Source organism: Salmo salar, chromosome ssa21 (assembly GCF_905237065.1).
Source record: "Salmo salar chromosome ssa21, Ssal_v3.1, whole genome shotgun sequence".
NCBI lineage: Eukaryota > Metazoa > Chordata > Actinopteri > Salmoniformes > Salmonidae > Salmo > Salmo salar.
In genome coordinates, this window is record NC_059462.1 from 23,472,331 (window position 1) to 23,590,131 (window position 117,801).

The window sequence follows — 117,801 nt, forward strand, 5'->3', positions numbered from 1 at the left end:
GAGTTAACTAGCGTTGATTCAGGAATTTAATAAACACTGTAAAGAGTTAAACTACCACACATTGGTGTGAAAGAATCCCAGTGTTAATGTTAATAACCAGAGTTGAACCAAAACCACGCCCATCAATATCATAATTCCCAGCAAGCTCTCTTGCAGGTTGATTTTTTTAAATTGTTTGTTTCAATATCTATGTTTCTGCATGTACATTGATTGATTAATTAATCTTATGCAACTCAACTGAATAAAAATTCGGAACTATTCCACTCGTTACTGAAATGGTTGTTCCATGTTAAAGGTATTTTCACATTTTTGTCTTCCCAACCCTGGCAGTCATTCTGAATGCAGGATTTGGGGAGAATAAAAAGTCTAAATGTTTGATATCCCCCCTCTGCCTGGATTGCAATAGGAATTACACATCACTTTGCAAACCAGCATAATGTGACTTGCAGGCCTGATGTGGCCTCAAAACTATGGGTTTTAGACCACCGTATTATGTATTGTCTTAAATAATTACATTTTAATGACAACGTACAGTATATTCATTCAGAATCTCACTTGGTGAAGTCCACAGGACTGAAAATAATCAATGCAACAACCATTTCTCTGTCACTAGAAAATACCGTCATGGGTGGGACCAAAGACAGTACAATATGAAGATGTGCAGAAAGTGCTTATCCAATAGAAATCCCCGACCACACTTGTCATGACGACATTGGCTAGCTAAGCTCATGCGCAGAAACACGTCATCAGGTCTAACGGTTGTCTCGCGTTGAACTGCGCATGTGCAAGCCGTCAAATCAAAGGCACTCCTTTGTTATAAAGTAGTTTTTGACAAAAATGAAAACGTATCGGTTTGTCACTTTCACGTGGTTGGAGTAATAACATGTTCAACTACTTAAGACATTGGCTCTAATCTAGGTTGTGCCTTTATATTTTGTGAAAATTAACAGCTACGGAATAATTTTCACTTCTTTCATTGACTACTCAAACCCCAAACCCCGGCCTGGTCTGTTTGCTCTGTTTTGCAAGCGTTCCCGGAAGACTCGCAATGTTGCGCCTCTGGGTTTAGAAACTCTTTTGGTGGTACTGGTAATTCTAAAATTAACTTGAAAGGTACCCTGGGAAATATGCAAATAAGGTTTAAAACCCTAAAACAGGGCTATTCAAAACTGGTCCTGGAGGGCCGAAACATTCTGGGTTTTACATTTTTGTTTGGTTCGTCAAAGAACCAACCCATTTAGGATTCTTCAAAGTCACTAAAATGGTTCCCCCATATCATCGCTCTCAACAACCTGATTTGGTTCCAACTTGCACCTTCATTTTTAAGAGTGTAGGTCATTGCTGTAAGATAATATGCTCTCAGCAAATATATCTAGTATACCTGCTAAAACCATGGTAAAATGAAATAAAAAATATTGCTCTATTTATGTTGATTCTCTCTGTGCAACTGTGACTGTACATGGCCATCCGGCTGGCCAGCTCTAGTTGTGTAGTGATTTATTATTCATGGACATATTTCTGTGCTCTGCTGTAATTGCAGCGTGCCGCAGCAGTGGCTGCATCTGATGGAGTACAAATGAATAAATAAATCTGGACAGAGGAGCCATTTGGACGTTTGACATTTACTGATGAGACAATTAAGAAAGCAGCGCACAAACACACAGGCAAAGGGGCAGGAAAACACATGGCCACACTTCCACAAACAGTATAAATACACACATGCTTGAGCACAAATGAAAGACCAACACACACGAACCAATAGTGGAGCTCAAACAACCACACACTTGCCAACTCACAACAAAGCACACAAACATACACACATGACTGCATGCAAACTAACACAAGTGCACACGTGTTATGTCTCCTACCTAATTTGGAACTTTCTTTTTTCCCAGGGTACCGTTCTATCCTAGAAGACACATGGACTAAAAGAAATAGGGGCAACAGATGAGGTAAGTCTTGGAAAAGACAAGATAAACACAAATACACATATGCAGCGGCCATGGGACAACATAGATGTGATGTTGCTATATGGGCAGCATCCTAGAGATAATATGACTCCATGCCTTCATCAGGGAATTGTAGTTCTGCATAAGGATTTTAAGGATTTAGCAGTCCAGCACATTAGGCTGCAAGTCTTTCATTAGGTCTCCATTTGGAGTTGACATGGTCACCCCTGGGCTATGAGGTAAAGTCTCTCCCCTTATGAACCATTCCTCCATCTAAACAGATTATTGTAGGCTCTATAGATGGGTTACATTTACATTACATTTTAGTTATTTAGCAGATGCTCTTATCAAGAGCGACTTACAGTAGTGAATGCATACATTTCATATTTTTTTTTCTCCATACTGGCCCCCCCGTGGGAATCGAACCCACAACCCTGGCATTGCAAACACCATGCTCTACCAACTGAGCCACACGGGAATGATGGGTTACCACACAGGTTAGCTGACAACGTCACAAAAACAATGTGCACGCCTTAATTGGGCAGAAGTCTGTGAGTTGTTGTGATTATGGATGGCCATATGGCTAGTAACAATGACAAGAAACAGCCATGTGGGGAATCGTGTCTCATTTCAGCTAGTTTAATCTTGTTCTTGATACCATTTTCTTGTTTTGAGGTGTTTTGATTGATTTCATGTCAATGCTTATATGGCAAAACATTTGCTAGCTAGTTTACCAACAATTGTAACGACGTATGAGACACAAGTGCTCATTGTGCATTGTTGCTAAGCAACCATCCATCTATTGGTAGCTAAAATAGGAAATTAGCCCGTTTACTTTTTAACATATTTACCTCTTTAAATTGCAGTTCTTTGCTTCAAGTCAACTCGTGGCTGATGATCCCCCACACTTAAAGGCACTATATTTCAAATAGGTTACAACCTGGTAACAACCAATGATGTAGGCCTATATAAACCCTGGATTGCTGATGCTATCTATTGGCCAATGAGAGGCTTTGAAGCCACCAGTCGGCCATTTTGTCCTCCATAGGACAAAATTACATATATTTAAGTATTTTTGTTGTTGTAGTGGGGCTAGTAACATTAGTCCTCTATTTTTATATTTAGCTCACATAATATAATTTAAAAGTGGTTGAGTGGTCGAAGGAATGTGTCAATTTGTTAGTAGGCAAACAGAAGAGTGTCCTCCTCTCCTCGATAGCCACCTTTCATGGAGGATACTCTTGGCCTTTTATCAATTAGATTTTCTCACCTTCTGCGTCCTCGCTCCGTCCTCTCTCGCCTCCTTTTGAAAAAGGTCAAAGTTAATTGAATAGACATGCCAAGGAGAGTGAACGTGGATGGAAATGCGCTTGCTTGAAATGAGATGGTCCTTCTCCACTTGTGTGTCATCAGGCAAACGTTTACAGGGGTGGATCCCAAAATAAATGTGTAAAGTGCTCAAAACAAATAAAGTTAGTTGTGCAATACATTTTATAGATAAAACAGTAAGTAACATGGGGGTGTGGCAGATTTAGAAAATATTCTGTGGTGATACACGAGTATCCTCGATGAAAGGTGGATAACGAGGAGGAGGACACTTGTTTGCCTACTAACGAATTGACACACTGCTCGACCACTTATTGGTTTCCCCAAACCATCAAAGGATAAAAGTCCCAAAGAGTTTTGAAATCTACCACACCACCTTTGAATCAGCTTTTGTTTTGTCAGAGGACAAAAACATGCACACGTTTAAAAACAATATGATCCTTATTATTTTATCTATACAATGTCTTGCACAGCTAACAATTTGTTTTGAGCACATTACACATTTATTTTCGGATCCACCCCTGTGTAAACGTAATTTGCCTAACGACGCTTGAGTGGAGCAGGACCGTCTCATTTCAAGCAAGCCATTTCCATCCAAGTTCACGCTCCTTGCCGACTCTCCTCGATTAACTTTGACCTTTGGCAAAAGCAGGCGAGAGAGGACGCAGGAGGTGGGCAAATCTAATTGATAAAAGGCCAATGTGACAGACAAAAAAGACCGAATGTGCTAGCCTGACGACTCAAACGTAACTATTCTGCTGCTCTGTCGTTCGCTAAATAGTTGTTTTGTCGTCCGTGGGCGTGGCGTAGCGTTTGGCCGGAGCGAGGAGTCTGGGTAGCCAGGCAACAAACGTGCAGTATTCGTGCATCGGATTTGAAACAGCGGCGTGCAGCTCGGCTTAACGGGAGGAGAAAACGGACGGTACCTTTCCCGAAAACAATGAAGACGGGCACATTTCCTAGGTAAGGCTTTGTTAGCGCCCTGCTGGATTTGCAGGCAATTGCTCTTCACGCTTCAGAGCACTTTGTGCGAATAGCCCGCGGTTACATACAGTGAGTGTAACGACGAGCAGTCACTGGGCAGAAGGAGATGTGGCTACAATGAGATTCAGCCAGCGATTTTATATATATTTTTGAATGAATGTATCAATAAAACAATTAGGGAAGAATATTCCATAGTAAATGAGTAGCCTGAACGGTTTACGTGAATGGTTTAATCTTTGCACAGTCAGAATGATGAAAGCCATAGCCTAGCCTACTGCACCCTTATACTATTGTATCCTATCATCATCACTAGCCTACTCCTTAATACATTTAGAAGCGTACAACCTAGTTGGTATCATAAAACAACCAAGCTGTACCTCGTGCGGAAACATTGTAGCCAAGCGACACATGTAAGCGAAAGCCTACTTTGTAGGGAATCATTATGGACATATTTGCTAGTTCACATCAGTCCAACTGCATTATGCCTTCCTGTGTTTTACGCATTCCTTTGAGTTTTACGCAGTAGCTCGTGAAATGAGAAACTCGTGAAATGAGACAATCATCTCCTGTTAAAACTATTAGACCACAAGTTCCACAAACGAACAACAGTTCTGTTTGTGTTGTGAAACCCTGTCTGTGGCATACGAAGAACGTTTGATTGCGGAGGACCTTGTGTCCATGTGAGATTTGAAGCGGCCTGGCCTCCATTCAACTAGAACAGTTAAAAGGAAGAGAGAGATAAGGGAGAACAAACGGATGTGTGGAGGCAGGGTCAGGCTGCAATTCAAACAAACCTGCCATAGAAAAGTTTACAAAGTGTCTTTCTTCACATACTTCTGCCTGCACACCTCTTATTCTTAACTGGTAGTAGTACTAGTATCACACGCCATAAGATAATTCATTTGGCCCTGGTTAACTAATGAATACATCTCCTCTATGAGTGACTCGGTCAATTACATTAAACACAGCGGCCATGCCAGTCCTTTGGCAGGCTGTTGGTGGAAGCTCATGCCCGCCCTGTGAACCACGCTGTCTGTGCCAGGAGATGTCTGATTTAAGACCATTTAGATCACATCATTATTGACTTAAGCAGCGATTTGAATCCTACCAACAGTGTTATGGTCCCAATAGCCTTTGCATTAGACAAATTGAACGGAAATAGCGGTAATTATGCCATTTGAGAGAAATTATAGGAAACGGAAAGAACACAAGTGCCAAGGATGAAGAATCTTGGCAATTAGCCCGATAGGTTGGGATTTGGGAGTGAGTGTGTAGTCTTTGAAGTGGTCAGATTCCTCGTAGCTTTGTCTGGGATCTACAGATGGGTCTAGGTTTGCCTCAGAACAGAGGTATTTTTACTCCATCTCCTAACAAATAAAAACCAAGACTCATCTGAGGAAAAGGGAGGGAGGAAAGAGCAAAATGCACCTTTTGTGTAAGATATTCTGCAGCATACACCAATCTACATTTGTATCAACATACAGTCCTTGAACAAACTACGTTTCAAATGTGATGTTTTGAAGGATACAATCACAGTAAGTGGTATAAAACCCCCAAACCGAAACAAAGTGTCACATTCTCACAGACTTATGAAATCATGTTCTTTTGCAGCACAGGGAAGAGGGCTTTTACAACTGATTGAGGGCACTCTGCTACCTGGTGCGGGTAGTGTGTTCTTTGTCGTGATGGGGCAAAAAATCGATACAGTTGAGTATCACAATATTATTGTTGACGATATATTGATACTTGTTTTCTCATGGCTCTCTTGTCGCTCTGCAGCTGACATAACAATGTGCTATATGTTTGGAACATTGAATCACAAATAAATCGTATTATCCGATCGCAATACATATAGCATCATGATACATACATCATCGCTATACAAATCATATCGGCACGTAAAAAGCCAACTTTGTTAACGTTTACATACATTTTTACCTACTTTATATGTATATACTGTATTCTAGCCGTGGCTCATCCTATATAACTACTGCTGTACACACCTTTTCTATTTATATACTGTCCATACACACCATTCACATACAATACATATATATGTATATTCTGGACTTTGGTCCGGAAGCGAAATTCCTGCAATTCTATCCATTTTGTCATGGGGTTTTGTACTGTGTATTTAAATGCTGTATTCTCGACAAAGCTCATTCTATTATTTCTACTACTGTACATTGCATTTTAGTTTCACTGTTTATACACACCACATATTTATTTATGTACTGGATTCTTGACATGGCTCACTCTATATCTACTGCTGTACATATCATTCTTAGCATATCTTCTTAAAATTAATCTGGTGTATATACCTATAGATTGCATTTGGATTGCTGTTACAGTGCGATTTGGCTGAATTGGATTCAATACAACATTTCAAGATATATTTCTGGGGTATGATTATTTGTATACTTGTCTGACATTTTACTGCATTGTTAGGAGCTAGTAACATAAGCATTTTGTTGCACCTGTTATAACATCTGCTAAACTGTATACGCTACCAATAAATGTTGATTAGATTTAAGTATCATGATAATATCGTATCATAAGGTCCCTGGCAATTCCCAGCCTAGTTATTGTGCAGCTGGACAGTTTATGGTTGAACAAATAAAATTGGATTTATCACATGCGCCGAATACCACAGGTATTACCGTGAAATGGAGTTCAAGAAATGGAGTTAAGAAAATATTTACTAAATAAACTAAAGTATAAAATAAAAGTAACACAATAAAATAAGAATAATGAGGCTATATACAGGGGGTACCAGTACTGAGTCAATGTGCAGGGGTACAGGTTAGTTGAGGTAATTTGTACATAGACTGCATAGATAATAAACAGCAAATAGCAGCTGTGTAAAAACAAAGGGGGGGTTTAAGTATATAGTCTGGGTGGCCATTTGATGAATTGTTCAGTCTTATGGCTTGGGGATAGAAGCTGTTAAAGAGCCTTTTGGACCTAGACTTAGTGCTCTGGTATCGATTGCCATGCGGTAGCAGAGAGGACAGTCTATGACTTGGATGACTGGAGTATTTGACAAGTTTTTGGGGCCTTCTTCTGACACTGCCTAGTATATAGGTCCTGGATGGCAGGAAGCTTGGCCCCAGTGACGTACTGGGTCATAGGCACTACCCTCTGTAGCGCCTTGCGGTCGGATACCGAGCAGTTGCTATACCAAGTGATGATGCAACCGGTCAGGATGCTCTCGATGGTGCAGCTGTAGAACTTTTTGAGGATCTGGGGACCCATGCCAACTCTTTTCAGGCTCCTGAGTGGGAAAAGGTGTTGTGCCCTCTTCACGGCTGTCTTGGTGTGTTTGGACCATGATAGTTTGTTGGGCATGTGGACATCAAGAAGCTTGAAACTTTCGACCCGCTCCACTACAGCCTTGTCTGTGTGAATGGGTGTGTGCTTGGCCCCCCTTTTCCTGTAATTCACGATCAGCTCCTTTGTCTTGCTCACGTTGAGGGAGAAGTTGTTGTCCTGGCACCACACTGCCAGTTCTCTGACCACCTCCCTATTGGCTGTCTCATCGTTGTTGGTGATCAGGCCTACCACTGTTGTGTCCTCAGCAAACTTAATGATGGTGTTGGAGTCGTGCTTGGCAACGTGGTCGTAGGTGAACAGGGAGTACAGGAGGGGACTAAGCACGCACCCCTGAGGGGCCCCCGTGTTGAGGATCAGCGTGGCAGATGTGTTTTTGCCTACCCTTACCACCTGGGGCGGCCCACCAGGAAGTCCAGGATCCAGTTGCAGAGGGAGGTGTTTAGTCCCAAGGTCCTTAGCTTAGTGATGAGCTTCGTGGGCACTATGGTGTTCAACGCTGAGCTGTAGTCAATGAACAGCATTCTCACATAGGTGTTCCTTTTGTACAGGTGGGAAAGGGCAGTGTGGAGTGCAATAGAAATTGCATCATCTGTGGATCTGTTGGGGTGGTTTATGAATTGGAGTGGGTCTAGGGTTTCCGGGATGATGGTGTTGATGTGAGCCATGACCAGCCTTTCAAAGCACTTCATGACTACCGACGTGAGTGCAATGGGGCGGTAGTTATTTAGGCAGGTTAACTTCGCTTTCTTGGGCACAGGGACTATGGTGGTCTGCTTGAAACAGACTCGGTCAGGGAGAGGTTGAGGTTGAAAATGTCAGTGAAGACACTTTCTAGTTGGTCCGTACATGCTCGGAGTTCACGTCCTGGTAATCCGTCTGGCCCCGCGGCCTTGTGAATGTTGACCTGTTTAAACGTATTGCTCACATCGGCTACGTGGAGCGTTATCACACAGTCGTTCGGGAACAGCTGGTGCTCTCATGCATGTTTGTGTTGCTTGCCTCGATGCGAGCATAAAAGACATCTAGCCCATCTGGTAATCTTGCGTCACTGGGCAGCTCACGGCTAGGTTTCCCTTTGTAGTCCTTGATAGTTTGCAAGCCCTGACACATCCGACGAGCGTCAGAGCCGGTGTAGTAGGATTAAATCTTATTCCTGTATTTACGCTTTGCCTGTTTGATGGTTCATCTGGGGGCATAGCGGATTTCTTATAAGTGTCTGGATTAGTGTCCCACTCCTTGAAGGCGGCAGCTTCTAGTCTTTAGCTCAGTGCAGATGTTGCCTGTAATCCATGGCTTCTGGTTGAGATTTGTACGTACGATCACTGTTGGGATGTCGTCGTCGATCTACTTATTGATGAAGCTGGTGACTGAAGTGGTATACTCCTCAATGCAATTGGATGAATCCCTGAACATATTCTAGTCTGTGCTAGCAAAACAGTCCGGTATCGTAGCTACTGCTTCATTTGACCACTTCTGTATTGAGAGAGTCACTCGGGCTTCCTGCTTTTAGTTTTTGCTTGTAAGCTGGAATCAGGAAAATAGATTTGTGGTCAGATTTGCCAAATGGATGGCGGGAGAGAGCTTTATGTGTCTCTGTGTGGAGTAAAGGTTGTCTAGAGTTTTATTTTTATTTTTCAACAAAAAAAAAATCCTCTGGTTGCACATGTGCCATGCTGGTAGAAATCTGGTAAAACTGATTTAAGTTTGCCTGCATTAAAGTGCACCACTTCTGGATGAGCGTTTGCTTATGGCCGTATACAGCTCGTTGAGTGCGATCTTAGTGCCAGCATCGGTTTGTGGTGGTAAATATACGGCTACGAAAAATATAGATAAACTCTCTTGGTAGATAGTGAGGTCTACAGCTTATCATGAGGTGCTCTACCTCAGGTGAGCAATACGTCGAGACTTCCTTAATTCTTGACATCGCGCACCAGCTGTTATTGACAAATAGACACACACCACCACCCCTTGTCTTACCGGATGTAGCTGTTCTGTCCTGTTGATGCACGGAAAACACAGCCAACTGTATATTATCTGTGTCGTCGTTCAGCCACGACCCTGTAAAACATAAGATATTAGTTTTAATGTCCTGTTGGTAGGATAGTCTCGAACGTAGCTCATCCAGTTTATTCTCCAGTGACTGCACGTTGGCCAATAGAACTGATGGCAGAGGCTACCCACTCGCCAACGAATTCTCACAAGGCACCCCGATCTCCGCCCGCTCTACAGGGGTGTGTGATGTGTGTTCATTTATGTATTGCTGATGAATTACAACGGGTGTTTGTTTGTTTGTTGAATTATAACAGTGGTATGTGTATTTGTGGGTTTCTGGAATTGTAACAGTGGTGTGTGTATTTGTGGGTTGAGTTATAGCAGGGATGTGTGTTTGTATTGTTGAGTTGTAACAGGAGTGTGCGTTGGTGGGTTGTGTATGAGTGTACTTTTTCATCCAAACTCTTGGGGGTATTTTATAATGTGGGCTCCACAGTTATTCAGTACCCCCAGAGCGAGTGAGTGATTGTCTGAGAGAGACGGAGCTGTGGGATCAGTCATTTACAGAATGTGCAAAATATGTATTTATATATTTACACGTGTCTATTCATTCATCAGGTACATGGGGTAGAGTGTGTTGGTAAACCATTTCTCAAGCTTTCCTCCTCGGTAAATCCATTTGAATTCAATCACTTTTTGAGAGCACCCCTTTTTGATTTGAACAAAACCTTCCGTACATATTTGCCCATTATCATTGTGCTGAGAAAGTAACTTTTTGGCCAGATTGCCAGAACATTCAATAGATAAAGTTCCCCCCACCATACCATGAAACATCCATGTCTTCATCACTGAAAAATATGAATGGTTGGGATTTATATAATTTAAAAGCTTACAAACAGGATCAAACTATTTGGTGATTTTTTTTTTAACATAAAATGATAATTGACGTTTAAGATTAAAAATGATCTAAAAACGAATAAACTCCTAAAAATGTTAATTTGCTTATAGCTATGACCCTATTTTACATAATCTGAGGTTTTTGTGTTGTGCCCGCCATCAGTTGAGACACATGCTCATCAACCTCAGATGATGTAAAGTAGCATCTAAGCTACATGTGAATTTCAAAAACATCAGAGCATACATGTGTATACACATAATTTACGTTTAAGGTTAAAAATGATCATTTTTATTTTTTTTAAAAACATTTCTTTCATGAAATCACCAAATAGTTTGACCCTGTTTGTAAGCTTTTAAATTATATCCAACTCAACTGCTTATCTTTTCCTGTAATGAACACATGGATGTTTTATGGTATGGTGTGGTATGCAAAATGGGTCAACTTTTAGCACTTATCTCTTTAATGTTTTGGCATTCAGGTCCAAAAAGACACTTTCTGGCCACATTATAGGTGGGATGGAATGAGAGTAGCTGAGGGGTGGGTTTAAAAGCTCATGTTCTATAATAGTTATGACTGAAAACAACACGATTTATATCAAATTACTTTATTCTTGTAACTACTGTAAAAAAAATGTAATCTGTGTAGAATGTACATTTAACAACAAAACAAAAATATGTAAAAACGAAGGTTTTTTTTGTCCTCTGAAGAGGGGGGTGGTGGATGGTCAAAAAGTGAGTGAATTCAAATGTATTTACCCTCTCTGTCTTGCTCACTGTCTCTCTCTCTCTCTCCCCCTCCCTCTTCTCTCTCCCCCTCTCTTCTCTCTCTGTAATCTCGGAGAGGTGAGGTAGAGGACCACTCTTTCTTCCTACAGTCTCTCTTGCACAAATCTACATTTCAAACGTGATACTGATGGATGCTACACACACACACACACACACACACACACACACACACAGCTCCCCCTGATGGCTGTGATCTCCACAACAGAACATCTGCATTAGTGTTTCAGCACATATTTCTGGCTCATTATGGCACCATGCCAGCTTGTACCTCTTTCTCTCTGCGGCTGGCTATTTATGGGGGTGAACAGAAGGGATGTGCACGGTTATTCGAATATCAGAACGGCGTTAGGCCATATACAAAATTATAGGCCTATTTTTAACCTCTCTGGGCTAGGTGGCACCAAATCGTCCCACCTACGTAACAGCCAGTTGAATCCTGTGGCGCGATTTTCAAATACCTTAGAAATGCTATTACTTCAATTTCTCAAACATATGACTATTTTACAGCTATTTAAAGACAATACTCTCGTTAATCTAACCACACTGTCCGATTTCAAAAAGGCTTTACAACGAAAACAAAACATTAGATTATGTCAGCAGAGTACCCAGCCAGAAATAATCAGACACCCATTTTTCAAGCTAGCATATAATGTCACATAAACCCAAACCACAGCTAAATGCAGCACTAACCTTTGATCTTCATCAGATGACAACCCTAGGACATTATGTTATACAATACATGCATGTTTTGTTCAATCAAGTTCATATTTATATAAAAAAACAGCTTTTTACATTAGCATGTGACGTTCCGGGGAATTTACTAACAATTTACTAAATTACTCACGATAAACGTTCACAAAAATCATAACAATTATTTTAAGAATTATAGATACAGAACTCCTCTATGTACTCGATATGTCCGATTTTAAAATGGCTTTTTGGTGAAAGCACATTTTGCAATATTCTAAGTACATAACCCAGCCATCACGGGCTAGCTATTTAGACACCCAGCAAGTTTAGCCTTCACCAAAATCAGATTTACTATAACAAAAATGTTATTACCTTTGCTGTTCTTCGTCAGAATGCACTCCCAGGACTTCTACTTCAATAACAAATGTTGGTTTGGTCCCAAATAATCCATCGTTATATCCAAACAGCGGCGTTTTGTTCGTGCATTCTAGACACTATCCGAAAGGGTAAATCAGGGTTACGAGCATGGCGCATTTCGTGACAAAAAATGTCTAAATATTCCATTACCGTACTTCGAAGCATGTCAACCGCTGTTTAAAATAAATTTTTATGCAATTTATCTCATAAAAAAGCGATAATATTCCGACCGGGAATCTGCGTTTCGGTAAATAGAGGAAAAAAAAGAAAGACGGGGGCAACCAGTGCACGCGCCTAAGCCCACAGTCCCCTGATCGGCCACTTGACAAAGGCGATAATGTGTTTCAGCCTGGGGCTGGAATGACGACATTCAGCTTTTTCCCGGGCTCTGAGAGCCTATGGGAGCCGTGGGAAGTGTTACGTTACCGCAGAGATCCTTTGTTTTGGAAAGAGATGTCAAAGAAAGCCAATAAATGGTCAGACAGGCCACTTCCTGTAAAGGAATCTCTCAGGTTTTTGCCTGCCATATGAGTTCTGTTTATACTCAGACACCATTCAAACAGTTTTAGAAACTTTAGGGTGTTTTCTATCCATATCTAATAAGTATATGCATATTCTAGTTACTGGGTAGGAGTAGTAACCAGATTAAATCGGGTACGTTTTTTTATCCGGCGGTATAAATAATGCCCCCTAGCCCTAAGAGGTTAACACTAAAAATGCTTTTTTTGTGAATTAAATTACATACAACAGGGATCATCAAATAGATTCAGCCTATATTCAACTTTTTTCTTGATATCCAATTTGTAGTTAGTCTTCTCCCATCGCTGCAACTCCCCTATGGACTCGGGAGAGGCGACGGTCGAGAGCCATGCTTCCTCTGAAACACAAGTCTGCCAAGCCGCACTGCTTCTTGACACTGCTCGCTTAACCCGGAAGCCAGCCACACCAATGTGTCGGAGGAAATACCGTCCAGCTGACGACCGAAGTCAGCTTGCAAGCGCCCGGCCCGCAACAAGGAGTCGCTAGACCGCAATGGGACAAGGAAATCCCCGCTGGCCTATCACAGACGACGCTGGGCCAATTGTGTGCCGCCTCATGGGTGTCACGGCCGGCTGTGACACAGCCTGGGATCGAACCGGGGTCAGTAGTGACGCCTCACGCATCACTCGAGAGGCTAAATATCTCTATCACGTGTGGAAATACTTTGGAACAGATTTTCAACATTTAAAATCACTTGGAGCTGATTTGCTGGTGTTTTTAGTCTTTTATATCCAACAATAAAACATTTAATAAAATATACATTTTTTGCTCAGAAAACTTGAAGGGTCAACGGAAATCACTCGCCGGCCAAATTCGTCCCACAGGCCGCCAAAACTGTCGTTTTTATGACGTGGCTCCATAAAAAGACTGGTTGCCAACCAATAGCCAGTTTGCTGACAAGGTAAAAATCTGTCCCCCACACCTATCTGATTTAGAGGGGTTGGGTTAAATGCGGAAAGACACATTTCAGTTGAATACATTGTTGGACAACTGACTAGGTATCCCCCTTTCGCTTTGTTGTTTATGTTGGCCAGTCAAAGCGGCAAAGAGGCTCAATATGTAGCAAGGGGAGTGAGCGTACACTAATGCAACGCAATATGGAATAAAGTTACGTAATTAAAGTTATTATAGCTAGCTAGGCCTCCATTAGCCTAGCTAGCTATAGTATGCTAGCTAACTTCTCTAAGCTACTCAAAACAGGCACAACAATAATAATTGTATTATTATTATTATATGGAATGCTAAATAACATTGTGGTTGCTACAAGTTGGCTAGTCTTGGCTGTACCCGAGTTGCCTTGGCTGCATCCCTCTCTTTCTCCCTCTCCCTCAGCTGCAGCAATAGAGCGTCAGCCTCTTTCTCTCACGCAGCAGTGCTCAGTTAAAAAAAAAAAAAAAACATTTCTCATATCCAGATATCTGACAACTATTCATGATACTTTTCGAATAGGGAAATAATTTCAAATCCCCATCCCTAGTGAACAGGTCGCTCTCACTTTGGGGATGTGGAAAGCCCGCACACACCAAGAACTGCAACAGTGACACTTTCAATTATGCTGCACACTCTTGCCTGCATCTAGCTAATCTAGGGAGTAATTGTTAGTCCAACAGTTGCAAATGTGAATTTCTATTGGACAAATTCAGGTATTGTTTTTTTATCCCCGTTCCGTTTTTAAGAAAAGTTTTTCAACAGAATCGGCAGAATGAATACACCCCTGATCACACACAAACAGTTCACTTTCATAGCAGCCACATAAAAACAGCATGATCACTTTGCTCGTTGTATATATATAATTTCTTCCCGCAACTATCTGCACGGTCTCCTCCTCTCACCTTTTGCCTCGCATGTGGACTTCAGTGCACAGGTGAAAAAAACCTTTCCAAGCCAAACCTTTATATAATGACGGCTATAACCGCTACACACATCCTACATTGTTGTCATAGTAAACATAGCCACTAGAACTAATGCATTAGTAAACGCGCTAGCTACAATCATCCAGTACAGTGTACAGTCAGAAAGGGGTTTAGCAGTTACACAGGTGGGCCCCGGTGGCAATAAATTAATAAAACCAAACGCTTACCTTGGATGAGTTCGTGTTGGATAGCCAGCTAGCTAACATAGCATCCCTCTCTATTTTAATGTAAAATATATGTATATTGCTCACCCAATCTCTCGCTTCTCCTTCATTTTGGAAGAAATTAATTTGTTCAAAACTGTTCAACTATTGTCTTTCTCTCTCTCTCTTTGAGTCAACTACTCACCACATTTTATGCACTGCAGTGCTAGCTAGCTGTAGCTTATGCGTTCAGTACTAAACTCAGCAAAAAAAGAAACGTCCTCACTGTCAACTGCGTTAATTTTCAGCAACTTAACATGTGTAAATATTTGTATGAACATAAGATTCAACAACTGAGACATAAACTGACAAAGTTTCACAGACATGTGACTAACAGAAATTGAATATTGTGTCCCTGAACAAAGGGGGGGGGGGGTCAAAATCAAAAGTAACAGTCGGTATCTGGTGTGGCCACCAGCTGCATTAAGTACTGCAGTGCATCTCCTCCTCATGGACTGCACCAGATTTGCCAGTTCCTGCTGTGAGATGTTACCCCACTCTTCCACCAAGGCACCTGCAAGTCCCCGGACATTTCTGGGGGGAATGGCCCTAGCCCTCACCCTCCGATCCAACAGGTCCCAGATGTGCTCAATGGGATTGAAACCCGGGCTCTTCGCTGGCCATGGCAGAACACTGACATTCCTGTCTTGTGCACAGAACGAGCAGTATGGCTGGTGGCATTGTCATGCTGGAGGGTCAGGTCAGCATGAGCCTGCAGGACGGGTACCACACAAGGGAGGAGGATGTCTTCCCTGTAAGGCACAGCGTTGAGATTGCCTGCAGTGGCAACAAGTGCAGTCCGTTGATGCTGTGACACACTGCCCCACCTCCAAATCGATCCCGTTTCAGAGTACAGGCCTCGGTGTAACGCTCATTCCTTCAACGATAAACGCGAATCCGACCATCACCCCTGGTGAGACAAAACCGCGACTCGTCAGTGAAGAGCACATTTTGCCAGTCCTGTCTGGTCCAGCGACGGTGGGTTTGTGCCCATAGGCGACGTTGTTGCCGGTGATGTCTGGTCCTTACAACAGGCCTACAAGCCCTCAGTCCAGCCTCTCTCAACCTATTGCGGACAGTCTGAGCACTGATGGAGGGATTTTGCGTTCCTGGTGTAACTCGTGCAGTTGTTGCCATCCTGTACCTGTCCCGGGTGGGATGTTCGGATGTACCGATCCTGTGCAGGGGTTGTTACACATGGTCTGCCACTGCGAGGACGGTCAGCTGTCCGTCCTGTCTCCCTGTAGCGCTGTCTTAGGCGTCTCACAGTACGGACATTGCAATTTATTGCCCTGGCCACATCTGCAGTCCTCATGCCTCCTTGGAGCATGCCTAAGGCATGTTCACGCAGATGAGCAGGGACCCTGGGCATATTTCTTTTGGTGTTTTCCAGAGTCAGTAGAAAGGCCTCTTTAGTGTCCTAAGTTTTCATAACTGTGACCTTAATTGCCTACCGTATGTAAGCTGTTAGTGTCTTAACGACCGTTCCACAGGTGCATGTTCATTAATTGTTTATGGTTCATTGAACAAGCATGGGAAACAGTGTTTAAACCCTTTACAATGAAGATCTGTGAAGTTATTTGGATTTTTACGAATTATCTTTGAAAGACAGGGTCCTGAAAAAGGGACGTTTCTTTTTTTGATGAGTTTAGATTCATTCTCTGCTCTTTTGATTGGCGGCGATGAAAAATCATAATCGGTCGACCTCTAGCTTGGAGTGAAGTTTTTCTTCAGAAAACATCTTTAGATGCACCAATGATTGTATGAGATGGGATCTTCTCCTTCCTTTCTGGGGTAGATAGTCAATGTTCTAGATCCCTTTACATGCACAGCTGCAGACTGTCAATGTTTTGGTCTAGTGAGTTTCTTAAACTCTTGTTGAGTTTCAGTTTCCAACCATTTGTAACGTTTAGCTCATGCTTCACATCTGCTGTTCTGCATGTTATTTCTTTTTTTACATTTTCTTTTTGAAATGTATTTTATTGAATATCCAAAACATACAATATACTTGCAGTGACGCCGCTCAACAACTACACCACACCAGTCATCCAACAGACTCCCATTCAGAGTGACACACAGAAGCATTCAGGGTCAAAGCCCTGCTCAAGGGCACGTCGACAGATCTCCCTCCAGGCCAAAAAAACAGGGACCCAAACCCTCCAAGACGTTCCCCAATAGCTGTCCCTCAACCATCTGAGACTGAAAAACAGCTTCCATCAAGGCCACCAGACTGTTAAACAGCCATCACTAGCACATCAGAGGCAGCTGCCTATAGACATAGATTAGGAATCCCTGGCCACTTTTAGAAATGGATCACTAGCCAGTTTAATAATGTCTCCGTATCTTGCATTACTCATCTCATATATGTGAACTGTACTCTAAACTATTCTACAGTATCTTAGTCACTTTAATTGTTTGTAAATATTGCATCACCCATCTCATATGTGTATATACTGTACTCCATACTATGCCACTGTATCTTAGTCCAATGCCTCTGACCTATATGTATATATATTCTTAATCCATTCCTTACTTACGTGTATTTTGGGTATATGATGTGAAACTGTTAGATATTACTTGTTAGATATTACTGCACTGTCAGAGCTACAAGCACAAGCATTTCACTACACCCGCAATAACATCTGTTAAACATGTGTATGTGACCAATAACATTTTATTTGATTGGATGGAAACTTAACAGCCGAAGGGGGTTTCCTTCCTAAGTTACAGTATTTGGTTCATAGAGTTTTTAATAACATCACAAAATGAAAAGCGATATGACATGGTTATTCTTTAGATCCCCACTGACCATTCTTAACATTCCTATCTTAGAAATATTGTTCCAATATTAACTTTTTTGGATGTTAAAGTTTGAGGCAGATGTTTCCTGGAGGACAAACGCATTCCTTTGGTTGGTACTGAAGAGCAGAAGAGGGTTCTCTGCTGCATAAGAATTTACGTTTGGCGTGAGGTGTCATAAAACCGGCCCAGCCCCCCCTCTCCTCTCTTCTCCTGTGGAGGAGAGGGGCTCTGACTGTCAGCCATTTGCCAAGCTGATCTGAGGCCTTGGATCCTCGACATGGAGAGTCATGACACCACATCATATGGATAGCAGGATAATGTGGTCACAACATGGCCATGGTACAGTAGAAAGGAAAGCATTGGCTATGTTTTCCAAAGATTTAAACAAGTACATGGGCAGATATATCCATCCTTTAATTGAGGGTTACTGTTTAATTAAGAGCGGTGGTTATGAGCCCAGCCTTCAAAGGAGGAGAGCTGCAGTCATCAAAACCAACTGTGGCCCCGCGTACGGTTTGGCCGTCTGTGAGAGGAGAGGAAGAGGACAGGAGGGGCCATGAGAAACGTGGGAGGGATAGGCAGTAATCAAAGGTTATAAACACCCTGTGAAGTCAAATAGAGGCTTTAGTGGGATAATTGTATAGCTGTTGTCTTTCAGGTGACAGGAGGTGTAGGTTTGTTTTTCAGAGTGGTATACTGTTTTAGTAACAGGTTGGGCCATGTAACTTTAGCTGACTCATTTTCAAGATGCACCTAGATGGCAGAGTGAGGTCAAGTTGTCCGAGGAGATGTTCGTCTCAGTCCAGTGGTTGAGTTTTGTGGCCGAAGTTTAGTGAAACCAGACCTGACGCTAGGGCTGTGACGATACCAGTATAGGGCTGTGACGATACCAGTATAGGGCTGTGACGATACCAGTATAGGGCTGTGACGATACCAGTATAGGGCTGTGACGATACCAGTACAGGGCTGTGACGATACCAGTATAGGGCTGTGACGATACCAGTATAGGGCTGTGACGATACCAGTATAGGGCTGTGGCGATACCAGTATAGGGCTGTGGCGATACCAGTATAGGGCTGTGGCGATACCAGTATAGGGCTGTGGCGATACCAGTATAGGGCTGTGGCGATACCAGTATAGGGCTGTGGCGATACCAGTATAGGGCTGTGGCGATATGGTCAAAATATTATATCACGGTATTTAAAACAAATTGGACGGTATAATGGTATTTTTAGGTTTTGAATAATAAAAGTTCTACATTTGATTGGAATAGTGAGTGAACCTAGGGTAGCAACACATACATTCTAAGTGATTTCAATGAGTCTTTCTCCATTCGAATTTGTTTTAGAATGTTCAATTGAACTTCAACCAAAACACATTTTATCACTTTTATAATTTCTGCATTTCTTGCACTCAATTGCAGTGGTGGAAAAAGTACCCAATTGTCATACTTGAGTAATTTTCTATTAACATATCTTTACTTTTACTCAAGTGAAAGTCACCCAGTAAAATACTACTTGAGTAAAAGTCTAAAAGTATTTGGATTTAAATATGCAAATATACTTATGTATCAAAAGTAAATGTAATTGATAAAATATACTTAAGTATCAAAAGCATAAATAATTTCAAATTCCTTATATTAAGCAAACCAAATGGCACCATTTTATGGATAGCCAGGGGCACACTCCAACACTCAGACATAATTTACAAACAAAGCATTTGTGGAGTTCTCCAGATCAGAGGCAGTAGATGACCAGGGATGTTCTCTTGACGTGTGTGAATTGGACCATTTTCCTGTCCTGCTAAGCATTCAAAATGTACTTTTAGGTGTCAGGGAAAATGTATGGAGTAAAAAGTATAGTATTTTCTTTAGGAATGTAGTGAAGTGAAAGTTGTCAAAAATAAAAAATAGTAATGTACAGATACCAAAAAAAACGACTTAAGTAGTACTTTAAAGTGTTTTTGCTTAAGTACTTTACACCACTGCTCAATTGAGATAATTTCCACACTGCCACGTAGGGCTGCACGATATGGGCAAATAATCTAGGACTTATTTTTAACCAAATGTTACAATTGCGATTTGACTTGCGAATTAGAGCATAACTTTTGGAATCATGGAAATACAATGACTATTCTAATTCTATAGTTAGAATATAATAGTGGGCACTTTGAATACAGTGTTTGAGATGACAACGAATTAAAATGCCAGGGAGGAGTTATTGTGACAGGGTAGGCACTGAAGTGTTGATAAGTGTTTCCTAGGGGACCCTATAAGCTTTGGCTACATTGCATGTTTTCTCTTAGCGACTTCATGTAGCTAACATATTCTTGTTTTGCATATTCCTCTTTGATTTAGAAGATACTGTTACATAAACGACATGCTGATTTAGGTCTTCACCATCACTGGTATTATCAGGCTGCATTAGCTAGCTACGTTTGCTCTTACTCAGTACATTTACTATCTAGCTAGCTATTAGCATTAGCTGCTAACAATTAGCATCTCACAAGATTTAGGGCAACTTGCTAAGAAAAGACAAACTAGCTGTTTGCTGATGTAAGAAATACAAACAAATAGTGTTGTTATAGAACGCTAGTGGATTTATATTAAGAAGCAAAGTGAAAACAACATTGTTGTCATGAACATTGTTGCATGTGCTGCATTGACCATGCAGACTGAACGCAAGTGTCTCTTAGTTGAGGAACATCAATTGCGCTCCTTGATTGACAGGGGGCGTACCTAGGAAAGTGACATGGAGAGAGATGACTCAAGTAGCGAAGTAAACTATAAAAATGGACATTACACATGGCGTATCACATTTAACAAACCAAACATTCAAATACCGGTATAGAAGGTAAAGTAAAAACCAAACCGGTCCCTGCATCAATACCGGTATATCATAAAATATGGTATACTGCCCAGCCCTATACCAGTAGCGCAATATTTTTTTCCATGGCAAAGATTTAAGCCTGAAGCAGCCCGCAATCTTTGGTCCTTTTAAAAACCTGCTGTTTGTAAAATATTGTGCTCTATAGTTTGAAAATAAATAAATGTGACACTGGATGACAACATGTTTGTTTCCAATGTTAGATCTGTTTTCCTAAAGAAGTTAAATCCACTTTGTTTTGTTTCCTTGCAACAATACTAAGAAGTATTGTGATACTGGTATAGTCCCGGCCCTACCTAACATATTTGAAAGCCTGTGGTGTAGGGGTGTGAACGTTTAAGTGAAGTTTGGATCCTTAACCTTAAGATAAATCCTTAACCGAAAAACTGTTTTAAAATTGCAGTGCAGTTATCACAAAGCCTTATTTTCCGTGTTTATAGCCTAACAAGACTATATGGCTATAAAGTTGTGTAATTGAAATAAAACCAGAGAGCAGAGGCAAACTTTAGGCTACATTGGGGAATTTGTGAGGCATGCAAGACGATTAAGACATATGTGCACGGTTCTGCCTGCCCCGGCTCTCTCGCCCTCGCGCTGGCCTGCCTGCACTTTCTCTTTGCTAATGAGGAGAGTGTGTATTCAGTCTTCGGTCTGTTGTGTGTAGAATATCCTAGTTTAGGCTATAGGCTATTAATGGGACGATGTCGCTGGGATAAAGAGGTATCTTCGGGCCAGTCTTGCGAGCACAGGTAGGCTACTCTTAGTTGCTGAGTGGGTGGGGGTGTTTTTGTCTCATAATGTGAAATGACAAATTTAAGCATACTATATACAGGAAATATTTTAAAAGTCAGTTCCAATACCATATTTACATGTGCAGCGATACTAGAGTGATGAAGGTAGATATGTATAAGGTGACTAGGCTGCAGGATATAAGATAAACAGAATAGCAGCAGCTTGCAGGTGTGTGTAGAGTCAGTAAAAATGTATGTGCATATTATGTGTGAGTGAGAAAATGATGGAGTGAGTGTTTGTTGGAGTGACAGAGTGTGTAGGGCCCTGTGAGTGTGCTTAGAGACAGAGAAAATATTGAAATAAAACGTCAGTAAAGATACAAGGTAAAGTCTGTCCATGTAGCTATTTTGTTAGCTATTCATCAGTCATATTGCTTGGGGATAGAAACTGTTCAAGATCCTGTTGGTGTCAGACTTGATGCACCGGTACCTCTTGCTGTGCTGTAACAGAGAAAATAGTCTATGGCTTGGGTGGTTGGGGTCTTTCACGATTTCCCAGGCATTCTTTTTACACCGCCTGATATACAGGTCCTGGATGGCAGGGAGCTCGGCCCCAGTGATGGGCTGTCCGTACAACCCTCTGTAGCGCCATGAGATCCTAGCCTTCCTGCTGCCTGCGCGCAGTCTACTCTTAACTAACTTTAAAGTTAGTTAAATATCGTGATTAACCAAGACATTTAGTAGAAAGTAAGCACATCTAGCTACCCTACCATAAAATAACAGCATAAACCACGCGTTTATTGTTGTCAGGGAAACAATATATCATTATATGCCGTAGCAGAATTCTACTGTCGAAAAAGGTACAGACACTTCTGATGGGACACTTTTTTACTGTACTGCATTATTATGTGTGTAAAGGGTGGCGGTAGAGAACTTCACTGCCTGGCCCTAGCGGGCAAGCATATGTAATATGACCATTATTCTGCATTGTGAATTGACTGGAATTGTATTATTTTCTTATCGTTTTAACGGAAAATCGATTTTTAAAAACAAAAATGGTTGTTTAAACATTAAGGACAATTGTCCATTTGTCACGTTCCTACTGTGATGTAATCAACTCAAATCCTGTTAACCTCTTGCTTGAACTGTGTGCGTGCGTGTGTGTGTGCGCACGCACTTCACCTCTGGGGCTATCAGAGGTTGCCCCAGCCTAAACCCCTTTTTATGTAATTAACTGTCTCTTATCTTGTGATTAGTGGTCACTCATTGAGGGCCATAGTCGTCAAAATAGTTTGCTGGGTTTCTGCCCTTCCAGGCTAAGACTAATTCTTAGAAGTCTTGACCTGCAAGGCTGCAGAATTTTATTAATTCAACTTAATCAACAAAACAACGTTCTATTTGAAACTTTTAAATGTCATATAAAACATGCATTTCTCACTGAATACACCTTTTTTCCCTCATCAGCCGTAAACTCTGTTATTGGTTTAGGTTGAATAGTGCCACCACATCCACCCCCCTGGGTGAGGTCACCTGATAGATACTGGTCCCCCAGAGTGTCGAGGGAAGGTCTTCCTTCCTGTGGTCATTACTCCCAAATGGCCCTTGTGAGGACAATGAGAATGGGGGAAGTGTCCATGTGAGTTGACTCTGTCCACTTCTTCTAATTGTGGCTGTGCTGCATCCAGCCCCTGTATTTGTTAGGGTTGGGAATTGCCAGGGACTTCCCCAATACAATATTATCACGATACTAGTTTCCAATACAATATGTATTGTGATTCTCATGATTCTATATGTGTTGTGATTCGATGTTCCAAACATATTGCTCACCATATGTCTGCTGCTGAGGGACAAGAGAGAGCCATGAGAAAACAAGTTTTGATCAGTCATAATAGAGATTGCATCATCTGTGGATCTGTTGGGGTGGTATACAAATTAGTGGGTATCGGGTTTCTGGGATAATGGTGTTGATGTGAACTATGACCAGCCTTTCAAAGCACTTCATGGCTACAGACGTGAGTGCTACGGGTTGGTAGTCATTTAGGCAGGTTACCTTAGTGTTCTTGGGCACAGGGACTATGGTGGTCTGCTTGAAATATGTTGGTATTACAGACTCAGACAGGGAGAGATTGAAAATGTCAGTGAAGACACTTGCCAGTTGGTCAGCGCATGCTCGGAGTACATGTCCTGGTAATCCGTTTGGCCCTGTGGCCTGAATGTTGATCTGTTTAAAGGTCTTACTCACATCAGCTGCGGAGAGCGTGATCAGAGTCGTCCGGAACAGCTGATGCTCTCATGCATGTTTCAGTGTTACTTGCCTCGAAGCGAGCATAGAAGTAATTTATCTCATCTGGTAGGCTCGTGTCACTGGGCAGCTCTCAGCTGTGCTTCCCTTTGTAGTCTGTAATAGTTTGCAAGCCCTGCCACATCCGACATGCATCGGAGCCGGTGTTGTACGATTCGGTCTTAGTCCTGTACTGACGCTTAGCCTGTTTGGTTCTCGGAGGTTGTAGTAGGATTTCTTATAAGCTTCCGGGTTGTAGTCCCCCTCCTTGTTAGCTGCAGCTCTACCCTTTAGCTCAGTGCGGATGTTGCCTGTAATCCATGGCTTCTGGTTTGGGTATGTACGTACAGTCACTGTGGGGACAACGTCATCGATACACTTATTGATGAAGCCAGTGACTGATGTTGTGTACTCCTCAATGCCATTGTAAGAATCCCGGAACATATTCCAGTCTGTGCTAGGAAAACAGTCCTGTAGCTTAGCATCTGCTAAGCAGATGACCACTTTTTTTATTGACAGAGTCACTGGTGTTTCCTGCTTTAATTTTTGCTTGTAAGCAGGAATCAGGAGGATAAAATTATGGTCAGATTTGCCAAATGGAGGGAGATCTTTGTTCGCGTCTCTGTGTGTGGAGTAAAGGTGGTCCAGAGTTATTATTTTTATTTATTTTTCTTCTTCTCTGGTTGCACATTTAATATGCTGGTAGAAATTAGGTAAAATGGATTTAAGCTTCCCTGCATTAAAGTCCCCGGCCACTAGGAGTGCCGCTTCTGGATGAGCGTTTTCCTGTTTGCTTATGGCCGTATACAGCTCATTGAGTGCGGTCTTAATGGTGGTATGTAGACAGCTACAAGAAATACAGATGAAAACTCTAGGTAGATAAGCTGTAGACCACACTATCATGAGATACTCTACACACAGTATCCCATAATGACAAAGTAAAAACAGTTTTTTAGGTATTTTATTAAAAATACATAACTGAAATATTACATTAACATACAATACCAGTCAAAAGTTTGGACACACCTACTCATTCAAGGGTTTTTCTTTATTTTTACTATTTTCTGCATTGCAGAATAATAGTGAAGACATCAAAACTATGAAATAACACACATAGAATCATGTATTAACCAAAAAAGTGATAAACAAATCAAAATAGATTTTAGATTCTTCAAAGTAGCCACCCTTGCACACTCTTGGCATTCTCTCAACCAGCTTCACCTGGAATGCTTTTCCAACAGTCTTGAAGGAGTTCCAACATATGCAGAGCACTTGTTGGCTGCTTTTCCTTCACTCTGCGGTCCAACTCATCCCAAACCATCTAATTTGGGTTGAGGTCGGGTGATTGTGGAGGCCACATCTTCTGTTGCAGCACTCATCATGCTCCTTCTTGGTCGAACAACTCTTACACAGCCTGGAGGTGTGTTTTGGGTCATTGTCCTGTTGAAAAACAAATAATAGTCTCACTAAGCGCAAACCAGATGGGATGGTGTATTGCTGCAGAATGCTGTAGTAGCTTGCTGGTTAACTGTGCCTTGAATTCTAAATGAATCACTGACAGTGTCACCAGCAAAGCACCACCACACCACCTCCTGTATGCTTCAAGGTGGGAACTACACATGCAGAGATCATCTACTCTGCGTCTCATAAAAACACGGCAGTTGGATCCCAAAATCTCAAATTTGGACTCATCAGCCCAAAGGACAGATTTCCACCGGTCCAATGTCCATTGCTCATGTTTCTTGGCCCAAGCAAGTCTCTTCTTCTTATTGGTGTCCTTTTAGTAGTGGTTTCTTTGCAGCAATTTGACCATGACCTGATTCACACAGTCTCCTCTGAACAGTTGATGTTGAGATTTGTCTGTTACTTGAACTCTGAAGCATTTATTTGGGCTGCAATTTCTGAGGATGGTAACTCTAATGAAGTCCTCTGCAGCAGAGGTAACTCTGGGTCTTCCTTTCCTGTGGTGTTCCTCATGACAGCCAGCTTCATCATAGCACTTGATGGTTTTTGCGACTGTACTTGAAGAAACGTTCAAAGTTCTTGAAATTTTCCGGATTGACTGACCTTCATGTCTTAAAATAATAATGGACTGTCGTTTCTCTTTGCTTATTTGAGCTGTTCTTGCCATAATATGGACTTGGTCTTTTACCAAATAGGGCTATCTTCTTGTCACAACACACAACTGATTGACTCAAACGCATTAAGAAGGAAAGAAATTCCACAAACTTTTAACAAGGCACACCTGTTAATTGAAATGCATTCCAGGGGACTACCTCATAAAGCTGGTTGAGGTAATGCCAAGAGTGCTGTCATCAAGGCGAAAGATGGCTGCTTTGAAGAATCTTAAATATAAAATATATTTTGATTTGTTTAACACTTTTTTGGTTACGACATGATTCCATATGTGTTATTTCATAGTTTTGATGTCTTCACTACTATTCTACATTGTAGAAAAATATTGTAAAAATAAAGGAAAAACCCTGGAATAAGTAGGTGTGTCAACTTTTGACTGGTACTGTAAGTATTCAGACCCTTTACTCATTATTTTGTTGAAGGACTTTGGCAGCGATTACAGCCTCTGGTCTTCTTGGGTATGACGCTACAAGCTTGGCACACCTGTTTTTGGGAAGTTTCTCCCTTCTCTGTAGATCCTCTCAAGCTCTGTCAGGTTGGATGGGGAGCTTCGCAGCGCAGCTATTTTCAGGTCTCTCCAGAGATGTTCGATCGGCTTCAAGTCCATGCTCTCGTTCAGCCACTCAAGGACATTCAGAGACTTGTCTTGAAGCCACTCCTGCGCTGTCTTGGCTGTGTGCTTAGGCTCGTTGTCCTATTGGAAGGTGAACCTTTGCCCCAGTCTGATAACCTGCTCCAGAGTGCTCAGGACTTCATCAAGAATCACTCCGTTCGTTTTAACCTCAATCCTGACTAAATCAAATTTATTTTACATCAGCTTATGCCACAAAGTGCTGTAGAGAAACCCAGCCTAAAACCCCAAACAGCAAGCAATGCAGGTGTAGAAGCACGGTGGCTAGGAAAAACTCCATAGAAAGGCCAAAACTTAGCCTGGTTCCTCTAGGTTTCTTCCTATGAGGGGTGGCCGGTCCTCTTCTGGCTGTGCCAGGTGGAGATTATAACAGAACATGGCCAAGATGTTCAAATGTTCATAAACGACCAGCATGGTCAAATAATAATAATAATCACAGTAGTTGTCGAGGGTGCAACAGGTCAGCACCTCAGGAGTAAATGTCAGTTGGCTTTTCATAGCCGATCATTGAGAGTATCTCTACCGCTCCTGCTGTCTCTAGAGAGTTGAAAACAGCAGGTCTGGGACAGGTAGCACGTCCGGTGAACAGGTCAGGGTTCCATAGCCTCAGGCAGAACAGTTGAAACTGGAGCAGCACGGCCAGGTGGACTGGGGACAGCAAGGAGTCATCATGCCAGGTAGTCCTGAGGCATGGTCCTAGTGCATGTCAGAGCAAAAACCAAGCCAGGAGGACTCGACTAGTCTCCCTGCTGCTGAAAAACATCCCCACAGCCTGATGCTGCCACCTCAATGCTTAACCGTAGGGATGGTGCCAGGTTTCCTCCAGACGTGACGCTTGGCATTCAGGCCAAGGAGTACACTCTTGGTTTTACCAGACCAAATAATCTTGTTTCTCATGGTCTGCGTGTCTTTTAGGTGCCTTTTGGCAAACTCCAAGTGTGCTGCCATGTGCCTTTTACTGAGGAGTGGCTTCCACCTGGCCACTCTACCATAAAGGCCTGATTGGTGGAGTGCTGCAGAGATGTTTGTCCTTCTGGAAGGTTCTCCCATCTCCACAGAGGAATTCTGGAGCGCTGTCAGTGACCATCGGGTTCTTGGTCTCCTCCCTGACCAAGGCCCTCTCCCGATTTTGCTTAGTTTGGCCAGGTGGACAGCTCTAGGAAGAGTCTTGGTGGTTCAAATCTTCTTCCATTTAAGAATGATGGAGGCCACTGTGCTCTTGGACTTTCAATGCTGCACAAATGTTTGGGTACCCTTCCCCAGATCTGATCCTCGACACAATCCTGTGTTGGAGCTCTACAGACAATTCCTTCGACCTCCTGGCTTGGTTTTTGCTCTGACATGCACTATCAACTGTGGGACCTTATATAGACAGCTGTGTGCCATTCCAAATCATGTCCAATCGATTGAATTTACTCCAATCAAGTTGTGGAAACCGCTCAATGATGATCATGGAAACAGGATGCCTCTGAGCTCAATTTCGAGTCTCATAACAAAGGGTCTGAATTCTTATGTACATAAGCTATTTCTGTTTTTTATTTTTAATACATTAGCAAACATTTCTAAAAACCTGTTCGCTTAGTCATTATGGTGTATTGTGTGTAGATTGAGGAACATTTATTTAATTCATTTCAGAATAAGGCTGTAACCTAACAATGTGGAAAAAGTCAAGGGGTCTGAATACTTTCCCGAATGCACTGTATTTGATACCATTCCAGCATTACAATGAGCCCATACTCCTATAGCTTCTCCAACCAGCCTTTTCTGGTGTATTGGCACTCTTATGGTGTACTTTCCCATGATGAGAGAAACTTCTCTTGAACAAGGCTTATTTAGCAATCCAATGAGTCAATGCAGTGAATCAGCAGAGCTACAGCCTGGCAGTGAAAAAGACCTGGCAAACAGGACCTCTGCTGACGTGTGTGTGTGTGTGTGTGTGTGTGTGTGTGTGTGTGTGTGTGTGTGTGTGTGTGTGAGAGAGAGTGCGCGCTTTTAACAAGACATCATCCGCACTGCATGGTTAACACATTAGTCATGTATTATGGAGGCATCAAGGTCTCTCCCTTCCTCTCTATTTCTCCATTTTTTTATTGAGGGGTTGGATTAAATGCGGATGACACATTTCAGTTGAATGCATTCAGTTGTGCAACTGACTAGATATCCCCTTTCCTTTCATCATGTTCTAAATGAAACGTCCTCCACTCTCATAATTACAGGAAGTCTGTACTAGAGCTGGGCAATATGAACAACAATTCTGGTAATTGATAACGATAAATAGAATGCTAAGTTTATAACATTTAAATGTTATCACCCTTAAAATCACTACACTGAACAAAAATATGAACAACTATTTCAACGATTTTACTGAGTTACAGTTCATATAAGAAAATAAATCAAACAAATTAATTAGGCCCTAATCTATGGATTTCACATGATTAGGAAGATGCATTAAAAAAAAGTAGGGGACTGGATCAGAAAACTAGTCGGTGTCTGGGGAGACATCTCCTTCACATAGTCTCTTGATTGTGGAATGTTATCCTACACGTCATTGGCTGTGTGAAGTTGCTGGATATTGGCGGTGTTATGTTCTGAACAGAGAAACTAAAACGGACGACTAGAAAAAGCTCACACCAGGGTTATTCATCCACTGGGTCATACAGCTGCAAATACATTTTGCCCATGATCAAACAACCATTTTTATTGCATGTCAGGACAAGAGTAGTGGTGCAACTGTTGTGCTGTTGTCTTCGCAGTCACTTCTCCACAATGTTCATCAGTGACCTCCTGTTTACCTTACTCAACAGACCTGGGTTATATACTCTGTTCAACTTTTCTCTCACAGTAACTTTCCATATCACTCAGTAACTTTCCACACACCTATTTCCTCTTTACCCTATGACCCCTAACATGTACAGTTGAAGTCGGAAGTTTACATGCACCTTAGCCAAATTTATTTTAATCTCAGGTTTTCACAATTCCTGACAAATAATCCTAGTAAAGATTCCCTGTCTTAGGTCAGTTAGGATCACCGCTTTATTTTAAGAATGTGAAATGTCAGAATAATAGTAGAGAGAACGCTTTTATTTCTTTCATTCCCAGTGGGTCAGAAGTTTACATACACTCAATTAGTATTTGGTAGCATTGCCTTTAAATTGTTTAACTTGGGTCAAACGTTTCGGGTAGCCTTCCACAAGCTTCCCACAATAAGTTGGGTGAATTTTGGCCCATTCCTCCTGACAGAGCTGGTGTAACTGAGTCAGGTTTGTAGGCCTCCTTGCTCACACATGCTTTTTCAGTTCTGCCCACAAATGTTCTATAGGGCTTTGTGATGGCCACTCCAATACCTTGACTTTGTTGTCCTTAAGCCAACTTTAGAAGTATGCTTGGGGTCATTGTCCATTTGGAAAACCCATTTGCGACCAAGCTTTAACTTCCTGACTGATGTCTTGAGATGTTGCTTCAATATATCCACATAATTTTCCTCCCTCGTGATGCCATCTATTTTGTGAAGTGCACCAGTCCCTTCTGCAGCAAAGCACCCCCACAACATGATGCTGCCCGCCACCCCCGTGCTTCATGGTTGGGATGGTGTTCTTCGGCTTGCAAGCTCCCCCTTTTCCATCCAAACATAACGAACGATGGTCATTAAGGCCAAACAGTTCTATTTTTGTTTCATCAGAGCAGAGGACATTTCTCCAAAAAGTACAATCTTTGTCCCCATGTGCAGTTGCAAACCGTAGTCTGGCTTTGTTTATGCCGGTTTTGGAGCAGTGGTTCTTCCTTGCCTGAGTGGCCTTTCAGGTTATGTCGATATAGGACTCGTTTTACTGTGGCTATAGATACTGGAGGAAACGGGTACAAAAGTATCTTCACAAGGTCCTTTGCTGTTGTTCTGGGATTGATTTGCACATTTCACACCAAAGTACGTTCATCTCTAGGAGACAGAATGCGTCTCCTTCCTGAGCGGTATAATGGCTGCGTGGTCCCATGGTATTTATACTTGCATACTATTGTTTTGTACAGATGAACGTGGTACCTTCAGGCATTTGGACATTTCTCCCAAGAATGAACCAGACTTGTGGAGGTCTACAATTGTTTTGGCTGATTTCTTTAGATTTTTCCCATGATGTCAAGCAAAAAGGCACTAAGTTTAAAGTTAGGCCTTGAAATATATCCACAGGTAAACCTCCAATTGACTCAAATGATGTCAATTAGCCTATCAGAAGCTTCTAACGCCATGACATCATTTTCTGGAATTTTCCAAGCTGTTTAAAGGCACAGTCAATTTAGTGTATGTAAACTTCTGACCCAATGGAATTGTGATATAGTGAATTATAGATGAAATAATCTGTCTAAACAATTGTTGGAAAAATTACTTGTGTCATGCACAAAGTAGATGTCCTAATCGACTTGCCAAAACTATAGTTTTGAAATTGCAGAGCGCGAAATTCAAACTACATTATTATAAATATTTAACTTTCATAGAATCACAAGTGTAATACATCAAAATAAAGCTTAACTTCTAGTTAATCCAGCCGCGGTGTCAGATTTCAAAAAGGCTTTACAGCGAAAGCAAACCATGCGATTATATGAGTACAGCGCCCCGCATACAAACACATGAAAAACATATTTCAACCAGGCAGGTGCAACACGAAAGTCAGAAATAGCGGAATAAAAAATGCCTTACCTTTTGATCTTCTTCTGTTGGCACTCCAAAAGGTTCCAGTTACATCACAAATGGTCCTTTTGTTCGATTAATGTCCTTCTTTATATCCATAAAAACTAAGTTTAGCAGGCGCGCTTCAGTCAACAATCCACCCAGTTTCCCTCTATCAAAATGCATACAAAATGAATCCCAAACTTTTCCAAACAAGTCAAACAATGTTTATAATCAAACCTTAGGTACCCTAATATGCAAATAAACAATAACATTTAAGACGGAGAATCGTTATTATCTTTACCGGAGAAAAATACCAAAGAACGCGCTCTCTTCCACGCGCTTGGAAACACTACAGCCAAAATGGGAGCCACCTAGGCGAAAAACTACAATTTCTGGCTAATTTTTCCAAAAACCAGCCTGAAACTCTTTCTAAAGACTGACATCTAGTGGAAGCCCTAGAAACTGCAATCTGGGAGGACTTGGCCTTATAATTCAAGTGATAGCCATTGAAAATAGAGGTAGGCTGATTTTTTTTTTTGGGGGGGGGGGTGGTTTGTCCTCGGGGTTTCGCCTGCCATATCGGTTCTGTTGTACACAGACATACTTTTAACAGTTTCAGAAACTTTAGAGTTTTTTTTATCCAAATCTACCAATTATATACATATCCTAGCTTCTGGGCCTGAGTAACAGGCAGTTTACTTTGGGCACGCTTTTCATCTGGATGTCAGACTACTGCCCCCTACACAAGAGAGGTTAACAAGAAATTTGTGGAGTGGTTGAAAAACGAGTTTTAATGACTCCAACCGAAGTGTATGTAAACTTCCGACTTCAAGTGTGTGTGTGTGTGTGTGTGTGTGTGTGTGTGTGTGTGTGTGTGTGTGTGTGTGTTTTTTTTTTTACGTACACACACACACACAGTGGGGGGAAAAAGTATTTGATCCCCTGCTGATTTTGTACGTTTGCCCACTGACAAAGAAAGGATCAGTCTATAATTTTAATGGTAGGTTTATTTGAACAGTGAGAGACAGAATAACAACAAAAATATCCAGAAAAACGCATGTCAGAAATGTTATAAATTGATTTGCATTTTAATGAGGGAAATAAGTATTTGACCCCCTCTCAATCAGAAAGATTTCTGGCTCCCAGGTGTCTTTTATACAGGTAACGAGCTGAGATTAGGAGCACACTCTTAAAGGGAGTGCTCCTAATCTCAGTTTGTTACCTGTAAAAAAGACACCTGTCCACAGAAGCAATCAATCAATCAGATTCCAAACTCTCCACCATGGCCAAGACCAAAGAGCTCACCAAGGATGTCAGGGACAAGATTGTAGACCTACACAAGGCTGGAATGGGCTACAAGACCATCGCCAAGCAGCTTGGTGAGAAGGTGACAACAGTTGGTGTGATTATTCGCAAATGGAAGAAACACAAAAGAACTGTCAATATCCCTCGGCCTGGGGCTCCATGCAAGATCTCACCTCGTGGAGTTGCAATGATCATGAGAACGGTGAGGAATCAGCCCAGAACTACACGGGAGGATCTTGTCAATGATCTCAAGGCAGCTGGGACCATAGTCACCAAGAAAACAATTGGTAACACACTACGCCGTGTAGGACTGAAATCCTGCAGCGCCCGCAAGGTACCCCTGCTCAAGAATACATATACATGCCCGTCTGAAGTTTGCCAATGAACATCTGAATGACTCAGAGGACAACTGGTGAAAGTGTTGTGGTCAGGTGAGACCAAAATGGAGCTCTTTGACATCAACTCAACTCGCCGTGTTTGGAGGAGGAGGAATGCTGCCTATGACCCCAAGAACACCATCTCCACCGTCAAACGTGGAGGTGGAAACATTATGTTTTGGGGGTGTTTTTCTGCTAAGAGGACATGACAACTTCACCGCATCAAAGGGACGATGGACGGGGCCATGTACTGTCAAATCTTGGGTGAGAACCTCCTTCCCTCAGCCAGGGCATTGAAAATGGGTCGTGGATGGGTATTCCAGCATGACAATGACCCAAAACACACGGCCAAGGCAACAAAGGAGTGGCTCAAGAAGAAGCACATTAAGGTCCTGGAGTGGCCTAGCCAGTCTCCAGACCTTAATCCCATTGAAAATCTGTGGAGGGAGCTGAAGGTTCGAGTTGCCAAACGTCAGCCTCTCAACCTTAATGACTTGGAGAAGATCTGCAAAGAGGAGTGGGACAAAATCCCTCCTGAGATGTGTGCAAACCTGGTGGCCAACTACAAGAAACGTCTGACCTCTGTGATTGCCAACAAGGGTTTTGCCACCAAGTACTAAGTCATGTTTTGCAGAGGGGTCAAATACTTATTTCCCTCATTAAAATGCAAATCATTTTATAACATTTTTGACATGTGTTTTTCTGGATTTTTGGGTTGTTAATCTGTCTCTCACTGTTCAAATAAAACTACCATTAAAATTATAGACTGATCATTTCTTTGTAAGTGGGCAAACGTACAAAATCAGCAGGGGATCAAATACTTTTTCCCCCCACTGTGTAAGTGTGTGTGTGTGTGTGTGTGTGTGTGTGTGTGTGTGTGTGTGTGTGTGTGTGTGTGTATATGTATGTATGTGTATATATATACCGTAATTTCCGGACTATTGAGCGCACCTGAATATAAGCCGCACCCACTGAATTAAAAAAAAAATATTATTTTGAACATAAATAAGCCGCACATGTCTATAAGCCGCAGGTGCCTACCGGTACATTGAAACAAATGAACTTTACACAGGCTTTAATGAAACACGGCTTGTAACAAAAATAAATGGGCTTATACGAAACACGGCTTGTAATAGAAAATTAGCAGCAAGCTTTAGTTGTCTTTTTCCACTGAGTCAATTCCTCACGCTGCTGTTTCCAACGTCTTATCATCGACTCATTAAGACCAAGCTCCCGTGCAGCAGCTCTATTTCCTTTTCCAACAGCCAGATCAATCGCCTTCAACTTGAAAGCTGCATCATATGCATTTTTCCGTGTCTTTGCCATGACGAGGGTGACAAAATGACTACCGTAATCAGAATGATGGGAAGTTTGAGAGCGCTTCATTTAATCTAAACAGTCAACAAAAAAGTTGTTTGACCTTAACCCGTTCGGCAATTTCATTGGTCTAATGAAAGCTTCGTGCCGCCAAAAAACTGAGCACGTCACAGAATGTGTTTTTTTGGAGAGAAAAAATTTGAAAGCGGGAAAAATCCATATCTTAGCCGCGTCATTGTTTAAGCTGCAAGCTTCAAAGCGTGGGAAAAAAGCTGCGGCTTATAGTCCGGAAATTACGGTGTGTATCTATCTCCCCTGTGCTAGACTCGCAACACGGACCATGGATCATTACTACTCTCCCTTTTGGGATGGATCACACCTCCATTCTGCTCCTTCCCACCTATAGGCAGAAACTTAAACAGGAAGCGCCGGTGGTAAGGACTGTTCAACGTTGGTCTGACCAATCGGAATCTATGCTTCAAGATTGTTTTGATCACGTGGACTGGGAAATGTTCTGGGTCGCCTCTGAGAATTTTATCGACGTATACACTGACTTGGTGACTGGGTTCATCAGAAAGTCCATAGAGGATGTTCTTCCCACTTAGATGATCCAAACTTATCAAAACCAAAAACATTGGATAGATGGCAGCATTTGCGCAAAACTTAATGCGCGAACTACCCCATTTAACCATGGCAAAATGACTGGGAACATGGACGTATACAAACAGACCAGCGACGACCTCCGTAAGGCAATCGGAGGCAAAACGACAGTACAGGGAAAAGTGGAGTCACAATTCAATGGGTCAGACACGATGTGGCAGGAATTTGACAATCATGGATTATAAATTGATTTGGTAAGCGCATGGCCTGGGGGATAGAGATGGAGGGGGTTTAAACAGAGACCATAATACCACAATAACTTCAATGGTCAGCTCATTATCTTAGGTGGTAAATGGGCTTCTCTGAAACCCCATGGGTAACCACATGGATGTGTGTGTTTTGAAAGTGAGAGAGCGAGTAAGCATGCGCTGCATTCTCTGTGTGTGTTATTGAGTGTGTGTACATTAGGTCCATAATTATTGGCACACTTAATAAAGATGAGCAGCAAAGACTGTACTGTGTATAATAAGTACAAAAACTGAGCTATATGCTTAAAAAAAAGGGAAATAATTTTATACTAATACAGAAAAAGATACTTAGTTGAAAAAAAATCTAAAAAAGACGTGTCAATCACTCTAGTACCCTCCCCTTTCGAGGATAATGACACTGAGCCTTTTTCTAAAATGTTTTATGAGATTGGAGAACATGTTGGGAGGGATTTTAAACTGTACCTCCATACAGAATCTTTCCAGATCGTTGATATCCTTCGGCTGCTCTTATGGACTGACCTCTTCAATTCAAACCACAGGTTTTCAATGGGGTTCAAGTCCTGAGACTGAGATGGCCATGGCAAAATTCAGATTTTGTGGCTATGAACTTCATGTTGGTGCTCATGGGTCCTTTTTACATGAAAATGACCTCCGTGTCGTTATCCTCGCAAGGGGAGGGTGGAGTATTGGTAACGGGTGGCAATAATTTTGACCCTTTTATTTTATTGCTTGTTAAACAAACACATTTTTCTCTGAGCAATTTAATTAGTATAATATACTGCTCCAAAAAATAAAGGGAACACTTAAACAACACAATGTAACTCCAAGTCAATCACACTTCTGTGAAATCAAACTGTCCACTTAGGAAGCAACACTGATTGACAATAAATTTCACATGCTCTTGTGCAAATGGAATAGACAACATGTGGAAATTATAGGCAATTAGCAAGACACCCCCAATAAAGGAGTGGTTCTGCAGGTGGTAACCACAGACCACTTCTCAATTCCTATGCTTCCTGGCTGATGTTTTGGTCACTTTTGAATGCTGGTGGTGCTTTCACTCTAGTGGTAGCATGAGACGGAGTCTACAACCCACACAAGTGGCTCAGGTAGTGCAGCTCATCCAGGATGGCACATCAATGCGAGCTGTGGCAAGAAGGTTTACTGTGTCTGTCAGCGTAGTGTCCAGCGCATGGAGGCGCTACCAGGAGACAGGCCAGTACATCAGGAGACGTGGAGGAGGCCGTAGGAGGGCAACAACCCAGCAGCAGGACCGCTACCTCCGCCTTTGTGCAAGGAGGAGCAGGAGGAGCACTGCCAGAGCCCTGCAAAATGACCTCCAGCAGGCCACAAATGTGCATGTGTCTGCTCAAACGGTCAGAAACAGACTCCATGAGGGTGGTATGAGGGCCCGACGTCCACAGGTGGGGGTTGTGCTTACAGCCCAACACCGTGCAGGACGTTTGGCATTTGCCAGAGAACACCAAGATTGGCAAATTCGCCACTGGCGCCCTGTGCTCTTCACAGATGAAAGCAGGTTCACACTGAGCACATGTGACAGGCGTGACAGAGTCTGGAGACGCCGTGGAGAACATTCTGCTGCCTGCAACATCCTCCAGCAAGACTGGTTTGGCAGTGGGTCAGACATGGTGTGGGGTGGCATTTCTTTGGGGGGCTGCACAGCCCTCCATGTGCTCGCCAGAGGTAGCCTGACTGCCATTAGGTACCGAGATGAGATCCTCAGACCCCTTGTGAGAACATATGCTGGTGCGGTTGGCCCTGGGTTCCTCCTAATGCAAGACAATGCTAGACCTCATGTGGCTGGAGTGTGTCAGCAGTTCCTGCAAGTGGAAGGCATTGATGCTATGGACTGGCCCGCCCATTCCCCAGACCTGAATCCAATTGAGCACATCTGGGACATCATGTCTCGCTCCATCCACTAACGCCACGTTGCACCACAGACTGTCCAGGAGTTGGCGGATGCTTTAGTCCAGGTCTGGGAAGAGATCCCTCAGGAGACCCATCCGCCACCTCATCAAGAGCATGCCCAGGCGTTGTAGGGAGGTCATACAGGCACGTGGAGGCCACACAAACTACTGAGCCTCATTTTGACTTGTTTTAAGGACATTACATCAAAGTTGTATCAGCCTGTAGTGTGGTTTTCCACTTTAATTTTGAGTGTGACTCCAAATCCAGACCTCCATGGGTTGATAAATTGGATTTCCATTGATTATTTTTGTGTGATTTTGTTGTCAGCACATTCAACTATGTAAAGAAAAAAGTATTTAATAAGATTATTTCATTCATTCAGATCTAGGATGTGTTATTTTAGTGTTCCCTTTATTTTTTTGAGCAGTGTATAATTTCCCAATTTTTCTGAGGAGACAATAGTTCAGTATTTGTATTATTTATTTTAGTATTTTTTGCTCATCTTTAACAAGGTTGCCAGTAATTATGGGCCTGTTTGTGTTTTAGGTCATAGGAAAAGGAGGAAATATGAACAACATATCCCTCACTCACTCAGAGAGATCTGCCGCTCTCCATCCCTCAGCATTCCGCTCTTCCTCCTTTAGCTCTCTTTTATCTTTCTTTCTCCTCACGTCTCTCCTGCGTCTCCTCATTTATCTCTTTCTCCCTTCATCTCTCTCTGCGTCATGTCTCTTTCCTGGCTGACTGTCTCTCTCTATCTTAGGGCTGGCACAATTAGTATTAACCGTGTAACCGACTGTTATGGATGGTTATAACTGTTTGATTATTTTTTTTGTGGAACTGTTTCTGCTGTAACATGGACTCTCAACAACACCCCCATCAATGCAGCAGCACACAGAAATAGAATGAATAGAACAGGCTTGGAACCTAGGTCGTTATCAATAAAACGTCACAATACGGTGCAGAGCGTTCGATTTGGAGACCCCCAACTCCACTAAAACCATTGACAACTGTGCCATTTTCAAGGGATTGTTATCTCTTTGGTTTCAGGGAGAGAGTGTGCGCGTGAGAGGGAGAGCTGCTGGAAGGATCATTTGATCCATGCGAGGCATGCATGCACTTTAAAACATTTTACTTAGCGGTTCACTTCGCTACTCTACCTTATCCTATCCTCTACCATCTATGAGTAATCCTGTTTTATAAAATACTGCTACTCAATCCAGCCATAATCCAATGGAACAGACCTACTTTACCATAACCCTATACATCAGTATAATCTGTTGCAGTCCTATGTCAAGGTTTTTATTTTCTTACGTTTTTATAAGCGGTTTTTCTTTTAGGTCTTGTCAAAGACAAACGATCACTTCTTCTTCTCTGACAACAAGCAGTTTCAACTCGCTATTTGCATTTGAGATTTGGTCCAACAGGATCAGTTGATTCCTCTTCTAAATTACTTTTTATGTCTCAACTCCCAAAATGTAGAACAGAGCAGACCCTACTAAAATGGGAGTATCAATGAACAACACAAAATTAATGCTCAGTTTCATACCACGTACCACTAGCAGCATATTAGCCACATATTATTATGTGCTAGCTGTTGGTCTGTGTTTTTTATAAATGTGCAATGAGCATAGAAATAGATTTATATTAGGAATTGGCAACTTCTTCTAGTTCTGAGAAGTATGCTTCTTATCCAGGTAGGCAGGCCACTTACATTTTTTACATTTCTTATTTAACCTTTATTTAACTAGGCACGTCGTTAAGAACAAATTCTTATTTACAATGACGGCCTACCCCGGCCAAACCCTCCCCTAACCCGGACGACGCTTGGCCAATTGTGCGCCGCCCTATGGGACTCCCAGTCACGGCCGGTTGTGATACAGCCCGGGATCAAACCAGGGTCTTTAGTGACGGCTCTAGCACTGTGATGCTGCGCCACTCGGGAGCCCTTTTGACACTTGATTTCAACATCTAAACAAATTGAGCAGTTGAAACAGTTGGAGACGGACAGAAGGGTCTATTCATAACAGTGCAACTGTTCGACCTTGTTAGCAAGCAAATTGATCCAAGTTGGTTAGACTTTAAAGATTCGCTGGCTACTCACTAGCATGTGGGCCTGGTGTGCTTGAGAGATCGTTTATGAGACCTGTGTTAATTTTCTGTAAAGCCTGCTATAAGAAGTTAGTAATTATTAGTGGATGTGTATTGTTTGTAACAATGGGTATGTTCATAGACAGACTTGAAAGCAATATCAGTGATTATTGCAAAAAAGCAGGTTAAACTATTTTTATTATTATTATTATGGTTTGTCTTATGGTTACAGAAGACTTTTATATTTTGCCTAGGTATAATTTCACAAGGCCTGAATTAATTTGATTATTCCTGACTTGTTGAAATACAGTGTATTGACCTTTTTAATGGTGCAACAAAGCTTATGTAAAGAAAGTAAACATGGAAATATACATGGAAATATGATTTTTAGGCCGCCGGGCCCAGCCCTAGTCCTGTGCTATCCTGTGGCAGCTATATTCATTTTTGATGCTAATAGGCGCTAGCAGGGTTGCCAACTCAGATCAAACTCAATCCTAGAGATGATGGAATCCCTTTTTAAGGTGTTTACGTTTCAGTTCTGTTTCATTCAAGAATATTCCTGAATGTCTCCAGGCCAAACTAGGGGGTAGCATAGCAACCTTCTGAACTAGCCTTTCCCTTCACTTGCAGACTAACTGTTATTAGCTACAGTATTAGGTATCTTTAGAAAGTAATATCACAGAACAATGAGCCAGATATTTCACCTGATGTATAAATGTGACTCATCCGGTTGGCGTTTCCACTCACTACCAAATATGGTGATGAGAGGAAGCCAGATGGATTTTGGCCGACATTCTGCAAAAAATGTCCTCGATTTTAAACATTTGATATCAATACAGTTTTCTGTTTCCAAAACTAGAATCTGTAACAGTGGACTACGTTTTGTAGACCCTTTGCCAATGTTTGTAAAAAAAATTGCCTTGTTTAGGAGTGTAAGAGCGAATTCAATTATTGCACATGTGCAATTCACAGAGTAGGCGTTCCCTAACGGAAATATGCAAATAAATGCTAGAAGGTGCCAATAGGATCTCGCTTGGATCTGTCCACCTCCTTGCTTGTTCTATCCACTGATTAATTTGCTTCCATTGAAAATATCACCTCTCTGACCCCTGCGAGTGGATCAGGGTGAACCTGTAGGTGAGCGGCAGGGATGCAGGGTCTACACAGGAAGAAAGTGGAAAGGGATCCACTGTTCATATGGTCTGGCAAGCATGATGTGAGCGCATTGATTTTTATTCTTTCTGTGCATCTTGCCCGTTATCTGCGTCTCTTCCTCTCTTTCCTCTTTCATTTTCTCCCTTTCTCTCCTTACTCCCTTTCTCTCCCCACCACCATATTTCTCTCTGCTCTTCCTCTGAGGATTTATTCCATCCTTTTCTCACTGTGATTTTTGTAATATCCGAGCGGCTTGGGTGTTTGCTCTGGTATCATAAACTGTGAGGGAATTGATACTCATATAAATGCCTTTAGTCTAATGAAAGCAGTAGTGGTGCTTGTGTAAAATCAGTGGGCAAGCCAAGCCAGGGGGGAATAAAGCCATATAACAACCTATGTATTGTGATAATTGCTTTCTTTGCTCTATAACCGGTTAGGTCTATATATCACGGTCACAAGGCATATGAACTAAGGCCGAGACAATAAGAAGACAGTGGCAGAATAAATTCAACCACACTTTTTTTATCACAAAACCGGAGAGCAACCTCCACAAAGCATATTGCATGTAACAAAGAGTTACATGACCTACTGGTCAAGCAAGTTAATGTTTCTGACATTTTTGGACCACTAAACAACTATTGATTTAGAACCACAGAGAGTTACTGCAAGTCACAAAAAAAACAGGAGCTGCCTCCATTATTCCAGCAGCATTTCAACATCTTCAAATCACCCATGCTTAGTCTAATACTGTGACAACTAAAATATACCAAAAACAATTTAATCCAATCATGTGTGTGTGCGCGCGCGCATTTGTGCAAGTAGAAAAACCATGTTTACTCACCCTACTTGTAGGGAAACGCCAATGCCATCCTACCTGGCTAAAATGCTTGCTAACTAGTCTAACTTAATTTCATGGGCAACTTTAGCTAGTTAACATTAGCCTTCTATATCTAGCTACATATTGAACTTCCATCCTCTCAGGCCAGGAGCAGAACAATGTATGAATTAATGGTTGGATCAGAATCACCATTATAATCATTGGCCAGTACGGAGAATTAAGTAAAACCACACATCCAAATCCCTATCTCCAACCATAGCTAATTTAGGAAAGGGACAATTTTAGTTAGCTAGCCACTGAAGGACATCACATTGAGATGCACAATGAGTTTCTGTCAATGACGTATGCTCTCGAAGTGATTGGAGTGAAGCCAAATCCAAACTGGCTTCCCTTAACCTCTATGGGCTAGGTGGGACGCTTGCGTCCCACCTACTCAACAGCCAGTGTAATCCCGTGGCGCGTTATTCAAATACCTTAGAAATGCAAAACCTTCAATTTGTCAAAAATGACAATTTTACACCATTTTAAAGATAAGACTCTCGTTAATTTAACCACACTGTCCGATTTCAAAAAGGCTTTACAACGAAAGCAAAACATTAGATTATGTCAGCAGAGTACCCAGCCAGAAATAATCAGACACCCATTTTTCAAGCTAGCATATAATGTCACATAAACCCAAACCACAGCTAGATGTAGCACTAACCTTTGATGATCTTCATCAGATGACACACCTAGGACATTATGTTATACAATACATGCATGTTTTGTTCAATCAAGTTCATATTTATATCAAAAACCAGCTTTTTACATTAGCATGTGACTAGCATTCCCACCGAACACTGCCGGTGAAAGCACATTTTGCAATATTCTCAGTAGATAGCCCGGCATCACAGGGCTAGCTATTTAGACACCCAGCAAGTTTAGCACTCATCAAAGTCAGATTTACTATAAGAAAAATGTTATTACCTTTGCTGTCTTCGTCAGAATGCACTCCCAGGACTTCTACTTAAATAACAAATGTTGGTTTGGTCCAAAATAATCCATCGTTATATCCAAACAGCGGCGTTTTGTTCGTGCGTTCAAGACACTATCCGAAAGGGTAAATAAGGGTGGCGAGCATGGCGCAATTCGTGACAAAAAATTCTAAATATTCCATTACCGTACTTCGAAGCATGTCAACCGCTGTTTAAAATCAATTTTTATGCCATTTTTCTCATAAAAAAGCGATACTATTCCGACCAGGAATCTGCGTTTAGGTAAACGGACAAAAGAAAAGAAAGCATTCGGTCGACTCGGGCACACGCCTAAGCCCATAGTACTCTGAGCGGCCACTTGCCAAAAGCGATAAAGTGTTTCAGCCAGAGCCTGCCTCGATATCGTTCAGCTTTTTCCCGGGCTCTGAGAGCCTATGGGAGCCGTAGGAAGTGTCACGTTATTGCAAAGATCCTCAGTCTTCAATAAAAAGAGCCAAGATGAAACACAACTTCTCAGACAGGCCACTTCCTGCATGAAATCTTCTCAGGTTTTGGCCTGCCATATGAGTTCTGTTATACTCACAGACACCATTCAAACAGTTTTAGAAACTTTAGGGTGTTTTCTATCCAAAGCCAATAATTATATGCATATTCTAGTTACTGGGCAGGAGTAGTAACCAGATTAAATCGGGTATGTTTTTTATCCGGCTGTGTCAATACTGGTCAAGCCCTAACAGGTTAACACTTTTTTTTTTTTTTTTTTTGGTGCGCCAGGACCATTCACAGTTTAGCTCACTCAGTTTAGCTCAACGCTGATTGGCTATTATCTTATAGAAAACAATTATCACGGGAGGCCAAATGCTTACTGGCTTCCCTTGCATTCAATGCTACGGGCAACAACAATGTCATACTCTTTTGGACCAGACCGCATCAGATGGTCTACAGAGACAGAGGGGGGCTGTTTCGCTCGCTTGGATGCTTTCTTCATTGAGATACATTCAGCCTCTTGCGAATTGAAGGAAAATTATGAAACAGCGAGATGAAAGATTTGTATTTTTATTTTATTTAACTAGGCAAGTCAGTTAAGAACAAATTATTCTTATTTACAATGACGGCCTACCCTGGCTAAGCCCTAACCCGGACGACACTGGGCCAATTGTGCGCCACCCTGTGGGACTCCCAATCACGGCCAGTTGTGATACCGCCTGGAATCGAACCAGGTCTGTAGTGACGCCTCTAGCACTGAGATGCAGTGCCATAGACCGCATAATAGTTTAGTTCAAGGCCGCCATCGTAGAACGCTCTTTGGTTTCAGTAGCAGTTCTTATGACAGTGGCTGTTCAGACCTGGGTCGAAATAGTATTTTGTTTTTCAATACTTAAGGTGTGCTTTATTTAGCCTTGCCGCCTGACATAATGGAACCAATAGGATAGTCCCGAAAGTTCAATGAGGTGCACACTGGGTCAATTGATGTTTTGACAGCCTTATCCAAGTGACAAATATGCTGATGTGTATATACAAATAATGCGTTAAGAGAATGTGTTGATTGGGTATATCTCTATTCACAGTTTAGCTTTAGAAGCTCTGGGGTTTAAGTAGGACTGTAAACTACATTATTTTCCACTTATTTCCCTTATCTTTTCCTTAGGCCTCTATCTGGCTTTAGTTATATTTCATGATTCTCTGAATGAGATCGGGAAGGTTTTAGTAAGTCTTATCAAACAGCACGCCAACTGAGATCCTCCTCCGTCTGTCTTCTGTTTGATCAGACTTACTGAGGGCAGCTTGTGTATGTGTTAGACTTAGGCTGCAGAGCTGATGAATTATAGAGTATTTGCGCTGTATTACATGGTTCTGCACTACACCTCCCTCCCCATTCTCCTCCTCCGATCATTCTCTCTCTTTTTTTCCCCAGTCTTACTGGCTGTTATTCCTCCTTTTTCATCACCTCTTCCACTGTTCAAAAGCTCTGTGTTGTGTACCTAGAGGACACATTTTACAATAGAGCTAGAACTCTTCCTCCGCCCCTTTCCCTCTCACTATGTGGTTTTCTCTGCCATGTAAATTCATGACCACATAATGAACCTCCTCAGGGTAAAGGGCCTGCTAACGCTTAGGCTACCTCAGTCTTAACTCTCTCTCTCTTTTTTTCTCAATGATTGTATAGTGTATAGACAAAAAGATAGTCTTGAGTGTATAGATCTATAGGGCCTTTATGAATGGTGAGAATGCTGCTGTAGTTCTGAAACAATTGCATATTAATTGTAAGTGATATGGTGACATTTCAACCGGCCTATTAGAAGACAAGGTGAAGAAATGACCTTATTGTTTAAACAGACCGGATCCTCTTTGATCAACAGGAATGGGCTAGCTGATAGGGGCTAGGAGTGGATTTGGAATTGAGCATCCAACAACATGCTTTCAGATGAGAAGGACTTGATGTTTTGGACAGAACACCATGTACACCTCCACTCTGGAACACTTAATTATTTATGAGGAACAAAATGCTTAGCCTGTGCTTTACCTGTGTGTACAGTACACACATGCAGGTTTTAGGGTTGTCCCATTTGGTGTACATCAGGGATGGGCAGCTGGCCTTTTGAAGGCCCTCGGCATCAGCAGTTTTTCGTGTTAGCCCATGTCAGCTAGCATTTTTTTGATAGCTGGTCGCAAAACTAACTTAGCAATCTAAACTTGTTATCATGGTCGAATTACCGCCTGGGCGGCCACAATGGATTTTGTTAGTCAGGCTCACTCAAATATCATATTAAAAACGGCAAACCTTTCCATCCTATGGCAAAATGTGTAGAATTGCAGGAAATTGGCAGTAAAACGCAGACCCGCAAGCATCTGCATCCCCTCATGATCATTTTAGATTTTTTTGTGTCCCCCATCAAAGTTGCCCATCCTTGTACATAGTAGAAGGAATTATACTCTACCGGAAAGTATTTTGGTCTCTCTTTGCCCCTCTACTACTGAACTCACTCATACATTATACTCTTGTACACTTCTTCTTTCTTCCTCTCCTTCCTGTCTGGTTGAAGTTTGTGTTTTTAATGAGAAACCCAAACCTATTGAGACCTAATTATTCTTTTTTCACTAATTTATAAATCACCGCACATCTCCCACTACCCACTCAGCATAGGATAGATAAACTCACTGATGAGGGAGGATTGCCACTCAGGGAAAATATTGTAATCCATGTTACAGGGCTCTAGACGAACTTTTTCCACTGGCGGCACTGGGGCTACCAACTTTTTCAGCTGATGGCACCAGCACATGATTTGGTCGCACCAATTTAATGACCTGACCGATGTACCATAATGTACCTGCATTCCATATTGAACCAGGCTAATAATGACTAGACATCTTTTTAAATGTGCATGCACTTGCAGGGCTTGACATTCAGGTAAATTTGCCAGTGGCACACCGGGCCAGTGCCCACTGAAAGCTACTGGCCTAAATGAAAAGAATACTGGCCCGGGAAAGCGGATGATGCACGCATCATTTAAGGCAAGTACCCTAATAGGGTATTTTTTCCCCCCTTAATCACAATGAACTTTTAGACACCAATATAATACTTTTTTTGTATTACAACTTTTTTGAAATTTGGTTTTAAAATATACAAATTAGGCAATATATCATTAAATATGCACATATTTGTATATACCGCAAATCCATTTTTCTGGACACTGGATGAAGTTAGCCTTTTAACATTTTGGTTTCATTTTGTTAAGACACTCCAGGATTGTATAGAGCAGATTGTGGACAAACTGGACAATCTTTCTATCTGTAAAATACTAAAGACATGTACATAAACTGCATTTGTTTAGTGCATATTTTCCAAGAAAAATGTTATCTAGAATAAAATGTTCACAAAAAAATAAACAATTCCCTGGTATATAAGTCTGGAGAATATGTGTAAGAATAACCACAAAAAAATTTGGTGAATGCAAATGCTTCTGAAGCTGAGAAAAATGTGTTGGTGTGTGAGAAGAGTGACTTTCAGGAAATGGCAGTTAAAGGGAAGTAGCCAACAATGAATTATACCTACCGATCATCAAATTCATATTTAGACCCAATCACAATCTCTTCAAAGTAAGTTACTACATATAGTCCAGTTTGTAATATTCTCTATGAATTGGGCTTTTAAATTATGTATGATTTACATGTAGTGAGTTTTGAAATGATGGATTTATGTCCATTTGAATGTGGTCAAAATTCATTTTTTTGTCAATTATTTGTACTAATATTAAAGGACGAAATACCCCAAAATCTCAATTGATAAATTGATGCAAAAATGTAATTTCAGCCTGTGGTGCCTCACCTTAAATGTTATCTTTCATTTGCAATCACCTACCCTTAATACACAAATGCATTTTACCTTGACTATCTTATTTACATTAATTGTTTGGAGGGGGGAAAAATGTTTGCGGATTCTCAAAAAGGGTGTTATTGTTAGCAATTTTTAACATTCACTCTACAATTGTAGGGACCTAAAAGTCAGTTTTATATTTTGGTGAATTCAGTTTTTCAGTTTTTTTCCTCGTTTCTTTCAGGGTTTCACTCTCAAAATCACCCTTTTAATTTAATTAAATTGCGTGCCTAGCAAGAGACTGTTTGGTTAGCGCTGTTTTTGTACTGTACAATGTGCTGTGTAAACTACATGTGATGGCAGAGTTTTGCAAGACAAATACCCTCGCGATTGATGCAAATCATCATGATATTCTGCCAGGTACGCCTACTTTGCAGGCAACAGTTTAATTGGTTTAAAGGTTTTTTGGGAAAGCCTGATGACTTTATTGAAAAATAAGTGTCACACTGCCAAGTTAAGGGTCGCAAAAATGTGAGTGTTTTGGTTGCAGTTTTGAGCCCTGAGTTAAACTTTTTGAAATGTTTTCTGCATACAATACTTGGGACCCACTTCAAACAAATTACAACCTTTTTATAAGGCTTGTATTGATGTTTATATACAGAAATAATTCATAGGCTAATACACTATATCATGCATATATACTGAACAAAAAGATAAACACAACATGTAAAGTGTTGGTCTCGTGTTTCATGAGCTGAAATAAAAACGCACAAAAAGCTTATTTCGCTCAAATTCTGTTGGCATATTTGTTTATGTCCCCGTTAGTGATCTTTTCTCCTTTGCCAAGATAATCCATCCACCTGACAGGTGTGGCATATCAAGAAGCTGATTAAACAGTATGATCATTACACAGGTGCATCTTGTTCTAGGGACAATAAAAGGCCAGTTTAAAATGTGCAGTTTTGTCACACAACACAATGCCACAGATGTCTCAAGTTTTGAGGGAGTGTGCAATTGGCATTCTGACTGCAGGAATGTCCACCAGAGCTGTTGCCAGGGAATTTATTGTTAAATTCTCTATATAAGCCGCCTCCAACGTCATTTTAGAGAATTTGGCAGTACGTCCAACCGGCTTCACATCTGCAGACCACGTGTAACCACACCAGCTCAGGACCTCCGCATCCGGCTTCTTCACCTGCGGGATCGTCTGAGACCAGCCACCCAGACAGCTGATGAAACTGAGGAGCATTTCTGTCTGTAATAAAGCCCTTTTGTGGGGAAAAACTAATTCTGATTGGATGGGCCTGGCTCCCCAGTGGGTGGTCCTGACTGCCAAGTGGGTGGGCATATGCCCTCCAAGGACCACCATGGCTGCACCCCTGTCCAGTCATGTGAAATCCATAGATTAAAGCCTAATTCATTGATTTCAATTTGCTCATTTCCTTATATGAACTGTAACTCAGTAAAATCTTTGAAATTGTTGCGTTTTGTGTTTTATATTTTTGTTCAGTATACATTGTATTGAGTGTGAATGTTTAAGCCATCGGTCTCCAACAGGTAGATCAATTTTGTCTTCCTTTGCAAATGGTCACAAACATAACGCTCCTGGCAACAATCCAATCAAAGCCACATTGATATTCCTTCCTTTTTCATCCCCTCTTCCATTGTTCAAAAGCTCTCTGTATCTAGAGGGCACGTTGTACAATAGAACTAGCACATCTCTCTCTCTCTGTGGTTTTCTCTGCCATGTAAAATCCCGACCACGTAATGAACCTCCTAGGGGTAAAGGCCTGCTAACGCTTAACTCAGTCTCCTCTTTGTCCTTTTCCTCCTGCTCTTCCCCCACTTTCTCCTCCAACTCCTCTCTCTCCTCCCTTCCCCATCAATCCTACTCTTCTCCACCACAAGATGGCAAAGACCACCCATTCTCTCCCTGCCTCCTGTCTCCGTCTCTTACTCGCTCTCTACATTTCTATGCATCACGTTTTCCCCCTCTCCCCTTCACACTTCCTATCGGTATACAATTATATCATTCACTTTGTCTCTCCATTTCCCTTGCCCTCCTGTCCTTCAATCTGGGGTACACATTTGTGTTGTTTGACTGAAGTTACTGATGCACAGATCCTGATTGCTGCCATGTGAAATGCTCCCCCTTCAACACACACACACACACACACACACACACACAGGGATTTGTGGGATCACTCCCACACATCGGGCCCCAGTGGAGCACACAGGATGACTTTGCCATGAGGAACCTTTTTGTTTTTGTCTGGTTGGTGAGTCTTAATGAAGGCTGCTTCTCACTGTTACTGCACCAGAGGTCAGCTGGCACATTTACACAGGTTGACCTCTAACCTGAAAGGTCTGAGCTGCAACACAGAGACTCACAGCACTCACAGCTCTTGTGGGCAGGGTTGTAAACCCTCAGAGAGAGAGTGGGAGGGAAGACACACATTCCCACTTCAATGTCAAAAACTACACTCAGAACCAAAACGTGTGCAAATGGAATCTTATCACATATACTACCCCAAGCTTGTGATAAGATGCCATTTGCATAGGTTTCTGCCCTTTGAATGTAGTTTTTGATATGGATGCGTTTCTTCTCTCCCTCTCTGTGTATATATCCTTTCCCTTGGATTTCATATTCCAGGGTGTGCATGTACCTTTTCCTCTCTCTGTCCTTCCTTGGGCCACAACCCAGCCTGACCCCCTTTCCTGACTCCGTTTAGCCCAGTGGTTTCTCTTGGCTTCCCAGTGTGGGACGTCTGGAGGTCAGGACAACCACAGGCACTCCTCTGAGACCGCTCCTCCTCAGCTCGGAGGCCCCCACCCATCTCTAGAGATTTGTTCCAACAATACAGGCACAAAATACATCATTAGAAGGGGTTGCTAGAACCGTGTCATTGAGGTGTCAGGCAAGTTAATTTAATCTTGCTGTGTGTGTGTGTGTGTGTGTGTGTTGTCTCCTACCTAATTTTTACTTTTTTATTTCCCAGGGTCCCGATCTATTCTAGAAGACACATGGACTAAAAGAAATAGGGGCACCAGGTGAGGTAAGTTGTGGAAAAGACAATACGATAAACACACACACCAATACAAAAACCTTTTGAAAAGACAGGGGATTTATCCTTTTAACCAAAATCAAAACCCTCAGGTCCACTTTAGGTTAAGACTGTCACCTTTGACCTCTCACCCCTGCAGGCCCTCTGGCTGTCCTCTCTGCTGAGACCTGACTGCTGACTGGAGCCGGCCTGGTGTTCGTATAGGTGTGTGTGTGTGAGGAGATGAAGTCCAGTATGCGTCAGTGGCGGAGGCTGGTGTTGGTGGGCATGTTGGCATGGGCCCTTCTCTTCCTGGCTCTGCTATCCTACTTCCTAGATGCCCGCGTGGACAACGAAGCCCTGACCTCCGCCGGCTCCTCGCTCTCCCAACATCCCGACACGCGGCGCTTGTCCTCCATCCAAGCCGCCTCCCACCAGCAGCACCACTCCATCATGGGCTCCCGACCTGAACCCGCCTACACCACTTTTACCACCATCTACCCAGACTCCGAAGCAGAGCCTAGCCCCACTTCCACCACCCCAGAGCCTGGCCTGGAGCTGAGCCAGAGCCCAGACAGCGGTCCCTATGGGACCAGCCAGGAGGGGGAGGGGGGCAGCCCACAGCAGCAGGACTACTTGGACCCCCAGACCCTGGCTGCATGGTCCTCCTTTGGCACGGAGAACGTGGGTTCCCACTCCGACCAGGCGGTGACCCGCAGCCGTGAGAGAACCGCCTGGACCCCCTCCGATGCTGACCGGGGGCCCAACCGAACCAAGCGCAGATCCTCACGTGAGGACGAAGAGGAGGAGGAGGGGGTTCAGACGAATAACAGCCACAGGAGGAGGACCACAGTGTGGGGGCGTAGGGGGAAGAGAGATGGGTGGGGAAAAGAGGATGATTTAGAGGAGTACTACTTCTCCAAGTCGGCCTCGGTGGTGCAGCGACTTTGGCGGGGAAGTGTCTCCTCTGAAATGCTGTCCCCGCGGCTGCAGCGCGCTATGCGTGACTACCTGAGTGCCAACAAACACCACGTGACCTATAAAGGAGGCAGACGGGCCGCCCAAAGCTCCAAGGACCTGCTGTGTGAGCTGAAGGACCAGGCCAGGCTGAGAACACTGGATGGGTCCGAGCAGCCCTTCTCCTCGCTGGGCTGGGCCCATCTGGTGCCGCGCCTGGCCCTGGACCAGCTCTATAGACAGGGGGGCCAGAGGGGCTTCAGGAGCTGTGCTGTGGTGACCTCTGCTGGGGCTATTCTGCACTCAGGCCTGGGGAAGGAGATCGGTGAGTGAAGGCTAGAGGGGTAGAGCGGGGAGTGGACAGGGGATGGTAGAGGAGGGGGAGAGGGAATGAAGAAAAGGAGATGGAGGGCAGGGGGAGGGAAGGGATTGAAGGACAACTGGGATACGATGGCTGAAACTTGACACTTTTTTATTTGTACAGTAAATTGAAAAAATCAACTCTTTGTTTTCCGTTTTACCTAATGCCCTGATAAATAGGACCCTGGTCTTGCCTATATGTGACTGTCTGTCAGAGTGTGAAATACAGCATTGATCCTGAGCAGATTTCTCCGTGACAAACTCAGTCTGTTTATGTGAGGGGAGAATGTCTCTTTACGAAGTGACATCCACAGCATTGATTGGAAAGTAAATTTGTCGTGTAACGCTATCGACTTCCCAATTCGCCCCACAGCATAGTGTTAGCTTACCGTAGCACAGGGACGTGACATTTGGTCTTGGGCTCTAAACTGTCTCACACACCAAGTAGTAGACATCTATCACCCAGTAGTAACAATTTCTATGATTGGCTGAAAGGGCTTTGGAATAAGTCATATTTCTCGAAGGGTCTTGAGCAGTTCATTTGGAGATCTTCTATATACTGTACCTCTAGAATACTTTGGTTGACTGCATTGCAGCTTGTCTTTGTGTGTTCTGTTCTTTGCATTGGCGGCTCTATGTGGGCATGGGGAGAGTGTGAACTCGGAGACAGATGGCTCACTTGTTTAATTGTATAGGTTAGCAGGAAATCAAACCATATTGATCTTACTTAGATACTCCTCATCTGTCCAATGCTGAGGTGTTTCTGGAAATACCTTCCTGTCTTCCCATCCTTTCCTTCACGTCAGTGTGTGTGTGTGTGTGTGTGTGTGTGCGTGTGTGTACGAGCATGTGAATGTATGTTTGACATTATAGTCCATAAGATGAGAGGTTTGTGAATCTGTAGTTGGACATCTGTACCAGACTAATGTTTCGCTGCCACAGTGTGGTGAATTGGCTGAATAACATCCTCAATGGCCTTCTACGGTCTAGTCCTCTCATCGCCTCACTGCTCTCTCCCGCCATATCTCTCCACATCCACCCCCCCCTATCCATACACTCTCCTTCTGAATTCCAAATAGACTCCCACCTCCTTGGCTATCCCTTAGCTTAGGCCTTTGTGTAGATCAGAAATGCGTATCCAAAATGGTGAAAATGACACCTTTTCCTAACTAGAGCACAAGATGGCGCTGTTACCACATTGGCATTTCCACGGTTACAGCATGATGCTGAGATTTCGATTTTCACTTTAAAATTTATGCCAAACAAAAACCATTGATTGCAAAGTTAAACAAATGATTCAACTCTATGCACCAGGACTACTTTTAACAATTTCTACTGACATTTTTACAGAAACACATTTACTTGAACAGTGCAGATGTAATGTTGGGTTACAGAATTATTAGTAAAATCTCCCATAGTTTTTTGTGTGATCAAGTTTTTCAAAACTCTGTTTACATATCTACTCCGAAATTAAGATTCAAAGATGTCTGCTGGAAGAAAAAGTATATTTTGGTCATTGAACTACAGTAAGTGAAGTGGATTAACACCCAGTAACAGAATGCTGGTAACAGAATGACATCATGGGTCCCTGATTCTCTTCATGGTGGTACATCCTGAATAAGTACACAATAATATCCTCCTTTGCATGTTTGGGTATTATTCTACACACTGGCTATTATTCTAATGAGCTCGCCCCAAACAAGACCAAATTTGGTTGGTCCGGGCTAGACCAAATCTGTACCAATCGTAGACGTATGTTTCACAAGTTTGGACATCACAGTAAAGCACAGTAGAGTACAGCACAGTATAATACAGTAATCTACTGTACTAAACTTGACTCTACTGTACTGACCTATACTGTAATTTTCTTTACTGTACAGTGCTCTACTGTATTGTACTGTACAAACTTGTGAAACAGACGTCTATGATTTTAGCTGGAATGAGCTCTGCGGTGTAACAATTTTTTGTTTTTTTTATTGCTTCATATTTTAAGGCCCTATAAAATCAGTTGTATTTTTTGCCTTATTCCGTTAAGTTTTCCCCAAAATTCTGTTTTCTCCATTTTGGGTGTAGATGCCCTTTAATTGCTGTACACCAGCGGAACCCATCCAACTTGAAGGAGCTGGAGCAGTTTTGTCTTGAAGAATGGGCAAAAATCCCAGTGGCTAGATGTGCCAAGCTTATAGAGGCATACCCCAAGAGTCTTGCAGCTGTAATTGCTGCAAAAGTTGACTCTACAAAGTATTGACTTTGGGGAGGGGGGGTGAATAGTTTTGCAAGCTTAAGTTTTCTGCTTTTTTGTCTTATTTCTTGTTTGTTTCGCAATCAAAAATATATTGCATCTTCAAAGTGGTAGTCATGTTGTGTAAATCAAATGATACAAACCCCCCCAAAATATATTTTAATTCCAGGTTGTAAGGCAACAAAATAGGAAAAATGCCAAGGGGGTGAATACTTTCGCAAGCCACTGTACGTTTAACTTTCTTCCATATTGTTAGCTTTCATTTGACACCAAATGTGATGTGTCCCTATGAACTTCACGTTAGTGCTCATGGGGCCTTTTACATAGACATGACCTGGTGCTCATGGGGCTTTTTATGGAAATGCCCATATTGCTTGGACTTGACTGTTAATTTTGACCTGGGAAATACCTTTTGAGATGGGGGGGGGGCTGCCTGGGGATCCAGTAATGATACTTAAACAATATTGGTGGTCTGAGGAATAAATGGTCCTGTACATCAGCCATGCTAGCTAGTGGCAAGAGGATGAAAACCTACCATGTCAATGTCAGTGAGAAGTTGGTGTGTTGATCAATTGAATGCCAATATACACACTGATGGTTGACTGGTGTCATTTATGAAGTGTCGGGTAGCTTTGCTGCGGAAGTGTCAGATCAACCATAGAGGATAATGTAGCCCTGCTGAAGTCTAAATGAATGATCAACCAGTGGAGAGGGACTGATTTTAAGTGTCTGAGCTTAACCATGACCATTTACATTTTTTTTATTTAACCTTTATTTAACTAGGCAAGTCAGTTAAGAACATATTCTTATTTACAATGACGGCCTACATAAAGGAAAAAGGCCTGCGGGGACGGGTGCTGGGAGTAACATTTAAAATATAGGACAAAACGCACATCACGACAAGAGACAACACTACATAAATGGAGACCTAAGACAACAACATTGCATGGGTAGCAACACGTGGCAGCAGCACAACATGGTAGCAGCACAAAACATGGTACAAATATTTTTGGGCACAAAGGGCAAGAAGGTAAAGACAACAATACATCACACAAAGCAGCCACAACTGTCAGTAGGAGTGTCCATGATTGAGACCATTAATCATAACAGTGTGTGTGTGTGTGTGTGTGTGTGTGTGTGTGTGTGTGTGTGTGTGTGTGTGTGTGTGTGTGTGTGTGTGTGTGTGTGTGTGTGTGTGTGTGTGAAGGCCAGCAGGAGGACACACTGCCTGTGTCTGTTATGTACTAGCCTGTTGGTAGCATCTATGTTAGCAACTGGGCTCAGTTTGAAGGCTTTGTTTCCTGGTGATGTTTGATGATGATCATAGAACTCATACGAGTAGAGCAGGTGCCTGTGAAAGTCCCTTCAGTTACACACGTTGACCACTAGAGAATACTCTTTCGCTCTCTATGAGTAGTGATACTTTCATGTACTATTGTGTCAAGGCACAGAGCTGAATCCTGCACTAGGCTGCTCATTTACCGGATTCTCCATGTCAAATGGCCATTCACGGTGATCGGTCATCCAGGTCAAGTGTTTGGACTATGGCTGAACGAGGGCAGTCAGGCTGAAGTGGAAAAGGTCAAGGAGACTAGAAGAACTTCACCACCAGACTCTCAGGGTATCACTAGTTAAGAAGATGCAGGGAGGCAGGTAGGCAGACTCGGCGCCTGGACCAAGTGAACACTGCCCAAAAGACAGACTATTGGATGTCATCTAGGGACTTGTCGTTTATGAGCACTTGATTGATTTTCTGTTTCTGAAGTGGCCTTTGATATTTGGCTGCCAAAACTTGATTGTCTTAGTTAAGTAACACTTGATTGACGTAGAGTGACATTTACATTTTTTTCATCGAATGACACTTTGACTGACTTTATTTCTGACGTGTTTTCTTTGTCTGTCCCGCCCCCCCCAGATTCCCATGATGCAGTTCTGCGGTTCAACGCTGCACCTACAGAGGGCTACGTGAGAGATGTGGGGAACAAGACCACCATTCGTATCATCAACTCACAGGTGTGTGTCATAAGACTAACATGCACGTCACAAGCGAAGAGTCACTATAACAGGCTTCACGACTCAGCATCAATATGTGCCTGCAATCAAGTGCCATGGCTGAGTAAGTGGTTCAGCAATTTGAATAGACCATTACTCATTCAAACAAACAACAACATGCATCCAAACACATGAGCCTGACTTGCATATAAATAAGAATGTGATTCATTCAAAGCAGGCACGCAGGATCACGTGTGTGTGTGTGTGTGTGTGTGAACCAGCTGTCCTCCGCTATTAGGTAGGCAGTGAGTGATCACCCTTACCCATTTTGCGTAAGTGGGTCTTCACCACAGTTCCAGTTCAGTCATCTTCTCCCACTCAGCACAGAGAACAACATGCAGTAAATACACACACACACACACACACACACACACACACACACTAGCGCATTCTACTACTGTCACACTAACAATCAAAGCAACCGCAGAGCTCATTCTATTGTGGACCCACAGCTCCCATGGAGAGAGGGAGAGAGCGAGTGTTTGTTTTCATGTGTGTGGGCACTGCAGTGCTGCATCTAGTTTCATGTGTAACCTTTGACCCCTCCCCTTTACAGATCCTGGCCAATCCCAAGAACCGCTTCAACACCAGCTCCCTGTATAAGAAGGTGACTCTGGTGGCCTGGGACCCTGCTCCATACGCTGTCAACCTGCACAAGGTGTGTGGGAGTGTGTGAATTTTACATTCTCCTTGACTGTCTATTTTTTATTTTGGTGATTTGTTAGTTCTCAAATATCTTATTTAAAATATATATTGCTCCATTATGTTTTTTTTACATACTTTATATCTGGTTTTAGTCGTTTAAGTTTACACTGAAAAGGTTTTACCATGTGCCGCTGCTAAATACATATAGAGGAAACACTGCACTCTACCCAAACCTCTTTGAGAGGCCCAGTAATGGCACCTAAATTGTGATATTTAAGGAGAGTTGCTCCTGTTGAATTGGTGGAAGATGGGCTATGGTTACCACGGTTACGTTAGCAATACTAATAAGGACCTGCGTAGTGGAAGGCCCTGTGTGTAAAAGTTAGCCTCGCTTGTCTGTTTAACTCACAGCCCTCAGAGACAGGGTGCTACATCATATTCACCAACACACTGACGGCATCAACACAGATTTATTACCTATGCACTCCTCCTTTATTCTCTCTCCAGTCCTCTGACACTCTCTCCTTCATCACCTCCACTTCTTATCCTATTCTTATTCACTTCTTACCCTCTTTTTCTCCTGCTTGTTATTCATCTCTTCTTTTATCTTTGCTTCCATATTTTTCTCCTCTTCTTCCCTCTGGCCTTCCTCCCTGTTCTCTCTTCTTCCTTTATATTTTGTCCTTAATCTCTCCTGGGTTCCACCTTATCACCGCCCTCTCTCTTTCTCTCTCTCTCGTGCACGCGCCCTCCCTCTCTCTCTCGTGCTCTCGCTCACGCTCTCTCTCTCGGGCGCTCGCGCCCTCTCTCTCGCTCACACTCTCTCTCTCGGGCGCTCGCGCCCTCTCTCTCGCTCACACTCTCTCTCGGGCGCTCGCGCCCTCTCTCTCTTGCAGGCGCGCCCTCTCTCTCGCGTGCTCTCTCTCTTTCTCGCGCTCGCCCTCTCTCTCTTTGAGTAGAGGTGCATGCTCAGTAACAAGTCCAGGGGAAAAGGACGAAGCCGTGATTACCACTGTGATAGGAGAATATGATGCAATATGTAGTTGGTCCAGGAATAGGTTGCAAAATGTCTTAACATATTCTAGGAATAACTACAGGAATCAACTTCCTTCAATCTGTCTCTTTGTTAAACTCTTTGTCTGTTTCTCTGTGGTATGCCAGTCTAGAGTAGACTATAACTATTCCCCCTCTCTCTCTTAAACCCCCTTTCTCTCGCTCGCCCCCTTCTCTCTCTCTCTGACAGTGGTATGCCAGTCCAGACTATAACCTGTTCAGTCCATACGTGGAGCACCGGAGGCTCCACCCCACCCAGCCCTTCTATGTCCTCCACCCCAAATATGTTTGGCAGCTCTGGGACGTCATCCAGGGCAACACCCAGGAGACCATCCAGCCCAACCCACCCTCCTCAGGGTTCATAGGTGAGACTGTGCATACCCACATATGCATACATGTGTATACACACGTACAAGTGCGCGTACATACACACGTACAAGCAAACACACCCACTTACACAAGTGTCCATAAAGCAGGCTCTGTGGTTATAATGTTAACATCAGAGAGTCTGATATGCAGCCTCCATGTTGGGTAATACAGTGCTTGGGCTCAGCATCTGCTTGGCGTCATGTTATTGTATTATTATTATTATTATATAACAGCACTACAGGACCTATAGCAACACTCACTGGGCTATTAAAACCTAGCCTCGGGCAGCAACACAACAGTGTCATTCTTATTATAACCCACCTCTTCATCAGGTCACCTTGACTTCAACGCCGGGTTCCAGTTGGTGTTGGCATCCTCCCCTTCTCTAGACCTCTTTCTGGGTCATGCATCAAGTAGTCCAGGGCTGTGTTGCAGTAGGATTTGGGGTGTTTAGGTATACGGTAGTCGTTGAGTCAGACCCCCATACGTCCAATTTGGGGAGAACGATGTCTCACAGATATTTTGTTGAAGGACTATCTTTGTCCCTAATAATAAAGTGTGGTGGTGTATTGCAGTGTGATATTACAAATTGTTTGTGTAATTATAATATTATAAGTAAGTATTTTTCAATTGCTCAGTAGACCAGTGAAATTAAAAATCACACAAGAGAAACACAGAGATGTGTTAGACTGAATTCAGCGCTTTCTTTGTAGAGGTTCTGATGAAGGGGGAGTTGTCGGGGTGGGGGGGGGGTGGTAGGTACCCCAAACATCACACATGAGTTCAAAGCCACTTCTCCCCAAACAAAATGCTGGCAAAAGTCCCATTCTCAATCTGTGAGATCCATGTAGTTCCACAATAGAAAAGTCCAAGATCAGAGCTTCAGTCTGAGATCACCCACAGTCACCAGTGTACCAGAATCCTTCAGAGCTGTACTGCTCAGTATTTGTTCTCTTGATGAACTTTCATAGTCATTATCAGCTCTTTACTGGACATCCCATAGCTTATTGCACCAGTCAGTGGCTGCATCTCAAATCGCACCCTATTACCCTTCTTTCCTGTGCCCTATGTAGTGCACTACGTTGGGGAATAGGGTGCGATTTGAGATGCAGCCACAGACCTTCTCATCCGTCTTCACAGTCAGGACAGCACAGAGGCTGGGAGTAGCGTAACCACTGGCTGGGTGTGTGTGTGTGTGTGTTTAGAGAGGTGGGGTAGGTTTGTGTGTTGGGGAGGGGGGTGAAGGTGAAATGTGACAGAGATACACCGTTTCACTTGGGCAGTGCGGTGTATTTAGAAAAGAAGCAAGTGTATCGAGCAATGGTTTTTACACCTACACAGAGACAAGCAGACTGAGCCAGAGAGAACAGGCCGAGTGAGATCAAATGGTACACAGTTCATAACCACACACACCCTCTCTCCCCTTTGAATGCAGCACACATGCTCACTCTACAGCCCCCCCCCCAGTATACATACACAGAAATGTACTTTCTCTTGCATGCACAATTTCACTCCTACATATAGATTAACACAGCAGTCAGTAAATAAATGGAAGGGGTTGGGCTGGAGCGGAGGAGAGCATGGGCCTTGGAGCCTATTGGTCGGCACAGTACAGTAGCTAGCTAGCTGAGCCGTGCATCAACATCCACCAGGCCTTCCCGGCGTGCCCGCTCATGAGAGAGTGACCTCGGGCGGGTTGGTGTGCTCGGTGGCCGGGGTGCTGCAGCCATGGTTCTGGATACCCGTGGAGATCCGGGCGGTGCATGCCACCGTGTTGCTGTAGACACGGCGGCTAAGCTGGATGGCGGTGGTCTTGGAGGGCATGGAGGATTGGCCGTTCTCCACGGAGGGCCGGTCGCACCGGATCAGGATCAGGAAACACCTGTAGAACTGAGGGGAGGGAGGAGGGAGAGATTATAGGGCAGAAATTGAAGAATGGGGTGAGGAATACAAAAGGAAGAGGTGGAGGAAAAGGCTGTTTGTATTTACTGCTTGGTGGTAGCATAAAACCTGCATGTGGAAGGTGTTGCTACAGCAAAGACAAGCGAAAACATCATTATCCATGTTCTCTTTTCGCTAATTGGTCGCATGCGCAAACTAGCATTCATACATTTATTTATCTGGCGGTATTGTTCCATGTTACCATGGTAGCTGATGATTCTATAGGCTCTAGCCTGCTATCTCTGGGTTGTATGAACAGGGTCATTCAGGAGTGCTAATATGACGTCAATTCCATTCTTGGTCAATAACGTTTTCACACTTCAACTGCACTTATTATTTGGTGGCCGCCTCGCTTGATTGTCTATAACAACACACACACACACTCGTGTTCAGTCTCCTTTGAGAGGTTGGACAAATGTATCCATTCCCTGAGTTTGACCTGTCACATTTCTCTGATGTCACAAAGGTAAACAGGAAGTGAGGTGGTAGCGAGGGAATGGCCCTGTAATGACTTCAGTTCATCAGCAGAGTAGCGTGTTCTTGCCATGTTTAGTGTGACCTCACAGGCCATTAAACATGCTACATACAGTAGTACATCACACTAACACAGCTGCCCCCAGAGCCATGCACATTATGTCAACTCGGCTCTCTCTTCCTGTATCCCTATTTCTCATGGTTGACTGACCCACTGAGAGATAACATAGTGTACATCAGGGAGGCAGAGTACCCGTTCACTGTTTAGATGGTCCTGTAGTTCCTTTAGCAATGTTTACTCTAAACTTTGATGAAGACCCTTTTGTGGTTGAAACATTTCCAAATAACTGAGTGTACATTATTTTGGAGGGGCGGTAGAGTGGGAAAAGAAGCTGCTACTTGCAGAGCACAGAGAGGGTGTAAACAGATGTTTTTGCAGGGTATGTGTGTGTGTGTGTGTGTGTGTGAACAAGAATGGATTTGGGGGTGAATTTAGGGTGTTTATGTGTGAGAGGCACATGGTTAGTCTCTGTATGTTGTGTTTGGATGTGTATTTATGTAAACATTGTGTACTGGGTGGTTCATAATTGGTTGGTATCCTAACTGAATGCATGTTCTGTTTTACTATAGTTAAGAGAAACAATAGTGCAACAGAGCTTGGATACCAGGCAACTTCATAATCACATAATTCAATGTAAGGATTGCGTGTTTTGTGGAATGTATAACTCGTATGCGTGAGTGTATATTTATTTATTGATTTATTTTATTTTATTTCACCTTTATTTAACCAGGTAGGCAAGTTGAGAACAAGTTCTCATTTACAATTGCGACCTGGCCAAGATAAAGCAAAGCAGTTTGACACATACAACAACACAGAGTTACACATGGAGTAAAACAAACATACAGTCAATAATATAGTAGAAAAATAAGTCTATATACAAAGTGAGCAAATGAGGTGAGATAAGGGAGGTAAAGGCAAAAAAGGCCATGGTGGCGAAGTAAATACAATAAAGCAAGTAAAACACTGAAATGGTAGATTTGTAGTGGAAGAAAGTGCAAAGTAGAAATAGAAATAATGGGATGCAAAGGAGCAAAATAAATAAATACAGTAGGGGAAGAGGTAGTTGTTTGGGCTAAATTATAGATGGGCTATGTACAGGTGCAGTAATCTGTGAGCTGCTCTGACAGCTGGTGCTTAAAGCTAGTGAGGGAGATGAGTGTTTCCAGTTTTAGAGATTTTTGTAGTTCGTTCCAGTCATTGGCAGCAGAGAACTTGAAGGAGAGGCGGCCGAAGGAGGAATTGGCTTCGGGGTGACCAGAGAGATATATCTGCTGGAGCGCGTGCTACAGGTGGGTGCTGCTATGGTGACCAGTGAGCTGAGATAAAGGGGGACTTTACCTAGCAGGGTCTTGTAGATGACCTGGAGCCAGTGGGTTTGGCGACGAGTATGAAGCGAGGGCCAGCCAACGAGAGCGTACAGGTCGCAGTGGTGGGTAGTATATGGGGCTTTGGTGACAAAACGGATGGCACTGTGATAGACTGCATCCAATTTATTGAGTAGGGTATTGGAGGCTATTTTGTAAATGACATCGCCGAAGTCGAGGATCGGTAGGATGGTCAGTTTTACGAGGGTATGTTTGGCAGCATGAGTGAAGGATGCTTTGTTGTGAAATAGGAAGCCAATTCTAGATTTAACTTTGGATTGGAGATGTTTGATGTGAGTCTGGAAGGAGAGTTTACAGTCTAACCAGACACCTAGGTATTTGTAGTTGTCCACATATTCTAAGTCAGAACCGTCCAGAGTAGTGATACTGGACGGGCGGGCAGGTGCAGGCAGCGATCGGTTGAAGAGCATGCATTTACTTTTACCTGTATTTAAGAGCAGTTGGAGGCCATGGAAGGAGAGTTGTATGGCATTGAAGCTCGTCTGAAGGGTAGTTAACACAGTGTCCAAAGAAGGGCCAGAAGTACACAGAATGTTGTCGTCTGCATAGAGGTGGACCAGTGGTTCTCAACTGTCTGTACTAGACCAGTGGTTCTCAACTGTCTGTACTAGACCAGTGGTTCTCAACTGTCTGTACTAGACCAGTGGTTCTCAACTGTCTGTACTGGACCAGTGGTTCTCAACTGTCTATACTAGACCAGTGGTTCTCAACTGTCTATACTGGACCAGTGGTTCTCAACTGTCTGTACTGGACCAGTGGTTCTCAACTGTCTGTACTGGACCAGTGGTTCTCAACTGTCTGTACTGGACCAGTGGTTCTCAACTGTCTGTACTGGACCAGTGGTTCTCAACTGTCTGTACTGGACCAGTGGTTCTCAACTGTCTGTACTGGACCAGTGGTTCTCAACTGTCTATACTGGACCAGTGGTTCTCAACTGTCTGTACTGGACCAGTGGTTCTCAACTGTCTATACTGGACCAGTGGTTCTCAACTGTCTATACTGGACCAGTGGTTCTCAACTGTCTATACTGGACCAGTGGTTCTCAACTGTCTGTACTGGACCAGTGGTTCTCAACTGTCTGTACTGGACCAGTGGTTCTCAACTGTCTGTACTGGACCAGTGGTTCTCAACTGTCTGTACTGGACCAGTGTGTGTGTGTGTGTGTGTGTGTGTGTGTGTGTGTGTGTGTGTGTGTGTGTGTGTGTGTGTGTATTATGAGTGTACAAAACATTAAGAACACCTTCCTAATATTGAGTTGCTCCCCTTTTTCTCTCAGAACAGCCTCAAATCGTCAGGCATGGACTTTTCAAGGTGTTGACTCCAATTCTTCCCACCGTTGTGTCAAGTTGGCTGGATGTCCTTTGGGTGGTGGACCATTCTTGATACACATGAGAAACTGTTCAGTGTTGCAAACCCAGCAGCGTTGCAGTTCTTGACACACTCAAACCGGTGCGACTGGCACCTACTACCATACCCCATTCAAAGGCACTTAAATCTTTTGTCTTGCCCATTCACCCTCTGAATGCCACACATACACAATCCATGTCTCAATTGTCTCAAGGTTTACATTTTTTTTAACCTGTCTCCTCCCCTTCATCTACACTGATTGAAGTGGATTTATCAAGTGACATCAATAAGGAATCATAGCTTTCACCTGGATTCACCTGGTCACTGTCATTGAAAGAGCAGGTGTTCATAATGTTTGGTACACTCAGTGTAGATCTTATTTTTAATGTAAAAAAAGTGTGATGAAAAGAACATGTCTGAATTTAAACAACTAACAGGTAGAAAGTGTGTAGGAATAACAAGGAAAAAATTGGCACAGTATTGAGACAACCTGCTTCAATTTGGGTCCCGAGGAAAAACCAGTTGAGAACCACTACGCTAGACTCTCTAACCCCTTTTTCTCTACCTTGTCGTTCTAATGACAGGTATCCTTCTGATGATGGCGCTGTGCGAAAAGGTCCACGTGTACGAGTACATCCCCTCGCTGCGACAGACAGACCTGTGCCACTACCACGAGCGCTACTACGACGCAGCCTGCACCCTTGGGGCGTACCACCCTCTGCTTTACGAGAAGAGCCTGGTGCAGCGCATCAACACAGGCCCCGAGCGAGACCTGAAGAGGAAGGGCCGCGTCACCCTCCCTGGCTTCAGCACCGTCAACTGTGACCTCTGAACTATCAACTTATGAACTGTGACCCTTAAAAGAAGCCACACGTGGAACCACCACAACCCCACAGGACTATGGGAAAACGGTGCAATAATAACCCTCTGACCTCTGGGGGAACCCGGAGGGAACCACGTAGAACAGTGGAGAACCCAAGCCATAGCCCCTCTGTGGGATGGGATCAAACCGGAGGGTGAAGGTCTAGTATAACTACATTTATGTCAGAACTTTTGAACAGAACCCAGACGGGGTGAAACCCAGCCTTCCTTAGAGGATAATGGACCCAAGACGGCCTGAAGTGACTGTATCTCCCGATCTCTGCCATTGCTGAGCTGGAAGAGAGGAGAGCTGCATAGTGTAGCAATAGATTAGTGTTATTAGATTCGTTTTTTTTATATACAGTACCAGTCAAAAGTTGGACTCAACTACTCATTGCAGGGTTCTTCTTTATTTATACTATTTTCTACATTGTAGAATAATACTGAAGACATCAAAACTATGAAATAACACATTAAATCATGTAGTAACCAAAAAATGTATATTTTATATTTGAGATTCTTCTTTGCACACTCTTGGCATTCTCTCAACCAGCTTCATGAGGTAGTCACCTGGAATGCATTTCAATTAACAGGTGTGCCTTGTTAAAAGTTAATTAGTGGAATTTCTCTCCTCCTTAATGTGTTTGTGTTGTGTTTTCAGACAAGGTAGGGGTGGTATACAGAAGATGGCCCTATTTGGTAAAAGACCAAGTCCATATTATGGCAAGAACAGCTCAAATAAGCAAAGAGAAACGACAGTCCATTACTTTAAGACATGAAGGTCAGTCAATCCGTAAAATTTCAAGAACTTTGAAAATGTCTTCGAGTGCAGTCGCAAAAACCATCAAGTGCTATGATGAAGTTGGCTCTCATGAGGACCGCCACAGGAAAGGAAGACCCAGAGTTACCTCTACTGCAGAGGATAAGTTCATTAGCGTTACCAGCCTCAGAAATTGGAGCCCAAATAAATGCTTCAGAGTTCAAGTAACAGACACATCTCCACATCAAATGTTCAGAGGAGACTGCGTGAATCAGGCCTTCATGGACGAAGAAACCACTACTAAAGGACACCAATAATAAGAAGACTTGCTTGGGCCAAGAAAGACGAGCAATGGACATTAGACTGGTGGAAATCTGTTCTTTGGTGTCCAAATTTGAGATTTTTGGTTCCAACCACTGTGAGACGCAGAGTAGGTGAACTGATGATCTCCACATGTATGGTTCCCACCGTGAAGCATGGAGGAGGAGGTGTGATGGTGTGGGGGTGCTTTGCTGGTGACACTGTCTGTGATTTATTTAGAATTCAAGGCACACTTAACCAGCATGGCTACCACAGCATTCTGCAGCAATACACCATCCCATCTGACTTGCGCTTAGTGGGAGTAATCTTTTGTTTTTCAACAGGACAATGACCCAACTCACCTCCAGGCTGTGTAAGGGCTATTTGACCAAGAAGGAGAGTGATGGAGTGCTGCATCAGATGACCTGGCCTCCACAATCACCCGACCTCAACCCAAATGAGATGGTTTGGGATGAGTTGGACCGCAGAGTGAAGAAAAAGCAGCCAACAAGAGCTCAGCATATGTGGGAATTCCGTCAAGACTGTTGGAAAAGCATTCCAGGTGACTACCCCATGAAGCTGGTTGAGAGAATACCGACAGTGTGCAAAGCTGTCATTAAGGCAAAGGGTGGCTACTTTGACTCTCAAATATAAAATATATTTAGATTTGTTTAACACTTTTTTTGGTTTCTACATGATTCCATATGTGTTATTTTGTAGTTTTGATGTTTTCACTATTATTCTACAATGTAGAAAATGTTTATTATAAAGAAAAACCATTGAATGAGTATGTGTGTCCAAACTTTTGACTGGTACTGTATATCTTAATGTGTTTTGCTGTTGTGAAGTGTTGTTTTTCTAGAGCTCTGGTTGCTCTTCTTCCTTAAAATGACTTAAAGGACAGTCCACAGTTTTTTAATGGTGGGTGTTTTTATTATTTAAAAAAAATGTTTTTTTAATGGCTCTCATGGGGTGGTAAATTAATCTTTGAGAAAATGAGCAGTGGTCTGCACTGAATGTCTGAAAACACGTCCATACCAAACACACACTTCTGAACATGTACAAACTCGGCATACACCAGCCACACACTCCTGACAACCCGTAACAAAAACTTGAACTTTAATTAAAAATGTACCACTTCAATGACAATACAGGACACATGCTCATACATACAGGTACATGTATCTCAATACAGACATGCTGGAACTACACCAAACACTCATCACCTCAGTATTACCTAATCAAGATGGTACATTGTGTTTTTTTTAATCTACAACGATCACACATTTCTCTGTGTTCAACATTCCTTAAATGTCCTCTACTCTTATTTGATGGTGGTGTTGTCATCAGGGTTTTGATTGCTGTTGATGCTGCTGCTGCGCTTTATGCCCAATCACTCTTTTCTCTTCTTTTCTCATCTCCCAAGCTGTACTGGACCACTTGCCAACTCATAAAGAGATTGTCATACTCCCACTTAGCTCTTTAAGACTGGCTGACTGGTTGCCACTTCAAGGGCATGCACAGTTCTGTGTCTGGTGGATAGTTGGGTACCAAACCCTGGAAAACCCTTTGGTTGCCCATTCTTTGGCCTAATCCAATACAATGATGTCCTTTTTAAGATTTGTGAACACCAACGGATGCTAGGCTAGCGGATAGGAGTTAGGGGGTAAGAGAGGACTCACAAAGCATTCTTACAACAGCTGTAACCCTGTGCCTAGTAGCCAACCGAACACTGGGTCGCCTTTCAAAACACCCAAAGACTGACCTTACACATACTGTATGATAACCATGTAACTGCAGTGTCATTGTTGTGGTTTTTTATTGCTGATTTAATTGTTTAATAGTTAAGATTTAAGGAAAGCTGTTAGTCACCTCATAGTGTTGCTCAAACCGTCCGGTGTTCTGTTAGTGGTGGGCAGGGGTAGGAGAGGTCACTAGTCAAACTCCCTTACTTTCCAGTGTCCACCCCATGCCAAAAGGGAATTGAACCAACACCCTCTCTCTGACGTCTCTTTTAAAAGCAGCTGTAACTACTACGATGACTGATCTGCCTCTTTTAAATAAATGTAATCACACCACACCTCCCACTGTCAAGGCCAAACCTCTCCCTAGGACAGTTAAATCTATGAGCACACTACAGATGTAGGATCTTAATTTGAGCCAGTTTGCTACAGCAGGAAAATAATCCTGCACAACGGGAAATGTGGATTTATTATGTGGATTATAATAACTTGACTTTTTTTGTAGGGGTTGAAATTTCAAAGTGAAAACTACAAACTTCAGAAGCTTTTTGTAAACCTCAAATACATTACAAGTTTTAAATGTCCTGCATTTCAGGACAGCTCTCCTTCAACAGGGTGATCAAATTAAGATCCTACATCTGTACACAGAATATGTGCCCTAGATAGTCAAGGGTTTCAGTCCGCAGGGCTCAGTAGCTGGACTGCCTCCCAGGCATGTCACGCTGATATGGTTTGTGGCATTCAGCAGAGCATGGTCTAGTTACTTAAGCCTACCATTCCCTATTTCTTTACCGTTCTCATTTTGACTGAATCCTCCAATATTGTTCTGAAAGTACTCTTTTGCCTGGGCTTGCAGCAGACTGCCACGGTGCGCTGCCGGAGACCTTTCCTTATTATGGCAGGGATTTGAAGCGGTAATATTTCCAGACTCATTCTTTGTCCGGCTTTAATGTCTTCCTTCCTGACTCTGTGCCAGACCTGCCTGCAGTGTGTTTCAGCTAGCTATTGTGTGTGAGAGGAGAGGGGGATCACTCATAGAGATCCTATATTGCTATATATTCTATGGGATCACTATCTGGTCATGCTAGAATGGACAGCGGAGGCTGTTCTTTCCAACCACAAATCCGCTTACAACTACTAAGCTTCACCTTTATCCGAAGCTGAGCCTCCTATAAGACCAAACAGATCATGCACTTGTTGTCAATCAGATCTGCCATCACGGCCACTGTAGTCCTTTCTGTAATGGCCAGATGGTGACCATTCCCTGGGTAAGGACAACTGGGAGGGGTTGACATTGGCAGCCATAGTGACATAATTCAAAGAAGAGATTTGTGTGTGCATGGTTTGTTTGTTTGTTTGTTTTGCGTTGTGATATTCAGGAAAGTGTTGCTGTGCCCTTGCTCCAGGAACAGTACTTAACCAGGGTTGAGGAAACAAATTGATCCGTTCGTAAACATGGTAGTCAAACGCTGCTTGGAATAAAGAGGCATCTGCTGAAGAGATTGTTGTTGTAATCAAGTGATAGATGAGTGAAGAGAGACTGAACAGGAATACCATTCAGAGTTGGAGCCGTTTTTAAATGCGATTGAGCTACCTAGGATGAATGACCTAGTGTTAACAGTGCAAACCCGTCCCAACCGGTGTGACAGACCATTAGCTTGGGGAGCCAACGCAAGTATTTGAGGTTTTAGGCAAGGTTACTCAGCAGACAAGCATGGTTCGGAATAACTGTTACACCGGCACGCCAGGCAAGCAAAATATTTTGAGCCACATCTGCCATCTCATTAACACATGGCTTGAAGGAGCCAGACACACCGCTGCGTCAAATAATTTCCCAAGGCCCACCTCTCACTGAGAGATCTAACAAAGGGAAACAGAGGGGGGCTTTGATGAAACTGTCTGGAATGGACTCACACGACTATCATAAGTGTCGTCTCTGATTCATGTCCATGCATTATTATTAAAGTGTTCAAATCATTAAATGGAATTGTTACGTTTTGTGATTGACACATTGACAGTGCAACAAAAAAAAGATATTATAACTTTGTTTATATTCCAATGCACAGAGCATGCAAATCTATCCGGAGCAAGGATAAGAGTCTTAAACTGTCCATGTATGTGTACTTGTCTGGATCCCAATTAGCGTTTGCAGAAGCAGCAGCTACTCTTCCTGGGGTCCACAAGACATGACAAGTAACAAAACACTGATGGACAAGGACAGTCACACATTTTAATTACAACGATGATACACAAACAGTACAACAAAAAAAGAATACAAACCATACAACTAAAAAGTTGTCTGTACTGTGCTTTACTCTGTACTTTTCTGTACAAAAAGACACGTAAAAAAAGACCATGCTGGAAAAATATACGATTTTTCTACCAGCGTTGTGCAAGTGTATATTGTGTGCGTAGGGAAATTTTATCCGGCTGGAAACGAGAGCAGCAATTATTAGTTCCGTAGAAGCACTTCTTGATCAAATGCAATGCCTTTGGCTAAGGCATTGAAATCTTGATACTGTGCCAAATGTAATTTGTGCTGGTGTGTGTCGGTTAGTGGGTGGATATGTTTCTTATAGCAGGTATTTTTAAGGTGCTATATGTTCCCTTCAGAGGGGCGTTATAGGATAAAGATGACCAATGTGTCTGTATGGACCATAGAGAATGATAGAGGACGCTTCTTTGTATCTATCCCATTATGGCGTCTGAGCACACAGGCGGCGTCATTGAGGCCATATCCATTTGAGTTGGTATACAAACTGTAAGGGTGAAAACTGCCACCTATAGTGTGTTGTTTGAACAGATATAAAGCCAAGGTTGGCGATTTTACAGCCACCTGCAGATATGGAATGTTTGTTCGCAAGTATAATTAATTTGCTGATTGCCTCCTGATGACCTGGATGGAATTATGTGATCTTCCTTAACCCATAGGAAGTACCACCCAGTTGACTACTTCAAAATGAGGACATCTTTCGATGGTGCTGCCCATGCTAAAATAGGCTTTTGGGAACTAGAGTCCTTTTATCATTCTCTGTGGTAAGGATGGACACGCCAGGTGCATTGTGTTCAGCACAGAAATAACAAAGAGAAAACAGTTAGTTTTGGAGATCACTGCTTAACTTGATCCCTCCTCCACAGTCGCTCTGTACTCTTCTTCTTCTGTCACAATGTTTTTTTAGAACTACGTTTTTCCTTTTGATTTGTCATTGCAGGTTTCTTTATTAAATTTGAATAGGTATTTAAGTTGACTGTTTGTATACAATGAAATTGTTAATTTATTGTTACCATGTAAATAAAAGCATTGTACGTGTACAAAAGATCTCTCCAGAGTTATCAATACTTAGGTCGGGATTCAATCCGTGGATTGCTGTCGGCAATGCCATTTCCGATTGAAGCGACATGTGCAGCGAAAACAGTGAATGCAATCGAGAACATTGTCTTTCAAAGCCATATTATTGACATCCCAACCTCCGATTACTGACAAGAAACACACACTACCCCCCCGACTAACCTGTTTGTTCATGAGGATGTAGATGAGAGGGTTGATGACAGTGCTGCTCTTGGCCAGGAGCGAGGGCACCACGGCGGCCACGGGGGTGATGATGCCGGGCCGGCCAAACGTCGCCATCATGGCCACCACGCCGTAGGGCATCCAGCACAATATATAGCACACCACCGTAGTCAGCACCATGAACAGGATGTGGTACTCTCTCCGCCGCGCCGCTGTCCTACGTATCTTACCCACCTAGAGACAGGTGAGATGAAAGGAGAGAGTGAGTGAGGGGAGGAGACGGTATGTTTCGTCACCCCAGGGAGAGAATATAATAGTCCTTTTGCCCAAACAGAAATGTACCTGTTTGCTGTATTTATATTCTCAACCCCCTGGACATCACACACACTCTGGATGTTTGATAAATGCTTATATTCGAGAGGGAATAGTCTGTCTCTCTCTCACTCACATCCCTGCAGTGTACGTTCATTGTTCTGCCTGAGGGCCTCTCTCCAAACCCACAGAGAGCCAGTGATAATCAGTCCATCCATTTTGAGACGCTAACCTTCCATTTCAGCCATGAGACAACTGACGCTCCATTCATCTCCCCCACCCTCCCTATCAGGGGACAGCAGATAGGGAGAGAGTCCATACTCCTCCCTCCATTCTAGAGGACTAAGGCACTGATCCTCTCTCCACCCTGTTGCGCCAACACTCGAACTCTGTGTTAACCTTTTGAGCTAATGCCGAAGGCATTTTGGTCTCCCAGGCAAGGTTTAATTATCACATGTATCTGTGCCTTGAGTCGCATGCCATTTTTGCAGATTCATCTGCTGAATTTGGATTTCTCGTTGCCCTGACTTGGACCTTCTAGCACGCTTAAATGTAAGTGGGCTATTGGGACCACTCACTAATCCTACTTGTCTGAATTGCTGAATTACTATGGGGATCTGAGGGGTTGGGCACTGGGGCTGTCTTCATAAGTCTGTCCCAATTCGGTCGTAAAAACTTGCCTGGCTACCGATCCACATCGCTCAGGTCAAATGCCACACCCACTAACGTTTTCTTCTCCACGATGAGTCTGGATTTGCTCTGAGAATGCGAACACATTCTGACCATTCTAAATGGTCCCAGAAACCGATGGCTTCAAAGATGACAGGTTCAAACTAATGTATGGAGCGATCGACAGGGCAGCATAACTAAATGTGTGATGAGTTGTCAGGCAACGTAAATACAGCTCTAATAGCAAAACAGTGGTGGACTGTATTCATTGTCGATTGGTCAGTTCTTGACACCGTGCACGGCAGCTGACTCTGGCGCTTCATGGGGATGCTGCAAGACACATTTAGTGAAAGCTGCTTATTCTTATCAGGGGAGTCCCAACAGAAGAAAGGGATTATTTAGATTTGGGATTAGAGGGGTCAGTAGCTAACACACACAACAAAATAACCCCATAATCTGTATGTGTAAGTGTGCATATATAGTGTGCATTCATGCATATACATGCTCACATGTTTCTCAGGACATTTCCCTGCGCTCACTCGGAGTGGTTTAGGGCTTTGTGAAAGCTGCTGATTGTGAGTCCAGGACTCAGTGAAATCCCACTAAACAGATTTGCATTGGGTAATCCAGCCAGCACTCAGCTAACACACTCATTCACTCACTCCTGGTCCTGATTCTATCTGAAGGGGAATAAAGTGTGATGGGTCTCCATCAGGATAGCATACACAGACGTTTCGGTTTAAATCATATCAAAGTGTAAACCATACAGTGAAACGTTGACTTACAAGCTCTTCCTCAACAATGCAGAGTTCAATTATAACAGAAGCACGTAAAAGAGAGACAAATTGGAAGGGAGAAGGAGGGAAGAGGAAGAGAAGTGTGTGAACCTACACACTGAAGAAGGCCAAAATGTCTGTGTACGCTAATCCCGATGAGGTGAGCTTTACACAACATCTTTGTGAGTGCGGACCCGTAACACTTTACTGCTTATCTGGATTCACATGTTTTACGCACCAACCAAACTTTTGGGGGAGTGCAATGGTCCTCTTTTGATTTATAAATCTGAGGGGTGAACACTTAGAGGTAGACACTTAGGGTGAAAAAGATTTAAACACCTCAAAGTAGTGGACTGAGAAAGGTCCTAAACCAAACCATCACACATCGTTTACACACGCTGGCTGGGGGAATATTTACACACCGTTGCAGCTTCACTTGAAAATGTGTTTTGGCAACATGAAACCCCTCAGAGATTTGTTCTTGGAGGGTCCTGAACTCAAGCCAAACTGCTATTTTGATTGTAAATGAAGAAACACAAAGAAATGGTGGATAAAATGACAAGGTTGAAACCACCTCCTCCAGACTCACTGGGTTTTCTAGGGGCTGATCTTGGCGTTAATTCACCACCCCAAACAACATGCATGTGCAGATGCATGGCGTACATCTTGATTAAAACATAATACGGGTTTAGTTAAGTTTTGATCAGAGTTCTGATATTGATCTCTACAGGGAGCCAGATTCAATTCAATTTGAAGGTCTCCCCAACTTGTACACACACACTCCCCTCTACCCCACCCTACCGCCCTTACCACACCCCCCACCCACACCTGTTTGACGGCCCACAGCAGCCGAAAGTAGCAGTAGACCATGATGACGATGGGCAGACCCAGACAGAAGATGAACAGACAGATGATGTAGGCGTGGGACTGAGCCGTCCTCAGGGTCCATGACACAGAGCAGCTGGTGCCGGCCCCCTCCAAGTCGTAGCTACTCCAGCCCAGCAGGGGGGGCACCGTCCAGAATATGGAGTAGAGCCAGGAGCCCCCCACAGCCAGCAGGGGCTTGCGGTAGTCAGGACCACGCTTGTTGTACAGGGTCAGGGTGCTGTAGCGGTCGTAGGACAGGACCACCAGGGAGATCAACGACACGATACCTGGGGAGGGGCAGGCACATTATTACAATTACAACATCTAACCTTTCTGTTATTTGCATGCGATGTGGAAATGTTTCTGTCTATCATTATGTGAAATGCTTCGTTGATGACGTCATAAATGACGCTAAGGAGAGTTTACTGTATGATGATGTCACTGGCGATATGCATCAGCCAATTAAAATCGTAAATTTACTTGCACGTGATAGAATGCTACATTCTACAGTGGTGTGAGGTACTTAAGTAAAAATACTTTAAAGTGCTACTTAAATCGTTTTTTGGGGTATCTGTACTTTACTACTTAAATTTTGGACTACTTTCACTTTACTTTTTACTCCATACATTTTCCCTGACACCCAAAAGTACTTATATTTTGAATGCTTAGCAGGATTGGAAAATTGTCCAATTCACACACTTATCAAGAGAACACACATGCTTTGTTTGTAAATGATGTCTGAGGGTTGGAGTGTGCCCCTGGCTATCCATAAATTTAAAAAACATAAATTGTGCCGTCTGGTTTGCTTAATATGAGCAATTTAAAATGATGCTTAGGTATATTTTTAGAATTACATTTACTTTTGATGCTTAAGTATATTTACAACCAAATACTTTAAAACTTTTACTCAAGTAGTATTTTACTTGGTGACTTTTACTTGAATCACTTTCTATCTTTACTTTTACTCAAGTATGAAAATGGGGGTACTTTTTCAACCACTCACAATGTAGCTGGTCCCATCACATGACCTGGAAGGCTACATGTTAGCCCTACACTAACCTCAGCTGACAGTGATTATTTCCCGTAACAAATTCCTCATCAGCCTATCAAAGATCTTAGGCATTATATCCACCAACCAATGGCATTTCTTAAAATAGTTCAACCCTGGCTACCAGAGGGATCATTTAAACCTACAAATTCGAGGTTAACTTTTGTTCTGTTGGTCTGTAACAAAATGTTGTGTCAATATTGCATTGATACGTCCTTGACTAGGCTACTAGTATTAGACAACATTTTCGCATATATGACAAAATCCCACATTTTTGCTTATCTGTTTCACACATATCCATGTGCTTTTATGTAAAAAAATATATAAATGATGTCCTTACAACATGTAAGTTTATCGTACATTGTAAAATAAAAATAAAAGAACCTTATGGACTTATCAAATAGCAGTGAAGTACCATTATTGCCAAATAGCATTGCTTCTGGGATGCACACATTGCTAAAGCGGATGACTTGACATTGATAGTGTGCTTTAACCATGGGTTCGAACCCCCTCGTGGCAAGCTTCTTTGCTGAGAAAAAACTGTTCACTGCCAGTCCTTAATGGGCTCTTGAGGGCTCCCAAATGGTGCTGCGGTCTAAGGCACTGCATCTCAGTGTAAGAGGTGTCACTACAGTCCCTGTTTCGATTCCAGGCTGTATCTGAACCTCTCGTAGGAACCCAGCTCGTCCTCTCCTCTCTCCCAGACTGCCGTAGCCCACTCCAACGTGGTCCAGTCAGCAGGGAAATTACTGTGGCAACCTTAGACCTCTCGGTGGTGGGTGCTCCCGTCTGATGGGCGAAATAGAGGGAGTACTGGAGTAGGAAGCCAGGGCATTTCGATGGAGTACCGTCACACTTCTCCGGAAGGGACAGTCAGGCATCACTGACCTGGGTGGACTGCTGGGTAGGCTGGGGATTGGCTCACTGTGACAAGCCGTGGTAGAAGGCCCTCTGATAGTGGTATGAAGATCTTCTCTGGTGGTGTCGAGACAGTAGAGAATGGGGAGGACCTCCTCCATAGCCATACCCAGTTGCGCCAGGCGGTGGTGTTGGAGTAGATGTCCCTGTTCGTTGATTGTCTGGAAGCTGGTTTTATCTTCTGCTGGTTCCATGTTTTGAGGTAGTATTCTGTTAGTATACGCCAGGAGTCAGGAAGCATGTGCACAAGGTGAGTTTAATCATGAATAAATGCAGATAAACATGGTTACTTCCGGTTTGGAGCGAGCAGTCGCACTACGCTTCGCTCCACAGGTAATATTACACTTCACTACATTACAACGGCTTGATTTGTTTGATCTGAGCAATTCTTCTTAGCTAGCTACATAGCCGTCTTTGTATCAAAGATAATTGTGTAGTTTAGAGTAATTAGAGTAAATATCGAGGCTAGCTATCTTCGTCCTCCTAACGTAGTCCTCCTAACGTAGTCAACACTGCTAGCTGCTAGCTAGCTAGCCATCACTGCTAGCTAGCCAACTTCTACCGACTAGCAGCACTGTAGAAACGATTACATTACAACGTAACGACTTGATTAGTGTGGTGTTAGTGTTAGTTAGCCAGCTACATAGTTGTCTTTGCTGTCTCTGTATCTAAGATAATTGTGTAGTTTGAGTAATTATCGAGGTGAGCTAGCCAGCCGCGACGCGGCGCCAGACTTAGTCAACACACCTAGTCATCATTAACCCACTGCTAGCTAGCCAACCGTTACCGACTAGCAGCGCTGTAGATACTAATACTTTACAACGGAACGATTTGACTAGTGCAGTGTTAGCTAGCTAGCTACTTAGTTGTCTTTGTCATTGCTTGATAATTGTGTAGTTTAGTAATTACCGAGGTCAGCTAGCCAGCCATCGAGGTTAGCTAGCCAGCTATTTCCGTCCCCCGCGACACCATTTTTCCTAACCCAGCCAACTATTACCGACGAGCAGCATTGTAGAAACTAAATACATTACAAGGAACGTCTTGATTAGTGTTATGTTAGCTAGCTAGCTACAAAGTTGCTTTGTTTCATGACAAGGTGTAGTACTGAAACTATCGAGGTTACCTTGCCAGCTACACATTCAAAGTCAACAACGCAGCCACTGCTAGCTAGCCTACTCCACCAGCCAGCAGTACTGTATCATTTTTCGTCATTTTTAGTCAATAAGATTTTTGCAACGTAAGCTTAACTTTCTGAACATTCGAGACGTGTAGTCCACTTGTCATTCCAATCTCCTTTGCATTAGCGTAGCCTCTTCTGTAGCTTGTCTACTATGTGTCTGTCTATCCCTGTTCTCTCCCCTCTGCACAGGCCACACAAACGCTCCACACCGCGTGGCCGCTGCCACTCTAACCTGGTGGTCCCAGCGCGCACGACCCACGTGGAGTTCCAGGTCTCCGGCAGCCTCTGGAACTGCCGGTCTGCGGCCAACAAGGCTGAGTTCATCTCAGCCTATGCTACCCTCCAGTCCCTAGACTTCCTGGCGCTGACGGAAACATGGATTACCACAGATAACACTGCTACTCCTACTGCTCTCTCCTCGTCTGCCTACGTGTTCTCGCATACCCATAGAGCATCGAGCCAGCGGGGTGGTGGCACTGGAATACTCATCTCTCCCAAGTAGACATTCTCTCTTTCTCCCCTGACCCATCTGTCTATCTCCTCATTTGAATTCCATGCTGTCACAGTTACCAGCCCTTTCAAGCTTAACATCCTTATCATTTATCGCCCTCCAGGTTCCCTTGGAGAGTTCATCAATGAGCTTGACGCCTTGATAAGTTCCTTTCCTGAGGATGGCTCACCTCTCACAGTTCTGGGTGACTTTAACCTCCCCTCGTCTACCTTTGACTCATTCCTCTCTGCCTCCTTCTTTCCACTCCTCTCCTCTTTTGACCTCACCCTCTCACCTTCCCCCCCTACTCACAAGGCAGGCAATACGCTTGACCTCATCTTTACTAGATGCTGTTCTTCCACTAATCTCATTGCAACTCCCCTCAAAGTCTCCGACCACTACCTTGTATCCTTTTCCCTCTCGCTCTCATCCAACACTTCTCACTCTGCCCCTACTCGGATGGTATTGCGCCGTCCCAACCTTCGCTCTCTCTCTCCCGCTACTCTCTCCTCTTCCATCCTATCATCTCTTCCCTCTGCTCAAACCTTCTCCAACCTATCTCCTGAATCTGCCTCCTCAACCCTCCTCTCCTCCCTCTCTGCATCCTTTGATTTCCTCTGTCCCCTATCCTCCAGGCCGGCTCGATCCTCCCCTCCTGCTCCGTGGCTCGACGACTCACTGCGAGCTCACAGAACAGGGCTCCGGGCAGCCGAGCGGAAATGGAGGAAAACTCGCCTCCCCTGCGGACCTGGCATCCTTTCACTCCCTCCTCTCTACATTTTCCTCTTCTGTCTCTGCTGCTAAAGCCACTTTCTACCACTCTAAACTCCAAGCATCTGCCTCTAACCCTAGGAAGCTCTTTGCTACCTTCTCCTCCCTCCTGAATCCTCCTCCCCCTCCCCCCCCCCTCCTCCCTCTCTGCGGATGACTTCGTCAACCATTTTGAAAAGAAGGTTGACGACATCCGATCCTCGTTTGCTAAGTCAAACGACACCGCTGGTCCTGCTCACACTGCCCTACCCTGTGCTTTGACCTCTTTCTCCCCTCTCTCTCCAGATGAAATCTCGCGTCTTGTGACGGCCGGCCGCCCAACAACCTGCCCACTTGACCCTATCCCCTCCTCTCTTCTCCAGACCATTTCCGGAGACCTTCTCCCCTACCTCACCTCGCTCATCAACTCATCCTTGACCGCTGGCTACGTCCCTTCCGTCTTCAAGAGAGCGAGAGTTGCACCCCTTCTGAAAAAAACCTACACTCGATCCCTCCGATGTCAACAACTACAGACCAGTATCCCTTCTTTCCTTTCTCTCCAAAACTCTTGAACGTGCCGTCCTTGGCCAGCTCTCTTGCTATCTCTCTCAGAATGACCTTCTTGATCCTAATCAGTCAGGTTTCAAGACTGGGCATTCAACTGAGACTGCTCTTCTCTGTGTCACGGAGGCTCTCCGCACTGCTAAAGCTAACTCTCTCTCCTCTGCTCTCATCCTTCTAGACCTATCTGCTGCCTTTGATACTGTGAACCATCAGATCCTCCTCTCCACCCTCTCCGAGCTGGGCATCTCCCGGCGCGGCCCACGCTTGGATTGCGTCCTACCTGACAGGTCGCTCCTACCAGGTGGCGTGGCGAGAATCTGTCTCCGCACCACGTGCTCTCACCACTGGTGTCCCCCAGGGCTCTGTTCTAGGCCCTCTCCTATTCTCGCTATACACCAAGTCACTTGGCTCTGTCATATCCTCACATGGTCTCTCATATCATTGCTATGCAGATGACACACAATTAATCTTCTCCTTTCCCCCTTCTGACAACCAGGTGGCGAATCGCATCTCTGCATGTCTGGCAGACATATCAGTGTGGATGACGGATCACCACCTCAAGCTGAACCTCGGGAAGACGGAGCTGCTCTTCCTCCCGGGGAAGGACTGCCCGTTCCATGATCTCGCCATCACGGTTGGCAGAGTGCTAAGAGCCTCGGCGTGACCCTGGACAACACCCTGTCGTTCTCCACTAACATCAAGGCGGTGACCCGATCCTGTAGGTTCATGCTCTACAACATTCGCAGAGTACGACCCTGCCTCACACAGGAAGCGGCGCAGGTCCTAATCCAGGCACTTGTCATCTCCCGTCTGGATTACTGCAACTCGTTGTTGGCTGGGCTCCCTGCCTGTGCCATTAAACCCCTACAACTCATCCAGAACGCCGCAGCCCGTCTGGTGTTCAACCTTCCCAAGTTCTCTCACGTCACCCCGCTCCTCCGCTCTCTCCACTGGCTTCCAGTCGAAGCTCGCATCCGCTACAAGACCATGGTGCTTGCCTATGGAGCTGTGAGGGGAACGGCACCTCCGTACCTTCAGGCTCTGATCAGGCCCTACACCCAAACAAGGGCACTGCGTTCATCCACCTCTGGCCTGCTCGCCTCCCTACCTCTGAGGAAGCACAGTTCCCGCTCAGCCCAGTCAAAACTGTTCGCTGCTCTGGCACCCCGATGGTGGAACAAGCTCCCTCACGACGCCAGGACAGCGGAGTCAATCACCACCTTCCGGAGTCACCTGAAACCCCACCTCTTTAAGGAATACCTGGGATAGGATAAAGTAATCCTTCTAACCCCCCCTTAAAGATTTAGATGCACTATTGTAAAGTGGTTGTTCCACTGGATATTATAAGGTGAATGCACCAATTTGTAAGTCGCTCTGGATAAGAGCGTCTGCTAAATGACTTAAATGTAAATGTTAAATGATAAACAAAACAAGAGAAGCGTACAGAACGTGAACAAAACAATACTACCTAGTGACTGATGGCTACTGAGGGCTAGCCACTTTGAACCGCTGAGACGCCTGGTAAAACAGAGACATGAAGAGACAGAGTGGTAGCAGGAGTAGTGGCTCTACATCCTGATGAGCAGATTTAGCCTCATGTATTCCAGGCAGTCTCTCCTCTTTATTACTCATTATATGCTAAACTCTTAAACCCTTTTGGGTTGCCACAGTGGCAGAACCTTTCCAGTTCAAAAAGGAACCCATCTGAAAAGGGTCTTCGAGGAACCCCTGCATAAAGGTTCATTTCGGAACCTTTTTGTGATTGGAGGGGTTCAATATATTGTCAAGATGGCAGCCTATCAGATTGGAGGTGTGGCTTATTAGAGGCGTGGCTTTCAGATAGTTATTTTTGGCCAACTGTTAGTGTAAATGTAACTCCTGTTCATCATGTTAAGTTTGTACACTTCACATATAACCTACACATAATAATAATAATATTGCTGATTACATATAGTAATAAAGTGGTAACTAAACCAACTTTGGGATTTACATAGGCTCGAGGAACTCATACAACTCAGTCAGCCTCATTGAAGTTACAAAGCTGTCAGTGTTCAACCTTAACATGTAATGACAATACAACAGAACAGATGAAAATGGCGCCAATTAGATAGGGCAGCTGTGCTTCTAGCTCCTAGGCAACTTTGCTGTATTTTGTTTTTTATGTGTTATTTCTTACATTATTAGCTCAGAATTTTTTTGGTGATATTACATACAGCCGGGAAGAACTTTTGAATATCAGAGTGGCGGTAACTCATCACCATTAGCAACATTACGACCAGGAATACGACTTTCCCGAGTCGGATCCTTTGTTCGTACCCCCCCAGGGCAATTGAACTGATTCCAGAGGCTGATTCAAAACACTGCCGCAGAGAAGATTTATTCGGAGTGGACTTCTAGTCCGACTCAGGAGGCGCACACACCACACACCGCTTCCGAGTATATTACTCGCTAATGTTCAGTCTCAGGTGGTGAAGGTAGGAAACAACACCTCGACTTCGCTGATACTCAACACTGGGGTCCCACAAGGGTAAGTACTCAGCCTTCTCCTGTACTCCCTGTTCACCCATGACTGCGTCTCCAGCTCAATCATCAAGTTTGCAGACGACACAACAGTAGTAGGCCTGATTACCAACAATGATGAGACAGCCTACAGGGAGGAGGTGAGGGCGCTGGGAGTGTGGTGCCAGGAAAATAACCTCTCACTCAACGTCAACAAAACAAAGGAGATGACCGCGCACTTCAGGAAACAGCAGAGGGAGCATCCCCCTATCCACATCGACGGGACCGCAGTGGAGAAGGTGGAAAGTTTCAAGTTCCTCGGCATATGGCCATCGAAATGCTAGCTATTAAAATCAGATCAAATAACAACATTCGAGGATTAGAAATCCAAGGCTTAAAAACAAGGTGTCCATGTATGCCGATGACTCAAGTTTTATACAGTTGAAGTCGGAATTTTACATACACCTTAGCCAAATACATTTAAACTCAGTTTTTCACAATTCCTGACATTTAATCCTAGTAAAAATTCTCTGTCTTAGGTCAATTAGGATCACCACTTTTTTTTAAGAATGTGAAATGTCAGGATAATAGTAGAGAGAATGATTTATTTCAGCTTTAATTTCTTTCATCACATTCCCAGTGGGTCAGAAGTTTACACACACTCAATTAGTATTTGGTAGCATTGCCTTTAAATTGTTTAACTTGGGTCAAACATTTCAGGTAGCCTTCCACCAGCTTCCCACAATAAGTTGGGTGAATTTTGGCCCATTACTTCTGACAGAGCTTATCCTGCTCCCGTTATCCCTGAATTCAGGATGTTCCATGATATCCATGTTCAGAAACAGGGCTGTTGGGGGTGGTGGAGTATCGGCTAAGGTTTCAAAACCTAAGAAGTGGTTATATATGATTATAAAATGAATGAATAAAAGTAAACGAATAAAGATAAAAGATATCCATACGATATGATGCAGGAAACCACAGAGAATGTGAGTCTCTATAAAAGATGATTCATTAGTCTGTGTGTAATACTGAGAAATACTACTACATAAAACGGCATAATATGGTGTCATACTGCAGGAAAGTACGTAATACTAATAAATACTTCACAAAACTGCATACAGCACTGCATATAAATACCGAGCACTCTGTCATACTGTGTAACACTGCACTACCTACGCAGCACTACATTGGCTTCAGACCAGCAGATCAGTCGTGGTACATATGAAACTACAGCTTCTCTCTCTAAATAGTAATGATGTGTGACACTGCGCTTCAAGTTTTATTGGCGTAAGTTTCAATTGTTTTCTGTTTATTTGTCCTTATCAATGATAATTTCTCCTGACTGCGTAACTGTTTTAAGGCGTGACGTAACTCACATGGCACAAGACAGAGTTCTTTGTTCTCTGTTTAGAAGCTTTCAGAGTTTTAGTGCAGCAAATCCTCCAGCACTGTCGGGTTTTGTTGGGTTACCAGTGGTCCAAAGTTTGCTTAATTAACTTTCTGGGCATGTAAACAGTGTGCAGGTGTTCTCCTGTCTTTTTGTATGCTTTGTAATTACCCTGCACCTGAAATGCGGTATATATACCCTGAAATAAACAACCAGGATGCATCTCAGCCACTCTTTGATGGGGAGGGCTCCCACGTCTCTTCTGCCTGACCCACGCTGATTACTCACAATGCACTTTGACGTAGAGCAGGCAATAATGTCATTTTTTCGGCAGTGCCGGGTCTCCTGCTGTGCGCATTTCATTGAATTCCGCCAAAATAGAATCCAAAAAAGCTGTATTTCCGCAACAGTTGGGTGAAGGAGGTTTAGTGTCAATATCTAAGGCCATGAAATGTCATTATAGAGACTTATCTATGCCCCTGCAGCTGAGATCCCTCCGTATTGCAATGATCTGGTCGTAGCAAACAGAGATTATCCCTGCAGTGTCTGGCTGTGTGTGCTTGTTGTGTGTGTCTGTGTGTGCGCGTGTGCTTGCAATCATACGTGTGTGTGTGTGTGTGTGTGTGTGTGTGTGTGTGTGTGTGTGTGTGTGTGTGTGTGTGTGTGTGTGTGTGACATGTAGAATGGACAGGGAATAAATTGTACAGCTGTAAAGAGCAGAGAGCGAGGGAGTGGAGAGTATGAAGTGAGACATTTTCTAATTGGTGGGGGGAAAAAGACAGTCGGAGACAGACAGTTCATGAGTTATAAATAGATAATCTCAGCAAAAAAAGAAACGTCCCTTTTTCAGGACCCTGTCTTTCAAAGATAATTTGTAAAAATCCAAATAACTTCACAGATCTTCATTGTAAAGGGTTTAAACACTGTTTCCCATGCTTGTTCAATGAACCATAAACAATTAATGAACATGCACCTGTGGAACAGTCGTTAAGTCACTAACAGCTTACAGACGGTAGGCAATTAGGGTCACAGTTATGAAAACTTAGGACACTAAAGAGGCCTTTCTACTGACTCTGAAAAACACCAAAAGAAAGATGCCCAGGGTCCCTGAACATCTGTATGAACGTGCCATAGGCATGCTGCAAGGAGGCATGAGGACTGCAGATGTGGCCTGGGCAATAAATTGCAATGTCCATACTGTGAGACGCCTAAGACAGCTCTACAGGGAGACAGGACGGACAACTGATCATCCTCGCAGTGGCAGACCACGTGTAACAGCACCTGCACAGGATCGGTACATCTGAACATCACACCTGCGGGACAGGTACAGGATGGCAACAACAGCTGCCCGAGTTACACCAGGAACACAATCCCTCCATCAGTGCTTAGACTGCCCGCAATAGGCTGAGAGAGGCTGGACTGGGGGCTTGTAGGCCTGTTGTAAGTCAGGTCCTCACCAGACATCACCGGCAACAATGTCGCCTATGGGCACAAACCCACCGTCGCTGGACCAGACAGGACTGTTAAAAGTGCTCTTCACTGACGAGTCACGGTTTTGTCTCACCAGGGGTGATGGTCAGATTCGCGTTTATCGTCGAAGGAATGAGCGTTACACCGAGACCTGTACTCTGGAGCGGGATCGCTTTCAAGGTGGAGGGTCCGTCATGGTCTGGGTCGGTGTGTCACAGCATCATCGGACTGAGCTTGCTGTCATTGCAGGCAATCTCAACACTGTGCGTTACAAGGAAGACATCCTCCTCCCTCATGTGGTACCCTTCCTGCAGGCTCACCCTGACATGACCCTCCAGCATGACAATGCCATCAGCCATACTGCTCGTTCTGTGCGTGATTTCCTGCAAGACAGGAATGTCAGTGTTCTGCCATGGCCAGCGAAGAGCCAGGTGCCTTGGTGGAAGAGTGGGGTAACATCTCACAGAAAGAACTGGCAAATCTGGTGCAGTCAATGAGGAGGAGATGCACTGCAGTACTTAATGCAGCTGGTGGCCACACCAGATACTGACTGTTACTTTTGATTTTGACCCCACCTTTGTTCAGGGACACATTATTCCATTTCTATTAGTAACATGTCTGTGGAACTTGTTCAGTTTATGTCTCAGTTGTTGAATCTTGTTATGTTCATACAAATATTTACACATGTTAAGTTTGCTTCAAATAAACGCTGTTGACAGTGAGAGGCCATTTTTTTTTTTGGCTGGGTTTATGAGTTTGGCCAACTTTAGACATGAATGCCATATTGCTGCTTCTGAAAAGGTAATACAGTTCAGAAGCTTTCCTAATGAGCATTTGGATTCTTGCTTGGTTTAAGATTTTTTTAAATATTGTCCAGAGCCGCTATCAAGGCTTACGTAAAATTGTGTCTAATCATTAAGTAATAACAAACATTAAGGCTTTTTGGTAAAATACTTAAAGGCCTAGTGCAGTCAAAAATGTGATTTCTCTGTGTTTTATACATATATATTTCCACACTATGAGTTGGGAGTAATACTTTGAAATTGTGAAAATTATGATAACGCCTTTTAGTGTAAGAGGTGTTTAAAAAGACCACCTGAAATATCAGTCTGTTTTGCTGGGATGGGTTTTTGGCCTGCCTTGTGAGTTAATAGAGCAGTAAGATGGAGAGTTACAAACCTCTCTGCCAATAACAGCTAGTTTTCAGTCTTCCCCTCCCCCCTCAGACCACTTCCAGACGGTCCTAGCTACATTTACATTTTCATTGAAAACAATCATAGTAAGGTACTTAATTTGTACCCAGGAATGTTATGATATTGAGATAAAAAGGCCACTCTGGCTCATCCATTGGCAGTGTGTGTGTGTGTGTGTGTGTGTGTGTGTGTGTGTGTGTGTGTGTGTGTGTGTGTGTGTGTGTGTGTGTGTGTGTGTGTGTGTGTGTGTGTGTGTGTGTCTCTCTCTCTCTCTCTCTCTCTCTCCTCTGTGTGTGCGTGTGCGCATGTTTGTAAGCGGACGCACACAAAATCCTCATCATGATTCTGACCCTGACTCTGAGCCCTGACACTAACCATGACAGATGCTAGAGGGGACAGCAGTGTCTGCAATATTCAAGTCCATACAGAGAAGAAGAGAAAAAAGAAAGAGAAATGAGAGAGGGAGAGAAGAGAGAGGGAGAGAAGAGAGAGGGGGAGAAAAGAGAAGGGGAGAGAGAAGAGAGGGGGAGAGAAGAGAGAGGGAGAAAAAAGAGGGAGAAAAAAGAGAGGGAGAGAGAAGAGAAGAGAGGGAGAAAAAAATGAAGGGGAGAGAAGAGAGGGGGAGAAAAACGAGAGGGAGAGAGAAGAGAGGGAGAAAAAAGAGAGGGGGAGAGATGAAAGGTAGAGAACAGAGGACAGTGTGTACGGCTCTGTACATCACTGGGGGCAGGCTTCCTGCCATCCAGGACCTCTACACCAGGCGGTGTCCAAGGAAGGCCCTAAAAATTGTCAAAGATTCCAGCCACCCTAGTCATAGACTGTTCTCTCTGCTACCGCACAGCAAGCGGTACCAGGGTGCCAAATCTAGGTCCAAGAGGCTTCTAAACAGCTTCTACCCCCAAGCCATAAGACTCCTGAACATCTAATTAAATGGCTACCCAGACAATTCTTCTTATTCTTACTCATCTTTTTTTAACTGCATTGTTGGTTAGGGGCTCATAAGTAAGCACTGTTTCACTGTTGTATTCAGCGCATGTGACTAATAACGTTTGATTTGATTTGAATTTAACTATAGATCATGTTCCGTGGCATGCTAGGAGTTTGAGCCACTACTTTAACCAGTTCCCCCTGTGAGAACCCGTCAAACACAGACAGACATGTTACAGTAGTGAGAGTAGACAAGTCGAAAAAGCAGCCAGACCCAAAGATATGTTCACTGTGTTTAGAGAACGTCCAATCAGTCACAGTGGAAGTGAGAATAATGAGAAAGATGGATATAACAGAGAATATTCCTTATATAATGGTATTCTGGCAGAATGAGATATTCCCTGCTTGTTTGAGTTAGATAACGTGTATGTGTGTGTATGTGTAGTAGATATGCAAATCAATTTCATTGCAGCACAGATCATTTGCTGCTACACTGCCTTGAACAATTTTTCAATCTCACTTATGTACTTCTCTCTCCAATTTTGTGTTAAGGAATATCTGACACATATTTTTTGAACATTATCGCAGAAGGAAGTCAAGTCCACCGAAACATGAAAATATGAATCTGAGGCAGCAGGTATACACACTGGCATGTGGAGAGCAGAGCAAGAAGAAAGTACATTTGAATAATTATGTAAACAACTGCCTCCTAGAGAACTACATTCAACATGAGGAATTCAATGTATTTGCCCTACAGGAATGCCTTTCTACTTTAATTAGAATTTACTCTTCCATATAGTACCTCTCCCACTCCAATACTGTGCATTGAAATTGCTATTTTCTATGCTATGCTCCCAAACAAAAAAATTCTCATTCAGACTTGTTCACTTCACTTGCCATTTGTCACCTCCTACCAATGATATTTTATTCAATGGCTGACTGGATCATAGTACAAGTATTCACGTGTTTCGTACCTCCAAGTTGTCACGGTTGGAGGGAAGGGAGCAAGGGCAGGACTGAAAGGAGCAAGGGTAGGAAAACAGAGAACAAGGGCAAAAATGAAGGGAGCAAGGGCAGGAATGAAGGAAGCAAAAGCAAGAATGAAGGAATCAAGTGTAGGAAAAAAGAGAGCAAGGGAAGGAATGAAGGGAGTAAGGGAAGGAGTAAAGGAAGCAAGGATGGAATTAAGGGGAGAAAGGGCAACAATGAAGGGAGCAAGGGAAAGAATGAAGAGAGCAAGGGAAGGACTGAAAGGCGCAAGGGAAGGTATGAAGGGAGCAAGGGCAGGAGAGAATTGGGAGTCCTCTATTTGGAACCCAACCTAGCCCTTTGCCAGCAGAGAAAGAGACTGCAGTCTGATTGTTAGCTAATCAATATTCATAAAGCACTGCCCACAGGAGGCTCCTCATAATCTACAATTCTTTCCACATTAGCATGCACACACAGCAAATTCTCCAGTCTTAAATCAACACTGAAAGTGTTAAATTTAACACTGGTCCAGTGTCTATACGGTTCCATACTTTTCAGTGTTAAATTAACACACTGCTTAGTGTAAAGCCTTTAGTGCTGAGCGATTTGTGCTTTTTGAGGTGGGTTCAGTTTCGGTTCGATTATTTTTTTTAAATCACGGTTTTTCAATTTCGGTTTCGATCATTTTTTTAGACATGAAATGCTTCTTTTTTTTCATGGAAATTCCAAAGGCCAAAATAACGAGAATTCAATTGCCAAAACATTCAAAATATTCCATAGTCTCTGTCAGGTCCATATGGGTTACACATCACTAGAAAAATAGGAAATTACTATGAAATAATCCAACATTTCAGTTGTGTATATTACTTACTTTTTTTGATGACGTATTATTTTTAATTCCTAATTTCTTTTTTAAGTCATCATCTCATCTCTGCTCAGGCAGTAGCAGTCTGTGTAACGCCCTGGCCATAGAGAGGTTTTTTTTTGTTCTTTATTTTGGTTAGGCCAGGGTGTTACATTGGGTGGGCGTTCTATGTTCCTTTTTCTATGTTTTGGTATTTCTTTGTTTTGGGCCGTGTGTGGCTCCCAATCAGGCACAGCTGAAGCTCGTTGCTGCTGATTGGGAGTCACACATAAGGAGCATGTTTTTCCTTTGGGTTTTGTGGGTAATTGTTTCTGTTTAGAGTATTTTCCTAACAGGACTGTTTGCTGTCGTTTTTGTTCATTTTGTAGTGTTCTCTTGCTTTTTTGAATTACAATTCTAATGATGAACACATCCTCTGCTGCACCTTGGTTCCCTCTTACAGACAGCCGTTACAGACTGCCAGCCAGACCTAACGTAATCTATGTGTTCCCTATACTGTACTGTCTTTAGTCAACCTATTTAGCTAGTTTGCCTAAGTAGCCTATGCTGCAGAGCTGTTTGACAAAATAATTTTAGCAGTTCTTCAAAGTAGATGAGGTATACTTTTATGAACTGTCTCTGTCCCTCTTGTTGTTGTGTTGTGTAGATTCCTCTCTCATGCGGTATGTGTGTATCTAACCTAACATAGCAGACGTAAAAGTGTATCTGTCCAGAGATCTGTATATAATAATATGACATTGATTTTGTCTAACAAACCTGGGTTAATGGAAACCTGCCTACTGATTGTCCATTAAATAGGCAGATGTCACGCATGTGTGTAGAAACTGACCAAGGCGCAGCGTGAGTATCGTTCCATATCTTTATTATATTGTGAAACTTAGCCAAACAAACTATAAACAAAACACAAACCGTGACGACAGAGGTGCAACATGCACTAACTCAAAAATAATCTCCCACAAACACAGGTGGGAAAAACAACTACGTAAATATGATCCCCAATTAGAGACAACGATGACCAGCTGCCTCTAATTGAGAATCATAAAAAAACATAGAAAAAAGAAACTAGAGCACAACATAGAAAAAATAAACTAGATAAACCCCCCAGTCACGCCCTGACCTACTCTACCATAGAAAATTAGAGCACTCTATGGTCAGGACGTGACAGCAGAGCTGATATATGTATACATCTGTTAAAAAAATTAATGTAACTTTTTTTTTAATGGACATTCCCTTCAATATATTACAGGGAAGGTCCGTAAAAATAATGGAGAAAAAATTTTTTTAACAGATATATATGACCGACTGGCTCAAATCGGTCTTATGTAGCAAAATTTGAAATTGTGTTTAATACATTGGATAAAAGCAGAGACTCAGAGCTACAAAGTGGTATATCATACACTACAGTTGAGGAACAATGGGAAAGTAATTCTGCTTTGAAAGTTGATAAACTTGTAAACTCACTTTTGAGAAAATGGCCATTGAATGTTTTGGTACCTACTGGGGAGCTCTCCTTTGTCTTCACCCATTCAGCATTGTTCACACCCTCTTAAGCCAGGCCCACCCATGTCTTTAAGGATTCACATGGGAGGTCGTGTGCTACACAGTGAGTAAGTGTAGCAAAGATTAAGACTAAAAGTGGTAAAAGTAGTAGCCTACAATAAGGAAAAATTCCAGGTAAACAGAAAGTGTCCAGATAAAAATATTTTATAAATATTAGATGATGCTTACCCAGACACACTAATTAGATGGATCATGTGAAAGAAATGCTATTACCCCCAGCCACATCTTGCCAAGTGGATGGGTCTCTACAGAAGGTGTAAACAGTACAGCCAAATGGTTACTTGCATAGTAGCAATATCAGAAATAGATAGCGTCAATATAAATAAGATATTATACAGTATGTACAAGAACAATATTAACTAGATGGTAACTTTACAAGTAAAGTTGGTGGGGCTAGCTAAAGCTCTTTAAATGTTTGTGGTAATGAAATAAGGGTAAAAATGTCATTTTTAATTCTCATCGAAAGTCAGTAGATTTGGTCAGAAGTTGTAGTAGTAGTGGTCAGTAGTTATGTGGTTCAGTAGTTGTAGTCAAAAGTTGTTTGGATATGGTTAGTAGTTAAATGTGTGATCAGAAGTTGTGTGGTCAGAAGTTGTGTTGTTGTGGTATGTAATTGTGTGGTTGAGGTCAGGAGCTGTGTGGTTGTGGACACTAGATGTGGTCAGAATTTGTTTGATTGCAGTCAGAAGTTGTGGTTGATGTATGTCATTGTGTGGTTGTGGACACTAGATATGGTCAGAAGTTATGTGGTTGAGGTATGTCACTGTGTGGTTGTGGACACTAGATGTGGTCAGAATTTGTTTGATTGCGGTCAGAAGTTATGTGGTTGAGGTATGTCACTGTGTGGTTGTGGACACTAGATATGGTCAGAAGTTATGTGGTTGAGGTATGTCACTGTGTGGTTGTGGACACTAGATATGGTCAGAAGTTATGTGGTTGAGGTATGTCACTGTGTGGTTGTGGACACTAGATATGGTCAGAAGTTGTGCGGTTGCGGTCAGAAGTTATGCAGTTGAGGTACACTACCGTTCAAAAGTTTGAAATGACCTTGTTTTTGAAAGAAATACACATTTTTTTGTCCATTAACCTGTTAGGGCTAGGGGGCAGTATTGACACGACCGGATAAAAAAACGTACCCGATTTAAATCTGGTTACTACTCCTGCCCAGTAACTAGAACATGCATATAATTATTGGCTTTGGATAGAAAACACCCTAAAGTTTCTAAAACTGTTTGAATGGTGTCTGTGAGTATAACAGAACTCATATGGCAGGCCAAAACCTGAGAAGATTCCATGCAGGAAGTGGCCTGTCTGACAAGTTGTGTTTCATCTTGGCTCTTTTTATTGAAGACTGAGGATCTTTGCTATAACGTGACACTTCCTACGGCTCCCATAGGCTCTCAGAGCCCGGGAAAAAGCTGAACGATATCGAGGCAGCCTCTGGCTGAAACACATTATCGCTTTTGGCAAGTGGCCGATCAGAGTACTATGGGCTTAGGCGCGTGTCCGAGTCGACCCCATGCTTTATTTTCTTTCGTCTGTTTACCTAAACGCAGATTCCCGGTCGGAATATTATCGCTTTTTTATGAGAAAAATGGCATAAAAATTGATTTTAAACAGCGGTTGACATGCTTCGAATTATGGTAATGGAATATTTAGAAAGTTTTTGTCACAAATTGCGCCATGCTCGTCACCCTTATTTACCCTTTCGGATAGTGTCTTGAACGCACGAACAAAACGCCGCTATTTGGATTATTTGGAACCAAACCAACATTTGTTATTGAAGTAGAAGTCCTGGGAGTGCATTCTGACGAAGACAGCAAAGGTAATAACATTTTTCTTATAGTAAATCTGACTTTGGTGAGTGCTAAACTTGCTGGGTGTCTAAATAGCTAGCCCTGTGATGCCGGGCTATCTACTGAGAATATTGCAAAATGTGCTTTCACCGAAAAGCTATTTTAAAATCGGACATATCGAGTGCATAGAGGAGTTCTGTATCTATAATTCTTAAAATAATTGTTATGCTTTTTGTGAACGTTTATCGTGAGTAATTTAGTAAATTCACCGGCAGTGTTCGGTGGGAATGCTAGTCACATGCTAGTCACATGCTAATGTAAAAAGCTGGTTTTTGATATAAATATGAAATTGATTGAACAAAACATGCATGTATTGTATAACATAATGTCCTAGGGTTGTCATCTGATGAAGATCATCAAAGGTTAGTGCTACATTTAGCTGTGGTTTGGGTTTATGTGACATTATATGCTAGCTTGAAAAATGGGTGTCTGATTATTTCTGGCTGGGTACTCTGCTGACATAATCTAATGTTTTGCTTTCGTTGTAAAACCTTTTTGAAATCGGACAGTGTGGTTAGATTAACGAGAGTCTTGTCTTTAAAATGGTGTAAAATAGTCATATGTTTGAGAAATTGAAGTAATAGCATTTCTAAGGTATTTGAATAACACGCCACAGGATTCCACTGGCTGTTACGTAGGTGGGACGATTTGGTGCCACCTACCCTAGAGAGGTTAAAATAACATCAAATTGATCAGAAATTCAGTGTAGACATAGTTAATGTTGTAAATGACTTGTAGCTGGAAACGGCAGATTTTTTTATGGAATATCTACATAGGCGTACAGAGGCCCATTATCAGCAACCATCCTGTGTTCCAATGGCACGTTGTGTTAGCTAATCCAAGTTTATCCTTTTAGAAGGCTAATTGATAATTAGAAAACCCTTTTGCAATTATGTTAGAACAGCTGAAAACTGTTGTGCTATTTAAAGAAGCAATAAAACTGGCCTTCTTTAGACTAGTTGAGTATCTGGAGCATCAGCATTTGTGTGTTCGATTACAGGTTCAAAATGGCCAGAAACAAATAATATTCTTCTGAAACTCGTCAGTCTATTCTTGTTCTGAGAAATGAAGGCTATTCCATGCGAGAAATTGCCAAGAAACTGAAGATCTCGTACAACGCTGTGTACTACTCCCTTCACAGAACAGTGCAAACTGGCTTAACCAGAAAAGAAAGAGGAGTGGGAGGCCCCGGTGCACAACTGAGAAAGAGGACAAGTACATTAGAGTGTCTAGTTTGAGAAACTAGACACCCCCCCTTAAAAGATTTAGATGCACTATTGTAAAGTGGTTGTTCCACTGGATATTATAAGGTGAATGCACCAATTTGTAAGTCGCTCTGGATAAGAGCGTCTGCTAAATGACTTAAATGTAAATGTAAAATGTAGAAACAGACGCCTCACAAGTCCTCAACTAGCAGCTTCATTAAATAGTACCCGCAAAACACCAGTCTCAACGTCAACAGTGAAGAGGTGACTCCGGGATGCTGGCCTTCGAGGCAGAGTTCCTCTGTCCAGTGTCTGTGTTCTTTTGCCCATCTTAATCTTTTCTTTTTATTGGCCAGTCTGAGACATGTTTTTTTTCTTTGCAACTCTGCCCCACCAATAATAAGAAGAAGTATGTTGAATATCTAAGCTGTTAGTTATATGCATACAATCAGCGGTAAAGTGGCTGAGCATCTGGATAAAAAAAATAATAGGACCAGCAACGTATGTGTGTTAGGAGATGTGTGTCAGGAGAGAGCCATTTGAATAGAAGCACTGCAGATAGTGCTGATGACTGGTCTGTCCGAACAACGCATGAACAAGGGAATCTATATTCAGAGAGCCTGTTTCTGTCCTACCCTTGACTTTGGTGCAGGGCATGTGATGTCCATAACCTCTTCGTCGCAAAACTCCCTGATCTTCTCAAATAATATGTTTATACAGATATCAGCTCCGTAAAATAATGGATATTGAACCAATACACTTTTGCCAGTATGTTTCCCTTTTACAGTGCATGTGTGTACGCACAGGTGTGTTTATGTGTGTTTTAGTTGCTGCCAGAAACCGACTAGGTCTCACGTCAGAATTAGACATTCATCCACGTTGTCACGCCCTGGCCATAGAGAGGGTTTTGTTCTCTATTTTGGTTAGGCCAGGGTGTGACTAGGGTGGGCATTCAATGTGCCCTTTTCTATGTTTTGTGTATTTCTTTGTTTTGGCCGGGTATGGTTCTCAATCAGGGACAGCTGTCTATCGTTGTCTCTGATTGGGAACCATACTTAGGTAGCCTTTTCCCACAGGGTTTTTGTGGGTAGTTAATTTCTGTTTAGTGTTTGCACCTTATGGAACTGTTTCAGTATTCTCTTTGTTATTTTTGTTTTAGTGTTCAGTTATTAAAATAATCATGAACACTTACCACGCTGCGTTTTGGTCTGATGATTCATCTTCTTCAGACAATGAATGTTGTTACACACGTTTCTCAAATGTCAAAATCTCAAAGTTGTTGCAAACGTCAAATTTCAAAGTGTTTATGGTTAAGTTTATGTATTAACTCCACATTTTTTACTACCAATTTGCATGTTCAAATCCAGCGAAAAAAAGTTGTTTTGAGATGTTTGTTTTAAGCCTATCCCAAACCTTAACCATTCAGACTTAATACCTAAATGTAAACACTTTGATATTTGAGAAACATGGATGAACATCTAATTCTGACATGAGACTGTGAGTTGGTTTCTAGCAGCAGCTTGCACACACACACACACACACACACACACACACACACACACACATACACACAACTTTCTATCACTGGATTTGAACATGCAACCTTCAGCACCAGAGGCAAATGCTGTTGCCCCTAATGGCCGGTTTCCACGTCACCTCCCGACGTCCTCAGACATGGATTGACATCGAATACTGACTTGTATCATACATGGGTGACCTGGCTGCCAGAAACAGCATGAGCCATCAGTCACAATGTCTGGGCCAATCATATCTCAGAAATCACCCTTACACTGGCCTAGACACACAACACAATATCCTCTCAACCATCCTTGACCACTAACAACCCCTCTTTAGAGTTACTCTACAATAACTCTAAAGTGCTTAGTCCACAATGAACTTTTGTCTTGTGATCGCTGGGAGAATAGGCCTACTGAGGACAGTAACCTTGGCTCTGCTGAATGAGAATAATAAAAACATATATATTAAAATGTTTGTTAATATGTATATATAAATCCAATCAATTAGGCCTATTCTTCTTCTTCTTCTTATTATTATTATTATGCCTTAGTGTAAAGCCTTTGCCTTCTATGTTCGTATTACACATGGTATACAGTATACAGTGCGTTATGCCATTGTATGCTATGGCTTTGTGTTCACTACACAGTACTGCTCTGCGTTAGTGCGTTTCAAACCACTACACCCACGTCTCACCGTCAGAAACAACTTGTATCTTAGTGGGTACCATTACTATTACACACATTACGCATACTGACATCGATACAGAGCCAAACTCCCGAAATAAAACTCGAAATGCTCCGTTGACACATTGTGACAAGTTGGGGACAAATTTAGGAAACAACATTTTGGTTAGCTATTAATTTAGGTGAAAATAATTTATTTTAAGACATTTAGAATAATTTTCTTAAAACTTAATTCGAGTATGAGCAGCCTCTACCCAGTGATGTAGTTGCCGGAGCTATTCAAATTCTTACAGCGCGGTCAGTCAAATAAACTATGAATATGGTAGGCTACACCATCCATGAAAGTTGTTTTACGACTATCAAATTACACTTGAACGATTTAACGAAGAAACAAGTTTAAAGTTCCATTCATTGGCTAAATATACAATATACAGCAGCCCTACCTTATCACTCACAGCGCATGCAATGAGCCTTTCTTTATAGGCTATAGGTTAGAGAGGCATCCGACCGACTCACCGAAGCAGGAGTTGATGAAACCGTACCACAAGCAGCCGTGGCGGCCCAGGAGCCACTTTCCCTTGATACTGGAGGTAAAACTCAGCGTGGTCCCGAACATGCACACCAGCATGTCGCTCACGCTGATGTTGAGCAGGAGCATGTTGACCGGGGTACGCAGCTTCTTGAACTTGCAGAAGAGGAGCAGTACGACGAAGTTGTTGAGGAAGCCGAAGGTCATGATCAAGCCCAGAAACACGGAGAGCACGATGAAGCCAGTCCTGGAGAGGGTCTCTTTTGGAGTGTCGCTCCATTCCCGGTCCAGTAAGCTGAACGGGTCGTCGCTCACGTTGTAGCTATAGTTGAGGTCAGCCAGATCATAAATCATCCTGGTTGCTGTTCACGAAGGCTAGTTTCATATTACTCTGGCTGGGGGAAGTTTGGCTAAATTGCGGCAGGCAGTGCGCACGGAGCTCACACCATCATAAATTACCTGGCCATGTCCCTCCCTATCTCGCCACCGGCGTCAGCGCTCCACAGGAATGTCCAGGCCTCCATTAAGGCCTACAAGTACAGCTGGTTGCTTAATCTACGCCGTTAATCACCTTGCAATATCACTCTTATTTTCCATTTGTTGAATATTCTTTTATGGCAAAAAAATGTTTCCAGTATTACTGTAGTTTGACCAGCTTTTAGAATCAGTTGCGTTAAAAGGTGTACACCTATTTTATATAACGTTGTTACAAGTGCAAGCTCACAAAATACGTGATGATATTCTGTCCCACACGTCTAGTGAAGGTTGGAGGATATGATATCTCAACTGCGTGGCAATGTCTCAAGGCAATCCCAGCGTGTGCAGCGAGGCTGGTCCAGGGTGTCCATCGCGGTTACGCGCAGTCTTTGGAGTTCATTCACAAGTTTCGAATGGTGCTTAACGTGTCTTGCACACTTTACCCACTTGCTAGGAAATTTTAAAAATACATTATTATTGATTATTGCTCATCATAATATTGCTGACCCACATACACTAAGGGTGCAAATGTGCCTGTCTTTGTGATCTAAATCCCTGCCTCAGTTATTGTGTACGGTGCTCCTTTGCTACTGTCGAATTTAATGATCAGTCACTGCGCGCGAGCCTGAGAGTCCTCTGTTCCTTGGGCTGACACCGTGCAGCTTATTATAGCCAGATCTTACCGAGAGAGAGCGAGAGAGAGAGAGAGAGAGCGAGAGAGAGAGCGAGAGAGAGCGCGCGAGCTTCTGGAAATACGCTTTTTTTTATAACAGCAGAATTATATCTAAAAACGGGCAACTTCATTCAAAATAAATAGTAATGGAGGTGCTGTGAGCTATTGTCTGAGGCTCTTTTCAAATACAAAAATATTTCACATTCTTACATTTTGTCTGGTTCTCTTGCATAAACAAATTCGTGTTTCTAATTCAAGTTAATCTTTTTTTTTATTATATTGTATTAACTGTACATTTTGGTGTGCTATGGTCTCTGTTGAGAGGTTGGGACTTTATAGAGAGTGGTTAGTTCAAGAACCAAACCCAGTTTGCGCACTCTCATTTGCTGTACTTGTAAGTCTGTGCATGGCTTGTACATTTTGAATTCTAACTGTAATCAGTGTTCGGATACACTTCCAGGCATGCAACTATTTAAAAAATAAATAAAGACCCTCTGTTCCATTATTCCTTTGTTTTTCATTGTGTTACATTCTATAGTAGGTTTTTCATAAAATGATTGAAATTCTGAAGGAAAGTTTAATGTTCCTCATTAACATAATGAAGGGGTACACGCAATGCCGTCTGGGTACGCCAAATAAAAATGTGATTGACATTTAAAAATATATATATATATTATTTAAATAAAAAAAATCTTCACATTTTCTAACAGTCCATTTATATTTCCCAACGGGGCTATACATTTGGGTGAGTATTTTCTCTTGGTTGAGTAGCCTCCTTTCACTGCCAAAAATAAAATTAAACCATCTAGTGTCAAATACAGGTAGCCTAGTCAAATAAATAACATCTAATCATATTAACCGTTACTCTCTTGCGGGACTAATGTCCGTATGTAGCCAAACATAGCTGCTGCTCATGTTAGTATCTGTACTGATGGCGCAAAAGCCATGACAGGGAGACATAGTGGAGTGGTAACGCGCATGCAAAGAGTTGCTCCCGATGCCACTTGGGTACACTGCAGCATCCACCAAGAGGCTCTTGCTGCCAAGGGAATGCCTGACAGCTTGAAAGACGTTTTGGCACTACAGTGAAAATGGTTAACTTTGTTAAAAATGAACACCGACAAAACAACAAAATACAAAACAAATGTAAAGTTCTGCAAGCTACACAGCAACTATGCAAAAACAAGATCCCACAAACTAAGGTGGGAAAAAGGCTTCCTAAGTATGATCCCCAATCAGAGACAACGATAGACAGCTGCCTCTGATTGGGAACCATACCCGGCAAAGAAAGAAATAGAAAAACTAGCATGCCCACCCAAATCACACCCTGACCTAACCAAATAGAGAAATAAAAAGGCTCTCTAAGATCAGGGCGTGACAGTACCCCCCGCCAAAGGTGCGGACTCCGGCCGCAAAACCTGACTCTATAGGGGAGGGTCCGGATGGGCATCTAGCCTCGGTGGCGGGACCACAGACCATCGCTAGAGACTCTGGACCCCAGACCGTCGCTAGAGACTCTGGACAGCAGACCGTCGCTAGAGACTCTGGACTGCAGACCGTCGCTAGAGACTCTGGACCGCAGGCCGTCGCTGGAGGCTCTGGACCGCAGACCATCGCTAGAGACTCTGGACAGCAGACCGTCGCTAGAGACTCTGGACCGCAGGCCGTCGCTGGAGGCTCTGGACCGCAGACCGTCGCTGGAGACTCTGGTGTGTGTGTGGTCGTATTTGTGTGAGGCTTCGACCGCTATTCTCTAGTTTCCTCCAACGAAATCCCTCTTCCTTTAAGACCTCATTGTGTATATACTGTAATAATGAAAAAAGGATGAAAAATGACAGAAGAAATGTTAGCCTGAAGGTGACCAATGCATTTTTTTATTTCCCTAAACACTGTGTGATACAGAGATCGACTGCTATTTTGTAGTTTACCCAAACCAAATCCCTCTTCCATTATGACTGCATTGCGTATGAACTGTTATCATGAAAAAGGGTGAAAATAAATGCCAGTCTGGATGTGGCCAATAAAAAATTGCTATTTCACTAAACACAAGGTGATACACCAGAGAGGGTTTGAAGTAATAACATAATAATCATTTTGTCATGACTCCATCCCCTGCATCATTGTAATAAAACCTCCTCCTTCTGCTCTTCCTCATCCTCCTTCTTTTTCTATAGAAAGACTTTTCACACGTGTGGGTAATTCGGCTGAGTGACCAGAACTCCTTATTTGGACCTGGGGGGCCAGGACTGTCTTTTACTATAACCCGTACAAGACAAGGTGTCACGTCCTGACCATAGAAAGATGTTATTTTCTATGGTAGAGTAGGTCAGGGCGTGATGTTTTTTTTCTTCTGTTTTCTATTTCTATGTTCAGGTTCTAGTTTTGTATTTCTATGTTGGGGTTTTGTTTGGGATGATCTCCAATTAGAGGCAGCTGGTCCTCGTTGTCTCTAATTGGGTTTTTTTCCACCTGGGTTTGTGGGAGATTATCTTTGAGTCAGTGTATGTTTCACCTCTGCGTCACGGTTTGTTGTTTTTGTCATTCAGTTTATTTATGTATTGCATAGTTTCACAGTGTAAATAAAATGTGGAACGACACACGACACGTGGTCAGCAGGACAAATGGACTTGGGAGGAGATATTGGATGGGAAAGGACACTGGAGGCAGGCTGGGGAGTATCGCCGTCCTAAAGAGGAAATTGAGGCAGTGAGAGCGGAGCGGCGATACTACGAGGCACTATACCAACCATGAGGCAAATGCGAGAGGCAGCCCCCCAAAACATTTGGGGAGGGGGGGCACATGGGGAGATTGGCAGAGTCAGGTTGGAGACCTGAGCCAACTCCCCGTGCTTACCGTGAGGAGCGAGTGACGAAGCAAGCACCGTGTTATGCGGTGATGCGCACTGTGTCGCCAGTGCGCATTCACAGGCCGGGGAAGATCTGTGCCCGCGCCCCGCATTTGTCGAGCTAGGTTGAGCATCCAACCAGAATGGGTTGTGCCAGCTCTACGCTCGAGATCTCCAGTGCGCCTCCACGGCCCAGTATATCCTGTGCCTGCCCCACGTACCCAGCCTCCAGTGAGTCTATTCAGCCTGGTATGCCCTGTGCCTGCTCCTTGCACTTGCCCTGAGGTGCGTGTTACCAGTCTGGCGCCACCTGTGCCAGCCCCACGCATCAGGCCTCCAGTGCGCCTGCCCAGTCCGGGATGTCCTGTTCCTACTCCCTGCACTCGCCCTGAGGTGCGTGTTACTAGTCTGGCACCACCTGTGCCAGCCCCACGCATCAGGCCTCCAGTGCGCATTCCAAGTCCAGAGCTTCCGGTGACAGTTCCCAGTCCAGAGCTTCCGGTGACAGTTCCCAGTCCAGAGCTTCCGGCGACGTTTTACAGTCCGGAACCTCCTGAGACGGCCTACAGTCCGGAACCTCCTGAGACGGCCTACAGTCCGGAACCTCCTGAGACGGCCTACAGTCCGGAACCTCCTGAGACGGCCTACAGCCCGGAACCTCCTGAGACGGCCTACAGCCCGGAACCTCCTGAGACGGCCTACAGCCCGGAACCTCCTGAGGCGGTCCACAGTCCGGACCCTCCAATGACGTTCCCCAGTCCGGCCCTTCAACGACGGCCTGCAGCCCAGAGTCTTCAGCGACGGCCTGCAGCCCAGAGTCTCCAGCGACGGCCTGCAGCCCAGAGTCTCCAGCGACGGCCTGCAGCCCAGAGTCTCCAGCGACGGCCTGCAGCCCAGAGTCTCCAGCGACGGCCTGCAGCCCAGAGTCTCCAGCGACGGCCTGCAGCCCAGAGTCTCCAGCGACGGCCTGCAGCCCAGAACCTCCAGCGGCGGCCTGCAGCCCAGAACCTCCAGCGGCGGTCTGCAGCCCAGAACCTCCAGCGGCGGTCTGCAGCCCAGAACCTCCAGCGGCGGTCTGCAGTACAGAGCCTCCGACGATGATCGACAATCCGGTTCCTCCTCCGACGATCCACGGTCCGGTGGCACAGAAACAGAGGGATCAGCGGGCGGAGCGGGGGTTACGACCCAAACTGGAGCCGCCTCCTCTGTGGGAGGATCGGCGGGATGAGAAGGTTATGGGTACTGCACCAGAGCCACCATAGACAATAGTTACCCACCCTGCCCTCCCTTTTTTTGGGGGGGGGTTTGTTGTTGTTTTGTTTAGGTGCAGTCGGAGTCCGCACCTTTGGGGGAGGTATTGTCACGTCCTGACCATAGAAAGATGTTATTTTCTATGGTAGAGTAGGTCAGGGCGTGACAGGTTTCTTTCTCTCTATGTTTTCTATTTCTATGTTCAGGTTCTAGTTTTGTATTTCTATGTTGGGGTTTTGTTTGGGATGATCTCCAATTAGAGGCAGCTGGTCCTCGTGGTCTCTAATTGTTTTTTTTTCCACCTGGGTTTGTGGGAGATTATCTTTGAGTCAGTGTATGTTTCACCTCTGCGTCACGGTTTGTTGTTTTTGCCATTCAGTTTATTTATGTATTGCATAGTTTCACAGTGTAAATAAAATGTGGAACGACACACACGCTGCACTTTGGTCTGCTTCTCCTTACGACAACCGTGACACAAGGCTGCTGCCTGCTGTCTGGCTTTATTGGTATTCACAAGGCATCTGTGTGTGTACAGACATGTTCCTACATATGTAGGATCTTAAATTGAGCCAGTTTGCTACAGCAGGAAAATAATCCTGCAGCCACAGGAAATGTGAATTATTATATGGATTATAATTAATGGTATTTTTTTTTAAGGGCAAATCAAGTCTGACATTTTACAGTGGACATTACAAACTTCAGAAACCTTTTAAAACTTTGAATACACTATAAGTTTGCCGTTTCTGCTGTACAGAAAAATTCACAAAAGAGTGATCAAATTAAGATCCTGAAGATAAGTGCACTCACAAAGCAAGTACCCCAATGCAGTATGCCCTGTTACTGTAGATGAGAATGAGGGCAGGCTGATGAGGTTTCCATGGGAAGAAAGAGACTCAATCCACTGAGGATAAACAAATGAACAGCCACAGCTGTTTGGTTCACACACCGTTTACGAGCAACTCTAAAAACACACACTATGAGGCCATCAATAATATGTATGTCTATTAACTCTCACTATCTCTGAGCTAATGGGGAGAAGAGATAGATAAAGAGAGCCGAGAGAGAGAGATAAAGAGCAGAGTGAGAGCAGTGAGAGAGAGGGGGGGGATAGAGAGAGGGATAGAGAGCGAGAGAGAGCAAGACAGAATGAAAGTGCGTGAGAGAGAGAAAGAGAGAGATTGTTGGACATAAATAGAGAGAGAGAGAGAGAGAGAGAGAGACAGAGAGAGAGAGAGGGAGAGCGAGAGCAAGAGAGAGAGCGAGAGAGCGAAATAATGAAAGTGTGAGAGAGAGAGAGAGAGAGAAAGAAAGAAAGCGAGAAAGAGAGAAAGATTGTTGGACATAAATATATATATAGAGAGAGAGAGAGAGAGAGAATGAAAGCGAGAGAGAGAGAGAAAGATTGTTGGACATATAGAGAGAGCAAGAGAGAGAGAGGGAGGGATAGAGAGACAGAGAGAGGGAGAGCAAGAGAGAGAGTGAGAGAGAGCGTGAGAGAGAGAGGGAGGGATAGAGAGACAGAGAGAGGGAGAGCAAGAGAGAGTGAGAGAGAGAGCGTGAGAGAGAGAGTGAAATAATGAAAGCGAGAGAGAGAGAGAGAGAAAGAATGAAAGCAACAGAGAGAGAGAGAGAGAGAGAGATTGTTGGACATAATAGAAGGAATAAAGAGGAAGACGTCTTAAAAGAGAGAGGTCTTGAAAGAGAGATAGGGAAAAGAGAGCATAAGCGTGAATCATTGCGTATTATATCTTGCACTAGATGTACCATTCTACATTGTGCCAACGATACGGTACAACGTCTCCTCTCTCTCCCTCTTGCTTGTATCACTTCTTTAATTAAATATTACGTGTCAGCCTCGTAGCTTTCATTAGTGCCTTTGTCAGAGGCCTTCCAATTGGCTGACATGTAAGCTTTAAAAAAAACGATACGAGCAAGAGCAGTGTGCACGTTTATTTCTTATTTGAAATCCCTCTTGACCTCTACTTGCCTTTTTGATGCATACTGGAGCACAATGATGTAGTGAGCGTCATTCCTCCTTTTTCTCAAAGCAGACCTCTCTCTCTCTCTAAGGCTTACAGCTGGGAATGGAATTCACAGCATAGCAGCATCAACACTGGCACCAAAGCCTCTGGCAAGACCAGCTCCCTGTCTTCTCACATCTGAGAGCTCACACACTGAGAACTGTGAAACCAGCAAGATGGCCTGAAGGCTTCCAAGCCTAAATGTGTCCTCAGAACATACCCAGCTAACATACCAAGCTAACACATTTGGTTCCTTGGAAGTTGTGGGAACGTTAGTTTTTGTTTTTCCATTGGTTTTGGGAACGAAGCCATACATTTCCTGACCAGTAAAACTTAAAGTTTTTGAAACATTCTGTGAATGGAAGTGAATATTTTGCTTGTTCTGGGAACATAAATGTTTTTGATTGCAGGGAGGTTCTGAGAACGTTTACTATGGTTCCCTGAACATTTTCCTGGGAGGTTTTATTAACGTTCTGAGAACATGACTTTAAATAGAACCATGAGGATATCAAGCCTGTGTCAAACCAGTTTGAGGGCGGCAGGTAGTCTGGCGGGTAGGAGCGTTGGGCCAGTAACTGAAAGGTTGCTGGATCGAATCCCCAAGCTGACAAGGTACAAATCTGTCATTCTGAGAAAGACAGTTCCCCGGGTGCTGATTAAGGCAGCCCCCCGCACCTCTCTGATTCAGAGGGGTTGGGTTAAATGGGGAAGACACCTTTCAGTTGAATGCATTCAGTTGTACAACTGACTAGATATCCCCCTTTCCCTAGAACAGTGGTTCCAAAACTTTTTATAGTCCCGTACCTCTTCAAACATTCAACCTCCAGCTGCGTACCCCCTCTAGCACCAGGGTCAGCGCACTCTCAAATGTTGTTTTTTGCAATCATTGTAGGCTGCCACACACACTATACGATACTTCTTAAACATAAGTAAACATTTAAGTAAATATTAAACATATGTATTAAACATAAAAATTCGTTTTTGTCATAACCCGGCTCGTGGGAAGTGACAAAGAGCTCTTATAGGACCAGGGCACAAATAATAATATAATAATAAATCATTTGGCTCTTTATTTAAACATCTTACATATAAAACCATGTTTGTTCATCGAAAATGTTGAATAACTCACCACAGGTTAATGAAAAGGGTGTACTTGAAAGGATGCACATAATTCTGCAATGTTGGGTTGTATTGGAATGTCTCAGTCTTAAATCATTTTCCACACACAGTCTGTGCCTGTATTTAGTTTTCATGCTAGTGAGGGCAGAGAATCCACTCTCACGTAGGTACGTGGTTGCAAAGGGACTCAGTGTCTTAACAGCGATTTGCCAAGGCAGGATACTCTGAGCGCAGCCCAATCCAGAAATCTGGCAGTGGCTTCTGATTAAATTACATTTTCACAGAACCGCTTGTTGCAATTTCAATGAGGCTCTCTTGTTCAGATACCAGTAAGTGGACTGGAGGCAGGGCATGAAAGGGATAATGAATTCAGTTGTTTGTGTCATCCATTTCGGGAAAGTACCTCCGTAATTGTATGAACATAACAAGATTCAACAACTGAGACATAAACTGAACAAGTTCCACAGACATGTGACTAACAGAAATTGAATAATGTGTCCCTGAACAAAGGGGGGGTCAAAATCAAAAGTAACGTTCAGTATCTGGTGTGACCACCAGCTGCATTAAGTACTGCAGTGCATCTCTGCCTCGTGGACTAAACCAGATTTGCCAGTTCTTGCTGTGAGATGTTACCCCACTCTTCCACCAAGGCACCTGCAAGTTCCCGTACCTTTCTGGGGGGAATGGCCCTAGCCCTCACCCTCCGATCCAACAGGTCCCAGACGTGCTCAATGGGATTGAGATCCGGGCTCTTCATTGGCCATGGCAGAACAATGACATTCCTGTCTTGCAGGAAATCACGCACAGAACGAGCAGTATGGCTGGTGGCATTGTCATGTTGGAGGGTCATGTCAGGATGAGCCTGCAGGAAGGGTACCACATGAGGGAGGAGGATGTCTTCCTTGTAACGCACAGTGTTGACATTGCCTGCAATGACAACAAGCTCAGTCCGATGATGCTGTGACACACCGCCCCAGACCATGACGGACCCTCCACCTCCAAATCAATCCCGCTCCAGAGTACAGGCCTCGGTGTAACGCTCATTCCTTCGATGATAAATGTGAATCCAACCATCACCCCTGGTGAGACAAAACCGCGACTCGTCAGTGAAGAGCACATTTTGCCAGTCCTGTCTGGTCCAGCGACAGTGGGTTTGTGCCCATAGGCAACGTTGTTGCCGGTGATGTCTGGTGAGGACCTGCCTTACAACAGGCCTACAAGGGGGGATTGTGTGTTCCTGGTGTAACTCGGGCAGTTGTTGTTGCCTTCCTGTACCTGTCCCGCAGGTGTGATGTTCGGATGTACCAATCCTGTGCAGGTGTTGTTACACGTGGTCTGCCACTGCGAGGACAATCAGCTGTCCGTCCTGTCTCCCTGTAGCGCTGTCTTAGGCGTCTCACATTACGGACATTGTAATTTATTGCCCTGGCCACATCTGCAGTCCTCAGCCTCCTTGCAGCATGCCTATGGCACGTTCACGCAGATGAGCAGGGACCCTGGGCATCTTTCTTTTGGTGTTTTTCAGAGTCAGTAGAAAGGCCTCTTTAGTGTCCTAGGTTTTCATAACTGTGACCTTAATTGCCTAACATCTGTAAGCTGTTAGTGTCTTAAAACCTGTTAGGGATAGGGGGCAGTATTTTCACGTTCGGATGAAAAGCGTGCCCAGAGTAAACTGCCTGCTTCTCGGGCCCAGAGTCAAATATTTGCATATTATTAGTAGATATGGGTAGAAAACACTCTGAAGTTTCTAAAACGGTTTGAATGATGTCTGTGAGTATAACAGAACTCATATGGTAGGCAAAAACCTGAGAAAAATCCAACCAGGAAGTGTGAAATCTGATGGTTGTAGTTTTTTTTATTTAATCCCTATCCAAACTACAGTGTCTGTGTGGTCATGTTGCACTTCCTAAGGCTTCCACTAGATGTCAACAGTCTTTAGAACCTTGTTTCATGCTTCTACTGTTACTGGGCAGAGAATAAGAGCTGTCTAAACCAGTGGACTGCCTGAGACCAAGGAGTTGTTTACTGCGCGCCCACGCGCAGCTCTTTCTTTTTACTCTGTAATGAATACGCTATTGTCTGGTTGGAATATTATCGAATATTTATGTTAAAAAGACCCTAAGGATTGATTGTAAACATTGTTTGACATGTTTCTACAAACGGTAATGGAACATTTTGACTTTTCGTCTCTGGTTTTGTGCTCGCGCATTTTGCCTTTGGATATTGATCTGAACGCGCGAACAAAAGGAGGTATTTGGACATAAATAAGGAGTTTATCGAACAAAACAAACATTTCTTGTGGGAGTCCTGGGAGTGCATTCCGATGAAGATCAGCAAAGGTAAGTGAAGATTTAAAATACTATTTCTGAGTTTAGTTGACTCCAGAACTTGGTGGGTAACTGTATAGCTTGCTTTGATGGCTGAGCTCTGTACTCAGAATATTGAACAATGTGCTTTCGCCGTAAAGCTATTTTGTAATCTGACACAGCGGTTGCATTAAAGAGAAGTGTATCTATAATTCTTTCAATATCTGTTGTAAATTTGATCAACGTTGATGAGTATTTTTGTAAATTGATGTGCTCATTCACCGGAAGTTTGAGGCAATACATTTTCTGAACATCATGCGCCAATGTAAAATGGGGTTTATGGATATAAATATGAACTTTATCGAACAAAACATACATGTATTGTGTAACATTGAGTCCTGGGAGTGTCATCTGATGAAGATCAAAGGTTAGTGATTAATTTTAGCTGTATTTCTGGTTTTTGTGACGCCTTTCCTTGCTTGGAAAATGGCTGTGTGGTTTTTCTTGTTTAGGCGCTGTCCTAACATAATCTAATGTTATGCTTTTGCCGTGAAGCCTTTTTGAAATCAGACAATGTGGTTGGATTAACGAGAAGATTATCTTTAAAATGGTGTATAATAGTTGTATGTTTGAGAAATTTCAATTATGAGATTTGTTGTTTTGAATTTGCCGACCTGCTATTTCACTGGCTGTTGGCCAGGGGTTCCGCTAGCGGAACTCCTGTCCATAACGACCGTTCCATAGGTACATGTTCATTAATTGTTTATGGTTCATTGAACAAGCATGGGAAACAGTGTTTAAACCCTTTACAATGAAGATCTGTGAAGTTATTTGGATTTTACGAACATCACCCAGGTAGGCCAGTCGGTCAGACAAGTGAAAATTATGGTCAGTAAAGAAAACTTTAAGATCGTCTCTTAATTAAAAAAAAACGCGTCAATACTTTGCCCCTTGATAACCAGCACACTTCTGTATGTTGTAAAAGTGTTACATGGTCGCTGCCCATGTCATTGCATAGTGCAGAAAATACACAAGAGTTCAGGGGACTTGCTTTAATAAAAGTAAAATGTTCGCCTACCACGCTGCACCTTGGTCCAATGTTTACGACGAGCGTAACAGTGTTATGGAAACATTGCACACCCAGAGCAGAATCCTAACTTTAATTTTCATACAAATCTCCCATTGACATCAATGCAAGACTTATAATAATATGATCCAGCAAAGACTTACACAACAGCCCCATGAAACGTCCTACCAAATTTCCAATCAATCACTTGATCTTTGGCCTAATGCTGGCGGTCACACCACACAACGGGGCTATACCGGAACATAGCATGTGAACACTAATGGGAACAGATCACGGAGTGAAGAATAGAATAGTTCTCATCCACTGACGCGCACAGTTTGTTAATTGACAATTGATAATTGAAGGGTGAGCGCATAAACAGACGCACAATACTGAATGGCAGAGCTGTTTTTAGGATTACAGAAAGAGAAAGAGAAACAGATGAAAGAGTAAAAGAAACAGGAGAGAGGAACAGAAAATACACTAGTAGAGAAATAGAGCGAGCGAAAGAGAGAGAGAGAGAGACAGTGATGGAAAATGAGTAATAGAGACAGCTATTTACAGTTTTGTGTGATCTGATTGATCTTTTACATTTCTTCTCCATTTCCCAGTAGTTTTTATCTCATGCTCTTTGGTCCTCAGGTCCGAAAGTTATCGACCAAAACTTTTAAATAAAAACTGTAGAGAGAGAGGTGACAGAAAGAAAGAAATTCATAACTTTCATGTAGAGGAAAAATACCACTTTAACTGTCTCACTAATGGCATAACTTTGGACATTTTCTGGGAAGTGGTGCTTATAGTAGGCTACGTGCTATACCCAATATAGATTTTGGCTCTAGAGAGGGATTGTCTCTGTGTCTCTCTACGCCCCTCTTTCCTTAGAGAAGGAAAGAAGCTACCCTTCTGGAGTGTAGTTTGTGGATTGAGTTGGTGATAACTTAAAGGGAGACTTCGGGATTTTGGCAATGAGGCCCTTTATCTACTTCCCCAGAGTCAGATGATCTCGTGGATACAATTTGTATGTCTCTGTGTGCGGTTTGAAAGAAGTTACTAACTAGCGCTAGCTCAATTACTAACAAGCATGCTAGCAGACACCCATAGACTTCCATTAATTGTGCTAATGCTAGTTAGCATTGGTTCGCAGAACTACCTCAAACTCCCTCCATACTGGACACAGAGACATACAAATTATATCCTCTAGTTCATCTGACTCTGGGGAAGTAGATAAAATGGCCTGATTGCCAAAATCCCAAAGTATCCATTTAAGCATGCCCCACTTTATTATTAGACATGTATAAATTAGAATTTGCTTGCGAACCTCCATAGGGTGCCCAGTTACATAGAGGAGTAAGAGCAACATGTTAGTTTGTCATGAGAGAAGGGAGGAGAAGAGAGGAGGTATGAAAACTGTCAGCCCGTCCTCTCTCATTATCTCCTTTCCTACCTCTCTTCGCTTCCTCTTATCCGTTGCGTGGGTCACAGCAGACGGTCATGTATCAGGTTGTCGACATTTTCCATTCCATCTATTCTGCAGGGAGGGGCCTTGACCGCACCGCCTGCACAACCCTTCCTGGCTGGATGGAACTAGCAGCCCTGTACGAGCGTGGTGCTGGTACAGGGCGAACTGGGCTGTGCAGGGGCCTGATGGTTGCCGTGCGTAGAGTGGGAGTAGGGTAGCCTGGTCCTAGGAGGCGTACCGGCGACCAGACGCGCTGCGCAGGCATCCTCCTACCAGGCTGGATGCCCACACTAGCACGGCATCTGCGAGGGGCTGGAATGGCGTGCACCGGACTGTGCGTGCGTATGGGCGAGATAGTGCGCACCTCAGCGAAACACGGCGCCCTCCACCTCATACGCTCCTCCATATACTCACGGATAGCTGGCTTATGGCTCTTCTTAGGCCTAGCCTAACTACCCGTATGCCCTCCCCCCAAAAAATCTTGGGGGTGCCTCTCCGGCTTCCTCACCAGCGCATTCCTGGCCTCATATCGCCGCCTCTCTGCCTTAGCTTCTTCCAACTCCTCCCGTGGGCGACGGTATTCCCCAGCCTGGTGCCAAGGTCCAGCCCCGTCCAGAATCTCTTCCCAAGTCCATTCTTCACCATAGTCCATATACTCAGTGTTCCTCTCCTTTCTCCGCTGCTTGGTCTTGTTTAGGTGGGTGGTTCTGTCATAAATGTTGCCGTGTTGAATTGACCAAAACGCAGCAGGAATGTGGATACTCATCCTTTTAATATTTTAGAGCAAAGTAAACACAGAAAACACGAACGACTCCAGACAGGCTACTTACAAAATCATAGCAGTGTTAACACAACCACCCACAAACCCATAAGACAAACATACTCCTAAATATATGACTCCCAATCAGGAACAACGATAACCAGCTGTCCCTGATCGGGAGCCACACAGACCAACATAGAAACACAACACCCAGAACAAACATACACAGACATCTTCTGCCACGTCCTGACCAAAATACTACACAACTACACCCTCTGCTGGTCAGGACGTGACATCCCCATTGTGCCCCAATCAGCTCGTTTTCCTTCAGATGTGGTGGCAGGCGGTCTCGAGTGTCCATGCTAGTTGTCCCAGTGCCCGACATCGTGCATGGTGTGGGTATGGCTGGGCCGTTGTTCAGAGAGCAGAACTGATGCTCCATCCTGTTACAGGCCAGCTATGGGGAGATGGAGAGAGAAGCGACAGCCATGCCCGTCGCAGCCCAGCCTGGATCACCCTGCTCTGGGTTGAGGCAGGGAGGGAGCATCAGCTGCAAATCAAATTTTATTTCTCACATGCAATACCACAGGTGTGGACTTTACCATGAAACACTAACTTACGAGCCCTTTCCCAACAATGCAGAGTTAAAAGTAAGAAAAGCAGCAATTAAAAAAAAATAGTAACACAATAAATACCAATAACGAGACTATATACAAAGAGTACCGGTACCGCGTCAATGTGCAGGGGTGGTTGAGGTAATATGTAAATATAGGTAGGGGTAAAATTCACTAAGCAACAGGATAGATAATAAACAGAGTAGCAGCAGCGTATGTGAGGAGTGTGAAAGTGTGTGGCATCACTATGCGTGCGTGTGTTTTGTGTGTGTAAACGTATGTAGTTTGTGTGTTTATGTACAGTATGTGTGTGTTGGAGTGTCAGTGTAAGTATGTGTGAAAAAAAAGGGTAAATGTAAAAGTCCAGGTAGCCATTTGGTTAGTTCAGCAGTCTTATGGCTTTGGGGGTAGAAGCTGTTCAGGAGCCTTTTGGTCCCAGACTTGGCACTCTGGTACCGCTTGTCGTGTGGTAGCAGAGTGATCAGTCTATGGCTTGGGTGGCAGGGGCCTTTGACAATTTTCCAGGCTTTCCTCTGACAACGCATGGTATAGAGGTCCTGGTTGGCATGGAGTTCAGCCCCAGTGATGTACTGGGTCGTCTGCACCACCCTCTGTAACGCCTTGCAGTTGGATGCCAAGCAGTTGCCATACCAAGAGGTGATGCAACCAGTCAAGATTCTCTCAATAGTGCAGCTGTAGAACCTTTTGAGGATCTGAGGACCCATGACAAATCTTTTCAGTCTCCTGAGTAGGAATAGGTGTTGTTGTGCCCTCTTCATGGCTGTTTTGGTGTGATTGGACCATGATAGTTTGTTGGTGATGTGGACACCAAGGAACTTGAAGCTCTCGACCCACTCCACTACAGCCCCGTCGATGTGACTGGGGGCATGTTCAACCCTCCTTTTCTTGTAGTCCCCGATCAGCTCCACAGTTGTCCGGAACAGCTGGTGCTCTCATGCATGCTTCAGTGTTGCTTCCCTCGATGTGAGCATAAAAGGCATTTAGCCCATCTGGTAGGCGCGTGTCACTGGGCAGCTCGCGGATGGCTTTCCTTTTGTAGTCCGTAATAGCTTGCAAGCCCAGCCACATCCGACAAGCATCCTGATCGGTTGCATCACCGCTTGGTATGGCAACTGCTCGGCATCCAACAGTAAGGCGCTATCCAGGACCTCTATTCTAGGCGGTGTCAGAGGAAGGCCCCAAAAAATTGTCAAAGACTCCAATCACCCAAGTTATAGACTGTTCTCTCTACTACTGCATGGTAAGCAGTACCGGAGCACCAAGTCTAGGTCCAATGACTGCTGAACAATTGACCGCCCCCCACCCCGCTGCTACTCACTGTTTATTATCTATACATAGTCACTTTAACCCTTTCTACATGTACAAATTACCTCGATTACCTTGACTAACCTGTACCCCCGCATATTGACTCTGTACCAGTACACACTGTATATAGCCTCGTTATTGTTATTTGATTGTGTTTTTTATTTTATTTTTTACTTTAGTTTACTTAGTAAATATTTTCTTAACTCTATTTTCTTGAAACTGCATTGTTGGTTAAGGGCTTGTAAGGAAGCATTTCACGGTAAGGCCTGTTGTATTTGGCGCATGTGACAAATAACATTTCATTTGATTTGAAAAAGCCTTCTTCACGACTGTGTTGGTGTGTGTGGACCATGATAGTTCCTTAGTGATGCGGACCGAAGAGCTTGAACGATATGCAAACTAGAGTGTGCCCAGGGTGTCTGGGATGATGGTGTTGATATGAGCCATAACCAGCCTTTCAATGCATTTCATGACTACAGATGTGAGTGGTATGGTGTGATAGTCCTTTAGACAGGTTACATTGGCATTCTTAGGCACAGGGACTATGGTGGTCTGCTTGAAACATGTAGGTATTACAGACTGGGTAAGGGAGAGGTTGAAAATGTAAGTGAACACACTTGCCTGCTGGTCTGCGCATGCTCTGAGAATGCATTCTGGTAATCTGTCTGGCCCTGCTGTCTTGTGAATGTTAACCTGTTTAAAGACTTGTTCACATTGGCTAAGGAGAGCGAGATCACACAGTCGTCCGGAACAGCTGGTACTCTCATGCATGGTTCAGTGTTGCTTGCTCCAAAGCTTGTCTGGTAGGCTTGCGCCACTCGGCAGCTCGCAGCTATGTTTCCCTTTGTAATCCGTGAATCCGAGCTGGCGTAGTAGGGTTTGATCTTAATCCTGTATTTACGCTTTGCATGTTTGATGGCTCGCTGGAGGTCGTAGTGGGATTTCTTATAAACATCCAGATTAACTCTTACATCTAGACGTTCCGCTAGCGGAACACCTGCTCCAATATCCAATGATGGGCGTGGCGCGAAATACAAACTCCTCGAAAATCCGAAAACTTCAATTTTTCAAACATATGACTATTTTACACCATTTTAAAGACAAGACTCTCCTTTATCTAACCACACTGTCCGATTTCAAAAAGGCTTTACAACGAAAGCAAAACATTAGATTATGTCAGGAGAGTACCCAGCCAGAAATAATCAGACACCCATTTTTCAAGCTAGCATATAATGTCACAAAAAACAAAACCACAGCTAAATGCAGCACTAACCTTTGATGATCTTCATCAGATGACACTCCTAGGACATTATGTTATACAATACATGCATGTTTTGTTCAATCAAGTTCATATTTATATAAAAAACCAGCCTTTTACATTAGCATGTGACGTTCAGAACTAGCATTCCCACCGAACACTTCCGGTGAATTTACTAAATTACTCACGATAAACGTTCACAAAAAACATAACAATTATTTTAAGAATTATAGATACCGAACTCCTTTATGCAATCGCTATGTCCGATTTTAAAATAGCTTTTCGGTGAAAGCACATTTTGCAATATTCTGAGTAGATAGCCCGGCCATCATGGCTAGCTATTTTGACACCCACCAAGTTTGGCACTCACCAAACTCAGATTTACTATAAGAAAAATTGGATTACCTTTGCTGTTCTTCGTCAGAATGCACTCCCAGGACTTCTACTTCATCACCCAATGTTGTTTTGGTTCCAAATAATCCATAGTTATATCCAAATAGCGGCGTTTTGTTGTGCGTTCAAGACACTATCCGAAGGGTAACGAAGGGTGACGCGCCCGGCGCGTATCGTGACAAAACATTTCCAAATATTCCATTCCCGTACTTCGAAGCATGTCAAACGCTGTTTAAAATAAATTTTTATGCGATTTTTCTGGTAAAAAAGCGATAATATTCCGACTGGGAGTCGTTGTTTTATGTTCAAAGACTGAACATGTAAACATGGAGTCGTCTCGTGCACGCGCACCCCCGTCTCATTGTTCTCAGATCGACCACTTACCAAATGCGCTACTGTTTTTCAGCCAGAGACTGGAGAGTCATCATTCAACGTTCTGGCGCCTTCTGAGAGCCTATGGGAGCATTAGAAAATGTCACGTTACAGCAGAGATCCTTTGTTTTGGATAGAGATGGCAAAGAAGGCCAAGAAATGGTCAGACAGGGTACTTCCTGTACAGAATCTCAGGTTTTGGCCTGCCATTTGAGTTCTGTTATACTCACAGACACCATTCAAACAGTTTTAGAAACTTTGGAGTGTTTTCTATCCAAAGCTAATAATTATATGCATATTCTAGTTTCTGGGCAGGAGTAATAACCAGATTAAATCGGGTATGTTTTTTATCCGGCCGTGAAAATACTGCCTCCTATCCATAACAAGTTAATGCCTTGCTCCTTCAAAGCGGCAGCTCTAGTCTTTAGCTCAATGTTGCTTGTAATACAAGGCTTCTGGTTGGGATATGTACGTAGGGTCACTGTGGGGATGACGTCGTCGATGCAGAACATATTCCAGTCTGTGCTAGCGAAACAGTCCTGTAGCTTAGCATCCGCTTCATCAGACCATTTCCGTATTGAGTGCGTCACTGGTACGTCCTGTGTGAGTTTTTTTTATAAGAACGAATCAGGGTAGAGTTATGGTCATATTTGCCAAATGGAGGGCGGGGAAGAACTTTGTATGCGTTTCTGTGTGTGGATTAAAGGTGGTCTAGAGTTTTGTCTCCTCTGCTTGCACAGGTGACATGCTGATAAAAATGTTGTTAACAAAGAGACACACCCCTCCCCCCAACCTTACCCAACGCTGCCATACAGTCTTGACGATGTGTAGAAAAACCAGCAAGATGTTTGTTATCCATATCCTTGTCCAGCCACGACTCTGAGAAAACATAGGATATTACAGTTCTTCAGGTCCCGTTGATAGTACAGTCACGAACGAAGCTTGTTCAGTTTGTTGTCCAGTGACTGTACATTCACCAAAATAATGGAGGGTAGGTGCGGTTTATTTGCACGCCAACGTAGTTTCATCAGAACTGATGTTCAGAAACTGTTTTCGGTCATAGGAAATTATGGAAGAGACATCATGAACAAAAATAGTAAAGATCAGCTTAACAAAACACAAAGTAACAGAATTGGTAGGAAGCCCGTAAAATGCCCGCTTTCCACTGCAGTGCAATCTTTTCATTTTGCTGTTCTTCCGCCATTAGCAGCTATTACCTGGTTCATTACCAAACGCACCAACCGACAGATAGGCCATTACAGAATTAACCAATATGATTAATGACCCCTCCCTCCAGCGCTAATGGTATCACCCTAGAAAGACATCCCAGCAGGGGAGAGCGATGGAGAGACTGTTGTGTTATTCTTTCCTTCAAACGTCCTCGTCTTTGGATGTACAGAAAAGTACTTTGGAGTGTGTGTATGTATGCTTTCCCCCCTCCCTTAGTCTGACATTTAGTTCACTTCTGTCCTGTGATCTATTGTGGTACTCTGTGTTGAGATGGGTGTGGTGATGCAGACATAACCCTTTAATGACAAACGTCTTTAACCTAACGGACTGTGCTTGAGGCTGGGCTGCGTGATGAAGGTAAATATAGGAGTCCTGTTTTTCCTCTGTCAGATTCTGCCCCAAGTCCTTAATTTATATCATGACTCCAATCACCATCAAAACCAGTCCACTCAGCCAATCTAAAGAGCCTTTTTGAAGAGCGGGTCACCCCAATTGTGAAACAGGTCAACTACAGGATCTCACTTCTATCATCAAATGACACTCCCCATACATAACTACACTTTCACCCCATATCATCCTGTTAGATTCTCGTCTGTGGTTGCAAGATGATGAAGTCATCACAGATCCTAGCTAGGGCCTCCAGAGAGCCGCAGCGGTCTAAGGCACTGCATCGCAGTGCTTGTGACGTCACTACAGACCCGGGTTCAATCCCAGGCTGTGTCACAACCAACTGTGACCGGGAGTCCCATAGGGTGGCGCACATTTGGCCCAGCGTCATTCGGGTTATGGGAGGGTTTGGCCGGGGGGGCTTTACTTGGCCCATCACGCTCTAGCGGCTCCTTGTGGCGTGCCGGGCGCCTGCAGGCTGACCTCAATCATCAGTTGAACGGTGTTTCCTCTGACACATTGGTGCAGCTGGCTTCCGGGTTAAGCGGGCGGGTGTTAAGAAGTGGGGTTTGGCGGGTCATGTTTCGTAGGACGCATGACTCGACCTTCACCTCTCCTGAGCCCGTTGGGGAGTTGCAGCAATGAGACAAGATTGTAATTGGATCGCAATTAGATATCACGAAATTGGGGAGAAAAAGGGGGGTAAAATACACAACAACAACAAAAATCACCTCACTGTGATTGATCAATTTAAAGAAAGAAGTTCAACAACAGGTTGAAACTGAGTGGCAAACATGGTTGTTGTGGATGTTGTTTCAAAGCCAAACAACGAAATGGACAGAGCTTTCTAAGGTGATGATTAATTCAAAACAACCATATTTATATTAGAGCTTATGCATACGCAGAGAGACGGGCTGTCAACCGTTTAATTAAACATGTTTTGTTGTGAAAACATGTTACTATCATGTCACTGTTCCCAAACAGATTTCACCTGGTTTCCCAAATTAAGCACTGGGTAGCTGCAAGAACAGGGTTGGAGAGCCCATGGCATACAGAGTTTGTGCGAAATATCACGTCATGCAGCGAAATAACGTACCAGTGGGAATGTGGCCTCCCTATTCCAGTGTATATGGAAGACGTGTCTTTTTTTGTCTTGCCTGTCAGGAACGTCGTAAAGGACAGACCAAGGCGGAGCGGGTATAGTCCTCATCTTCTTTTAATTTTAATGAGATAACACTTTTGCAAAAAATAACAAAACCAACAACCGACAGTTCCGTCTGGTACTTACACAAAACGAAAAACAACCACCCACAAAACCCAAAGGAAAACAGGCTGCCTAAGTATGGCTTCCAATCAGAGACAACGAAAGACACCTGCCTCTGATTGGAAACCACACTCGGCCAAACCTGGAAAACGAAACATAGAAAATGAAAACTAGAACCAACATCCCCTAGACCAAAAACCCCAAAACACACAAAACAAACACCCCCTGACACGCCCTGACCACACTACAATGACAAAAGACACCTTTACTGGTCAGGACGTGACATTGCCCTTGTTCCTGCTCGTTTGATAATGGGCTATTCTAAATCGAAACTATTTGTACATATTTGTAAAGACAAGAATACATTGAGAATAGTTTGATGGGTGAAAATATGATCACTTCATGAAAGAACAGCACTTTCTCAAATCATCAATAGCATATAGTCGCAGCATGCAGCCCATATGTCTTTTGTTTTCTAAGGCATTCTAAGGGTTGTATCATTCACAACTAAAGTTGCCAAATAACTCTAAATCTAGCATACAGGACCCATTTCAAATGATCACTTTTACTGTCAACATAGCCACTTATATGCACACTCTTGCTCTAGAATGGGATAAATATCCTTTCTATTTTATTCAAGTTGTTCAATTATATTCTTCTTACTATAAATAATGGCACGGGACTTTTAAGCATATTTTGTCTGCTAAATGTACAAGCCTACAGCCTATGGCATGGAGCATAGCCAGATAACATACTCATGCAGTGAGGGAAAAAAGTATTTGATCCCCTGTTGATTTTGTACGTTTGCCCACTGACAAAGAAATTATCAGTCTATAATCTTAATGGTAGATTTATTTGAACAGTGAGAGACAGAATAACAACAACAAAAATCCAGAAAAACGCATGTCAAAAATGTTATAAATTGATTTGCATTTTAATGAGGGAAATAAGTATTTGACCCCCTCTCAATCAGAAAGATTTCTGGCTCCCAGGTGTCTTTTATACAGGTAACGAGCTGAGATTAGGAGCACACTCTTAAAGGGAGTGCTCCTAATCTCAGTTTGTTACCTGTATAAAAGACACCTGTCCACAGAAGCAATCAATCAATCAGATTCCAAACTCTCCACCATGGCCAAGACCAAAGAGCTCTCCAAGGATGTCAGGGACAAGATTGTAGACCTACACAAGGCTGGAATGGGCTACAAGACCATCGCCAAGCAGCTTGGTGAGAAGGTGACAACAGTTGGTGCGATTATTCGCAAATGGAAGAAACACAAAAGAACTGTCAATCTCCCTCGGCCTGGGGCTCCATGCAAGATCTCACCTCGTGGAGTTGCAATGATCATGAGAACGGTGAGGAATCAGCCCAGAACTACACGGGAGGACCTTGTCATTGATCTCAAGGCAGCTGGGACCATAGTCACCAAGAAAACAATTGGTAACACACTACGCCGTGAAGGACTGAAATCCTGCAGCGCCCGCAAGGTCCCCCTGCTCAAGAAAGCACATATACATGCCCGTCTGAAGTTTGCCAATGAACATCTGAATGATTCAGAGGACAACTGGGTGAAAGTGTTGTGGTCATATGAGACCAAAATGGAGCTCTTTGGCATCAACTCAACTCGCCGTGTTTGGAGAAGGAGGAATGCTGCCTATGACCCCAAGAACATTATCCCCACCGTCAAACATGGAGGTGGAAATATTATGCTTTGGGGGTGTTTTTCTGCTAAGGTGACAGGACAACTTCACCGCATCAAAGGGACGATGGACGGGGCCATGTACTGTCAAAACTTGGGTGAGAACCTCCGTCCCTCAGCCAGGGCATTGAAAATGGGTTGTGGATGGGAATTCCAGCATGACAATGACCCAAAAACACACAGCCAAGGCAACAAAGGAGTGGCTAAAGAAAGAAGCACATTAAGGTCCTGGAGTGGCCTAGCCAGTCTCCAGACCTTAATCCCATAGAAAATCTGTGGAGGGAGCTGAAGGTTCGAGTTGCCAAAAGTCAGCCTCGAAACCTTAATGACTTGGAGAAGATCTGCAAAGAGGAGTGGGATAAATCCCTCAAGAGATGTGTGCAAACCTGGTGGCCAACTACAAGAAACGTCTGACCTCTGTGATTGTCAAGAAGGGTTTTGCCACCAAGTACTAAGTCATGTTTTGCAGAGGGGTCAAATACTTATTTCCCTCATTAAAATGCAAATCAATTTATAACAATTTTGACATGTGTTTTTCTGGATTTTTTTGGTGTTATTCTGTCTCTCACTGTTCAAATAAACCTACCATTAAAATTATAGACTGATCATTTCTTTGTCAGTGGGCAAATGTACAAAATCAGCAGGGGATCAAATACTTTTTTCCCTCACCGTATTCTTGTCTTCTGAAATACATTTTCTTAATATTTTGATGTTTATTTAGACTAAAATGAATTATGAATATGTTGTGATGGTGTATATTCACTGTTTTAAATGTAGATGTTCCTAGGGCTTGAATGCGTCTTGTATGCGTGGAGGCCTGGAAATGCTAAACGTGTTTATGTTAATGAACGGTCAATTACAGTGAGGCCTGCAGAATTTTGCATGATAATAACCGGCTGACAAAACTTCATGACCCTCACAGCCCTAATCCTAGCTCGAGGAGAGTTTGTTGAAGTGGAAACAGAGTGATTGGGGAGTTTAGTGTCTGAGTTGAGAGTGTGTTTCATCACAGAGATGGCTTCCACAGGCAATTGTGCTGTCATGCTTCGGAGTGACCTGAAGGGAGGTCTGGCAGGTGGAAATGATGAGTGGGCAGATCAGGGAGCTATTTCCTGTTTCATTTCCAAGTCATTTCAAAACTGTCTGTGGCTCCACATCTCTGTCCTCAGGCCAGGGCAGGGAGGACAAACACTCCTGTTTCCCTCTCGGTCTCCCTCAGTACCCTTCCTATACCTGCTCTGTGAGATTGGGATACAGGCTTTGACATTCAGTTGTTCACAGTGATTATCTCTGCTGATTGCTTTGCTGTCAGAAGTCTGCTGGCCTGACCATGCATACAAATTCATCAACACCGGTGGTGGAACAGGTGACGCTTACATAAACACACACAAAAGCACAGATTACTCTCTCTATCCTTCTTGCGCTCACAAATTCACATAAACAAACACGCATGCGCACACCCATAGTCTTGAACAGCTAACCTTGTGGGGACACACAATTCAGCCCCATTCAAAATATTATTTTCCCTAACCCTAAGCCTAACCCTAACCCGTATTCTTACTCTTACCTTAACCTTAACCCTAACCCTAACCTTAACCCTAAACCTAACCTTAACCCT

The 117,801-nt window shown here is 43.4% G+C and overlaps 2 protein-coding genes across 3 annotated transcripts; one reads left to right on the forward strand and one right to left on the reverse strand.

Annotated features, from left to right (window-relative positions):
- Positions 1-3,887: 3,887 nt before the first annotated feature.
- LOC106581977 (beta-galactoside alpha-2,6-sialyltransferase 2) lies at positions 3,888-63,606 on the forward strand. 2 transcript variants are annotated; one of them, XM_014164587.2, is made up of 7 exons: positions 3,888-4,238; positions 49,326-49,377; positions 49,531-50,652; positions 54,845-54,942; positions 55,538-55,639; positions 56,870-57,044; positions 62,841-63,606. In XM_014164587.2, the coding sequence occupies exons 3-7, from the start codon at positions 49,614-49,616 to the stop codon at positions 63,086-63,088; spliced, it is 1,662 nt and encodes a 553-aa protein (XP_014020062.1). In that variant the 5' UTR covers positions 3,888-4,238; positions 49,326-49,377; positions 49,531-49,613; the 3' UTR covers positions 63,089-63,606. The 2 variants fall into 2 exon arrangements, with proteins under 2 accessions (XP_014020062.1, XP_014020060.1); XM_014164585.2 differs by having other exon boundaries at positions 3,889-4,238; positions 49,326-49,382; positions 62,841-63,605.
- tmtops2b (teleost multiple tissue opsin 2b) lies at positions 58,491-94,726 on the reverse strand. Its single transcript, XM_014164588.2, has 4 exons — positions 93,653-94,726; positions 72,016-72,341; positions 69,431-69,664; positions 58,491-58,938 (listed from the first exon to the last, which is right to left on the reverse strand). The coding sequence occupies exons 1-4, from the start codon at positions 94,017-94,019 to the stop codon at positions 58,720-58,722; spliced, it is 1,146 nt and encodes a 381-aa protein (XP_014020063.2). The 5' UTR covers positions 94,020-94,726; the 3' UTR covers positions 58,491-58,719.
- Between the last annotated feature and the right edge of the window lie 23,075 nt (positions 94,727-117,801).

Bases quoted from the DNA above. Each gene is read 5' to 3' on its own strand.
- tmtops2b (XM_014164588.2), bottom strand. From the start codon at position 94,019: ATGATTTATGATCTGGCTGACCTCAACTATAGCTACAACGTGAGCGAC. The intron at 72,342-93,652 runs GTGAGTCGGTCG...GCCCCTCCCCAG, and splicing joins TTTCATCAACTCCTGCTTCG to GTATCGTGTCGTTGATCTCC. The intron at 58,939-69,430 runs GTTAGTCGGGGG...CCCTCCCCTCAG, and splicing joins ACATCCTCATGAACAAACAG to TTCTACAGGTGTTTCCTGAT.
- LOC106581977 (XM_014164587.2), top strand. From the start codon at position 49,614: ATGAAGTCCAGTATGCGTCAGTGGCGGAGGCTGGTGTTGGTGGGCATG. The intron at 54,943-55,537 runs GTGTGTGTCATA...TCCCCTTTACAG, and splicing joins TTCGTATCATCAACTCACAG to ATCCTGGCCAATCCCAAGAA. The intron at 57,045-62,840 runs GTGAGACTGTGC...TTCTAATGACAG, and splicing joins ACCCTCCTCAGGGTTCATAG to GTATCCTTCTGATGATGGCG.